This window comes from Aythya fuligula, chromosome 1 (genome assembly GCF_009819795.1).
Source record: "Aythya fuligula isolate bAytFul2 chromosome 1, bAytFul2.pri, whole genome shotgun sequence".
Taxonomy (NCBI): domain Eukaryota; kingdom Metazoa; phylum Chordata; class Aves; order Anseriformes; family Anatidae; genus Aythya; species Aythya fuligula.
Window position 1 is genome coordinate 54,689,180 of NC_045559.1, and position 134,019 is coordinate 54,823,198.

Sequence of the window (134,019 nt, forward strand, 5' to 3'; positions counted from 1 at the left end):
GCAGCCTCTGCTGCTCCCGTCTCGGAGAGGGCCACACATAAACAGCAAGGGCATTAAGGGATTTCATAGCCCTCTGAGCTATCGGGATTGGGATCGGCGCAGTCAGCAGGCAAGGGAATGAGCTGTTTGTTCCTGCTCTGGCACGTTCTGTATTACCACAGAACGCCTCCTGGCCATTCCCTTTCTCGAGCACCAGCGGATTGCGAGATTCTTACAGCAACGGGAATCATCTACCCCCTTCTCAGCTGGTACTGGCACGAGCACAGCTGCTGTTAGACTTCAAGTCAGGTTTTTAGCAGGATTATTTCATAAAGATTTACGCAGGAAGTTACTGAATTTCACGTGGGACAGCTACCCCTAAAAAATAATACAAGTATCCCCAAATTCCAGTGTGGCGCTGGAGAAGAAACACACGAGACAAGAAAATTCCACATCTTCATGGAAGAAGGATTTACTGTACAGCAGAAACACCAAGGCACTGGTGCTTGAGTGGGAAAACTCCCAGTTTCACAAGCTGCCCTGGTGGCGTGCCTGCTGCGCTCAGCGCCAGATCCCCTCCTTTGATAAAAACCAAGCATCAGCTCTGGAAGGGGAGGCTCGAGGACAGAAGGATTCTGCCAGACACAGAATCTGACCTCCAACACAGTTTTTAGAGACTTCAGGGCAGATATTTAGTTGGAGACACCGCAGGAATAAATAGGTAGAGCATCTAGCGCCCCAGGCCAGCACTCAGGTGAGAGAAGGGCTGCACTGGGCTCACTGCTGGTCCGAGCTGAGCAACCAAGGTCCTTGCCCGTGATGAAGAAGCCAAAAAGAGCAGCAGGTCAGATGCAGAAAACTGTCCCAGCTGCTGCTCTGAGCACCAGGTTCTCCGTTAATCCTGGTCGCGGCCCATTTTGCCCGTCAGCCTCCGTCGCTGAGTCTTGGTGGTTCGCCTCATGGCGGGTTTCTGGATTTTCTGGCGTGGGCCCTGCCCGCGCTGGGGTCGCTTTCCTTTTGATTTTTTCTGGCTGTGCATGTGCAGCGTGGCGGTAAGAGCAGAGATCCTGGGCAGGGCAAGAAAAGAGAAATATTTGGGGACCGAAGTCTGTAGGAGCAAGGCAACACCACGACAATAGCAGGACAACCCCGTGGGCCAACTGCATGCCCCAGGGGAACTCCACTGTGCCAGGCATCGTCCTGAGAGGGCAGAAAACTTGCGATCTGCAAGTACAGTAACAACTAAAACGAGCTTTTTGAGCAGAGGGCAGCCCAGCCACCAGAGAGTTAAGTCATTCTCTGCAACCCCAAAGCAGCTGTAAAGCCTGGATACTCAAAAATGCGGAGAATGCCAAAGCTTTAAGCTTTAGGGTCATTTGACCTTCATCCTAGGTACAAATTCTGTTCCCTGCAACACACCCTTCCCTGCGTTATCTGACAAGGAGGAGGACAAGACAAACAGTTCAGGGCAAAGCCCACCCTGAGACGCATCCTCCTCCTGCTGCTGTCATCAGAGATGAATGCGATAGGAAGTGTCCCAGGCGGGCTTGTGCTCTGCCAGTGCCCTCTGCTGGCTCCTGCCCACCGGCACCCTAAAAGCACAGCATCCCCTCCGGCACCAAGATCCTCCTGGACCAGTTCACAGAGCCTAGCAGCAAGAAGTTGAATGAATTTATACGTACTTTTCAGACAGGAGGGGGTTTCTGGACTTCTTGGGCACTGTTATTGCAGGCTTGTTCACTACTTCTTCTCCCTTCTCTTCTCCTGAACCATCATTTTTTCCCTTAAAAAGGAAAAAAAACATCAACCAAAAAAAATCCTATTAAAACAGGCAGTCTCATTATACCAGTGTTTCCGCTGCCTTCTTGATTTCATCCTGTTTTGTGAAACATCAGGTTACAGATCAAGACTTTAAATCTTAGACAACTATAATTGTTCAAGTCTCAAGGTTTCTTATTGCGGCCCTTGAAATAGGGACAACCAGTAAGAAGTCCTACATTATTCCACCTCAAGAACCAACTTCAGCATGATCTTAATGGCCACACAATTGAAGTCTAACCTATAAAGCGAAGGTTTCAGCTTTTTCTTCCTTAAAATACTAAAACTTCCTTAAGTAGATTTTCATTTTAGAAGATGTCCTCAGAAATATAAAAGGCTAACTGCTCAATACAGACAGTTTGCCAGAGATTAAACCCAGCCACAAAGATCAAAAGGGTCATGTCAACTTGTGCTACAAAGCCTTTACGAAACAAACATGAGATCTCAGTTAGTATCTGTTCCAAAAATAGAAATGACCGCAACGAGAATCAAATGGTTTATTTGTGGTCCAAGCATAGGATCACAGAGAGCAAAATCCCTTCTCACCCTAGCAGCAATTTTTCCTGGACAGGTCACAGGAAGAACATGGAGGACAGTTCATGCAGTGAAGCCTATATTCTTTCACTGCTTGTACTGTACATGCTTTGAAAATACTACGTTCTCCCCATCCACCTCTGTGGCAGCTTCTACTAACACAAGATTAGTTAGTAAAGGACTCCAGGGTGATTTGGAGTGATCACGTACAACACTTCTCCACAAACACCGGACCACTAAAGAGGAAGAAATGTGAAAATTATCGATTTCCTTTTTCATCCATGCTCCCAGCCAGCTGCAAGTCTTTTGGCCATTCCTACCTAGTCAGCCCCAAGAATGTTTAAAGCTGATACTATGAGAGAGGCAGCAAGCGGCTGTACCTCAGGGGTGGTCAGTCCCAGCTGGCGTGCACCTGAGAGGTCCAGGTCACTGATGGTGGTCACCGTTACGATGTGGTTTGGGTGGTCGATGTTCACTGACTCCGTCCGTGAGGTTACCAAGTGCTCCAGCTCATCATACTCTTCTGGGCAGACAAAAAATTAAAATAAAATAAATATAACACAACACAATGCAAAGCACTCAACTTTCCACAAGGTGCAGACACATTCCTGAGCATCACGCTGGAGGGTCAGACCCACAGAGATTGCTGCCCAGTCTCTTGAGGGGATATAAGAGGAGTGAGGTGCCATCCCTCTGGGGCAGCACTACTACTCCAGCTGTGATTGCCCTGCCACAGAGGCAGATCCCCTAGCTCTCTGGCACGTTTGGTGCCTCTCCAGTTCCTCACGGGCTCCTCCGACCCCCACCCTGCTGTGAGGGAGCCCCAAATCCTGACACCACAGAGCACGTACCCAGTGCCTCCTCCCTCTCGCTCAGCATCTTCAGGTACTCCTTGTGCCGCTGAGGGAGGAAAACAAGTCACTGCAGCACCCCTGCTACACCAAATACCCATCCCATCCCAATTCCTCGCTCAGGAGGACCTTTTTTTCCCCAAAAGCAACACAGTGGGAACCCGAGGATGCCTGCCCCCCCCCCCCAGCCGGGGCTCCCTCTGCCATGGCGGGGGGGGGCTTCTCCTCGGAGGGCTGGGGGGTGCTGTACCTCCTCCTTCATCTTCCTCTGCTCCTCCTTCAGCTTCCTCTTGATCTCCTCCAGGGCCACCTTCCTCCTCTCCACCTTCCGTTTGTGGAAGCCGGTCAGGTACTCCCTGCAAGAGAGGAAACCTTCAGCTTCCAGCGCCCCCCCCCCTACCCCGGGGAACCCCCCCAGCACTCCCGCCCGCTCCCACCTCCGCTTCTCCTCATCAAAAGTCACCACCAGCCGTGAAGCCGCTCCCCCGGGCCCCTTCTTCTTCTTTTTCTTCCGACCCATGGCTGCCCCACGCGGTTTCTTCTTCTTCTTTCCCTGCCCGCCCCTTCCGTCGCCTCCCGGCCATGAGGGGCGGCGCGGCGCGACATGGCGGGGGCGTCCCCCCGCCCGGCCCGGCCCCGCCCGCCATTTTGTGCCTCCGTCGCCGCCTGTGATGGGGGAGAGTTATAGGGACCCTTCTGTGTGTCCCCTCGTTGTGCCCTTGCACTTTTCTTTCCCCTGAAGTGGGAGCAGGAGAGTTCTTGCTCATAGTGTTTCACTTCCATGTGTCTGTAATAAAAAGTCTGAACGGATTTCAAGGTGCCTTCGTTGTTTGGTGTACAGCTCCTCTTAGCCTTGGGGAGGTGAGCGTGAGGATGGGTCTCGGCTCTGAGGCTGAGCCTCCAGGATGCAGGACCTGTCCAAGCAGCCACAGAATCACAAAGCTTGGAAATGACCTTCCATACCATCTGGTCCAACCATCCCCCTACCACCAACATCACCCACTAACCCATGTCCCTGAGCACTACATCCAACTACATCCTAATTTTCAACTTAAACCTCCACTGGCACAACTTGAGGCTGTTCCCACTAGTTATTTGCAAGAAGAGGCCGACCTCCAGCTCCCCACAACTTCCTTTCAGGTAGTTGCAGGGAGCAATAGGGCCATGGTGGGAGAGGTCCCAGCACCAGCCGGTGGTGGCGTGGGGATGCCCATCTTCCTCATTGCTAACCGGGTGACTTTTGCTGAACTTCTGAACCTCTTTTGACCTCTAGTCCTTCCCTTAAAAACGTCTGTAAGGCTTGAGTGGTGGCCAGCTGGCTTTATGGGACCTTCCCAAGTGCTGTTGGGTCAAGGACAGAACCGCCCCAAGTGTGCAGAGTGTGACAAGTCCCGACAGGGCCCGACAGCCGCTTGTCCCAAGCCGCCTTGCCTTTATCAGCTCACTGTCTGCTTGCTCTTTTTTCCTGGGTTGTCCTCTGCCCAGCAGAAATGCAGCAAAACCAGTTCTGTGGTTAATTGCCGCACTTCCCTCCACGCCCATGGGGTAGGCTGCCTCCTCCTCCTCCTTCTCCTCCTCTTCTCTCACTGCCCGGGTGCACTTCGTCCTCCAGCCTCTTTACAGCAGCCCGCGCCCTGCCGGCTCAGGTGCAGCCAGCCCTCCACTCTCCCTCCATTAACCTCAGGGCTTCTCCTGCCTCCCTCTTCCCCTTCCTTCTGCAAGCCCTTTTGGCGCTCTGGTGGCCCCTTTCTCCCTCGGGGTGGACTGCAGGTGCAAGAAGCCCCAGGCACCTGCCCTGCCCGGAGGCAGGGGTGGCATTCAGATACCATGGCTGGAGGTGAGAAGAGCGCGAAGGCCCTGAGGGAAGTGTGGAAAAGGGCAGAAAACTCCTTGTGCGCAGACTGCGGGAAGCCGGGTGAGTCCCCGAGGGTTGCTGGAGGACAGGTCAGAGGCAGGAACTTGGTCTCTTGGTCTCATCCTGGCCTGGTGGGGCTTTGGAGCAGCCTGTGGAAGGAGGAGTGTGAGCAGGGGAAGGGGTGATGCTGGGAGGGCAGGTGGTGGGAGCTGTGCAATGCCCTGCAGCTCTTGTGGTGTGGGCTGGTCCAGACTGAAGAGGACCCCAGAGATGTGATAGCAAGGGAAGAGGAAGGAGATGCAGCACTGGTGGGAAGGACAGGGACACAGCAGCGCCAGAGGAGCAGGGGCCGGGCAGCTGCAGCACCGTGGGTTGCAATCATGGTGGATCTCAGATGCAAATCAAGGTCATGCCCAGTCAGGACCCGACAGGAAAGCTCCCAGTGAAAGCCGAACTGCTGCACAAAGAAGGTGTGATTCGGGAGAGCACGGTCTCTTCTGTGACTCAGCGCTGAACTGACAACCTTCAGCAGGCGCCTGGGAGATTTCTTTCACTGAGGAGCTTGTCCTCTTGAAAGGGGACTGCTCTGAGGATCTACAAGCACTGCTAAAAAATGCCCATTGTACTCCTCCCAAAAGGGACGTGTGGGTAGTACCACCCAAGCCAAAGTAAAACCGGGCTAATTGATACCGTTCTACCGTTTTAAATTTTCCCGGGATGATTTTGGTTTGAAGGTTGCTTTTCACTTCCTGAGCTAAATACTGTTGTGGTTTTGCTGTGTTTCACTAAACAGCTCCTGGAGTCTTTTCACAGAGGTGGTTGCATTATTGTCTCAGATGGTTCTTTACCCAAAGGGAGTTTGCAGAGCACTTTGAAGTTTTACAAGGTTCGAGTCAACAGAGATTCAGATTAAGCAGTGGAGGCAATATTAACTATGCTTTTTCCACACAGACATCTGTACCCTGGGTTAATTAACCCACTCAGGTGGAACCATGCTCATAAAGCTCTCTGTTTCTCAGGGATATGTTCTGAGTTGAGACATTTTCCCTGGGGGAATTTACCACTTCTACTCATACCCCTTTTTATACCCTCAGATCCTGACTGGGCATCCTCTACCTTGGGTGTCTTTATATGCCTCAGCTGCTCAGGAATTCACCGCAACATCCCTAGCATCAGCAAAGTCAAATCCCTGAAGATGGACCACTGGGATGATGCTCAGGTGCAGGTGAGATTTTTATCCCGTCAGTATGTCAGGTAGGTTGGGTCTAGGCTGTATACTAACACTTCTTCTAGCCTTTGGCCAAATCAGGCCTTTGGCCTCACAGAACTGGAGATTAATGTGGTAAGCAGGCACTTTTCTAGTGCTCTGGATACACAAGTGGAGATAATTCCTCATAACTCACTGGGAGAGGGAAGATGCACTTGCCTTTATGTGTCTCCCCATTTCCTGTTACTGTGTGGCTGACACAAATCTCTTGCAGTGTGTCACACCAGGTTCAGTGTCTTTTATCATGGTTACTCATTTCCTACTCGCCCGCTCCGTCCTGGCTCCGTCCTGGCTCATTGTCTTCTCCTGGTTTCAGCAATACGAAGGGAAAATTTTGGGCAATTCCATGCTCTGAGAAGAGTTTTGGGATACGGGATATTATTGAGAATAACGATACTTCTGTGGATTTGACCTCTTCCTGTTACATCTCCCCTTGGGCCCATTAATTTTCAGGGGACTGACAAAATTTTCCAGAGATCCAAGGAAAATAATCTGTATCTTGCTGCTCTTTGGAGAGGAGCAAAGAGGTTTGGAAAGTCAGAGCTGTTGTTAAACTCAGTCTCTCCAGCAAATGCACTGAATGTGCATGCACCCAGCACCACAGAATTGACATTCAAGGCATTCTGTTGATTCAGGTGCAATCAGTGTAATTTCTGAGAACACACAAGTCCTTTGAGACCCACCTTTCTTTAGCCAGACTTCGCAGGGATGTTGCAAAGGAGGGAAATGAGTATGGTCCATGAGAGCTCGCCCTGTAATAGATAAGAAAAAGGCCTGACATGAGTCTGCATCAAGGGGAAGGCACTAACTCTCTGTCTAACTCTGCAGTTTCTGGCCAAGCATGGGAATGCTGTGACTAAAGCCACTTACGAAGCTCACATCCCTATTTACTATTACCAGCCAACCTACAATGACTGCCAGTAAGTTGCTGCATATAAAAGCAAAGGGGGAGGGGCAGTTCTGGGTTCCCCTGGTTCATTTCTCAGCTACCTGTCACCTCTCCCTGCAGGGTGCTGAGAGAACAGTGGATACGGGCCAAATACGAACGCAAAGAGTTCACCGAGCCAGGAAAGCAGCTGCCATATACCGATGGTAAGAGCAGGGCACAGCTTCAAAATGTCCTCCTTGTTGCCTTTACCGGAGGCTTTTGAGTGTTACGAGGACAAAGCGCATTGTGTCAGTGCTGCAAATCCCACAGGTACTCCTGAGAACCTGCCTGATATTTACAAAGCATGGCTTGGGGAGAGTTTAAATTGTGGACAGTGTAGATTTGCACTGCCGTAGGTTGCTTCCAAGTGTTTTATTACCAGCTGGCATTGTTCAGAGGCATTTGCTGTGCTGGCGGAGCCAGAATTCTGCAAGAAGGAATGTCTGTCCTGCTGCGTGCCACCCCCTTCAGCCACAGCAGTTGCCTCTGAAATGTCAGTGCCAGCGTTGTGACACAAAGAGTAGGAGCCTAAGGGCCTGCAGAGACGAATGGGAAGAGTTCTGGTTCCACGCCAGCTGTCTGCATGGGCCAGGGCTGTGGTGTTCACAGGAGAGGCGGCTCTCACACGGACAGAGGCAGTTGTAGGAACCAGCCGAGGAGGTGGGAAGCATCGCATGCTCTGTCCCAGCGTGTGGCCAGGACCCCTGGCTGAATACAACTCTGATTCTGTGGAGGGATGCTCTTAAAACCGACTTTTCTGTTCCTAGGGGTGAAGGAAGGCATCCTCTGGAAGCGAGGCCGAGACAATGGACAGTTCCTACCCCGCAAGTTCCTCTTGTCTGAGCGAGAGGGATGCCTGAAGTATTTCACCAAGCAGGATGTGAGCATGGTGGACAACTCCCACCTCATTGCATATTCCACCTCGGGCAGTGATGTCACGGAGATGTGTCTCTCTCTTATGTGTGTTCCTGAGATTTCCTTACTCATCCAGGCCAGGGATGATAAAAGAGAGATGTGTCATAGGGGAGGGGTTCTCTTGCAAGTTCCAGGGTGACATTTCCACCACATCTTCATTTTGTGTTCTCCTACATCCTTCCCTCTTCAACATTACTTTTGTTGGTGACAAGGTGGAAATGGCACTTCATGAGACTCCCCCTGTCCTGTCTTACTGGTGAATCTCAGGGTACAGGGCTGACATACAATCCTACTGTTGATGAAAGGGATGATCTTTCACTTCACCCCATCCATTTTCCTGTCTGTGCAATCCTGCACCATCCCTGGAACCAGCCTCACCCTACTATGAACCAAGTTGCCAAAAACCTGTTGTTTTGTATCGTGTAGGGCTACTTTTCTGCTTGTTTGCTTCCCTGAAATGAATGGGGCAAGTGCTAGTGGACTGTTGCAAGGGAGGAAATGGCTTGGGGTAGGGAGGAGCAGGAGTGGGGGCTTTCCTTTTGGAGTCTGTTAGCCTTTAGACTGGGTCAGCTGTCGAGTCAGATGTACTTTCAGCATCTCACTGGCAGTTCCAGAGTAGGCATGGCTCAAATCTAAATTGGAGGGGCCGAGCCATTCTTTGGGCTTGAGCATGCCACACAGTGGAAGGGGCAATTTTGATGGGAAGGGGGCAGTTAATACCTTTTAACACCCTCTGGCCTTCACTAAGGCAGTAGCTCAGATCTCTTTCCCGCTAGGATTGCTCACGCATGATCAATGCCTTTCTGTTCTCAGTCCAAAGAACCCAAAATCAGTGTCAAAATAGACGTCATCAATGCTACGTTCCAGCCAGCCAAGATTGGGAATCCCAATGGCCTGCAGATCACCTATCTCAAAGACAACAAGACTCGGAACATATTTGTATACCATAAAAGTGGAAAGGTATCTTGGTTTTGTATCAAACGCTGCAAAACAACTGAGCTGACCGGAAGAGCTGCGGGTTATGAGCGGTGTGAGCTATGGCTAGGACGGCGTGCGTGTTGGCGAGTTGCTGTAGGAAAAGAGGCTGAGGGTTCTGGCACTGTGCTCGCGTGTCTGCGAGAGAGTTTTGTGGCAGGGAGCAGGGCAGGAGCGCTGGCTGAGTGGGTTTGTGTGGGAGGAGCTGCTGCAGAAGATGTGCTGGCTGTGTGTGTGTGTGTGTGTGAGGGAGGTGCTGTAGGGCCTGCGGGGGGAGAGCTAGCTGTGCTTGCAGCTGACATAGGGTTGGGTGCAGCTGGGTGAGTTTGGGTGGCCCACTGCTGCTCTAAGCTTTTTGTTCTGTTTTGTTTTCAGGAGGTAGTGGACTGGTTCAATGCCATTCGCTCTGTGCAGTTCCATTACCTGAAGGTAGCATTTCCCATAGCCAGCGATAATGAGGTAAGGCAGCACTAGAGCATAGTGCCGAATTTCTTGCTGGTACTCGGTTACTCTGATAAAAGAGCCCATTAGTTATTGTTAGATCCCTAGACACAGGAGTAGAAATTGCAATATGTAGGTAGAAGGATGAGAAAGTGTGCGTACAAGGGCTGAGGGTGGCCTGAGAACAGCCACTCTCTGCTATTCCAAGGCACATTGCAAACAGAAGGGACTCGTGGCTAGGCAGTTCTGCAAACAAGAATTTAAGAGGGAGGTAAATTTGGGCAAAGAGAAGGAAGAGTTTGACAATGAATAGCAAAGACGTGTGGTTGAGTGAATGTTACTCTCACTTTTTTGCCAGATTAAAAGCCGGCTGACAAGAAACTTCCTGAAGGAGGGATACATGGAGAAGACAGGTCCCAAGGTGAGCTGAGATGGGAGAAGAAAACTAGCAGGGATTTGCCAGAGAGCCAGTGACTTTCCCTGCTCCATCGTTTTCCTCCTGTTGTTTCCCCACTCCTCCCTACTCTTTAGACACTAACGGGAACAGCATGTGTGCAATCAAGGGGGAGGAAAATAAAAGCAAGGGGAAGGACATAAGTGGAAGTAGATGAAACCAGACACCCTGCTTTCTCCCAATCTCTCTGAATGTGTCTGTGTGTGCGTGACTTTAGAGGTGTTTAGAACCTAGATTTCTCCTGTCTCAGCTCTGGGGTCCTTCACAGAAGTCCAAGAGTTAGGGTCAACAGTTGGGGCTGGAAAACTGGTCACCGATCCCCACCTGCAGCTCAGAAGGGGAGAGAGGGAGGTTGCTGTTAAGGCAGGGACTGGATTCAAGCGTTTGGGGTGAATTTTGGGTATCCATCTGCACAGCTCACAGCAGAGGGCACTGTCACCTTACAAATGTCACCTCTTCCCTCCGCAGCAGAGAGAGGCTTTTAAGAAGCGCTGGTTCACGCTGGATCACCGCAGGCTCATGTACTTCAAGGACCCTTTGGTGAGGGGGAGATCTGACCTGCGGCGGCTGCAGGCAGCAGTGCTGAGGGCAGGGTCAAAGTGCAACCACAGTCTTGCTTCTTTGCTTTGCTCTGCTGTAAGGGAGGCTGGGGGGTTGCCCAAAGTCCCTGAGTGGACTCCAGGTCTTCCCCTTTCCATCCCACTTCATTCATCCCACACTTCATTTGTTTCGCTGCCTGCAAACAATGGGAAGAGGAAGGGCAGGGGTGTAAAGGCAGCGGGGGCGAGGAGAGTGGCATGGTGAGTGTCAGGGAGAGACAGATGCAGCAGATCCTCTCTTGGACCTCTTGAGGTCTACACTCCTAAATTTTCCCTTCTGTCACTGTCTTTGAGCACAGCCTCTCCCTTTTGAATCCCCTGACCACCTTCAGATCTTTTTGCTGCTGCATCCCTGCACCTCACCTTGCCCTTAGGAGCACTGCTATTAATCGCTGGTTCTTCCTGGATTCAGTAATCCCCTCTCTTTCCCTCCTGATGTGCAGGACGCGTTTGCTAAGGGCGAGGTATTTGTGGGCAGCAGCGAGAATGGTTATAGTGTCCAAAAGGGATTGCCTGCAGGGACACAGGGCAACTTCTCTTGGCACTACGGCCTCACCATTGTCACCCCTGACCGGGAATACCTCTTCACCTGCGAGACGGAGGCTGACCAGCTGGGCTGGATCGCAGCCTTCACTAGTGTCATCAACCAGGCCATGACACCCCAGGAATATGCCAGTAAGTGCCTGGATGATGTTTCCTTCCCCTCCTGCTGCTCCACTTCAGAGCATTGCCCTAATGCACTTCCTTTCTCCTTCGCTACAGTTGAAGCCTACTTCAAGTTTAAGTCCTAGGAAGCCACGTGGAAACTTCGCTATTACTCGACTCTACCTGGTCCTCTTGGGTGGGCTGACAAGACTGGAGAGGAAATCGACATCGAAGAAACACAGTGCTCTTGCAGCCTCCCCTTTGAAGCACTTTTTTTTCCCCCACGGACATTTCTCTTTGTTCTGGGACCCGACGAAGCTGCTTCTTTTCAAGTCAGGAGACTGAATTTCACCTCATGAGACTGACTTCTCAGTGCGACCTGTCACTGCTGAGTTGCTGTGATCTGACTGGATGCCGGCAGTCCTTGCCTATCGATCAGGCCTTGAATACTTGGCACTTGCCGTGGTGGACATGGGACCTCACATCACATCTGCATTCAACTGCAGACAGCCACCTGCCTTACGTAAGAAAACTTCTGCCTTGCTGGAGCCGAGGCCCAGTGGACTGTGGGGGCTGCTGGACTAGAGGAGACAATTTCATTACAAGAAGTGGCTTCTCTGCTGGTGACAGAGATGTGAAACATCTAGTTACTTGATCAGCTAGTCTAATAGCTGTTAAAGGTCACTTAAAAGATGTAATCTAACAGCCGACTGTGAAGCCTGTTTCCTCCTGTGTGTATGGGCTTGAAAGTTTCTTCAGCCCGCATTTGTTTGGAGCTCATCTTCTGACTGCTGCTGAGCAGATGAAGAAACCAGCTCAGTGTTTGTGTGCGTGTGTGTGTGTGGACAATATGTGTGTGTGTGCAAAACAAAAAAGTGGTGGGAGGTGGAATATTGCCGTAGGGAAGATACTGTGAAGGATACTGGTGTTATTGAAGTTCAGCTGCCAAATCTGAGTCGCTGCAGTCAAACCGAAGGCGAGAGGTTGGCTCCTGGAGAGACCAGCCTATGGCATGCCTGCTGCAGACTTCAGACTCTCTGTTGCCTTTACTAGAGCCTAGGAATTGATGTCTGAAGTAAAGAATATGTGGGTCTCTGCTCCCTCGCTCTCTGTATGTCAAAGGCACTTGCATTCTGAGCTACACATTCCATATGTATGTGAATATTACGTATCCTGCTCTGCATTAGTATAGCAGGGAAGTCTGTATGTTCACGTCCTTCTAGTAACAGACCTAACCACCAAATCAGCCCATGATTCATATCTCAGAGATCATCTCTTAAAGCTCCCCAGCATGTTTCACATGCTGGAAGGACCGGTTGAGTTCTACTGTTGGCTGTGCTATCTAATGTGTCTGCACTTTTACACAGGCAGGGTGAGAATAGGCATTTAGGGTGCTAGGGGAAGCTAAGTGGAATTAATGAGTCAACTATGATTTTAATTAGCTCCTAAATAAATGAATAAAAAAAAAACCATTTTGATCTATTGTAACTTCCTCAATGAGCTGAGCTGCTGGCTTCTAAGGTATGTTTCTTGAAAAAAGACAGTCAGAGCAAGGAGCTGTGGCTATTCAATGCATTTTCCAGTGCAGTTGGACTGTGAATCTTCCCATCAGAACCAACTGGGTGATGTGATCCCCCTCTGCTTTTCTGGCGATCCTCTCCCTCTGTGCTGAGACCACCACAACCTGTTGGGAGCACCGGCTTCTTGGATAAGAAACAGGATTACTCATCCTGCTCCTATGACACAGCAAATCTTTCCACCCATAAGTGTGTTTCACTGCAGTTTTGCTGACGTCTCTCAGTTTGGAGCATGACTGTCCCAGAAACTGAAGGCCATTGCAAAGCTTGTGCTCCGAAGCGCAGTGCCTTTCAGTTTTGATAATATGAAAATGGGACAGTGCATTAAAATAAATAAATAAATAAATAAAAAGGTCAAGCCCCATCTGAATATCCTGCACATTCAGTTCTCCTCTAGAAAGGAGAGGAGAGGGACCCAGCCATGCCAAGTGCTGGCACATATAACCCCGAGGGAGGCCTCTAAAGTCACCTCCATCGTTGCCATGTGTGCCATACTCCTGTGGCATGGTCATGTTGAAGCTGCTGCTGTTGCATGTAGCACGTTGCTTGGGAGGTGCTTGGCTCCTGCTGCAGCAGGATCTGCCTATCTGCTGCTGAGATGTTGCTGCTGGAGGTAGGTGGAGGCTTCTGACTCAGCCACAACAAAGTGAACGCACTCACTGAGGGTGCAAAAAAAAAAAAAAAGTATCTTGAGTGACCTAAAAACCCCTGCAGACTAGCAGGAGATCAGCAGTGGCACGTCTGTCTGCTTCCTGAGACAAATGTGGTTCAGATGTGGTTTATTTCAAAAAAAAAAAAAAGTGGGTGTGCTGGGTGCGGAAGACTTTGGGGCACAGTTGTCATACAGTGATACTCCAGCAGAAGGCAATGGTGCCTAAGGCAGGAAGGGAGGAGGGGGAAATCCTAGAGGAAGAGGGTGGTCTTTGGGGAAAGGAAGGAGGTAGTGGGTCTAAAATACCCAGCCCTTTGCGCCTCTAGGAGCTTGATGCTGACTGGGGACAAGGGCGGAACAGGGCCAGGTCACAGGCCATGGGAGATGTCCTACCCTCTGGTGGTCTGTGGGGGCCTTTGCATGGAAAACTGTGGGTTAAATCCATTGCCTACACCTCAAGGGGTCCTGATGACCTTGGAAATGACTTGGGGTAGGTCCTCTTGCCCTGGTTAAGCAAGGAGCAGTGTAGCAATCTTTGCATTTTCAGTGCTGACCCTAGTTTCCCTTCGAAAGCCACAGCACAATTCTTTTGCCTCCTGCCAGCCTGGGGTGGCTTATCTATCCTGCCTCACAGGAGGAAAACTGGGCAAGGAAAAAGAAAGGGAGAAAAGAAAGAGAAGGAGGAGAGAGCAGGAGGAAGGCTCTGAGGAAGAAGGAGCGTGTCTGAAAGAAAGAAGGGAGATATCACGGCTCCTCAGCTGGTGGCTAGCAGCATGGTATGAACTGGGACTGGGATCACACTGGTGTGTGAAGCTGTGAGTCAGACACATTCCTGTGCAGTGGGCAAGGCTCTCCAGCGGTGGGTTAAAGAGGGGGGATCACACTTCTCCAGCATCTGAGCTGAAAGAACAGAGGCTAGGGAGAAGGAGAAACCCACTCGTCCGTGGAGTCGGATGTTTTTCTGCCCAGCAAACACTGGAGGAGCAAGAAGTGAGGAGCTGGTGAAGAGCACAGACCTTTCCTCTGGGTTGACAGCGGTTCCTTTGCACCTGTCAGCCTGGAAGGAGAGGGTGGCGTCCCTTTTTCAGCCTTTATTTGATGAAAACCGCTGGACGGAGCTTGTGACGGACAAGATCAACAAAATGGACGAGATGGCTGGAGGTGAGGAATAGACTTCTCTGGAGCACCTTACGTCTGCGGAGCTCACGCCATTTATCTGGGCTTCCCTTAAGAATATTTGTGTCTCATATAGCAAGCAGGGAGAGCAGAGAGAAGGAACAGGTCTCTCACAGCCCGATAGCTCTCCCACCACAATCCCCAAGATGTCTCGTGACCCTGCCCTCATCAGTATCAGGCCTGGAGAGGATCCTGAGGGTGGCAGCTTCTTGGAGGAAAGCGGTGGTGGGGGTGACAGCAGTAGTGTCCTGGGAGAGGACAGCCCCGTCACGGGTCCGCTGGGCACAGTGCTGCTGCTCGTGTGCCTCGTTGGGATGGTCGGGAACATCTACACGGTGCTGGTGGCCTCCGGCAGGGTGTCGGGCCGCTCAGCGGGCTCCCTGGGGGTCTACGTGATCAACCTCGCCCTGGCCGACCTCCTGTACCTCTCCACCATCCCCTTCGTGGTCTGCACCTACTTTGCCCACGACTGGTTCTTCGGGGACGCGGGCTGTAGGATTTTGCTCAGCCTGGACCTCCTCACCATGCACGCCAGCATCTTCCTTCTGACCGCCATGAGCCTGGAGCGGTACTGGGCAGTCACCAAGCCGCTGCGGGCCAGGCGGGCCGGCAACGCTTACCGCAGGCTGGCCAGCGCCGTCCTCTGGCTCCTTGCGCTCCTGCTCACGGCCCCCATGATGGCGATGACCCAGCTGCGGGAGGGGGATGGCCCCCACAAGCGCATCTGCGTCCCCACCTGGACGCCGGCAGCCTTCCGCCTCTACCTGACAGTGCTCTTCGCCACCAGCGTCCTGGTGCCCGGCATGGTGCTGGGCATCGTCTACACCCGCCTGGCCCGGGCGTACCGCTCCTCCGCCTGGCCCTCGGGGCTGCCGGCGGCTGGCCGGGCTCCCAGCCGGCGTCTTTCCTCCAGGATTTCTGCCATCGTGGTGGCCTACTGGGCCTGCTTCCTCCCCTTCTGGGGCTGGCAGCTGGCTGGGTTGTACCAGGGTGAAGGGCTGGGTATTGGCCCCACTGCCCAGGCCTATCTAAATTTTGGTGTCACCTGCCTGGCTTATGGAAACAGCTGCATCAACCCCTTCCTCTACACCCTGCTGGCCAGCAGCTACCGCCGGCGCCCTGGCCACAGAGGGTCAGGGATGGTGTGGCCCCACACACCCTCCCTGGATGCCACGGGAGGCCACAGCATCCCCCTGGCTTCTGGGGAAATGTTGGGGGAAAATGTGGGAAGCCCCAGGTCTTGAGCAGCTCCCTGGGTGAGGGGCATCTCCCAGGCTTTTGTGGGAGTTGAGACATGAAATAAAAATTCCTTGTCTTCAGTGCTGGCTTGTCGTGTTTTCCATCCTTGTCGTCAACCTGGTGCGTTCCCCTTCATGCCTCGCACTTTGTGAGGCCGCTTGAGGATGCTCATGGTGAGGAGTCAGTCCCAACTCTCATCCTCCGAGCCCTCACGTGCTGGCCTCCGCCTCGTGCAAGGCCAGGGAGTAGGTGGAAGGGAGCAGTCAACCTCTGTGTGTCTAAATTATACCACCAAGGAACTCTCACCACCCTCACCTCCTCGCTGGCAACGGACAGAGCCATAACAAAACAGGGACAACAGTGACTCACAGATTTCACAGGACCGGTGAGTCACTTCGAGAAGCAGGCACGCTAGTGGGAGACCTGATTAAAGTGCATCCTCTGGCTTGTGGCGAAACTCTCATTCAGCTTTTTTTTTTTTCTCCGCCCACCCTCACTGAAATCTTTGAAGAGTCTTTGGACTCTCCAAGTATGGTTCGGAGACGTTGTGGGATGTGAGATTGCCCCACAGTACAGCTCAGGGTGGAGAGCATGTCTGCCTAGCTTTCAAGGTCAGTCCAGCACAGGAAGCTACAAGGAGAGAGCTTCTCTACGTGTCCTTCATCACAGCTTACGAAAGGGCCTGTCACCAGTACCGTGTCCCTACTGTGGTCAAGGAGATCCCCAACCTTCTGTCCTACTGAATGTACCCCAGGCTGGGACAATGCCACACCATGAACTGGGCCAGGTTTCTTGCCTTGAGACCATTGAGCCCAGCATGGCTCACTTCCACACAGCTAAACTCTCTTCTCATCCCCAGAAAATTTGGCCTCATCCATATCACCGCATTGGAAGTGCCCAGGCTATGCTGTCCCCCAACAGTGCCTGTGCACAGGGTGGCAATGCTAGATGCTGCATTTCCTATTATAGATGTAGCCCTAAAGAAGAGGATGTGATCCAGAACAGCCTGGCTTTGAGTAACACGAGGCTCCAAAAGTGATCCAGCTGCAGAGTCTCAGCCTGGTTTTACTCCCTAAATGTTCCTGCCTCCCATCCTAAAAGCCCATCTCAAGCCTTTGTCTCCAACTTGCCTCTCTCCTCTTCCCCAGCCCCAATTCCTAGCAGCTAAGCCTCTCTCTGCATGGGTACCTGAGACACAGGACCTAGCAGATCCTCATGAATTATAGAGCAAGAACGAGAGGTGCTGCTGCCTCAGGAACAAGCTCCCGTGCACCAGCTGCTCTGCAACTGCCTAATGGGAGGAATTACGCTGGCCAGGCCTGCAGGGCAACCTTGCAGGACATCAAATTGTCTTTCACATTGCTTGTGGCCAGCCTGGAAGTGAGGACCCAAAGATTGCGTGCTTCCATCCCAGCTCCACCAGGCACACCACTCATCATTACTGCTAAATTAACATTAGGCTAAGAGAGCTCCCAAGCCCCCAAGGCAGCTGTTGGCTGATGCCTTGGGTAAGCCACAGCCCAGTGAGCAATATGCTGTAATATCAAGCACGCTTCATCTTCTTCTGCCCCTTCAGAGGCCAGCCTCACAGTAGACTGAGAAATACTCAGGCTTATGTGGGTTAATATGTGAGTGAAGGGGTATCAGAAGTATTATTCATACTAATTGGATGAAGACCCCACTGCAGATACTCCCAAAGTCAACAAGACATTCCTTCCCACTGCTATTCCTGTGCAGAAGCAAGTCACATCTGGCCACAGCATACTGTTTCCTACTGGGACTCTTCCCAACATTTTTACCTTGTCTTCCCAGGCTCTTGCCCCCACCAACCTCTTCTCCACCCATTAGATCAAGGACCAAGGCTATATTTAGTTAATCTCACCCACGTGTGATATGCCAGCAAAGCAGGTTATACCACTCCAAGTCCCCCAGCTGACTAACCCCTGTAAGCCTGCAAAAATTAGCTTGAGACATGGTAGACCAAAGCATGTTTATTGATGGCTTTTTTGTACTCAAAACAGGTGTATTTGAAACAGGAGAGGGAGTTACTCCCAGCTGATGGACTGCAGCGTGAAGTCCCCGTGTGTATCGAAGTAATCAAAGACAGAAAGACCCAGCCGGTTGGGGAACGTGAACTGGTGGCCCGTCAGGTGGACAGTCACATCACTTGGGTTGATGCTGAAAGTGACCTGCAAAATAAGGGGAGAAGTCAGAGAAAGCTTCTGCCAAGATACTCTCAACCCTTCTGCTCTGCACGGTGAACATGCTCAGCAGCATAACCTGCTCTTCAGCAGCACCAGCATGCTTCTGGTGTCCCAAGCAATGCTTATTCCCTGCTCAGTTCAACAGAAACATCCCTTGGAGCTAGATGGAGCTTGCACGTTTGATCCTCACCCGTCACCACTGCTCAGAGCCCTGGAGGGTGGCACTGGCCAAGCAGGAGAAGCCAGTTGGGTGCCCTGTGCCAGACGCCCTCCCTTCACCACATCCCAGGTCTCACCTCTGCGGGGGCTCCCTTCTGAAAAGGGAAGACCGTCTCCCTTTGCTCCGCACCCCACTCCTCCACTTTCTTGGAGTTGCACACGATGGTGTTCACATCGCCGTGAGCATCAAAGCGGGGGTTGAAGTGAAGGCCCAGGTGGGTCGAGTCCTTCCCCAGATTCATCACAAAGCTGCAGGGAAAGGAGACAGACACCACAGTAGCACGTCACTCATTACCATGACCGCCTCTGGGCCTGCTCCCTCAAGCCCAGAGGAGGGTGACCAAGGAGAAATCCTTTAGGAAAGCTGTGCAATTTTACAGAAGAGATGGTGCTGTCAGAGCAAGATACTCTCAACTAAGCTTTTAACAGGAGAAATATTCAGTGTTTAGCCCTGAACATGGGATTCCTCTACACCCAAACCAGCTCCCAGGGAGTCAGTTGCTCGTCCCAGCTTTCCTTCCAGCCTCAAACAGTTAGTTGGGGCTGCACCCTGCTTGACAGCCACTGCCTTCTCCCAGCCCTGCAGGCAGCTGAAGTAATTACCATCTCATTAGCTATCCCAGAGCATCTTGCAATGGCAGTGGGAGGAAACAGCTTCCCAGCCCAGTGTCCACCTTGCCTCCAGGCCTCTGACTGAAATGAGAAGTGAGGAGGCATTTTGTTTGGCAAGAGAAAGCCCAGGAGGCTTCACTCCAATGGTATCAAACTTCAAAGGCGCTGGGAAGAGCTGGAACATGTTTCCTGGAACACCACTAGTGCTGGTACAGCAGCTACGGGCTCCACCTTGCTCTCCAAGGGGCCCCACCAGCCACAGACCTGTGAGAGGGCTGCAGCCTTTCCCTTTACACCATTGAGGGAGCCGTGGCTCCGAGCATCCATGGCAGCAGAGCACCCAGGATCTCCCCATTCCTTGGGGCAGGATCTTCTGCCCAAGGCACAGTAACGGTGCCCTTGCTCCTAGGCCACCTTCAGGCAGGGGAGAGGATGTTGGGTTGGTCTCGAGCTGTGTCTCAGCACAGATACAGCTTCAGTTTCCTTCACTCTGTGCTAGAGAGGATGTGGTCACTGCCAGTTCGTGCAGCTGGGGCTTCACATCTGCTTTGGCTTAGCCCCTTGGCAGCGGAGCCACGTCTGCAGTGTACATTAGGCAGTGACTCACTAGGAACTGCTGCCAGGGTTAACCCCTCGGAGAGCTGCTCCTCTCCCACCCAAGGGACAAGATTCCCCTGCTGGGGACCGAGGGAAGCCAGCTCAGCTCGGGGCTTTGGCACAGCTTACCTCTTGGCATTGGGTGGAATCGTCCCCTTGACTGTGAGGCGCTGGCCAGGCTTGAGGCCCAGGTTGGTGCACACAGGTCCCTGAGGAACGAGAAGACAGATGTTAGCTCAGTACCTGCTGGCTTCCTTGCTCCGATTTGGCAGCTCTCCCCACTGCCTCACCAGGCAGTGCAGTGCCTGGGACTGCAGGAAGGACAGGGATGCTCCCTTCCCCTAGGGCCAGGCACACGGGACTCCCTCGAGAAGTCCCCCGAATCACATGAACCATCTGCTTGATTTCCCAACCTTCCTCTTGCTGCTCTTGTCAAGATATCTGTGTTTCGTGGCAGTGAGGAGAGTACCTGCGAGCTCCCATCACACCCACCCTCTCCTGAACACACCCATGTGCCTTGTGGGTCTCACGACATCCCACAGAAGCCTGGCTCTGCAGGGACAGCCAGACGTTTTGCTCCCCATCTTCCAAGGGCTTTTTTTTTTTTTTTTTCAAGTTTAACATTTGCAAGAGCTTTTTTCCTGCTCCATGCATGCACTTTTCCCTGCTTTCTCTAGGAGAAGGAAAATACCCTAGTACTTATTTCTTAATAGCACCAGAGGCAAGAGCACAAGAATACCAAGAGCTTCTCCCCCACCCCAATTTCGTTTGCACCTGGGACACTCCCTGATTTTCCCCCTCCTCAGTCTTGCGAAAGAAATCAAAGTGCAAACACTCTGCTGACACAAGTAGCCCTCCAGCAGCCCTTGGTGCTCACAGGACACTTCAGGAGAGCGCATTTTCTTACGAGAAATAATAACGGAGTGACTCATGAAAACTGCAGCCAGGAAGCAAGTGGCAAGACTGCCCAGGAGAGGAGATGCTCAGAGAGCAATAAATCTTACTGCAGACGCTTCCCCAGAGCAGAACTGCTATAAAGCAGGTTCCCCTGGCTTGGGAACCAACCTAGCAAGGACCCTCACCGCATTCCTCCCCAAAGGGACCCTGCAGGGAAAAAGCTCCCCTGCCAAAAGGAGAAATAGCAGCCACCCTTCTGTAATAGATGCAGCAGGGATCCTGGCTCCCCCCAGCAGCAGGCACCCAGGCACAGGGAGAGATGAGCAGCTGGAGGAGGATCGTGCAAGCACCCTCCTGCCAAGCCAACATCTCCCCCATCGTCCTGCTCCGTGAAGCAGCACCTCCGACAAAGCAGCACCCCCAAAAAAGCTGCCCCTGCAGCTCCCCATCGCTCCCTGCACTCACGCAAGACATGGTGCTGCTCCGTGGGCTGCTGCTCCTCTCCTCCAAGGTGCAGAAGTCCCAGGCAAGTAGCTCAGGGGCCCCACCCTGGCCTTTAAATAGATGGAGAGCTGAGTTGTGCCAGCCCTTTCCCCACCCAGCTCGCCAATCAGATGGAGGATGGAGAGGGAGGGGTTGGTTTTTGGGGAGGGAGGACCTGTCAGGCACGGCTGCCTCCTCCCACCCTCACCCAGGCCCCTCTCCAGGATGCTAAATCCCAACCCTTCCAAGCAGGCTGCCGGCTCCAGGAGGAGATCCAGCCGCGTGTGGCCTCCAAGCCAATGGAAAATAGTTCTAGAATGAGAGTTTTGCTCTCCAAGGTTTTGATCCCACATGGAAAACAGTCAGAGGGACTCAGACTGGGGGGCGGGCTGGGCTCTTCAGCTCCGCTTAAGCTGGGAGCAGGAGGAATGCCACTGGGGGTACACGGTGCCTCCGAAACTCCCTGCAGTCCAGGTGAAACCCCAGGAGCTGATGCAGGATCCAGGGGCTCCCAGCTGCACCATCAAGCCTTGCTGTCCCCCAGCTGCTGACCCAGCCCTTACCACCAGCCCTTGTAGGTACTGGAGCCAACGAAGGGACACCAGCACCTATTCTGCAGAACCCCTAAGCGCCCCCAAAATCATGTGTGTGCGTGTTTTGTGGCTGTAGGGCACAGCAAACCTGGAGGAAACCCTCTCGGAGGGGTGGAGAGGGATCATCCAAGAACGCTCAGTGCTCTTGCACCAATTCTGGACACATCCAAGGGGCTGAGGAACAAGGAGATGGGGGCAAAACGCTCCGTGATCGTAAAACATTGGGTTTACACGTCTTTTAGCTGCCTCCACGTTCCCTTTGTGGCAAGTATGACTCACCCGAGTGAAAAGATTCCTTTGGAAAAAGTTACCCAATTACTACATGGCTCAACTGTAATTATGCTGAGAGAGGAGGGGAAAAAAAATCGGGCAGCGGGCCAGGCTTGTGGCTTAAAGCTTTCCTTGTCTTGCATATTTGTCTCTAAATCACAAGACGCTCTGCGATTTCCTCAAGAGGCCCAGAACAGAAACACACTGAAATGCTTTCTTCTTCCCTTTCTCTGAGGCCCATCGGTTCCCCATCTGCTCAGGACGTGACAGTCCCTGTCCCTCTTACCCCCATCAAGCACGACCCCAAAGGCTGGGTACTTTTTCTCCTGGGTACTTTTATTTGGTGCCATCAATGCCAGCAGAGGTAGCAGGGAGAAACTCCTCCCTGCTGGAAATAAGGGGGGCATGGAAAGGCTCCGGCCTTTGGCCAGGTTGCTGACCCCTTCTGCTCTACAAACAGATGGATTGAAGGCCAAAATGTGTCTCCTTCCCCGTCTCTCAGCCGTGGGTTTATCCACCCCCTGCTCTGGAAAACGGCATTGAGCCCTGGAGCCTGGCTCCTTCCATGTGTCGCGGGTGAGAAATGATGGGTGGAGAAGGGGATTTTCGAGATATTTGCTCACTTAGGGCTGGAGAGGGGAGAGGCCACTCAAAAGGTGAAGGATAGGTTGTGTGCACCATAACCCAGCCTCAGCAGCCACCAGCCCCTTGAGTCATGCATGTCCAGGGACCTTTCTCCAAAAGCTGCTGGGAAGATCAGAGAGCAGCTCGTGGATAACAGGCGACAAAAACAGGTGACAAAACCTAAAGCTCCAGGATCAGCATCCTTACAAGGAAATTCAAGGAAAGGAAGGTCCCTGCCACCCCTTCCACCACCCTGAAGATGCAGAGGTGCTTGCCCGTTATTTTCGGGAGAGGATTGGCACGGGAAGGGCCGCTGTGGGTTGAGAAAGGCAGAGCCAGGCTAGTTAGAGCTGGTAATCTTCACCTCCCATCACCTCGGTCCTTACCAGCGTGCGGCTGGTCAGCCACCAGAGGAAGGGTTATCAGCACATTCGGTCTGCTGAGGATGGAGGTGAGGAAGATGAAGATAGGTCACGGAAGACCCTGGTGGCACGGGATTGTCCTGCTGTGGGGAAACTCAGCAGTGGTGTGGGTCTCTTCTCCTCCAGCCTTCTCCTGCCAGGCTCTTCCTCACCAGGAGATCTCTCCTGCACTGCACTGCAGCCCCTTCCCTCGTATTACAGGCAGAGACGCTGATCTTTATCGCATCTTGGGAAGCAAAAGGTCATCTTTATCCAGGCCGAAGGGAGTGAGCTGACCTTATGCTGTTGCTGCAAACAGTGCCCTTGGCCATGCCAAGCTCTTTGGCCAGAGAGAGCCACAGATATGGAGGGAGCGTTGCCTGTGGGATACTAATTCTGGTTAAGAGTGTGAGGCAAGTGGTATCTACAACTGCACCTGCTTTTTCCAGGCTTTGATGTCCTTGCTGTGGCAGGGGCAGACCAAATTCATGTCAACGTGAGCATGAGGCCAGAAATCACAGCAAAGAGAGACCCTTCCAAGCCTGTCCTGTGCTAGGGGTTGGGCATCACACTCAGGACCTGACCCAGGGCACCTCTGCGGCTCGTGCTTCAGAGGCAGCCTGGCTCCTGGAGCGACTCGCTGCCCTCTCGTTAGCCCTTTCCTTGCACAACGTCCCCGTCTCCTTGCTCCTCTTAGGAAAGCGCAAATTGCCCTTGCTGGTGAGAAATCTCAGACAATCCTCAGACAATTGCTGCTGCCCTTGGGGCCCGAGATCGTCCTTTGCTGCTGGCTGTGACCCCGCCATTCCTGCAGAAGGAACCAGACCCCCGTCTGTTGGTGTGGGTCTGCCCATGGTTTTCATCACAGCTCTTCCCTCAGGGCCTCAGCTTGATGCCAAAAGCACCTGCGCTGAGCTCCCTGTGCTGAGGTGGCACCGTTCCTCGAGCTTCCAGCTTCCCTCATGGCCATCCCCACCCTTCCCAACGTCCAGGCTGTAATTCAGCTTGGGCTGAAGTGGGAAACACGATTGCTAAAGGTGAGTTTCATCACTGCGGGTGGCTTTGATTGAAGGTCTGCCTCCTGGCCTCGCTGATAGGCATTGCTATGGATCAGCACACCTGGAGGAATCCTGCGTGCGGAGGGCTGGAGTCCTGATACTGCAAGCTAAGGGGTTGAGCCAACCCGATGGGCATTGGGTTGAGCTGTCGGGTGGCCCTATCCAAGGTGGTTTGGCAGCTGCCAAAGAAATATCCTGGTCAGGCAAGCGTCTGAGGCAGAAGAAGGAAGATCTGCCCCCAAATCTGCTTGTGAAGGAGGCAGTGATGGACTGGGCATCCTGAGTCATGACCTTGGAGAGCTGGAGAAGGGCCTGGCCGAAAATCCCGTGGACTACGTGAGCGAGGTCCACCTGTACGCATCACTCCCCGGCTGGCAAGGGCCTGTTTAGGCAGCAATTACCCCCTCGGTGATTTATTTGCAACATCTTTCCACTGGGAGAGCATCTTTGTACCTGTTCATCCACTCCGTGTTACGTGAGCTGTGGTTTTTTGAATTCAGGATTAGGCGCACTGAACTCGGGTTTATTATCTCGCAGGCTCCGAGCCTCACGTCTCCAGTGAGCCACAGCAGGATCTCTCCAGCTTTCCTGCTGCAATGTTTCCAACCACATCCAGTTTCCTGGAACGAGAGCTGCTTGTAAGGCTCCTGCTCTTGCTGACTCCGGACTCTCTGCTTTCATTTAATCAGTATGGAAATGTGTTCCCCGGTGGTGAAGATAATTCCACAAATGTTATCAAAGGGTACCCGGGCATGGTGATTTATCTGGGAGAGCCTGAAATTACAGCTTGGGGAAGCGGGGATGAGTCCTGCTCACGCTAATGGCATCGGGATGTGTTGGACACACCTCAAAGTGCGGCCGGGGAGTATCCCAAATCGGTGCTCCCCACCTCCACCCCCACACTTCCACCACGAGGAGCTCACATCGGGCTCCATCTCGCCTCCGGGGGATGAACCCCCTTGGGGCACAGCCTGGTTTGTGCACCTGGTCTCCTGGCTGGGGTGGGCTCCCCGTGGCTGCAGGATGGGCTCAGCATCCCAGCCAGGTGCTGGGCAGCGGGTGGGCGGCACGGATCACCCCGTGCCAGCCCCTGGAGATCATTGTCCCGAGCCATTCAAGTGCTTTCCTAGCATGCAGGTAGAATGAGAAGCCACTGACGGTGCTAGAAATAGTGATGGTGCAGCAAAAAAAAAACCCCAAGCCTTCGATTAACTCAGGCATGAAGGAGCCTGACTCCATGGAAGTGGTGGAGTTAGCAGATCTTTAAAGCCAGCAACACCTCGACTACTTGTGGAGGCTTCGTGCTGCATTTTGGTTGAGGGCCACTAGGCACAGGACGGCGAGTAAAAGCAAAGTGATGCAAGCAAAGGTGGCCGGGTGCTTGAGGAAAGGACCCCATTATTTTGGACGCAGGGATGTTGCTGGCAGTGACACAGCCTGGCCCAGGTGGTTGTTGTACGTAGAGGGATTCCCTCAGCTGCAAACGCAGGTGGAGAAAAGCCTTGCGTCATGTAGGGCAGCAGCTGCTGAACCAGACCGGCCCTGCCGCGCAGGGAGGGCCGGGAGATAAGCAGGAGGAGATATGAGCTCTCCTGCAGGCAAAGTATGGTTAGGGCCCTCGTCCAACTCTGCCACGCAGCTTGAAACCGATCATTTGCTTTTGAAAAGAAATGGGAAATGGAATTCGGGCCGGTGCACTGAATTTCCATTTTTTCTTTAAATAAATACAGTTAAAGAAGCAGAAAGAGAAAAAAAAAAAAAAAAGTAGAAGTGTTGGGGTGCAGCATGCGCTGTTCAGGCACTGCCGGCGAGCCCTCAAACCTGAACTTGGAGAAATGACACGTTTCGAAAGCAGACCTACAAGCTCAGCAGACGCTGGCTCTAGGGGGGAAAGGATTGCCACCACTTGGCTGGATGTTGGCTAATGCCACCCAGAGGGCCGGCAGCGCCAGCCCATTGCAAGCGCTGCAGGAGAAAAAGGCAGTGTTTTGCTAAAACGTGACCCTGTGCTTTAGGTAAGGAGTATTCCCGGGCTAATGGTTGGCACCGGGAGTGCAAGGGGAAAGAAAATGCAACTCCCGCTTGCTGCTGGAGGCTCGGCTCTGCTGTTACTGACGTGCAGGAGAGCTGCAGGCTATGGACTGGCTGTGATCACCGGCTCCGCACTGCTGTAATACCCAAACCAGCATCCTTGTGGGAGCAAAGAAACCTGCCATTTATTAAGCCTATTTCAAGCCTAGAAACTACCCGCCGAGGCATATTACCCGTCTCGGGTCGCTGTCTGCAAAAGCGCCTTTTGAGACATGCCGGGCAGAGGTTTGTTTGCTGTGTTTTAATATGCAGATCGCAAGCGGGTGCTGTGCTCGAACATGTCGGGGCAGCCCAGGTGCTGGTTTCAGCTCTCCCAAGAGCCAGGGCTCTGGAGCAGCGTGCTCGTGGAATAAGGGCACGTTTCTCCTGCAACACCCTGCAGACCGAAACTCAGCCGCCTGCTGCTTGTCAGCGAGCGAGGTGTGCAAAGACGAGTCTGCAATGATGATCCCGAAGAAAGGGGTTCCCTTGAATAGTTTTTCTTTTTTTTTTTTTTTTTTTTTTGGGAGCTGCTGGAAAAGGAGGATGTTTCGGCAGGGCTGGGCTCCCTGCTTTCCCCGAGGTGTGGCGGGCAGACCAGACGTGCTGCTCGGGGAGAGAAAGTGCAGGGCGCTCCGCTTGATGCTATCGCGGCTTGGAGGCAGAGGGAGGTGCTGGGGTGCGTCATCCCCTGGGATGCTGCTGGCTCCAGCCCCCTCACAAGGGGACCCAGGTGCAGAACTGGGCTCCTCAGCCTCCATCCATCCCATTTTTTTTCTGGAAGGAAGCCTGGCTCTCATCCCAGCACGGCTGGGAAGCTCAAGAGAAGGGAGGGAAGCGTGTTGATGCACTTAGCAGTGAAGCAAACAGTACAGCATCGCTGTATGGGATCCTTAGTGTTGTTCTTGTGACAATAAACATCAAGAATGAGCAGGAAGAATTAGGGCAGTTCTCCTGCCCTCTGCGCTCATGTAATGAGTGGGGCTCAAGCTGCAATATAATGCTCTTCCTCCCCCGTGAGGAGTACTGTGGGTGCAGAAGTGGGGTTGGAGCAGTGCGAGCTCAGAATTAGGGGAGGGAGGGACAAAGGAGCAAGAGGGCATGGGGAGAGGAGCCTTTCTTGATTTGGAGGATCTCTTTTGGGGAGAACCAACCTCTTTCTCCTCATCCCTGAGCATTAAATCAAACCAGCAGGCTGTGACCAGCTCCCCGTGGAGTCACCCTTCCCACTGCATGAAACCAGAGCTCCAGCCACATTTACAGCACGATGGGAGGATGAAAACAGCCCTGGACAGGAGGGGATCCCTGCCCAACAGCTTGCAGCTGGGCCAGGAGGCACTGCACCAACACAGCTCCCCGCTAACACCAAAGTTTGACCTCCCCTGGTCCCTGGAAGAGCTGCGAGAAGGTCAGGGTGCTGCTCAGCTCAGCTGGGGGATGGATGCTGTGCCCCTCAGAATGAAACCGAGCTGCTTGGCTCAGCGCTGCTGTCCCCAGAAGCAGAAGCTGGTGAGGGTGCCAGCACCTCGTGCGCCCGGGAAGGTGGCCGCTAGCTCAGAGTGATACCGCTCTGCGGGGAAATGGGGTGCTTTCTGAAAAAAGGCAGGCTTTCCAAAAAAAAAAAAAAGAAAAGAAAAGAAAAAAAAAAAAGATAAAAAAAAGACTTTCTGCAAGCAGTGTGCTGGGCAGGGGTGAGATCTGCAGTGATGGGCTGGCCTGGTTTGCTGGGCCAGCATGCACTTGCCCTCTTCAGGGCAGGAAAGGGGTCTTGCAAAAGGCTCACAAAGGGTTTATTTCTCATTTTTTTTGACCTGCAAACATCCGCCAAAGGCAGAGCAACGTCCCTGGGGGCTTGCAGGGCCCCCCCGTGCCCCATGTGCCTGGGGAAAGGCGTCTCAGGCCAGCCCCATGACAGGCAGGAGCTGCCCACCGCCGGTGCTTGCAGTGCCAGGGAGGGATGAGTCCCAGGGGAAGGTGAAAAGCAGGGCTTGCTCTGTGGTTAACAGCCAAGCTTATATATATATAATATATTTATTATTATTATTATTATTTTATTTTATTTTGATTTATTTATTTTTTAAACTTTATGAGAATGTTTTTAGAGACAAGATACTCTTTGATCCCTCCAAGAGGCTGAAATGGGAAATGCACCGCTCTGCTTGATATATTTATTTATTTATTTATTTATTTTAAAATATACAATGTCTTTCAGCCTTCTGGGCTTCGTGCTGCCGGGAACACCGTGACTCCCAGCCAGGAACGTCCCCCGGTGCTGTTAACACCACGGATCGGACCCCGGCAGCCGGAGCAGAGCCGAGGGGGGGGACACAGGCCGAGGCGAGGCCCCGCTAAGAGCAACGGGAGGCAGGGCAGCAGATGCCAGGCGCTGCAGGCAGCCACAGCCGGAGCTGATTAAGTGCACACAAAGGGCAGCCGTGACTTGGAGCCAGCCCGTGGGGCCACATCGTGCGCCGTTTTCTCCCCGGGACGCAGCCCCGCTGGCCACCGGCCCTCCCGAGCTGAGAAATTTGGGCGAGCAACCCCCTGCCAAACGGAGCCGGGAGGGAGCAGCAGCTGGGGGCCCTGCTGTGCTGACAAGGGGCAGTGAAAGAAGCTGGCCCCCGAGAAGCAGCCGAAATTCAGCGTGCCTCTCACCGAGCCTCGGGGTGACGCGGAAATAATGGAGCGTTTTGCAGGCAGCACCAGCTTGGGCCGGGTGTGCAGAGCCACGGAGCAATTCTGCCGTGCGACCTGACAGAGGGAGAGTGAGGTCTGCTGGAAAGCAATTCCAAGAGGCATAACTTCTTTCGATTCGATTTCATTTATTTTGCCTCTTGCCCTGTCCAACACCGAGGCCTCTGTTAAAGGACAGGGGAAGAGTGGTGCCTGGCAGGGTGGATGGTGGCAGGGGTTCACAGCTTACCCACCATTAGTCAAGGAAATGATAGGCAGCAGAGTTACAACAGAAAGATAGGGAAGAGAGAATTTGATAGGGATATCATGAAATGAAAGAGGATTTCACTCCAGAAAGCCTAATGGGAACACGAGCCAGAAGTTATCCTCTGCTCCTAGGTTTGTTTTCAGCCTGGGGAACAACAGCCTGGGAGAAGGGAGAATGAAAGCCCCAGACAGACGGCTTGCTAGAGATGTCTGATTTACTTCCAGCACCTGGCACGGCATCAAGAGACAAGGGACAGACAAGGAACAGAGCAGGAGCTGAGCATCCTCAACAGGCCAAACACAGCGTGGCATTGCTCTGTGACACAAGCCCTTTCACCCCCGAAACTGCTGAGGGAAGGCAACGAAAGAGACTGTCTGTGGGGAATTACAGGGCAGCGAGCCCCAAGAAGCTCAGCCTAAACCCCCGGGGAGGTGTAGGATGTAAGATGTGCCCATCCCACGGGACGTGCCAGTCTCAGTGTGACCCAGGCTGTGAGGGCAGGCGGTTGTGCCGGCGTGCCGAACGGGAGCACGGTGCCATCCTTCACATTTCCACCTCCAAAATTTGGTGAGCGCACGAACGGGGCCTGGCACGGCTCCACCCCGCTTCTGGGCTCTGCTCAACGTCGGCTGAATCAGCAACCTCAACGCATTAGGGCCGGAGGATGCCAAGTCAGGAACACCTCTGCTTCGTGGAGAAAGGGCACCCGGCCAGGACCACAACCAACGTGGTTATCGCAGGGGGGATCCTCTAAGACTCCCTAATGTGTACAACAGCAGAGAGCACCCTGAGGAACCAGCAAACAGCACCCAGCTCACTTCGGGTGCCTAAGTCACAGCCACCGGGCAGGACAACTCGGATGGTCACAGACTGGGCAATCCAGGGCTGTTCCCTGCATCACCTCCCTCGTCTCCACGCTCAGGCCTTACGGAGCTGCCTGTGCTTGGCTGCGGTGGCTCACTGAAGCTACAAAGGTTGATACAACACTCTAATCTGGTGAAGTTATTAATGGTTTTTAATTGTTCTCCACTGGTCCAGCGTCTCACAGCTGTGCGAGTTGCAGGCTGGGTGAGTTTGCTGGGGTCAGAGTCCACGCTGCGAAATGAAAAACAACAAGGAAGGAATGTACAACGGGATGGCAGCGGGGCACCCAGACGCCTGCAGGACACGGAGGGGACAACACCTTGAGCAGGGAGCGAGGAGAGGCAGCCAGTGCAGCAGAGGAGGCTCCTTACCCCTTGTGGGAGAGCCAACGCTGGCTGCTGGCTCTCGGGGCAGGCAGGAACAGGCTGCTCGCTGCTCCTCGCCTCCTCCTCCTCCTCCTCCCGGCGCCCCGTGCTGCAGGACAGGGTGGTGCCTGAGGTGCCTGCCCTGGCAAAGGGGGAGCCTCCTCGCATCAGGTTGGACGAGTAGCGAGCGAGTTCCTCGGATCGTTGTCAGCCTGTCTTGGCTCTGGAGGAACTTTCCCATACAAAAAAAAATAAATAATAAAAAAAATAAAAAACCCTCCTCCATCCTGCCAGTCCCAACACCTTCCAGATCCTTCCCTTTCTCCTTAGCAGGTCATGTGGCTGAACGCTACCAACGTCCCAGCCGGGGTGGTTATTAGCTTGCTGATTAACATCTTTAGGCCCGTGTCTTCCTGCAGCGTTTGTCGTTTGAGCAACCTGATAAGCTTCTGTGGCGAAACGACTGACACGGGAGATGAGGGGAGCGCACGGACATTGCCTGCCTGGCCTTGAGTAAGTCCCTTTGATATTTTTTCTCCTCAGATCCTGACAGAGGAGCAGTTAAAGCGCAGGCTGAGGCGAGGTGGATCAAAGACTGGTTGAACAGACAAGCCCGGAGGGTGCTGGTGGGTGGCAAGAAGCCTAGCTGGAGGCCAGGAACCAGCACTGTACCCCAGGGGTCAGCACGGGCCCTGGTCCTGTCTTAGCTCATCGTTAGTCACCTGCATGATGGAGGGGAATGCTTCCTCAGCAAGCTCCCAGAAGATGACTCAAAACCTCGAGGAGCAGCTGCCGCACCAGAAGGTTGTGCTGCCATCCAGAGGAACCTCGGCGAGCTGGAGAAATGGGCCGACAGGAACCCCGTGGAGTTCAACACGGGGAAATGCAAGGTGCTGACGCCTCACTGCCCGAGAAGTCAGGCTGGTGAGCGCTGCCCAGCCGGAGGTCCCAAAGCGGTGGCAGAAAGGAGCAGACAGCCACGGAGGAGCACACAGGGATCGCTTCCAGGTTACCTGCCTTCACATCAGGCGTGCTGCACCCCTTGCCTCTCCCCGGGCCTTGCCTAGAGCCGGTGATGCTCTGCAGGTTGCTGCTAACAGCACCAGCCGGGGGTTGCCACAGTAACAGCGCTCGCAGGATGGATGCCGGGCTCCTCGGATAACTGAAGGGCTGCCACGCGCCTTGCAGGGGTGGCGTCTTCATTGCACAGCGGGAAGGGATGCTGCAGCTTTCAGGAGAGAAGATAAAAGGCTGTTCTCCACACCAAAACAAGCTCCCCATCCCTTCCGTCCGCCCGTGCGCTCCCGCAGCCCTGCTCTCCCTGGCAACTGCAGCGTCTCACTGAGCACTCAGCCCAAGAAGTAAAACTGCTTTCGGTGAACGAATCAGCCTACCCAGGCAGAAGCCATCGCTTGTTTCAGTTTAAACGACAGGCATGATCCCCCTGGGGATCCTAGACCCCTTGGCACCAGAGGCTTTAGTGGAGGAAAGCCACAGAAAAGCAGCCTGGCAGGTCTGGTGGATCCCAATATTGCTGCTCTCAGCCCCATGCAGGGCTCAACAGAGCAGCCCAGTGGCTGGAGGCAGCACTGATCCCTCTGCTTCCATCATCGGGGAGAAGCAGCGTGTAGAGGACTCTTGCCTGGTGGCCTCGGTGATGTGAGGCATCAAGGGTAAACCATGTAGAGCCTTCTGCTCCAAGCCCACCTCTGCTACGCAGCAAAGCCCCCAGGGAGAGGTCCGTCAGATCAAAAGCACAGCCACGAGGGATACGGGGCAGCCACTGTCCATTTTGGGGAAAAGAGCCAGGAGCTATTTTCAGCAGCAGGGAAAAAAAAATCAACACCCTGCTCTCCAAGCTCGCCACTCAAGATCCCAAGAAAAGTCTGAAGTCCAGGGAGTGCCCAAATGCAGGCTGCTGGGCTGTTAGGAACCAGTCAGCTACCCAATTCCCTCCTATTTCCTGGTGTACCAGCCTGGGAGCCACAGCCTCTAAACCCATCTGCTGGTCTCGACAGCTGGAAAGGACAGGGAATGAGGAAAAGGAGAAGGATTAACCCTAGGAGCACCCTAGAAAAAAAGGGGGGGAACTCCAGGGGAAGTTCTTGCTGTGCACCTGTGTATATGCACCTACAAAAAAACTCAGCCTAGCTGTGGCCCGAAGGCTCAACAGCAATGCTCCGAGCTGGAATTTGGTACAACAGAGCTCTGGAAAGTCAATTGGGGTCTGGGTATCCCTCTAATTAGGCAACTGGAGTTAGCAGACACATTAGATCTTGCTCTGCTTGGTCATTTAAGAGGTGATCAGAGACTCGTTAAGCAAGTACCATTCCTCTGGGTATCAAATCAGAGATGGCAGGCACAAAAGGGACAGACAGACAGACAAAGGGGACAAGTTAAGACAACAGGCAGTCTTCAGAGAGCTCTTTGGATGTTGTTCTGTTTTGGAGGGCTGATCTCTTAAGTCATTTTGGCTTAAACAACAACAGGAAAAAAAAATAAAAAGACATTCAACACGTGGGATTCTCCTAGCACCACCCAATCGCATCTGGTTGTGCCACATGAGCTAACACAGCAATAACTGACGCCGAGGGTGTTTATCCATCCCAACAGCTGATCTTTCAAGCAAGATAGGAGAAGCTGGGATACCAGCAACAGAGGTTTAATCAAGGGAAGGATTTAGCTCCCTTATGAGGGACTTTAAATGCAGTCTTCCACCCAGATAACCCAGGCCATTCTCATCTTGGTGGGACTAGAGGCGAAGAAAGGAGGCCACGTCCAGCCTACGCTCACACTTTATTATATACAGAGACACGGTGAGTGTAAGAACATCAACACGGGACGTGGACAGCCAGGGAGGCCCAGATAAACTGTCCCCCGCCCCCTCGGTGCAAACAGTCAGCATAATTTATACAAATAATACAATATCTGAACAATAAATAAGTCTGATAATTAAGATCAATAAATAATAATAATTAAAAAAAAAAACAAACGTAGAAAGACGAAGCAGCAAGGAATGGTTCGAGGGCTGCGACACATTCACAGCAGTGACAATACCAACAACATCTCACCTGCACAGCAGCAGCCGGAGCAGAGACACCCCCCCATCAGCCCTTTTCTCTCACCACACCATGGCAAAATCCACTGAGAAGGGGGAGGAAGGGGAGAGTCGTACAGTTCGCTCCTGCTGTGCTTTTGAGGTCTAGAAGCCCTCTCTCCTTCACAAGCCCCCTTTGGAAAAGGGTGCTTGAAAACGAAGTACAACCACAGACCCACTGTGCGCAGTCACAGCTTGTCTGAGTTGCTTGGCACAAAAAAAAAAACAAAAAAACAAAAAGGGACAAGGACAAGTCTCTCTTCCCTTTCTACAGTCCTTCAGACAGACATCGGCACGGTTGTTAACCGAGTCAGGGCAGGAGGTGGTAGGGGAAACATATCTAAGGAAGAGGGGAGAGAAGAGATGAGGCGAGGTGATGCTCTCTTCTGCTCGTGGGAGGCAGAGATGCTCTCGTTCATCGCTCCAGCATGCTCCTTCCACATGCCCTGCAAGGAGGGGGTTGCCGCGAGGGCTGTGGGGATGCAGCTCAAAAGTCGAGTGGAGGGACAGCAGTAAAAGGCCGCCGCTGGTTATCTAAGAGAAAAATGCTAAGACGGCTGTTCCCTAACCCCTGCAGCGGGAGAGGCCGTACAGAAACACTGATTTGACCTCAGGTCAGCCTCAAGGCCTCCAGCTCTCTCCCAAAGATGCTGGCACATGAGGGAGGATGGACTCTGTCCATCCCGGACAGCTCTCAGCAGAAAGGAGGCAACTTGAGCCCTGCCCCTCCCTCCTTCTGCCCCCAGAGAAGGGTACCAGAACGTGAAGAAACGGGCAAACGAGGGAACACGGTGGTGAGAGAGAAATGGGAACAGATGGAGATCTGGGACGGGGAACCCGACCCCTCTGCCCTCGCGTGTGAAGGCTGCTACTCATCCAGGCCCGGTATCAAGTCTGCAATGCTGTCCACGTAGTAATTGGGCACCATATCCTTGGCGGCGGCACTGTCGCTGGCCATGTAGGCCTGCGCCTCTTCGAGGCGGGAGACACCCGTCAGGGTGAGGATGGTGGCGAGCCCGCAGTTCTTGCCGAAGAGGATATCCGTCTCCAGGCGGTCACCCACCATCAGGGTGCGGGCCGGGTCGACGCCGAAGCGCTCCACGATGCACTCGAACATGTAGGTGTTCGGCTTGCCCACCACCAGCGCCTTGCGGCCCGATGCCGTCTCCACCGCTGCCGTGAGGCTGCCGGTCCCTGTGAGGGGGAGAGAAAGACACAGCAGAAAGCGGCTCAGCACCTGCAGGGACATCGGGACGGTGGTGGCCAAGCCAAAAAACAACCCTAATACTCCACGGGCTCACCGGGCGTCCGCCGGCCGTCGCTGAGCGGGTGCCAGGGGTCGGGGTCGGTGGCCACCAGCAGGCAGCGGGGGTCCCGCAGGTAGCCGCAGGCCTGCGCCAGCTTGCCAAAGGTGAAGCCCTCATCGTAGCCCACCAGCACGGCCCGCACCGCCTCACCCCCTGCCTCCCCTTCGCCCACCAGGCGCAAGCCGGCGGCTCGCACCTCGCCGCGCAGCCCCTCGCCGCCCAGCACGAAGACGAGGCCTCCTCCTCCTCCATCCCCATCCCCTGCATCCCCTCCTCCTCCTCCTCCTCCTCCTGCAGCCCCCAGGCGCTGCCTGAGGAAGAGCGCGGAGCACAGCGCCGAGCTGAAGACGTGCTCGGCCCGCACTCCGCGGAAGCCCAGGCGGCTGAAGCGCAGCTCCAGCTCGGCCACCGAGCGCCGGCTGTTGTTGCTGACGAACAGGGCGGCCTTGCCGCTGCGCTGCAGCCGCTCCAGCAGCTCCGGGGCGCCGGGCACGGCCCGCTCGCCAGCCCACAGCACGCCGTCGCAGTCGAACAGCAGCCCCTGCGCCGGGCCCAGCACCTCCCGCAGCCCCGCGCCGCTCAGCCGCCGGCAGCTCGCCATGCTGCTGCTGCTGCTACTGCTGCTGCTGCTGGTCCTGCTGCTACTGGTGCTACTGCTGCTGCTGCTGCTGCTGCCGCCCCGCCCCGCGGGACTGGCAGCCGCGCCGCCCACTCACCGGCCGAGAAAAAGGGCCGGGGGGCGGGACCCAGAGCCGGCGCCACCCGGGATTGGTTCAGGAGGCTCCGCGCGCCGCCCTGGGGCGCCCCCTGCTGGCGGCGCGGCTGGAGCTACGACGCGGTGGTGGCACGCGGGCGCCATCTTGCCCCCCCCCAGATAGTTGCAATATGCCCGTACCCATAGCCGTAGACATACCCGTAGCCATACCCGTAGCCATACCCATAGCCATATCCGTTATCCATACCCATATCCATACCCGTACCCATATCCATTATCCATATCCATTATCCATATCCACACCCATACTCATAGCCATAGCCATATCCTTTATCCATAACCGTTATCCATACCCATTATCCATACCCATACTCATAGCCATAGCCATATCCTTTATCCATACCCATATCCATACCCGTTATCCATATCCACACCCACACTCGTTATCCATATCCACACCCATACCCATATCCATACCCATACTTGTTATCCATATCCATACCTATACTCATACCCATACCCGTTATCCATATCCACAGGCATACCCATACCCATATCCAGACCCACACCCATATCTATAGCCATACCCATATCCATAACCATACCCATACCCATACTCATACCCATACCAACAACCATACCAATATCCACACCCATGCCCAGACAGAGGTTGGACTCAATGATCTTGAGGTCTCTTCCAACCTAGAAATTCTGTGATTCTGTGATCCATATCCATATCCATACCCATATCCGTTATCCATATCCACACCCATATCCATACCCACACCCACACCCATAGCCATAGCCATATCCATTATCCATACCTATATCTATACCCATACCCATATCCATAACCATACCCATACTCATACCCATACCGACAACCATACCAATATCCACACCCATGCCCAGACCCACACCCATATGCCTCCCACTCTTTAAATCTACTTTCAACATAAACATCCACATGCGTGTGTGCAGTCATTCTTTTGCTTCTTTTTAAATAAAAACCTTTCACTGGGGAACCAACTGCTTGCCTGTTCCTCTTCCCAGTCCCAGCTTTGAGGCGAAATGTTGGCAGAATGGTGGTGGTGTGCTCGCCAACAGCCGCTGCCAGGCCTGTCCCTCTGCCTGCTAGGCCTGCGACATGGCGCTGTGCCCGCTGAGGCATCTCCCACCCACAGACAAAATGGCACAGGGCCTCCCCTTCCTTCTCCCCTTCCCCTCGGGAGGAAGGCTCTTGGTGGAGGATGAGGACGGGGATGCAGGCGAAGGCCCGCGGCCGCTGGGAGCTGATGGTGGCCCCACACCTCTCTCAGTCATTCTTCGCCATCGGCGATGCCACCAGTGGGGCTCCGTCCCCCCGCTGGCCCCTCGTCCGAAGCCCAGTCTGGGGTGGCGGTGGTGGCCTTGGCGGAGAGAGGCCCTGGGGACGTCAGGGACTCGCGGCTGTGGCGCGGTGCTGGCTGCGGTGGCAGCGGTGGCGGGATGGAGGGAGCACCTATCCGTCGCGGCCGGGCTTTGGGGCTGGTGGCGTGCTCAGGGACCGTACTCCGGGGCTGGGCCACGGGTGGTGGCACTGTAGGTCGAGCTGGGGCCGGGCGCTTGGCTGGAAAGAAAGCAGAGGGTCATGGTGCTGGCTGTGGGTCTCGGGTGGACTGATGGGCACGTTGACCCTTGCCCAGCTCCCATATTGGAGTCTTGAGATGAGGAAACAGAGCACACAGTTTTTGGGGGTCTTTTCCCACCCTCTTCCATTCACAAGGGGACATGAGGTTTGAACTGGGGACGCTCCCCCCTCAGAGGACCAGTCATGTCCATCCCACAGTCCCACCTTGGCTTGGGTGGTGTTGGAACTAGCTGATCTTTAAGGTCCCGTCCAACCCAAGCCGTTCCATGATTACAAAATGAGGGGCTGGATCTCGGCCACGCTGCCCATCCTGAAGCCCTTCCCCTCCCATGTGGCAGCCCTAGCACCCGGTCCTGCAGGATGTGGTGAGATGAGGGCAAACAGGACAAGGTAGCGTTGGTGGGGTTGTCTGCCCTGTGGGCATCTCCCAAACGTTAAGCCTGCATGGTCTCACTTTTGCGGATGGAGTCACTGGCTGGCGGCACCGTGGCTTCGGGGGACGGTCTGGTCACCTCTGTGGAAAGTGGCTGGGTGCTCACTTCGGGGTCCCTTGTGCTGGGGGAGAAGGGGACAATCAGACTCTGGCTGTCCTGTTGGTGGCAGGGGTCAGCTCTTCTGTGGGGCATGGTGGTGGTCCTGGCCACCCCGTGAGGACACGGAACCGTGGGGTGGGGTGGGATGGAGGTGAGGAGCCCCCTGCTCCTGCCAGACTTACCCTTCTTCATCCGGGAGAGCCGGGGAGCTGGCTATGGGGGATTTGGGGGATGGCTCTTCTACAGGAGCGTCCTTGCTGAGTCTGACATCCGCGGGCGGCGTAAACATCCCTGAGACGTTGAAATCTACATCTGGGCGGGGAGAAAGGCCAGGAAATGCTTGCTGTGCCCGTGCTAGACACAGAACATCCACGGCAGGAAACTGGAGCTGCCCGGGACGTTCTTCACTTGTCCCTCTGCAATTCGTGGTTGCAGCAGGACCTGGTGCTTTGCCTCGGTGCCTTTCACCTCGTGCCACCACCCCCTGAGGACACAAAGGCAGAGCGAAGCCCTACCTCCGGGGAAGAGGGTGTCCGCGTTCTGGATGAGGGCCTCCACGATGCCCACCACCTGGATGGAGGAGACCGAGGCCAAGTCCAGCTGCACGGGGTCTCTGGGAGGCAGAAGCGGGGGAGGCATCAGGGAAGGATTTTGGGGAATTAACCCATTTTATGCTCATTCAGGAGGGGTAGAGCCCAAAAAGTGCTTGATCCCTCCCCTGGAAAGCTGGCATCCCACCCAGCCAGACCTCACCCTGTGCTCGGCTGTGGCCACAGCAGGTTGGGGCCCAGCACGATGGCGATGTTGCTGGGGGTCATTTTATTCACCTCCTGGTGCTCGGCCAGCTTGGCCAGAAACTTGATCAGATACCTGTGGGGTCAAAGGAGAAGGTAAGAGGGCAGTGAGCATGTATTTGGGAACCAAACGGCAGCCCCTGATGGTTGTGTGGGGTCCGAGAAGCCCCGTCCCACAAAACACCTCAAATTGTTGTAGCTGTCCTGGGGCAGGCGGCTGCAGGTGTCTCGCAGGCTCTGTACACGGCTGTCAACGTCCTTTAAGCTGCAAGAGAGAGAAGAGGGAGGGGAGGAGACCTCAGCCAGCTTCAGAGGACAGAGATGGGCATGGCACGTGATGGTGGGCATCATCCCAACTTCTTGCAGTCAAAAAGGCTGCAGCTTTCCCCCTTGCCCTGCCTTGGTTTTCATCGCCATGCTCATTTCCAAGGTCAGGATGAGCTTCAGAGCTGTCTGAATTTCTCCTGAGCACCAGCCAGGCGGCAGCAGGACCCACACGCTGTGGTTGTGTCTCCCCATGAGACAAACGAGGCCGACCGCGGGCTTTTTTTTTTTTTAACCCCGTGGGGCTTTCCCCCCTCGCTGACCCACCTGGCCACTTTGACCCACTCGTCGTAGAGCTCGAAGGTCATCAGAGGCTGGGGCAGCTCCCGCAGGTAGGACTTCAGCGCGCCTGGAGGGGAGCAGCAGGGGCGATGGAGGTGAGGGGGTGGCAGTGCCTTCCCGACCCCATTCCCCCGCCCCATGTCACCGTCACCCACCGGCCACAGCGTGGGGGTCGGAGTAAAACTCCTCCAGGGCGTTGGAGCCGCTGGCCAAGCTGCTCTTCAGCTTCCTCAGCACCGAGGCGCCCGCCGCCAGCCGAAAGAGCCCCTGGGGATGGAGCAAAGGGATGAGGCGGGGGGGGTGGTTTGTTTCTTAGGGGAAAGGGGCCCGGGGTACGGGGTGAGGAGTGCTGCCCACCTCCTCCCTCATGCCGGAGGCCAGCAGCATCATGACACAAGCCTCGATGGGCAGCGCGATCTCCCTGCCCAGGCTCCTGAGGTGGGTCTCCAGGGGCACGCCGTAGTACCCGGCCACCGGGGCGTCCACGGCGAAGGAGGGCTCTGGGGGGGAGAGGGGGATATATAAAAACATATTTTCCAGCCTCGCTGGCTGTGCTCACAGCCCTCCCCAGGCTGCCTGGAGAGCCAGCGGGTACCTGTCTGCCTGTGGCTCTCCTTCAGCTCCGCCAGAGCCGAGTCCAGAGACCCCAGGGACTGCCGGTGGTACTGGGCTTGGATTTCCAGCAGCTGCCAAAGAGGGGGCACACAGCTAGCACGCGGGAACCCCCCCGGACTTTTTTTTTTACCCCAGGAGATGTCCACACGGTAAGTGGGACTTGCAAAGACGGGACTCACTCTGATGAAGTAGCTGGCGTAGCTGTCCTCCTTGGTGGAGAAGTGGTAGAGGTCAGCCATGTACTCGTCCTGGGAGGGGAGACAGCGAGAAGAGTGACCTCCTGCCTCCTGCCCGGGCTTGGGGCAGCTCCCTCTTCCTGCTCCCCCTCGGAGGAGAGGCGGTGACGTTCTCACCTTGCACTGCTCCACCTTCCTCTTCACCTCCTCCTCCTCTTCCTTCAGGATCTCCAGTTTGTTGGCAGAAGAAGCCCCCGGGACGGCTCCAGCGCCGGCACTGTTAGCGGAGCCCTTGGCAGCTTGGTTCAGCCTTTGGAGGGGGGAGAGGAGAGGCAACACCCAGCTCGTCAGAGAGGATACAGCACCGGGCAAATGTGGAAAAGGGGCATGGGCACCAGGAGGACAGGAGGGCACAGCCTGCCCCGTACCGGCTCTTGATGGCGTTCCAGTCGGAGATCAGCTTCTGGAGGGTCTTCTTGCGCTTCAGGATGATGGGCAGCTCCTCCTGGGAGAGAGGGGCCGGGGTGAGGGGCAGAGGTTTGGGGACGGGGCAGCAGAGCGGGGGCTGGCCGGGGCTACCTCACTGAGCTTGTTGAGGGGCTGCAGGATGTCGCGCTCCACGGCGATCTCGAACTCGGCCAGGATTTTGGCCAGCGAGCTCTGGATGCAGCAGCCCATCTCCAGGGCTTTCCTGCGTGGGGGAAGAGAGGTGAAGCAGCTGCAGGCTGGAGCTCTGCAAAGGCTTTTGCCACCTTTCTCCCAGCGGCACTTACCCGAGGCTGGAGTCCGTGTCCAGCTCCTTGAAGCTCTCAGCCATCGTCATGGACAGAGCCATCAAGGGCAGCTTCTTCTGCACAGAGCCGAGGTTTGGGGAAAAGAGATGAGCTGACGCGTGGCAGACATGCTCTGGTCCCCTACCTCTTCCCCTGCTCCAGCTCCCCGTTGGCTTTGGGTCTTGAAGAAGGCCCCTTTGGAGGCAGCACTCACCACTCGCTTGTCCATCTCGGAGCCGCAGTGCCCCTGCAGGCAAGCCTGGAGCCGCTTGGACACGCTGTGCGCTGCCCGCTTGGCCGGCTCGATCCTTTGCTCGATCTGGGGGTGGGAAAGGGGCACCGGTGAGCCAGCTGAGATCAGCCAGTGCCGTGCCGAAGCTGCCATGCCAGCCCCGGAGCCGCCCTGGGGCAGGCAGGAGCGTCCCAGCCCCGTGATTTGGAGGTGTCGGCGGGGAGAACAGCCGGGCACGTCCCCACGCGTGGCCACAAGCCGACGCACGCCCGCCGAGCCGGCCCACGCCTCACCTGCAGCAAATCTTCCGTCAGGAGCTCGGTCGCTTCTTGGGCTCTGCGGGAGAAGGAGAAGAAGCCATGAGCAGGTGGGGTGGCCCCATCGGGGAGGCAGGTCCTTGCGCATCTCACCCTCCTCTCTTTGAGCTCCGGGGAGGTGCTGGCTGCTGCCCGGCTCATCCTACACGAGGCAGAGTGAGCCCAGGAGAAGGGAGCACCAGGAGCAGAAGGCTCAAAATGTCCTGATGGGACAGGGCCACTGCACCGGTGGGAAATTTGGGGGTAAAATGTTCTCCCCCGACTGCTTCTTCCTCGAAGATGAATCTGAGGCGGCTGCTGCTGGAGCCCTGGGGGAGGCTCTGCGGAGCAGGTAGCGGAAATCTTTGGTGCCGCCAGAGCTGCACTTTGTGGCCAGAGCGGGGACCTAACCCAACGGCAGCCCTCGGGGTGCCGAAACGAAAGCGGCTGTCTGGTTGGTTTTGCAAGCAGGCGTTCGGGTGAAGGAAGCTGCTGGTCTGCAGCAGACTCAGATCAAAAACCCCAAGGCGAAACCCAAGAGGCGCTATCAGCTGCCAGACCCCCGCGACGTGTCGCAGAGGGGAACCCTGGCTCGGAGGACCCATCCCCTCAGAATTCCCTGGGAGCTGCCTCGTCCCCTTGCCCGATGGGTTCACGTTTCTTTTTTCAGCCTTTGCAAGAAGAAGCGACGCAGGACAAGCCTGTGGAGCCACAGGAAACGGGGGCGGCGGGCTCGAAATCATGTGAGACTGCGGCCCACGGCGGAGAGGCTCTGCAGCGGGGCGAAAAGCTCCCCGGGGAAGCAGGAGAAGCAGCTCCCTGCTGGGAAAGGCCAGAGGAGCAAGGGGCGAGCCGGGCTGCAGGAGCTGTGGCAGCTCTGCCGGGGTGGTTGGAAGGACCCCGAGGACGTGGCTGGTCCCACACAGCCTCCCCGTGCTGGGGAAGGCAGGTGGCGGTGCGCGGAGGTGGCTGTAGGATCGAGGGGGCTGGGGAGGGAGGGCCCAGCCCTGCAATTTCAGTTCTGAGTTTTGCAAGGGAAGAGCTTTGGAAAGCCGAAGAGAAAAATAAGGAAGCAGCGGAGGTGGGACCGGGCTGGAGGGATCCGTGTGAAGCTGTAGGTTCTCCGTGGGTTCTCCAAGGATCCCTGGTCCTCCCCTTGAAGGACATCCCGGGATGACCAGATGCGGGGCATCGTGCTCAGCGGGGAGAGCGGCTCCCAGCTCCTGTCACCCTCCTGGTCACCGCGCAGCCCAGGGCATGAGGCTGGAGAGACCCTGCCCATGGCCCTCACGTCCTGGGGAACCCAACCTCGTACCCAGGAGAGGCAGTAGGGCCTGGGGAACCCATCCGTGGTGAGCAGCCCCTTGGCTTACGCTGAAGATGCTCAAACCCCGAGCTCACCCCAAACTTTTTCCCTCTTCTTTACCCAACCGGGGAGCCCAGCCCGGCTTGGGGCTCACCCTCCAGCCCCTGCGTCCTGCCCCCTCCCAGCCCAGCGATGTCCTTACCGGCTGGTGGCATTGGGATGGGACAGCTGCTGCCGCATGCGATTGAACTGCCTCTTCATCATCTTGAGGGCGAGGAGGAGGCCAGGAGAACCCTTTTTTTTTTTTTTTTTTTTTTTTTCCCACTCGGCTGTCCCTGCTCAGCACCCCTGGGTCACGCTTGGCATGGGACGCCCGCGGCCCCCTGGGCTCCCCGGAGCCACCGCGCCTGGTGCTGTTGCCCAAGCCCCTCTCTCCCTCCTCGCTCCTTCCTCCTTCCCTCGTTCCCCCTTTCGCTCTTCGCCGCCTCGTCCCCTCCCTCGTCCCTCCCTGGGGATGCCCTGCCTGCTTTCTCTTCCCCTCCCGTGGGCTCCTTTTCTCTCTCTCTCTTCCTCCCTCCTCCTCCTCCTCCTCCTCCTCCGGCCGCCCCTCGCTGCGGATCAGGTGAGCGCAGTTCGGAGCTCCTGCTCCGCTCTGTGTTCCTGTCACCACCCCACAAGTATAAATAACTTCGAAGCCCAGCCTTAAAGGGGAAATATTATTACAGCAAACACGTAACAAGGCAGGACAAGCATAAGCCGCTGCAGAGCCGGAGCGAAGGGCCCACGCTCCTTCCTGCTTTCTGCCCCGGCTGCTGCCTTTCCCCCGCACCCTACCTGCCCACCCCAAATTTTGGGCACCCCTCCACGGCCAGCAAAACCTCCCCCCGTGCCCCTCGCCCTGCTTTCCTTCCCCTCTGAGCCCTCGCAGAGCTGTGGTGAAGGGTTGGTGCCTTCTGCCCCGCGGAGGCCCCCTTCCTCCTGGCCCCGGGGCCCGCAACCTCCCCGTTCCCACATGTCGCAGAGCTGCAGCGGGGCCCTGCTCGGTGCCAGGGCGCAGCTCCTGCCCGAAAACCACCCCACCCAGGGGTTTTGCTCCTGCTGGGTGAGCTGCAAGCATCGCTCATCTGCAGCTACCTGCAGCCAGGACTTTCCTCCTCCTCCCTCCTGCACCGAGCTGCTGAAGGAACTGGCAGCCAAACCCAGACGGGAAGCGGTCAGCTCGTGGGTAGGGGCAGCCAGACAGCAGCAAGAGGGGAAAAAAGGCTTTTAGGGCCACCACAGCCATGCCCCGAAGCCCCAAAAGCCCAGGAGCTGCTGGGCCCTGCAAGAAAACCGCCCCACGGGGCTGTTTCTGACCAAGCAGCCCACAAAAACAGCCCCGCGGGGTGCAGGGGGCTGGGGGCACGGCCCCTGCCCAGCGCCCGCTCCCCCCCAGAGGGAAGCAGCGCCCGGCTCGTGGCGTGGAAGTGACTCGAAAAGGAATCGAGAGCAGCTCGGGGACTTCCAGCATCCCCCTCGCCCCGTGGGGAAGCATTGCAGAGGGTTCAGGCGAGCAGGGGCAGGATGCGAGCTGGGAACTGCCCCTGGCAGGGTGGAAACAGCTCCCGGGAGCAGAGGTGGAAACCCCACTCCTGGGGTGAAGAGGCACGGGCTCAGGAAAGAACTCTTTATTTCCCATAAATACAGCAGATTTCTTCGCGCCGGGCGTTTTTTTTTTTTTTTTTTTTTAATTTTTTTTCCCCCCCCATTTGTTTTCTTCCATTTACAGAATTCGCACTGAAAATATATACAAGTCTGTTCTGGAACCAAACAAGATCTGCAAAGGAAAAAAAAAAAAAAAAAAACAACAAAAAAAACCAAACCCCTACAAAACCCTGAAGAGACCAGAAAGGGAAGTAAGACACAGCAGAACCCCAGCACAAAGACCTCGCTTCCCCCTCTCCTCTGCCACTCGCTGCACCCCAGCTCCCAGCCCTCTTCCCCTCTTCGCTGCCCCCAAAATCTCCCAAATCCTCTCTGCCTGGTGCAAGTTTCCTTCTAGCTCCCGTGCAGGAGCACAGCTTGCCCCCGAGATCCACCCTGGGGAAGGGAAGCAGCTCCTGGGGTCGCAAACCCCGTGAGGACGGGGGCTGCCGGGGCCGTGCCACCCCCTGGTCTCCTCCCCGCTCTCGTGTCACAGTGATCAGGTGGCTGGGCGAGCCCCCTCCCCGCTGCAGGGAGAGAAAAATTGGGGGAAAAAAGGTGCACAGGGCACAGCCCAACCCCTTTTTCTCCCCCCCACGCAGCGTGGCGCCGGGCTCCCCGTGCAGAGCTTCGTGGTGCCCCCTGGTGCTGCGCTCTGCCCCGCTGCCCACCTCCCTCCGAGACCTCTGCCTGCCGCTGGAAGGAGGGGGGCAGCGAAAAATCCCCCCCACACACCCCAAAATGAGGATGGGTGGTGCTGGAGACACCCAAAGCCCCGTTCAGCCTCGTTCTGCACCAGCTCCAGGGCGAGCCCAGCAGAAAAGGGGGCTCAGCTCCCAGGAGAGGGCAAGGGGGAAGCCCCGAGAACCCAGCATTTGCTGACACAAAAGCCCTAAAGCTCCCCCATCCGCACTCCCCACTGCGCCCGGAGGGGAAAAGCAGGGTTAGAAGAGAAGCCGGACAAACTGGAGAGGGAGAAATGCCTTCGGAAGAGCAGGGGAGGCAACCGTTGGCCCACGAGAAGCTCGCCTGCGCTTCTTGGCCCTGCGGGACGAGCATCTCCCGGTGTCTCTGCTCTCATCCTGGAGGCAGGCTCCCTCTGGGGCAGAGCGTGAGCAGCAGCAGCAGCAGCAGCCCCCCACCCACCCTCCCCTGTCTCTCCTCGGGCTGCCCCAGCCCTCCCCCCACGGGGCCGTTTTCCCAAGGACTCCGCGCTGTAGTGCCTGAAACCTAAAGGTTTCCCCAGGATTCCGGTGGAGGGAACTGGTCCACGTCCCCCATTTCATTGTAGGTTTGCTCTCCCATGGTGAAGGTCAGCTTGTATCGTAGCCTCACTTTCTCCTGGAGATGGAGGAGAAAGGGAAAGCGGTCAGAAGAGGTTTTATCTAAGCAACGAGATCAACCCTAAAGGTGCTGGGGTTACCTTCTGTGGGTTGGCGAGCAGCAGGACTTGCGTGATGGCACTGGGGTGGACAATGGGGTTGAAGGCCGGCAGCTCCGTGCCCGAGGGAGGCTGCAGCTTCACCTTCATCACCTGGGGAGAGAGGAGAGCATCCCATGTTCCCCCCACCATCCCACCCCGCCCCGTCCCGCGAAGGGACGATCCCACGGGGAGGATTTGGGGACCTGAACCCCGGTAGCTGCCTTACCTTGGGGACAGCAGACTGAAAGACGATGTTCCGGATGGGCTGCGGGGCCGTGCTCAGCATGGAGATCACCACCACCAGCACGTCAGGCCGCTCGGGCAGGGCGTCCTTGGCGAAGTGGAAGAGGACCCGAAAGCCGTGCTGGTCGTACACCGTCACGGGGAGGATGCTGCCTGCGGGACACGCAGCGCTCGGTTGCCTGCAGCGAGCTTTCCCCAGCAGCCACAACCCTTCAGCCTCCCTCAAGCCCAACAGGGAAGCTCCCCTTCCACTTGAACACCCCCTTCACACTCGTCTCTTTTCCCTGCTGTGCCTGGATCCCTCCCAAATCGCCCATTTTCCCCCTTTTTTCCCCCCAGCTCACTGGGTTTGATGGACTCCAGAGGCACAGTGATGTTGGCCAGCGAGATCTCCTGGGGCAGCGTGGTGGCAGGAGGCCGTGCCGGGCCAGGGGTGCTCCCCGGCGGCGTGCTCGCGGTTTTGGGGTGCGCAGCGGGGGCAGGCACCTCCGAGGGCAGGGGCGGAGGGGGGTGAGGAGCGCCCTGCAGCACGGGCAGAGCGCTGGGGGCGGGGGCTGCGGTGCCGGAGCCGCTCCGGTTCTGGAGATCCCTCAGGGTGAGCCGGGGAGGTGGCTGCTTCTCCCTGCGGGGTGAAAAACGGAGGGTGAGGAGCGGAAACAGCACCGAAACCTCCGTGCGTGGAAGCTGAGGGTGGGGAGAGATGCGAGACTGCCCTGCCCCTGCTCACCATCGCACTTGTTGGGACTCTGGAGGCAACGACTGCTGCAGCAAAGCCTTGCCCAGGAGGTCCAGGTCGTCCAGGCCGCTTGTGCCAGCCGAAGGTTTTGGGGAGGACGTGCCCGCGTCCGCTTTGAGCGGCGGCGCTGCCACGACGGGGGCGACGCTGAGCTCGCTGCTGTCTGACGACTGGGGAAGGAGCACACAGGCAGGGCCGTGCATCAGCATCAGCCACCAGATCCGGGACGTTTCCTTCCCTGCTCCGTTCTCTTTCTCCGCCCACCCCTTCCCCACCCGCTTCCACGGCTCCCGGCGCGTTACCTGAAAGCTGTTCCAGCCGCTGCTGTCGGCAGCCGGGGCAGGATGCGGGGCTGGGTCGTTCAGGCCTGCCAGAGAGGGGAAAAAAAGAAACGTGGAGCCAAGCCACCAAGTGCTGAGGGCACTAAATGGGGCCTGAAATAGGGCAGCTGTAACCGAGATCCCCCCATCAGGCAAAACACAGGAGCAGCAGGGCAGAGCCACCACTGCAGCCTCCATCCTTGCACGGGAAGGAGCAGGGAGGGTGGTGGTGGGGTTTTTTGCAGGGTTTTTCGTGCCACCTCCCTCACTCCAAGTGAGGGATACTTCTTGGTCTTTCACGATTCACCTCTCCCTCATTCACGCTTCTGCCCCAAGAAGCGCCAGCTGCTCAGGCTCTCCAGGGTCGAGGACATAAAACAAAGCTTTCGCTGCTGCCTCCTCACCTAAAGACATGAGCTCATCGTCCAGCAGCGAGACGGAGCCAGCCTGGTCAGGCACGGGGGCCGCCGAGCCACCCGAGAGGGTGGGCACAGCTGGGTAGGAAGGGCCTGTCGCTGGCAGGTCCAGTCCCGACAGATCCAGAAGTGCTGAGGTGCTGCCTGCAGGGAAAAAAAAACAACGAGGTGAGAGGCAAAAACCTTCTCTCAGTCCTCTGAGCGTGCTGAGAGCCAGTTCCCAACCTCCCTCACACCTGGGAGAGGGAAATTCCAATCTCCTCTCCCTTCCAACCCCCTCTCTTCACACATCAGTCGTCTCCACAAGCTATTTCTTCATCCCAGTCCAACTCCGAACTCCTGCAGGTTTCACCTGCCCACTTCTTTCCATCTTTTACACCAGGAGAAACCAGCAATAGGGTCTTTGTGCTCCATCTTCCTATTTTCCACTCTCCAGGTCTCCTCACCTCGAAGGGGCCCAGCCGTCACCTCCCCGTTGATCTCCTCGCCCCGCACGAGCTGCTTGTAGAGGTTGATCACCTGTGTCAGGTTGTCGTTGGCTTGCAGGATCTCCGCTGAAATGGAACAGATAGGAAAAAAAAAATTAAAATAGTAAAGAAACAGTAAGAAAGAAATAAAGAAATGGTAAAATAGTAAAGAGGGGGTGACTTTTACACCCCGCTCAGCCTACTCCTTCAGAGCAATTCCCCAGGACCTGACAGCATAGAGCATTTTGGCCACTGTTGCTGCAAACTTTCTTGAAATAAGTTGGTATTGCAGCGTGAAGTACAACCCAGCAGGTACAAAGAGTGGAAGAATTCTGTAATGCTGCTGATCGGTGCCATCTGCTCACTAACCCTAACTAACCTTCAGCGAGCAGCCAAGCCACCCCGACGCAGCAGCTGCTGAGAGATACCACACCACAGGTAGCCCAAGCACAGAATTCAGAGAAAAAGAGGGAGTGAGGAGGAGACAGAGTGAGAAAAAAGTGAGAAGCTTACCCAAAGCTTCATCGTTGTCTTCTGTGTCACTGGCGAGCCGGAAAAGCATGGGCCTCATGCGCTCGCAGCGCTGATACAGCTCCTGGGGGGAGATAAATGGGCACTGAGGGGAGCAGTGGGTGCTCAGCTGTGGTGTGAAACAGGCAGGAGGAGCTCGGGAGGGTAACGATCGCTCATCTCCGCTCGGCCCGAGCCTCTCCTCACCTTCATGAGGTCCTCGTTGCTCTCCGTCGTCTCGCCCTTGCTGTAGTTTGTCACCATCTCCGTCAGCAGCTTCACGTTGTTGTTCACCTCCTCGATGGCGTTCACCCTCTTGGAGATCTTCTCCATGCGTTTTTGGTCCTGGGGGGGGGGAAGCAGGTCCTTGCCTGTCAGCACGTCGACTCCCGGGGCTTTATCACAGCAACGCCGCCCCCAAAAGCTGTCTCCACGCCCGTGGAAAACCCCAGACCATGCCTGCAGCAGCATCTGCCAGACGGGGCTGGAGATGCCACAGATTTTGTGCTGCAGCCGGAGTTTTTGTGCCACAGAAACCACTCGGAGCCACTCCTCCGAGCAGTCAGCGAAGGCACAAGTCACACGAGGACTCTTTGGCGTTGCTGCTGCAGAATTTTGGCAGCTACTCTGCACTTTTGCCTAAGGACAGAGAGCCGCTGCCCCCCTGGCACCCAGCTATCGCCCCCGAGGCCGTGACTCCCTGCCCTCCTCCTCCCCAGCCTCACCTCCTGCACCATCTCCTTGATGAGCTTGTTGGCGGCCCGGAGGTCCTCGGGATGGGAGCTTTTCAGGAGGCGAGCCAGGATCTGCAAGAGAAAAGGCAGCTCTGAGCCCACGCTGAGGGGACAGCCGCCGAAATCGCTCCTGCAGCGCTGGAGAGAGGTTGGACTCGTCCTCCTTTCTCCATCCTGGTTCTGGTTGAGTAAGAGGAGCCTTTTTCTGCAAGGTCCCTGCATTCAAAGCCTGCCCCTGCCTGCCTGCCGAGCACAACGGAGAGCCCGGAGCGCAGCGACACCAGCTGGGGCAGGCAGAAAGCAGCGAGGACGATGCTCTGCGTCCCTCTCCCCTCACAGACCCCATACCTTCGATTTCTCTTCGTCGTCAAAGATGATGTTCTTGGGACGAGGGGGAGGCGGCGGAAAAGGAGCATCCTCAGGCAGTTTGGGGTCACTTTTCACAATACCTGCAGCAGAGACCCACAGAGCCATCAGGAGATCTCACCCTCTGGGGGACGCACTCACCCCTGGGGCGATCTTCCCCGAACAGCCCATCATTCCCGGCTGGAACCGAGGGCTTTTGGGGCTGCTCCTGCCAGCTCCGATCCCGAAATGAGTTTTTTTTTATGCAAGAACTGCTGCCCCAGCCCCACCAGCACCCCGTCTTGGACAAATCCAGCTCCAAATCCACTCGTGCTGCCAAACCACCCGTATCCTTCCAGCACCAACCCGTTCCAGCGTGCCATCCCCTGGAGGAGATAACCCCTCCACCCCATTCAGACCACCAGCAATCCCCCCTCTGCCCAGCCAGGAGCCCCGCAGGGCTCTCACCTTGTTTCTTCAGCATCTGGTAGGCCTCCAGGATCTTCACCTCGTGAGGCAGCCCCAGCGTCCAGCTGTACATCAGCTCCAGGATCTTGGACTTCACTTTCTCTGGCGTCCGGCTGCCGAGATACTGGAGGAGAGCAGAGGTGGCCTGAAGCTGATCCGGGCTGCCACAAGCCTGGCCCGTTCCCCTCCTCCCCTCCCCCAGGAGAAGCGAGCGAGGCAGCTCCCAGCGGCGCAGGGACAAAGAGGAAGCAGGCAGGAACGCTCACGAGGCCCTTGCAACGCGTCCTCCCGGCTTCCACCGCGGGAGGTGGGAGAAATGGGCGCTGGTGCTAAAAAACAGTGAATGTGCCACCAAAAGAAATCGTCTTGGTGCTGATGGCATCCCCCCAGAGCAGCCTAGCGAGGATGCCGTGGGATCTGACTGTTACTGCCCCTGGGTGTTCATCCTGACAGATCACAAGCTGTGACTGACAGCCTCAGGTTTTCCCCTCGTTATATTTAGTCTGCGTTCCCTTAACCCCGTGCTTGCTGGCGACACGAGCTGCCTGCCCTGGCTGAAGGAAGGAACAGCAGCAGCAGAGGAGCAGGCAAGGAGCTGGTGCTTCAAACAGGCTCGCTAGAGCACCGCTGCCCAGGCCCAGGCTTGCCCTCGGAGCGTCTCAACCCAGCTGGGACACCCTGGAGAGCCAGGGCCACAGTGTCAGAGCTGAGGGAGGCTCCTGAGCACAGACAAAACCCGGCAGAAACGCAGCAAAAGCCTGCTCCAGGCTCACGGATGAGCTCAGAAGTCTCACAAGTGCCGGTTGCATCAGGGCTGGCCGGCCCCCAGCCTCCTGCAACAACAATCAGCCAGGAGCGGGTGAAAGCTCACCAGGAACACAGACTAAACGTCCTCCCAGCATCACCTCCTTCCCACCCGATGGGGGTTGCCTCCAGCAGGACCCCCGCGGGACCCACCTTGGGTGACACCACCTTGATGAGCTCGTTGAGGAAGCGGAACTTGCCCACCTCATCGTGGAAGCGCTTGCCGCAGCTCTTCATGCAGGACTCCAGCACCTGGGGAGAGCGCCGGGTCAGCCGGTTTGGGATTTGTCCCCCCCAAAAACCAGGCTTTCCTCACAGCACCTTGCGAGGACGCCTCCACAGTGTCACCCTCCCAAAGGAGAAGGGGAAAGATTTTGAATCTGGGGTCAGTCTTTGCGCAGGTGGCTCGTTGAACCATGGAATGGGACATCCGTAGCATCCCAGAGCCATCTGGAGGTGGAGTGGGAGCTCTCAGACACTGGTTCGCAGCTCCTCCACCCCTGCATTGCCACCTGCAGCCCGCCTCCCGCCCCGTGGATGCACCAGGCCTCTCTGTGCACAGCTTCCCAGACACCCAAAGCTCCTTTTTGGGCTCCCCAAGCCCAGCTGGAGGAACCCCACACCCCCGGCAGCCCTTACCGTGAGGGCCTGGATGGCTTCCCATTCCTGCGGGGACTGGATCTTGTGCGCCAGCAGCCGGGTGGCGAGCGGGGGGCTGGACAGCAAGGAAAAACCTCATTGCTTAGTGAAATAAACCCAGTTATAGGTTTCTCCTTGAAAACCTTCACACATCACAAGACCAAATCACCGATACAACCCCAAACCACCCCCAAACCACCCCAAAACCTTACGGGAACCCCTTTATCACCGACCCAGCTCCCCACAGAGCCCCTCAGCACCCCGCCACCGCCGCCCCTCGCCCCCCCAGGGCCCACTCACCCCTCCAGCTCCTTGTTGAGCTGCTCGCAGAAGGCGCCGATGCCGTCCCAGTCCAGCTCCCTGTTCAGCGGGCTGGTGGCCTTGTCTGCGGGCGGCACAAGGGCGGCCTCAGCCCGGGGCCGGGCCGAACAACCCCCCCCAACCCCCCCAACGCCCTCCCCGCCTCCCCTACTCACTGATGCGAGCCTCCAGCGTCTCGGGCTCCATCCCGGGCCCGGCTCCCCCCCGGCCGCCCCCAGCCCCGCTCCCGTCCCCGCCGCCGCCTCAGCGGGGCCCCGCCGCGCCGCCCGCCCGCCGCCGGGCCATAGAGAGGAGGCGGAAGTAGGCTAGAGCGCCGCCCGCACCGCCGCCGGAAGTGGCCTCGCGCGGAGCGCGCCCCCTGCCGGGCCGCCACAAGGGGGAGGTGCCCGAGGTCCTCCCGGAGGGCATAGAGAAGGGGGGGAAGGGAGGCTAGAGCGCCGGATGATGAACCGGAAGAGGGGTGGTGCTGGCAAGTGAAGCCGCTTCCGGCGCTTCCGCCCCGCCGTGGTGGTGGGGGGGGCGGTGTGTCCTTTAAAAGGACACAGCCCGCCCGCTGCCGCGCATGCGCGCTGCGCGCCGCCCGCCCGCCCGCCCTGAGGGGGGCGCTGTGCGCGTAATGGCGGCGGCGCCCCTGAGGGGAGAAGAAGTGTGGGGGGGGGGGGGCCGGGGTTAATAAATAATAAAGGAACCACTCCTGCTGTTAATTTATTGTCGTTTTTGTGACAGGGTCTGGCTTTCTGCCCGGCTGAGGGGCTGCGGGGGCAGCTGGGTTGGGTTGGGTTGGGTTGGCGGGTGGTGGAATCCTGGAAGTAAACTGAGGGGGATAAAACATAAACCGAGGGAAATAAAGCGAAGGGAATAAACTGAGGGGAATAAACTGAAGGAAATAAACCCATAAACTGAAAGCCTCCAGGAATGTAAACTGTGCTGTCTCTCCCCTTCTGGCTCAATCAGGGCAATCCCCTAACCCCGTGGCTTAACACACCGCTCCTTTTCTACACGCTCCAGCGGTCCCACGAGGAACAATGCGCCTTCTCCTTTTATTTTTTATTAATAAATAACACCGCTGAGCGGTGCCAACACCGTGACCCTTGGGGAACGGAGGCCTCCAGCTGCTGGGAGAGCCGGGGGTGCCTTGCAGCACCGACCCCGCAGCTGGCAGGCGAGGGAAATGCCCCGGTGTCACACTCCTAAATGGCTTTTCCGTACGGATACCCATTGTCTTCGCGGGGATTTTTTGGCCATTAAAAAGCACTTTTTTTGGTGCCTGAATGTATTATTATTTTTTTTTTAACTCGCTACCTTGCATCACAAAGCTTTTTTTTTTTTTTTTAAGGGCCTTTCGGAGACAATTGCCACATCCTTTCCTCGGCCGTGTTCAGGCACGTTTTTAGGCGAGTTATTTTAGTCGCGTGAGTCAGCCCTGCCTGTCGCTGCTACCTCCTCAGAGAACCTTTTTCTGAGAACATTTAAATCAGCTTTAGGAAACCGGGGCCTAGGTACTGCTATTCTGGGCCGTGCCCGACCCGTGCAGGAGGTGTGCGTCTCCCCGGCCCAGAAAGCGAGAGTATTTCTGACCAGCGGTTTTTCAACCTAGTGCCTCACAGCCCCCTTTTTGCTCAATTTTCAGCCTGCCCGAGTCTTGAGGTGTTTTATTTTCTTCTCTTCGGCAACACCCAGTCGTTATCAAGAAGGCTGCACCTCGTCTCGGCTGGTTGCAAACAATGGGAAATGAACTGGAGCGTGACGCTGGTGTTAGCAGTGGCGGCTTTCCGAACCTTTCTTTTCTTTCCCATGAGCTTAGCTGGGTCTTTCCCTCTTGGTTGCATCTGCTTGCTGTGTAACGAGGGACAGAAGTGCAGCAAAAACAAGAGATTTCTTCATTTTTTTCTCCCTGCAACGGGGCTGGGTGACGCCTGAGAGAAACCTTTCTTGCCTACCTCAATTTATTTCTACTGGCGGCTGGAATCCCAAACCAGATCTGGAGCCTTAATGGAGCGAGACGCTCCGTACTGTAATTAACAGTGATCCAGAAGGAAAAGACTGGCACTATAATTAGCTTGCAGCCAGTTGCAGGGGAAGGTGATTACGCACAAGCCGGAGGCCTCGGTAGTTTGCATGCCAGAGAAACAACAGCTTTTGCAGGGCGAGGGCCGTGCCATGCCAGGTTTGGCTGGCCCTGCTGTCCCACAGAGGGCAGCAGCAGGCAGGAGAACCGCCTGCCTGCTCAGCCTGGGCTTGGCAAACGCTGCTGCTGCCTTTCCAGCCGCAGATCCTGGGTGAATCATGCCCCAAACCAAGTCGGGAAAGGTGGGAGGGCTGCAGGAGTGGTGTCTGGGTCTGCAGGGTGAGGGGTTTTCCAGGCAGGTGGGACTCCCCACCCAGGCAGAAAGGTGCTGTCACCCTCGCTCTGTTCCCACGTTCGTTTGGGTTCCCTGCAGTGTGTGGCTGGGGGAAACCGTGCCATGTTTTCAGGTGTGCTCATGTGCAATAGCGGGAGGTTATCTGTGCTTCTTGTTGTCCCCGGCCTGTGAAGTTAGGTTCCCTTTCCTCTGTCACATTTCTCTTTCCGTGGCAAGGCTTTCTGCCAGCGTCCTTTCACTTTTCCTGCCTCTGTATTGTGGTCTTCTGTTCCCTTTTCTCATTTTCCTTCCCACGGCTGGCTGCGGCAGGCAGTTCCTGTGCTTTTGGCTCAGTCACCTTTGCTGCTTTCCCTTGGAACAGGGCTGGCAGCTCCTTTCCTGACATCACCTCGGACCATGCACCTCTTACACAATCCCCTGGCTTTGCAGCCCTGCTATTCCCTGACCTTGGCTAATCTCCTTCCTTTTGCAATACTTCTGAGCACCTTTCCCAGCCAAGTGTTGCAATTAGAGAGGCAAGTATAGAGTTGCAGCCTGCTCCAGAGGGAGAGCAGGTTTGCGCTCCTTTAATCTGACAGGAAATTTCTTCTTCCCTTTCATATGCAGCGCTTTCTTGTGGCATGCAGCTACCCACCAGGATTGCTCCCTTCCATTTCTTTCAGCATTTCCCTTTTTTTTTTTCTGCAGGAAGGCCTGTCCCCAGTGATCAAAGACATCCTACTACAACTGCAAGAGCAGAATGAGGAAATGGGATGCTCAGTAAGGGATCAGAAAACCTGCTTGCAAGGTCTCCGCCATTAAGCATGTCTTGGAGCGAGGCTGGAGGAAACGCACATCTACGTTCACTACCTTGTTTATTCCCCTGTTGTTTGTGTGGGGAAATTCCTCTGGGGAATTGACCTCTGCATGCTGAATGTCCTTTCCATGTTGGTTCTGTCATTACAGCTGGAGCAACTGGCTCAGCGAGACGGGCGAGGGAGAGAAGCAAATAGCAGAGCTGGTGGTGAGCTGCCTCCTTCCCGACCCGGCACCCAGGGGGTGTCTCGGTCCCTTGGCTGAGCCAGCGGCGTTTCCCTGTCAAAAAGGGAAAACTTTTGCTGTGTAAAAAGCGGCAGAGCCTAGTGACCTCCTGAGAAGGCTCAGCGGGGTTTGTTGTTGCAGGTAATGTCTGTGCAGAAGAGCCTGGGACAGGCAGAGGATGCTCTGAGAGCAATATCAGCAGCAGGCAAAGGTGGAAGAAACCTGACAGGATAGAAAACCTGCTCCTAGCTGTGGCCTGGGGGCCGATGGGTTATGCATCTGGGTAAGCCAAAAGTGGCCCAGAGAGAGGAAGATCTGCCAGGTTACAGCGAGCTGCTTGAATTTATGGGGCTAAAGCGAGCATCGGAGGCCCCAAGCCCGCAAGGGGGAGCCTGGCTGAAGTCATTAGCTAGGCTGTTGGTGAGATCAGCTCCTGACTGGAACAGATACACCACCGATAAAGTGCACTTGGGATTCGAGTGTTGAGAGAGGCACTTGAGGAGGTGAACAGATTCACCTGCTCCTGCTCTAGCCCCGACTTGCTGCGTTATCTCTAGTGGATTGGAGGGGTGTAGTTAGGAAGCACAAGTGCTGGGAAAAAAGAAAAAACAGAGATACAGTTCGGCTCTGCAGAACAGCAGGAGGAAGAGGGAGAGAAATCCTATTGCTCAGGCATTTTTCACGGGCAGCCGAGCGTGCTGCGAGCAGGAAGCAGCGACATGAAGCCAGGAATCCCGGAGCGAACCGGGGAGCCCGAATGCAGCAGATCCCCAAGCCTGGCTGACAAACACGGCCCTGCATTGCGGTGACGACAAAGTGTGGCTTAGCAAAGCGTCTGCAGGGGCTGTGTAGTGGAGCAGGAGCTCGGAGATGCAGCATTGTGCAGCTTCTCCCCCCAGAGCGGTGCGGGGAGGAGGCAGTCCCGCTACGGGGTGCCCCGGTGCCGCTCGCACGTGCTCTCAGCTCTGCAGCTGGCCCTGGTTTGGCTGCTGGTGAGCTCAAACAGGCGCTTTTTGGCCCAGATTTGAGAATCTCGTGTTGCCAGCGGGCCTGGTTTGGCTGCAGCTGCCTCGGGTTCCCTTGGAAACTTCAGCGCTGGCTCAAATCCGGGCTGCGAAGCGGCAGGAGGAGGTAGCCTCGTCTCCCTGCCTCCAGCCTGGCTGCTCGGCCTTTTCTGCCCGGCACGGCCCCCGTGCTGGGATGAAAAGGGAAGAACTGCAACCCAGGAGGAGGATGGAGATGCAGAGTCACGTGCAGATTTCCCAAGGGTGGTCCTGTGGCTTCGTCTGTGTTAACGAATGCAAGAGGAGCGGGGCCCCCGGCACGGTTTTGGGCACCGCCACCGCACCCAGGCACGGCTGGGGGATGGCGTGGGCTGGGGACTGTTCCCAACACAGCCATCGTGTCACCGAGCATTTAACCCTGCGGCTGAGAGCTGTGCCCTGCTCCTCTCTCTCATCGCCAGGAGCAAAACAGCCCTGTCCTGCGTGCCCTGATCCCTCCCCAGGCAGGCTTTTGAAGTGCAGTCCCCTGCCTGTGGCAGCTGCTGGAGGCAGCTGGAGCCTGTGTTTACCTGCTAATCCTTCTCCCATTTTCACTTTTCCTCTCTGCCGAGGGAAAACGCCACCCAACAGGTTGTGGGTGAGCAGGGAGGGCGTGAGTTCGTGCCAGGCTGAAACTGGGAAAGGCTCTGTCTGACGCGCAGCCCTGACTCACCGACCCGAGCCCTGTGCTGTGGGTCGCTGCCTGCGTTCGACCTGGATTTTGGGGTGGGAGAGGAGCTGTGAGACAAGGCTGGGTGAGAGCGTGAGGTGACGGGGCTATGGGGGCCAGCTCCTGCTTGTGGGGGCTCACAGACACGTTAAATTTCCCCTCTGGGTCTCCTGCCTGCCTCACCTAGCTGCCCCTGCAGCCAGATGTGTGCTGGTGGCCGGAGCAAGCACTCGGCATCACTTCATCCCCCTCCCCTCGCCGAGCGGGCTCCCCGGGGAGCTGTGCCTCCGTCAGAGCCGCTCAGGAAAGATTCACACCCCTTTCCTGATGAAACCCAGTGAGTAATAGAGATGCTCCTCGGGGATGGTGTTGTAAGCAGCGCTACGTGCGTGTTCGGGACCAAGGAGCAGGTCTCCACTAGCCGGTGCGCAGCCGACATGGATGCGTGTCCCATCTTGACAGCAGAGATAAGCTATCTGCCGGCTGCTGGGAACTTCTGCAGCCCCTGCTGTTCCTCACATTGTTCTTATCAGATCTCCTGGCTTGCCGAGCCTCTTCCTTGCACGCTGAGCGGCAACGTGCTCGGGTCTCCTCCGCCTGGGAGGCGATAAGATGTGTCTGGCGCGAGTCGTGTGCAAGGCATTGAGCTGGCAATTCTCTTTCCCACCCCAGTTTCGGGAGCAAGTGTTCTCCATCCAGGAATCAGACTGCGGTGGGGGAGCTCTGGAGGGGAGCAGCACCGTGAAATCTGGGGGCAGCCAGCAGACGAGAAATAGCAGCAGGAGAGAGGGAGACGAGCTGGAGGGAGGGAAAAAAGAGCTGGAGAAGCAAACGCCGTGGCAAGACCATGGAGAATAAACAAAATAAACACCCGCTGTGGTCAAGTGAGGGCTTCTGTACTGCCGAGCGGCTTTGTGGCTGTGAGGGAAGGGTCACAGGAGTAAAGAGAAGGCACAGCAGCCCACATGGGGCCGGCCAGCCAGCCGCATGTCCTCAAGGGCATGGGGTGTCCTTCAGTGCTTGGTGTGGCCCTGGAAAGGCAGGGGGGGTGTCCCAGCTGTGCTCAGCTGCTGCTGCCCCCCTCCCCGTGACAAACACTGAGCTGAAACATCTCCCCAAAGTGGTGTGACCCCGCAGGCTCCCAGAGCTCCTTTCCTGCCTGTGGAAGCTCCAAGCAGGGCTGTTGGTGGAGTTCTTCACCAGGGAGCAGGGAAAAAGTGATTTTGGCTAATTATGGGGTCGTTCCCTGGAGCTTTCATGGTGGCTACAGCTCAGACTCAGCTCTTTTCCCTACAGCTTGCTCCGAAGGTCCTTCAGTTCAGGTATTCCTGGTGCCTTCACTCCAGAATGGAGGAGGACAGGAGCACACAGGGTCAGCTACGTGAGCCTGTTTTTTTTTTTTTTTTTTTTTTCCCTTAGGTCTCCTTTAGATGCCTGCAGTTCCCTCTTTAGAAGCCCATTTCCCGCACTGAGTCACTCATTTTGGGATTTTGCTTCCCTTTTTTTAGCAGCTTTTCTTTTCCCTTTCCATCTGGTTTGGTTTTTACTGCTTCATTTTGCAGGGCCATCAAAGGGAATGTGTTCAGGCTAATTTCAGAGCAGCGGCAGCAGATCGGTTGGACTTGACAGCCCCTTCCTCGGCAGCCCTCAGCCACAGCCTTGGCTCCAAAGCCCCTTCAGACCCTCTCAGAGCTGGGGGGGGGGGCGGTTAAGGTGGCTCGCTGCTTGCTGGCAGGCATGAGGGGTACGAGAGTTTAGTGATGTGAACATAGGAGAACAGCCTTTTTTTTTCTTTCCTTCATTCCAGCCCATGAGCTGTTAATTCTTGTGGCTTTTCCAAACTTGCTATTTCTCCCTTAGCATTTTTTTTTTCTCTCTCTCTCTCTCTTTATTTTATTTATTTTTTTTTTTCCAGTGGATGAGCCACCCTTGGCATGGCTCCTCGTGCGTGTGACTCAGACGGATTCTGCTTGTCTGAAGGATTCCTGCAAATCCTCAGAGCTGTCCAACCCGCCTCGGCGCAGCCCTGGAGCCCGTGAGAAATGCGCTCGGGGCGAGCTGTGCAGCACCAGCAGCCTTTTTCTCCCCATCAGAGGTGGCCACAGGGACCCGGTGGCCGCTCTCCCTGCATCCCCCTGCCATGGTGTGGGGCTGGCTCCCGGGCTGGCTGCTCACAGCTCGACCGAGGGAGGTCCCAATGGATGTTTTGTGTATGGCGCAACCCCGTGCTTCTCTTCTGCTTGTTCGAGTTCCAGCCAGCTGGCCTCACGCTGGCTCTGCTGTGGGAAATGGCCCCCTTGAAGGCCGGGGACTTGGGCTTGGGGCATCTCGGAAGTCCCCTGGCTTCCTTTGTTGGAAGGCGACTGTTCGCTTTGAATGCCTCTGGTTTTTGGGTTTAATTGGACCCACCCAAGGGCTAATTTTTTATTTATTTATTTTTTTTCTGAGGCACTCAGAACCTCGGTAACTCCTACAGACAGTAGATGGCACGGTGAGAGATCAGCATCTCTGATACCTGAGCCACATTACCCAGGAGAGCCCAGCTTCCTATAGCTTCTAAAACACATTTGCAAAGCTGTTTATTTTATTTTAGTTTAGTTTTTTAAACTCATTTGCCTGTGCATCAGTTTCCCTGTGCCATCTTCCTTTCTCAAAAGTGAGAGAAAGCTGCTGGAGATCTCAATCTTTTGCACATGGAGCACAAGACCTCATGAAGTTGATCCCTTGTGGAAGATACTTTTCCAGCTTAGCTCATAATATCTCACCCAGCAAGTGTGGGTAAAGCGGGGAGATCCCGAAAGTGTGAGAGATGGGGAAGGCACGAGCCTTCTAGGCATCTTCTCCCTTGCCAGTAGGGAAGCTTTCAACACAAGCGCACTTTTATCTCCGGGCATGTTTTTCAAAGCCTTTCCCACAACCAGCATTCCTGGCATGCCCCATGAGGGAAAGAATTAGAGAAATGAAGGCTGGAAAGGGAACTGGGTGGCATGTAATGAGTCCTCTGCCCTCGCTTCCCCACGCTCTGCCAGTTTTACCCCTCGTGCAAGCCGAGGACCCATAGGACGTGACCCATCTGTCTGCTTGGGTCGACGAAATGGCCCTGGTGCCTTGCGAGCCAGCTTCCAGGCATACGAATCCCTTTCCTCCTCTCCCCTGGCACAATTTGGGCCACACAAAAACATTGCCAGAGAAAAGCTGGGGTGATGCTGGCGGCCTACCAGAGGCTGGTGGCCTCTCATCCCTTGCTCCCAAGGTCCAGAGAGTGGATGCTGCTTCTGTGCTGCCCAGAGGGGTTTGGGATGGTGCACGTTCAGGGAGCTGGGACGTGAAGGGTGCCAGGGGATTACACCTTTGTCTGCCAGTCTGTTCCTTCCCATTTTTGTGGATCTGAAGGAGGAGAATTCAATGCTCCTAGACGAGCCATCCTGTTCTGGTTGCCCTTTTAGACAGCAGGTTAGGGCTCACAGGCACTGGTTTCCTAGTGCTCACCATTGCCTTAGCTTCTCCTGCATCTCCTGGACAATCCTCTCTTGTACACACCCTCCAGATCCGCAACCTGCTTATCCAGTCTTCTGCTTACCTCAGCGCTGGGCTGAGCTAAGTACTTTTTGTTCTCTCTGTCCTCCTCCGTTAGGAAGCTGGCGGGCTGTCAGGGCTTAGGGATAGGCTGGGTGAAGGTTGTGGCATTATCTGATGAAAGATAATCAAACCAACACCCCTCTACTGAAGGGGAAGCTGGCGCTGTCAAGCCTATTTTTTGAGAGCTCAAAATTCGTATTTTTGAGGAATTTTTGAGACTGGGCATCGCCATGGGGAGGTGATTGATGGACAACCTCTTCTTGGTGCTGTCCTGCAACTGGTGGGGTTTGCATGAGGGTCTGGGTGGATGGGCAGGACCTGTTATTTTTTACCACTTGTTTTTGGAAAAGCTGCATGCATCGGCACCTCTGAAAATCCAGGGCTCAGCTTCTTGAAATCCACAGCCCTCTAAGGCAGCTTGGCTTCGTAAAAGGGGGAAACTGAGGCAGGAGCCAGCCTCCATCAGGGCTGCAGGGAGGAATCGTTGCTGGGGCCTGGAGGAGGCCGGAGAACATGGTTTAAATCAGGTCACCGCTTGATATTTATTGTGTAGGGTTTTTCTTTTTTTCCTCACTCTCTCCCTGAAATCCTTCCCCAGAGGCTATTCAAGGAAATAAATAGCCAGTGGAAAGGGACAATAGCTCGCTGTGGAGTACAAATTATACGAAGCAGTAGGAAATAATAGCAGAGTGAGCAGCTGCTGCTCCGAGAAGGAATGTGTGCTCCCTCCAGCTCCTCTTTGCCTTGAACGGGTGCCGATGCCTGGGCCGCAGCGCAGACTCCCTGGTGCCTGGGGTGCGCAGTGGGATGGAAACCTTTTACGCCCCAGCCTCTTCATCCAGCGCTGATTTTTTGGGGTCTAATTAGCGCTAAGCTACTACTGCAGCGCTGATGGGCTCCCTCGCCTCTGCTTCTGGAGCTTGGTGTGGTGCAAGGCCAGTGGCACGCCTCGCACCACATCTGGTGTGGACACCGCTTTTCTGAGGGACCCTTTTTGGCTCGTATCATCTGCAGGAAGGGAGTGGATTTTGGGGTGTCCCCCCCTTCCACGAGCGGCCCCGTGAAGCCTCACATAGCTGGGGCGGTTGTGCCTCCTTCGCTGGCCTATTGGGAAGCCTTGGATTTTCCTCAGGGCTTCAGACCGAGTTGGCTTATCTCTTGCCCGAGTAATAAAAGAAAATAAATACCGCTGCCAGGGCTGCTGCTGACAGGGATCCTGGCAGCGGGCCTGGCAGGGCAGCATTCGTTCTGCCTTATGGCTGCCATGTGCTCGTGGATGCGGCCTGCAGCCACCCCGAGCACCCAGGGGTGCTCCTGCTGGCCTGGGACCTCCCCAGGACCTGAGGAGAGGACCTGCTCTGCCCTGCCACCCTGCTGGCTGAAGGCCCTGGGGGTTGTGCCGGTCTCTTCCCCCCTTAAAATGCCATTTTTACGACATGGCGGGGCCTCCTCTACCTCCAGCGATGCCAACATGGGGGTCCCACACCAGTAAGGCCAGTTGCTCCCTGGCCAGCATGAGCATGGGGTGGACTCCCAAGCAGATATTTTGGGCCCATCTCTTTGGGGTGAAGGACTCTTGAGTCCCTTGCACTGGTGACCACCAGCTCCCACAGCCACTGTTTATATTTTCCTTGCTGCACAGATCCTCCACCTCCTTTGCAGATGCCCTGCAGCCGGATTTCCTCTCTTTTGGAGATTTACTTTCCCATCATTTCACCGCTTCCCCAGGCTTTCTCCTTTGCAGTGCTTTGGGGGAAATATCAACCCGCCTCCTTCCCCCTCCCGTCATCCCAGCTGCCACATCCTATTGCGCTGGAAGGTTTCGGCCCTTTTGGGGTCCCTAAATTCTCTGACTTTCCTATGTGGGAAGGACACCCCCCTGTACGAGTCGGGCCATCTGCACGGAGCTGGCTCCTGACCGTGAGGAGGCTCAGCTCTGCAAACGAAGGAAGTCGCCCGCGCTGGCAGGCTTGCTGCCTTATTTCCCACTATTGTTCCCAGTGGCAAATAAATAAAAAAAAAAAAAGGGGGTGAACGCCCCTGCCGAGCGTTTGCAGGAAGGGGGGTAACGTTATCTCAACAAAATCACGCAGCCCCTCTCTGACCAGCCCCTGCCTCTTTCCTGCCCGTCTCCCTCCTTGTGTATATTCTGACATCCACACTACTCGCGGCTCCACACGCAGCTCTCTGCAACAAGTGGTGATCCCCAGCCCTCGGGCATCTCCTGCTGCCCCTCCCAGGCAGCTTCACCCTCTGCCAGGGGCATCAGTGGGCACGATCAGGGCGATGTGAACGTGTGTCTGGGTGCCACACAGCAGCAAACCCACTGCCAACCCCTCCCAGCCTGCGAACCACCATCCATGGCACCTGCTCCTGCCATCCCAAAGCTCGACCCCGTGGAGTTTCACCCATAACTTCAGTGACCCCATCAGCAAATAAATTCCCATGGCCTGCTGGGTTTTATGAGCCTCTGCAAATAGGAAATCCCTCCAGGAGAGGAGTGCTTATCAGCATTCATCTCTTCTCACGTCAGGAGCCTTTGGGGAAGGGCAGGAGCTGTCTCCCAGCTGTGCAGCAGTGGGACAAGAGCAGGGATGGGGCTTGGGAAAGGGACTGCTGCTCTCCCGAGCCTTAGCCTCCTTCTCCTTCTTGTTTTCCCACTGATTTCTGGAGTCTGGGGTTGAATCAAGAGCCACAAGAAGGGAAGGAGATGATTGCTTTTTTTTTTTTTTTTTTTTTTTTTTTTTAAGCTGAGCTGTTACACAAAGAAAAGAAATGAACATGGTGGTCACACCTCCACGGAAGATGCTTGTCCTCTGTGGGGGCTGGAGTAGCACCACGAAGGGCCCCGTGTGCTGGTGCCTCCACAGGGAATCCACGGAGAAGGCTGGGAGCTGCTGAAGTCGCCCTTAGTCCCTAGTAAAATGCCTGTAAACAGGGAAGCTGTTCCCTGGATCAAAGTCTCCTGCCTTAGCAGCTCCTGGAGGCAGGACCACTGTTAATGTGTAAGCCACGAGGAAGTGTAGGGTTTATAAGGTCTTCCATTCGAGGCACTTCTGAGCTATATTGCCGGTGGCTTCCTACCTGGTGACTCTGCCCGCCGAGGAAGATGTCTGTAAGGGCTGCTGCTCCTGTCTGCTGTCCCCCACGGTCTCCTCCTCGTGCTGCCGGGTGGTCAGCGAGGCTGAGCCCAGGATGGGCAAAGCCACGGCTCGCTCTACCCTCACCATTTGCGTTTCTTTTGGGTTGGGCTGCTCTGCTTGAACCCTCTGCTCTCATATCCTTCCTTTCCCCATGCTGAGGATGAGCCTTTTTCTTCTTCTTTCTCTCATGTCTTGTTTCACTTGATGGCTTCGCTCAGCCCAATCCTCCCCTCACTGAGAAGCCCACACAAGACCACCTACTGAGAGCAGTAGATGTTCTCCTGGCTGGGGCGCCTTCCCCAACAGCACGCCTCTCCCTCCTGACAGGAAAAATTCGAGATCTTCAACCTGGATATGAAGGTCGGGGACACCCTGAAGGTGAAGGGCAAGATCTCTGGCGATGCTGAAGGGTAAGTGCGACGAAACCACCTCGAATCACTTCTGGCAGCTGCGTGTGCCAGAACCACGTGTTGGCTCTTGGCTCTTCCATGTCCCCGTCCGTGGCTGACCTCCCTCCTGCTCGCCGCAGCTTCTCCATCAACCTCGGCAGTAGCTCCTCGGACCTGGCTCTTCACTTCAACCCCCGCTTCACCGAGACGGTCATCGTCTGCAACTCCCGCTGCGGCAATGCCTGGGAGGCTGAGCACCGTGACCACCACTTCTGTTTCTCCAGGGACAGCACTGTCAAGGTGAGGGCTCTGTAAGGGTTGTGGGGTGTCTTTGTTGGGGGGAAGACCCAGGTTAGCAGGCACTTTTACCCTCTGCGCCTCCCTCTTTCTTATCTACATCCTCTGGGTTTTGGGTCCTGGTTGTTATTTCCACTTCCTCTCCAGTTCCCGAACCTCTCCCTCAGCTCTTGTGCCCTCACCGCTCCTAGATCCACGCTGACAATCTGTCCTCCCTCTCCTCCTGCTGGGGATGCTGTCCCCGCTGCTCTTTGACCCCGTTGGATGTCCCAAGATGTGGCCAGGGCTGCATTTAGGAGCAGTCCCCTTCCTGCTGCCGTGGAGAGGAGCCTTATTTCCTCATCCCTGGCTAGATGTTGGGGAGGGGGTGGAGAGCTGACAGTTCTGAGGAAAGATCCCTTTTATTTGCAGAGGTCAGCGGTAAGTTCTTGCTCTGTCCCTTTGTTCATGTTTATGGCTGACACTCCTTTTTCCGGGTCCCGGTGAGGGCAATGATGCAGCACGTTTGTTCTGCCCTGTTCAGAGGAGATCCGAGCCATGTAGCATAGGAGGACTCAGTGGAGGCAGCAGTTAAATTTAACTACTCTGGGTTTACAACCTGAGTAGCTGAAACAGCACCGGGAGAGATCCTATCCCCAGGTCATAGCGTGGGTACCAGCTCGCACCCTCAATGTCAACTGCTCAATTCCTCATTTCCCCCTGGAGTGGCTGGTCACCTCCTATTCTCCTCCTCGTCCCCAGCTGCTGACCTTTCTCCCCTTTTTTCCCCCAGCTCGTCATTGAATTCCTGCACGACAAGTTCAAGGTGACGCTGCCGGATGATCACCACGTGGAGTTCCCCAATCGGCACGGCTTTGACAAGCTCAAGTACATGAACATCAAGGGAGGCTTCAGGGTCACCTCCTTCAAGCTGGATTGATGGGCGCCGCTTCCTACATCCAATAAAATCCCAGCTGGAACTCCTTGCTCCAGCTGCTCTGCTTTCTGTGAGGTCTCTGGCTGTGTGGATGTGTGCGAGATGCTAACAGAACCCATTTTTTTTTTCCCCAACAGCAAAGGAAATAGCTCCCAGATAAGGCCAGGTACTTTTCTAGGTCAGACCAGGATGTGGGGTCGAGCAGATAGCGCACAGGGCAAAGCAGGCTGTAGGTGGGGTGCAGGAGGAGGAGGAGGAAGGTAGGAGCTGAATGCTTGGGAGATGCTTGTATAACCTCTTCACAATGCACCATTTCTTCCCGCGCCCGCATTTTTGGGAGGAGGGAAGGGAACAAAAGCACTGACGCGAGCAATATGGCACTCCGCGCCACAAAAGCGCGTAATTAAACGTTTGGTTTGGGAACCTCAGGGCACGGGTTCGCTGCTTCCTTTTGGCTTGCTCGCCCTGGCAGGCAGGAGGAAGGGCTGCCGTGCCTTCCTGCCAGCACGGTACCAGGAGAAGCGGGGACGGGAGCGCAGGTGTGCCCCCGCGTTGGCATTCCTGGCGGCGATAAGGAGTCGTCTCCTCCGGCTTTCCCCTTTTATCTCCCCTCACTTATCTGCCCGTGCATTCCAGCCAGGTTAGCCATTACTCCGGCACTGCCACACCAAATCCTGCTCGGAGGGAAAGTGAGGCAGGGGAGGGCGGAGGAGAGGGTTTGGGCTGGGTTAGGTGGCTCGCCACCTCCCGCCTGGGTCCCTCGCACGGGACTGCAGGCAATTACTGCTGATTATCTGCTGCTGCGGCTCTAATTAAGAAGAGTCTTGCCAAGTCGCGGGGAGGGAAGGCGGGCCTGAAGAGCGCCGGGTCAATCCTGTTCTCAAAGTCCTTGGGGAAGGAGAGTGAAATATGCAGAAAATGAGGAAATGGGGAGTTCGCCGCCTCCAACAGCGCTGGGAGGGAGGACCCGGGAGGTCTGCGTGTGAGAAAAAGTCAATGTCACCTCCTTGCCCTCACAGGCAAAGCCCTAAGTGATGCCGGTGTGCAACAGCAAACTAGACTGGGTGGGATGAGAGTAGAGTAGAAGGGCATCTTACAGAGCCCTCTCCACTTCCCTGCTGCCCTCGCCAGCTTTGGGAAGGGCACCCTGATCTGTTTCGGGGTGCTGGGGTGGGGAGGAAGCTTTGCTCCTCCCCGGGAGCCCTTTGTGCCACGCGGTGCCAGGTGGATAGGGGCTGGCTTGGTGTGTTAGTCACAGCGCGGGGCTGGTGGATCCAGGAACCCCAGAGGTGCTGCGAAATCCTCCAAGGAGCAGGGGCAGCGCGTTTTGTGGCTGGGCCCGGAGCGGCAGACGTGGTGAGGGAGGACGAGAAGGAGGGAGGGAGGGAGGCACCGGAGAAGTTAGTATCAAAACTGCTTTAATAAGGACAATAATAAGTGCACGGGGTACAGAGTGGAGGCAGAGAGGCTGGTCCATGGACCTGGGGCTTTGGTCTGGAGCTCGTGTTACGCTTTGGGAAGCAGAGGGCAGGGGGAGCTCGCCCTGAGAGCCAGCCCCCCCGGCACAGCGGTGGCACGGGCTGATCCTGCGTGGCCCTGCCGGGTGCTGGTGGCCAGAGCTGGGGACGTGTTGGCACTGCCTTATTCTGCAGAAGGACCGGGCGGCGGGCGAGCCGTGTGGGAGCGTGACGTGGCGTCATCTCCCCCCACTATGCACACCCCCGTCCGTCCCGGAGAACAAGGAGGGTGCTGTGAGGGTCCCCGCGGTGACCTCAGCCCCCGAGCATCTCGGCTCCACGCGGTGGCACAAAGGAGCTTCTGTGCGTGCCGCTTTGCACGTGGGGCAGCGTGGGGGCCGCTCATCCCAGGGTGGCCATGGTCACCCGGGGATGCTCGGCGAGGGGCATCAAGCATCCTCCACGCGTGCCCCTGGCACCGGGAGCTGTGGGAAGGGGGGGTGAGCACGCTGGGGACAGGGAGAGGGGGCGAGGATGGGGAAGAATGGCTGCAGAGAGGGAGTCTCCTTGTTCCAGGGGGGTGAAGGGAAGGGTTTTTTCCAGAATTTGGTGCCCGGATGGCCTCACCTCCAGCAGGTCACGAAGTTTCTCCCTCTCCCTGCTGCAAAGGGATCAGTGTCCGCGGGCTGTCCCTTGCTCTGCTCCCTGTCTGTCGCCATTCCCTTTCCTGAGCACATCGTTTGCTTGCTGGGGGGGATGCGGGATGGGGTGGAAAGGGGCTCGGGGTGGGTTCTTTGGCACATGGGGATGTCCCTTTGGCACCTAACGAGGACGGGGAAGGGCTGCAACACGGGGCACTGTGCTGCACAGCCCTCACCTGTCCCTGCAGCACCCTGCCGACCCTGGGGGGGGCTCGGCGGCATTTGGGGTCTCCTCCTGCCCCCCCTGCACCCCACTGCCCCCAGCCAGAGGCCAGGAGGTCTCCTGTAAGGCCTGACCTCCACCCGGCGGTGGGGCACGGGGAGGAGGGCGAAGACCACAGCACCAAGGTCCTTGGAGGGGGGAGCCGTGCTGGGAGGGATGGCCCTTCACACCTTGACTTCATCGTCCTCCTCCTCCTCCTCGTCGGCATACTCGAAGGAGTTGCTGCGCCCCCCCCGGCTGCCACTGTACCCCTCCTGCAGGCTGGGGAGCTCGGCCTCCTCCTCCTCCTCCTCCTCTTCATCCTCATCTCCTTGGTTCCAGGGGGTCTCTGGGGACCGTCTCGCCGCTGTCACTTGCGACCGCCACAGGCTGCTGCTGGGGCTCTCCCACGCGGCTTGTGTCCGGCCTTGCCGGGCACCCTCGCCCTTCTCCGAGCTGCGTGGGGTGCTCGTCCCCCCGTAATGGCGAGCCAGGACCTGAGCTGCCCGCTCGAACTCTCCCGCCTCGATGGAGCAGTCGTTCCAGTGCCCCTGCCACAGGGTCCCTCCGGGTGCTGCCCCCGGCCCCGAAGCCCAGCCCGGGTCCTCTCTGGCACGCTCGATGGCGTGAGCCTCCCCGTTGGCGCGGACGGACAGCCCCAGCAGCGAGCTGGCCTGCCCGGAGCGGTCCCAGAAGCTGGACGTTGCCTTCACCTCTCCGTGGGATGCATCAGGTCCTGGAGGGACCCCATCCTCAGTCCCCTCGCCCTGCGGGACTGTGTGGCTGCCGGGCAGGTCTCGGTTGTCCTCCGCTGCCTCGCTGCCGTTGGTTTCGGAGAAGCTCATCACCTGGAGGAGCTCGCTCATGAGGGAGGGCCCCAGGTCCAGGCGGAAGGACAGCAGGGAGTCCGAGCGGGCGAGCTCTGCGTCCCCGGGGAAGGTGTTCTCCTGGGCCTTTTCCAGGCGAGGGACGCGAGGGATGGTGCAAAAGCCAGACTCCAGCCCTGCAAGGCAAAAGCGATGGCTGGTGAGCACAGCTAAGGCGCCGTGGTCCTACAAGTCCATGGGACAAGGGACGCTGCCACTGAATTGGTGCCTGAAGGCCAGGTTTCACCCCCTTACTGGGCACACTGGTGCTGGACTGGTGAGGCCCAGTGAGACACTGCTGCAGCTCGGAGGTGGACGTCTCCAACCCAGAGCCGAGCAGAGGCCTCCAGATGGACACCAGGCGTGGGGAGACGCCAGTGGGGACGGAGCTGGGCAGGCGGGACCAGGAGATGGCAGCATTGCCTCGGCTTGCCTTTCCCTCTGAGCCCAGTCACGGCCCCTCTGGCTCCCCCAGACCCTCCTGAGACCTTCTGCCACTGCCCCTGGTGAAGAGCAGAGCGACAGCCTCATGCTGAGACCAAAGAGCCACCCACCTGTGCCACCCTTCTGACGCGGGGGGCTGCCCATCATGGGGCTGAGGGGACACAGGGGTCCACTCACCGTAGGCCTGGTGCGTTTTGGAGAAGCTGTTGGAGGCGCTTTTGAAGGAGAACTTGCTGGTCAAACCTCCGCCGCCGCCGTCGTACGTCGCCTCGTTGAGCTGCGGCAGCGAGACGGCGTTCTTGATGATGGGCGAGATGGCAGGCGGCTCGGGCGACGCCACCACCTGGCTCCCGCTGCCCCGGCTCCTCAGCGGCGTCCGTCGGACGTGCCGCAGCGTCCGGGTGAAGAAGTTGTTGGCTTTGGCTGTCTCGGCCCCGCCGTGGTTGCTGAGGAAGGAGGTGTCCCCGAAGACGTCCCCGCCGCGCCCCACATGCATGGTGTGCCGAAAGTCCCCCAGCGGCGGGCTGATCATGTCGGGCGTCAGCTCCGACTTCAGCCGCCGCTTGCCGTGGGAGCCCGACACCCAGCTGAGCACCGGCAGCTTCCCCAGGCTCATCTTGCACCTCCTCGTCCTTTTGCCTGCCGAAACCCCCAAAAAAAACAATCTCCGGTGCTGGAGTGGCTTGTCACATCCCCGGCATCCCCATCGCCGTGGGGAGCAGCTTGCCTCGGCTTTGATCTGGTGGCAGTGGTGGGCCTACGTAACGCTCATGGAGTCACCCAGTGTGGGGACGTCCCAGCAGTCGGTGGCCTTGGTGGGGACGGGTCCTCCTGAGGAGCGGTGGGTGCTGCTCCCTCACCCAAAAGGGGAGGGACGGGGGTGGCCACCGGGGTCTGCGGTCACCCTGGGTGCTGCTGGAAGCTGCCCCTGGGGCTGAGCTGAGGTCTTCTGCTGCAGGAGCTGGTGCACAGATGGGTGGCAGGGCAAGCGCCTTGGTCCCCCTAAAGAAAACAAGCGGGAAGGTGAAGCCCTCAGCGAGGATTTTCCCAATCCTGCCAGCTGTAACCCCAGGAACGGCGGAGCTGGGTGGTCCTGGGGGTGGCGAGGTTAAAATGGGAGCATGAGCAGTGCTGTGGGGACTGTCCCCAGCTGTGTCCCTTGCCTGGTGCTCCTTTTGGGGTGGAAGGAACAGTGTCCCCAGGCACGTGCCCTTCCCTCTGCAATCCTGGCTGAAGCTTTCCTCCCCGTGCCCTGCCCCACGCCGCCCTCCTGGGGTGAGCAACCTCTCCCTGCTCCTCGCTATTCAGAGGAACCCTTCAGGAGAGGGTGAGGCCGGCGGACGGCGTGGTTCTCAGGGAGGAGGGGAAGGGAAAAATGTAATATTCGTGTATTGGGTTGCTTTGCCGGGGCGTGAATGTGGCACGGAGCGCCCGGTGCTGGGGGACAGGCGGGGAGGCGGTGGCAGGGCAATGACCGCAGGGCTACGTGGCCTCCCTGGGATCAGGGCTGTGGGACGAGGATAGAGCTGGGTCCTGCCAGCAGGAGGGGACAGGAGGCCAAAAGGACGCACAAGCCCCCCCATCCCTCAGTTTTTAAGTGTCTGGACCCCCATTGCTGCGTGTCTCCACCAGTGTCCCCCCGCTGTGTCCCTGGGTCACCTTGGAGCGAGTGCCCGGGAGGCCGAGGGGGAGGCCTGGGCATCGGGCTGCTCTCCTGGCTGAACACACACATGTTTTTTGTGTTTTTTTTTTTTTTTTTTTTTTTTTTTTGCCTTGCCCTGGCCTTGTTTGCTCACCCAGGGCCCCTCTTATCTGCCGGGGGTTAATGCCTGGGAAGGGAAAACAAACCTCCCCCCGGGAGGCCGCCAGCATTGGCTGCCTCCCCTTGGTGGCAGTGGCCGGGCCGCAGGATGCTGGCAGCCTCCTTTCCTGCCACCCCCCAGCCCCTGCCTCTCTCTGCCCGTCTCTGTGCAATGCCTCGAGGCTGGGACACGCCGGGCACGTGGCGGATTTGGGGTGGGAGGACGGCGTGGGGGCAGGATCCCCCCCTTGGCACAAGGCATAGGGCTGGGAGGGGAGGAATCCCCCCGCCCCATAGGCCTGGGCTGCCCTGCGGACCCCCATGGGGACTCTCAGCTCTTCCTCACTGCTCCCAGGGAAGGGGGCGGATGGTGCCAGCCCTTTTTCCTCCTCTCCTTTGCCCCCGCTGTGTTTCTGCCCTCCCCTCTGCCCAAGCGTGCTGCTCCGAGCTCGTGATTAGGGGGCAAAGGCTGACCCGCGCTCTCCTTTCCTCCTCTAGGCAAGAGGACCCCTGTCTGTCCGTCCGTCCGTCCGTCCGTCTGCCCACCTTCCCTTCTCTCTTCCTCCTCCCTCCCCCGTGTCCCCCCCGCCCCGAAGCCGAGCTGGTTTCCACTGGTTTTCCACTCGCCAGCAATGGCCGGGGCTGCTCCGCTCGCTGGGAAGAACGGAAACCAGCAAGGGAGGGAGGATGGGGGGAAAATAATCCAGATGTCTCGTTGGCTGGAGCTGCCGAAAGCAGCCTCTTCTCTCCTCTCCCCCCCCCTCCCCAACCCCTCCTTCTCGCACACACCCCACGGGGACACTCTCCGAAGAGGGAGAGGAGATGTTTGGGGTGGTCTCGACAAGGGTTGGAAAGAGCTGTGGGCGGCCGGGAAGCCTTTCCAAACCTTCCCAAAAACCTCCGAGTGCCCCAAATCTCCCTCTCCCCGCAGGAGGAGAGGCAGAGGCTCCGCCGGCTTCTCACTTTGTTCTGGGACGGGGCGGGGGGGAAGCCGGCAGGAGCGGGGTTTGGGGTGGGAAGGGGGCGACGGGATGGGATGGGGCTCCCTTGGCAGTCCTGGAGCGGTGCCGGGCAGTGGGCGGACAAGCCCGAGTCCAGCTCCCGCGCTGCCTGCTGCTATATATATATATATTTATATCTCTGCCTATAAGCGGGGTATTTTTCCAAGCAGGCAGCCTGGGACGTGGAGGGAGGCTGGCACTCCTCGCAGTTTAAAGCCATCCCCTCCCTGCTCCCTCTCCTGCTCCGACACCCCCCAAAATTGTGGCTCCCTGGGGCGTTCAGAGCGGGGTGAGGGCGGTAGCAGCAGGAGGGCACCCTGCCCCTTGCCCCCATCCTCGGGGCCCCCTCCTTGCCCCGTTCCTCTCCTCACTCCCCTGTCCTCGCTCCCGCTTTCCCTTATTTCCTCCCCGTTTCCCCTCGCATTCCTGCCTCCTTCTGCCTTTCTTCTGCCACATCCTCCCCGTCTCCATCGCCTCGCCACCCCTCCCGCTTCTCCCACCTCCCCGTTCCCCCTCTTACCGCCCTCTCCCCCCCTCCCTTCCATTCCCTTCTTCCCTTCCCCTCCGGCTCTCCGCACGTCGAAATCAAAACTTTCAGGCTTTACCTCTCACGAACCCAGGCGACTTTTTTTTGTGGTTTGGGGTTTTTTTGTCCCGTCCTCTGGCCGAAAAGTTGGGAGACGCTCCCCGTGCGCCCCTCCGGCTGGTTGGGAGGGTGAGCGGCGATGTGTCCCGGCGGGGAAAGGGAAGGGGATGCGTGCCCCCCACCCCTTTTTCACCCCTTTTACCCCCCAAAAGCTGGCTCCCCAAGGCTGCTCGTTGGGTGCCTGACGCCCCGGTGCCACGGGAGCGAGGGAGCGAAGCTGGTGGGGAGGGGACGTGGGAAGGAGGGGGCGGGCTGCGGCACCGCCGAGCCAATCCTCGCCCCGGCACGGAGACCGGAGAAAATGAGATTTATTCCAACTATCCAGGACAGAAAACTTCAGGAACTTCTCTGCCTTCCCCCCCTCCGGCTCTCCGCCCCACTTCCCCAGTGCCATTTCCCTTCCTCCGGCCTTGGGCTGCCTCCTGCTTGCCCCGCTCCCTTTCTTTGGTGAATTTTTTGGGGGAAGGGGAAAAGCCGGGTCTCTGCTGAGCTTGTTGGGGACGCTGGGCAGAAGGAAAGGGCTTTGCGTGATGTGTGTGAAAGCTCTGGTAATAACACAGGGTCATCCCAGCCCGTGTCGGATGGGAAGCCCCCTGACCCCAATCCTGGGGGTGCGCGGTCACGCCAGGACCCATGGGTGGTGTAGGGTGAGCGTTGGTGGGGTAGCAGCCTCTCTGAAGGCAGCGTGGGCCAGGTAGGTGCCACAGGCTCAGGACAAGAAATATGAGGTCAGGACAAGCGTTACGGGGTCAGGACAAGCATTACGGGGTCAGGACAAGCATTAGGGGTTCAGGACAAGCGTTATGGGGTCAGGACAAGCGTTATGGGGTCAGGACAAGCGTTATGTCAGAGGCACTGTGGTAGGTTCAAGGAAGTGCTCTCCTCCTTCATGCTATGAGTTTCTGCCCACCCATGGGACACCACATCCTGCTGGCATCACGCCTTGTTCCTTGTTTGTCCCCTCTCAGTGCCACCAAGGGGCAGCCTGCCGGTGGGCACAGCCTTGCCAACGTCCCCGGTGACCCCATGGCCCAGAGATGAGGCTCGGAGGCCCTGCTGGAGGGGTGCTCGGCCAGGCACAAGCACTGTTTGTGGCCCCGTGGAGGAGAAGGGAGGTGTCTCCGCTGGTGGAGGCGAGATGAGACTTGTTGGGGTTGAGCAGGGCCTGGCTGGAGGGATGACAAGATGTCTGCGGAGGAGATGTCAAAATGGAGCCTCTTGCTCGGATCTGGTGACCCCGCCGAGCTGCCCTGTTCAGGATGGGCACCATGTCCTTGGTCATGGACCACCGCTGCTGGCAGAAGGTCTTATTTTGCTTGCACCTCCCCTGGGATCCTTGCTTCCTGAGGATTATCCTTCCCAGGGAGTGACCCCAAGCTGGATTTCGGTGTCTGTGCTGTCTGAGAGAAGGAGGGGAAGCTGTTTGCTGGAGGCAGGCTCCGTGCCGCTTCCCAGCAGACCAGCTCGGTGCTTCCCTCTTCGCTCGGAGGCTTGCAGTAGGGTTTTGGCACAGCATCAGCCTCTCGGCCTCGGGCTGCTCCCCTGTGAAGTGGGAGGGTTGCATTTTCTGCCTTCCATGGAAGCCAGATATGACGGGGAAGACGAGCAACAGCCTTGTGCGTTTTGGTCCAGGCCTCCTTTTAGCATCTCGGGGGGAGACGGGAACTCAGGTCTGAAGTGGACGGAGCTGTGCCACCGGTGGGAAAAGGAGAACCCACGACCTACATCCTCCCAGCCTGCCAGAGCCGTAGTAGGCACCTTTTTCTCACGTGTCCTGCCCCAAAGAAAGCCAGCGGGGTGGTGGGGGAGGCTGGGGCAGACGCGTTCTTCCTTCTCCATCCGCTGGGGTACCTCTATCCCCATCCCCGTCCCGGTGCCCTGCAGTGGGGGCTGTGGTGGGGAGTGAAGACAGCCGCCTCTGCCGGGGAATGCAGAACAAATCTCTTCCAGATGGGGCAGGGGCCACGATCTGCTCCTTGCGGGTCGCCCGCTCCTCCTCCTCTTTCCCCTCCTTCTCTTTCTCCTCCTCCTCCTCCTTCTCCTCCTCCTCCTTGCCCGTGCTCGGAGCATCTTTGCATCCTGGGCCCAGGCCTTGCTCCATTTCCAGGAAAGCTTCTGGAAACCCCCCTTCTTCTGCACCCTCCCCGAGCCAGGCTGTCGGGTTTTACCCCTTCGGGGACGGCGTTGGAGTGGGTTGGAGCCCTGCAGGGTGTGTGAACGCCAGCTCTGGGGCTCGCCATCCATCCTGGTGGATCAGCCTCACCGGCTACACCTGGGCAGTGCAGTTCCTAGACCCCTGCCTGACACCGAACCCATCAAACCCTACACCCCAGCCCCTCCTCGTCTTGTCCTCCTCCCTGCGAGCGATGCTGTGGGTCTGGACGGTCTTGCAGAGCCACCACAGCACCCATGGGTGCCCTGGGCAAGAACTAATGCCCGGATCCCTCCCAGCCCCATCTCCCCAGACGCCCGGCTGCCTCATTTACCCTGAGTCACCCCCAGCCTTTCATCCCTCCGCAGCCTCACCCCCCCAGGGGCAGCAGGACCAGTCTGGGCATCGGGCTTATCATCCGAGCAGCTGGGTGTCCCCGCAGCTCCCCGCAGGCTGCCGGCTTTGATTCCTGCAGCATCTCAAAGATGGGGCTGAGCAAATTGCCCCCCTCCCCATTTTCCTTTGCAGCCCCACAGGGCGACAAGGGGCTGCAGGACTTCCTTTTGGGGACGAAAAATCCCTTTTCTTCCTTTCTCCGGTGCCCGGGGACACCCCAGCTTAGGGCCGGGACCCCCCCATCCCTGGAAACTTCCCCGGGGACGGCGGGCGGCGGGGAGGGCAGGCGGGCAGGGGCGCCCGCTCGGCGCACGAGCGGCAGATATCCTGTTGCTGCCCAGGCTCCCCAGCTCATATTTCCTCATTAACTGGGAGCGCCGCTCGTTTGCGGGCCACTTCCAGATGTTTCCATTCTCCTCGCGGCGGCCGCATACCGCGCGGGATGGGAGGCGCTGCCGGCAGCCCCCCGCTGCCACAGAGGGGCCGGGGGGGGGGGGTGTCCCTGCCCCACTGCACGTCCCGCTGTGGGTCCGGGTTCCCTCACCCCGCTGTGGGTGATGGATGAGTCCTGCCTGGTGCCTTTCAGCTCCTGCCCATTGCTCTCCTGGCAGCTTCGGGGGTGATTTCCCCTCTGGTGGCACCCCACAGGGCCCCGCACCGTCCCCATATCCCCTGCACGCGGTGCTGGGGCTGGGAAGAGGGGTGGGACGTTTTGGGAGCCTATTTCTGATTTTCCTCTGCTCTGGAGCAGCGGGGGGCTGAGGGAATGGGAGCGACCATGTCCTGCCTGTGGGCTTCGCAAAGGAGGGGATGCTTCTCCCAGGGGACCCGGGCTGGGAATGCGAAGTCTTGGGGTTTGCCAAAGCCCAGGAGGAGGTAGGGATGAATTCCCAGGCTTGCTGGCAAGCCCATCTCCTCCTATCCCAAATGTTTTCGTCCTCCTTCCTCCTCTCCCTCACGGCTTTCTCCTTGTGTGCTTGTCCTGCCCGCAGTGCCGCAGGTGTAGGGGTTTGGGAGGGTGGAGGGAGATGCAGACCCCAAATCTGTGCTCCTTTTGGCACGGACAGGAGGGAAAGGGTGCTTTGGGATGGCTGGGGGCATGCTGCGTAAATCAGGAGCAACCCTGGAACGGCTGCTCGTGGCCTGGAAACACCCCGGTGATTCCGGGCGCTGGGAAGGGAGATGCAAATCTCGATGTAAATATGGGTACGGTGTCTCCCACCACTTGATTCTCCAGTTCCTCCTCACGAACCCTGCGGAGGTGGAGGAGGGACTCGAGGAGGGGTGTTCAGACATCGTTCTCCCTCCCTGTAGGAGCGTGGATCCGTGTCCCACGACGCGTGGGTACAGGGAAGGCGGGATGGGGACGAGGAGAGAAATCATCCCTGGGGTGAGGGCATTGCCACGTCCTGGTCCAAGGGACAAGGGGAGCGGGTGGAAGCAGGGCCTGGACGCCTCTTTAATCTTAATGATTTTGCCTGTCCATCCAGCCCGCGTATTTTTGGCCACGGAAGGAAGGGGGTGGGGTGCAGAGGCGGCTAAAAATAGGGGTGTCCCTGCCCATTCCCCCAAGGCGGGCATCCGTCTGTCTGCCTGCCCGCCTGCCTAAGGGGCTGCTGCGGGATCTGGAGGAGGGGAGCAGGCCCGGGCCTCCTCCCCAAAGCGTCTGGCTCCACTTTTGTTTGTCTCTGGGCCCTACGGGGACAGGAAGAGGCCGCGGGGCCGGGAAACAATGGCTCATTCTCTCGGCGTCAGTGCCTGGCCAGCAGCGATAGGGGACGCGGGCCCCCGGCCAGGAGGAGGCACGGCCTCGGCCGCCCCGAGGAGACGGTGAGGGGCGATGCCAGGAGAGCTGCTGGGACGCGGGGTGCCTTCCCCCAGCCTTCCTGCTGTGTCCCTAACCCCAAACCAGCCTCCCGTGCAGAGGGGAGTGGGGTGGTCTCCTGTAGGTGGAGGAGGCGATGGAGGCACCGACACGCAGTGGGCACAGGGAGCGTGTGTGCACGCTGGGGCAACCCCTCGCTTGTCCTTGACCCTATAAAACCTGCGGGGATGGTGCGGGGATGGTTTTGGCACCCTGCATTGGGAATGCCCCCAGCTGCAGCCAGGGAGGTGTTCCTTTCCGCCCTCGGTGCTGGGAGCTGCCGGGTCCCCTGCCCATTACCTCTCCGGGCATGGTTGGGGTACGAGGAGACGGTGCGAGCACCCGAGGTGGGGCAGAGGTTAGGGGCTGTTTCGCAGGGAGGGGAAAGAAGCACCTCCCCGTCTCCACAGACCCCTTCTCAAGGTCTCGGATGCTCGGGGCTGAACGCTTGCCAGGGCTCCTCTTGTTTACTCAGATGGGAGCTGACACATCCAAGGTCTCTGCTGACTCCACTTTCCCACATGCTGCTGCCGGGCGCATTCCAGGGCAGAGTGGAAGTCAGCGCCGAGGCATGCGAGAGGGCTGGGTTCGGGATGCCATCCTGCCCTGCCCGCTCTCCTCCGGCAGCTGGCACCACGGCATCACCTCTGGCTGCCCACCGGGGCTTTTACGAGCCCGGGCTGGCACGGAGCCTGGTGGGAAAGCACAGACGGGGAGCTGGGAAAGGGAATCTGCCTCTCACCCCGACTGCTTGCCCCGAGGCTGGGTTTTCTCTCCCCTCCAGAGATCTGCCTCCGATGAGGGTCAGCAGCGAGCGTGAGCTGGAGGAGCGCACGCACGCCCTCCCAGCCCAGCGCGGATGCCTTTGGTTTTAGGAGGGAACACCACAGAGCTGCCAGAAATAAGTGCCAGGAGATAAAGAAGGGTTTGCAGGGACGGGGCTGGTGAGCGGCGCTCGCCCTCTCATTTCGGCTGCGCTCCCCTCGCTTGGGGTGCTTGGGGTCCCAGGGATGCTCCGACCTCTGTTGGGGCATCTGGCACCTCCGCGTCCCCCAGGCTGCTGGGGAAGGTTGGCTACGACCTCTCCTCCTTGGGGCCGGCCCGCAGAGGCCCCTTTATGCCCGGCATCTGGAAGAAGGGGCCTCGTCTCCCTCCTTGGCTGCCGCAGGAAACGCGGAGCCTGGAGGTCAGGGGCCGGCAGCAGCTCCTCCCGTGGGGCCAGCCGCCCGGCGCAGGGGCTTGCATCACACTGGAGTGCATTTGGGGGGGAGGAGAGAGCCAGGCTTTTCCTGTTTATGTGACTAACAGACCCCCGAGAAAGGGAAAGGGCTTGGAAAGCGCCTCGCTCTTGGGCGGGCTCCAGCGAGCGCCGGGGATTGCATCCCCGCGGCGAGGCTCGGCTCCCTCCCAGGGCACCCAGCTCCCGCAGGGCTGGGGCTGGGGCTGTGGAGGTCGGGGCGAGGGGGAAGGCTGGGGCTGGGAAGAGAAGCACGGCTCCCTCTGCATCCCAGCCTCTGATTCCTCCCGTGGCTGTCGGAGCCGACAAAGGGCTCGTCCCCCGTCTCAGCTGGTCTCCGTGGGATGGTCTGGAGGGCCAAGTGGTGCTGGGGGTGAGTCAGGGAGGCAGCTGGGTGTATGTATGTATGCATTATGCATATGTATGTCGGCTATGGGAACACCAGACGGGGAGGAATGTGTAGGGGAGGCGTTCAAATGACACATTTACCCACGATGGCTCCAGCACACAGCGGGCAGAAGGGCTGCAGGGTGTCCCGCAGCATCCAGGGCCGCATCCTGCAGGGCATCCCCGCAGCCCTGGTGGTTCATGGAGGAGGAAATAAGGTCCCAGGTGCTGCGCCTTTACTTCGGGCACCATAATTTGCACCAAATTTGTCAGGTCTCAGCTTGGTAGCCCTTGGCCGTACTGAACGTGGGTTGAGGGGTGGGCTGTGCAACTTCACCTCCAGCAGGTGCCCGGGGAGAGCAGATTCCACCAGGTAACATTAATGGGATAAAAGGGGAATCACGGCCCCTTTGGGGGTGGAGTTGGCATGGGTACAGCATCTCCAGCATGAAAAGGTTTGGGAAAGGCCTCAGCAGCAAGGAGCAAGGAGCCCTGGTGCCTGCCAGGAACGGGCGCAGCCCTTGTCTCCCCGCGTCCTGTGCATGGGCTCCAGTAATGAGGCCACGCTGACCCAAAGCTTTGGGGCTTTGCCCTGGCACTGCCCCAGCCACCTCCTCCCCCAGGGGGTTGGATGGTGGCGTGGTGACACCCCATGGCTCTGGAGCAGTGCTACAAGCGGTGGTGGCACGCCGATGGAGCTCGGATGGGTTGCAAGGAGAAAAGCCAACACGCCTGCCCATCTCCACCGGCAGCCCACGCACTCAAAGCCCCAAATATTGTAGCAGCAGAGAGCTTTGGGGAGCTCCCCCTACATCGGGCACCTACGTACCTCCAGCTGGAGCTCTGCTGAAGGGGGCACAGGGGGAATTTCTGTTCTGCACAGAAATTTCTGTTCTGCCATCCTCCTGCCTACATGCCACGCGCTTGCAGGATGCTCGTTGGGGACGTTGTCGTTCTCCAGCCCTGTTTCCCAGGATAACGCCAAAGCCACATTGCGATGAATGCTTTGAATGTTGGCTCACGTGCAAACCTATCCCAAAATCATTTCTGGCGAGGTGGGAAGCTGTACCTGCTCCACGCTTCTGCTCCAAAGGGGCTGCGTGCGGCGCCCGACGGGTTGAGGTTGATGTGGCCACATTGACCTCTGGTGGCCGCAGCCTCAGCATGCAAGGCAAGCAGCGGGTGGCTTTGGCGAGCTGCTGCCTGCTGCGATTAAAACGCAGCTGGGGTCGTTCCCTCTGTGGGTTCCTTCCCTTATTGCTGGAGTTAAGGCAGCCGGGAGCAGGGCTGAGGTGGGAGAGGCGTGCGAGGAGACTTGCGGGCTCAGCCCTGCTGGCTCAGGCTCTTGGCCATGGGCAGTCGGGCAGCTTCAGAGTGAGGAAGCCCATTTTAGGGACTCGAATCCCATGAGCCTGCCCTAATCCAGCTCTTGCTTGCCACCCCCCACAGCTGGATATGCCCCGATGAGGACGGCGATGCGCTGCCGAGACCATCCCGAGAAGCTCCCAGACGCTTCTGCCTCCTTTAGCTCCAGGCAATGGGCGTGTGCGTGAGGGGGAGGAATACTGAAGGAAACATTCACTCGTTTTCCTATCTCCACAGGCATTTATGTGCATTTCCTTCCTGCCAGGAGGGCCGCTCATCCTTTCCGGGGGGCTCATTCCTCCCCTTCTGCAGTCACCTACACCACCGTGAAGCTGTTGGCCTGTCGTGGCTCTGAAAGGCAGCAGGGGGACGAGCAGGTGCTCAGAGCCCTTGCAAAGGCTGTTCATATAAACCCTGAGCTTGGTGAGAGTCAAAAATAGGAAGAGAGGAAAAAAAATAGGTGAGAGGAAAAATAAAAGTGTCTTTTTGTGTGTGCCATCTAACCTGGTGCGAGTGCGCGAGCTGCTCAGAGCAGGCTGGGGCTGAGAAATCTGTTTCACATCCTCCGAGCTTTCTGCGTGTTTTTGTTCCACGTGGGAACCAAGCTGTGGAGAGGTTTTGTGACACAGAGCTGTGCGTTGGGACAGCTAATAAAGAGAGGGAAAGTTCAAGGGGAGGTGTTTTGGGCTTTCTTTCTAGGCTTGACCAGAGAGAGCACCAGGGACCTTGGCGAACCACCCCCCGAAAACTTCATCAGAAGATACAAGTCTTGGCAAATCACTTGGCTGTGAGGAAAATGGCATATTTTGATGGGGCAAAAAGCACAAAAAGAGGTATTTTTTTGAAAACATTGTGACCACCTCATGTTACCGTGTAGGTAAGGTGTTTCAGGGCAGGTTTGTAACACAGGCAGAAGCATAGGCAGCATTTTACAACGCATCTGAGCTCACCGTCTGCTGAGCTTTACACCGACGGCATTTCATCCACACGATCAGGAATTTAATCCCTTCACCACCTCAGGCCTCTCTAAGGCGGTTTCAGGAGCTCGCTTACCACCAAGGGTGCCCACCAGTCAGCCCCACACCACGAGCCACTGCTGAAAACCCATGGCTTTGTGGGCTCCACGTGCTAAGCCCTTCCTCCCTCGGTGGAAACATCGCATGGCTCACCGCTCGCTGGCCTGTCATAGGCTTCCTGTGTGAGCCAGCGGTGTTTGGAAAGTCTTACCAGTGCGACTATTTTGGTCAGGAGTTGAAAAAAAACCAACAAAAACACGACAAAAAAAGCCAACAACGAAAAACCACCTACCCACCCGAGCACCCCACGATGACATTCCTGGTGGGAACTCGGCTGTGGCAGCACAGAAGTTGGGGTAATTCGGAAACGTGAGACCTGGCTGTGGTGGCACTGTGACAAACTTTGGGTGTCTGGTACCACGACGGTTCTCCCCCAAAAGGAGAGCTCTTCACCGCTGTGCCCACGTTCCCTGGGCAAAAAAATAAATAAAATGGGATAGGACATCTTTCTTTCAGGAGCTGTCTGCCTGATCTGCTGGGGTGGTTTTGTGGTCCTGGGGCACCTGCCCATCTCCGAGCCCCTCCAGGAGCAAAAGCAGCAGCTAAGGCTTGATGTGGGAAGTGCTGTGTCTGCTTTGGGCTTACTCTGAGTCACGAAGCAGCAGAGCTACTGCCCGTGAGGTCAGGGAGGGTGGAGGAAGAGGTTTCCTTGACACCAGCCTTGAGTCTGTCCCTGTCTGGGTGAATGAGAGAAACCAAGCCCGTTTGGGGCTTTTATCGCGACGGCGAAGATCTCGCCTCCCATCACCGTGTGTTATCCTGCTCAGGAAATCTTTTTCGCTAGACCCGGGCTGTTTGCAAGAGAATAACTAGCAGGAAAACACTGACATGGCTTGAGTCAGAAGTCGTTCCCTGCGGGCAGCCTCGCTCCTGCTTGCTTTCAGCCCACTGACAGCTGGAGGTAAGGGCTGGAGACGGAGCCGCATCCTGCCCGGAGAGCCCGTGGTGGTCTTTGCGTCTCGTTTTTTGGGGGAGAGCTGGGCAAAGTGGGGGAGGAAAGCAGCTGCTGGGATGCCTGGCAGGGAGGATGAGTCAGCAGCGAATTCATACGCTTGGGGTAGCAGCGGGTGGGACGGGGGCCGTGCAAGCAGAGGGGGCGTTTGCCAAAACCGACTGTGAGCGCACGGTGCTTGCACACGAGGGCCGTGAAGCCGTGCGGTGCGAGGAGGAAAATTTGGGGAGCAAGTCTCAAAAGCTGGTCTCAGGCAGTGGTTGTGCTTGCGAAGAGCACGGCAGCATGGGGAAGTGGGCTTGCGACAGCCTCCCTCCCCCCACGACCGCTTTGCAGGATCCCCGTGGGGTCCGGAGGGGACGCATCAGCCCCTGGAGATGCAACGATGCGAGATATTCATTTGGGGTCCAGTGGGAACCCCACAGCTCCTTTAGGATGGGTGGTCTGGCTCCTCATTGAAGCTTGTTTCACACTTTGGCTTCTGTGGTTTCCACCTCTGCCAGACCCCTCCTGGTCCCAGTGGCACGGCACGGGTTTGGGCAGCGGGGGCGGTGGCAGGGGCTAAGCCTCGTGTGCCTGCTGGGATGCTCCAGCCCCGCTCCTGGACGGCTGTGGCAGCTCGGAGAGGGAATGAGGAAGGCTCCTGGCATCTTCCCCCATCCGGGCAGCCCCGTGCAGGGTCAGGCTGGCGGTGCAGGCCCCCGCACGCCGCGGGCAGGGCTCAGTCACCCTGCCCCGGGGGTGCCTCCACGCCCAGCTCCACCCACAGCCGCTGCTCGGGGGCCAAAATTTAGGCTGGGGCACCTCTCCTCGGCCTGGATCGAGCTTTTTTTCCAGCCGCTCCTATTTTCTCCCCTTGCTCCTAACCCTCTCCATCCAGCACAAGGGGTGGCCGGGCTTTAATTCCTGGGAGCGCCCCAACCACGGGAGCGCCCCGGCGCTGATCTGGAGCTCTCCTCCCCGGCCAGGGGACGCCGAGCCGGGCACCCCTTTTCCTTTCCTTTCCCCGGCAGGCTGCGGGGAGCTGAAGCCGGCTGCGTTTCGGAAGAGAAGTTGCTGGCGAGCCACATCCTTCCGGAGAGCGGCTCCAGCCCCGGGGCTGTCGGCGGAGAGGAGACGGGAGCGCAGGCACAGGAGGACCCGTCCCCGCCTCGCCCAGGTGAGGAGCAGCCCCAGGGGCTCGGAGCCGGGGGGAGAGGCTGCTTGGGGAAAGGGAAAAGGGGAGGGGAGCCGGCTGCCTGCCCTCCCAGCCGGGCGGAGAACGGAGAGAGGGAGGGAGGGAGGGAAGGAGGAGGAAGAGGAGGAGGAGGAGGAAAGGTGCAGCGGGGTGGGGAGAGCGCTCCAGGCACACCTGGAGGAGCGGCGCGGAGCCGGGATGGAAGGTAAGGGGACCCCGCCGTGCGCCCCCAGCTCTCGGGACCCCCCCCCCCCGGAGCCCCCTGCTTTGGATTGAAGGTCTGAGAGGCGGCAGGGCTCGAAACAGCACGGCTGCTGTTACCTGCTCTCGGTCTCCCCACCTACTCGTCTCTGACTCTGTAAGAACCGCGGATCGTTTTCCCTATTCAGCTCCCTTTGAATGGAACTGGAGCGATCCAGATCTGTGTCGGTATTTAGGCTCCTAAGCCCTTTGGTGCCTGAAATCAGACACTTGAGTGCCTTTAGTGTGTCCGACGGTCCTCTCCTCCTGTTACCCTGCACCCAGCAGACCCCGAGCCCCCGTATTTCTGCTGGGAGGATTGACTTCAGCACGGCTCTCCGGGCCGTCCTCCTCGCTGTGCGAGTTGGCCGGCTGAAATAGCGTGATATCAGCCTCGCCACAGGGGAAAAAAAAAAAAAAAAAGAAAAAAAAAAAAAGAGTGGGAGATATTCTTCCCTCTGCTTTCACACAGCGTGAACCTTTGCACCGCCGCTGGGGACGTTTGGTTTGTGTGGCTGGGGTAGGAAGCTGGACGTGGTGCCAGCACCGGAGGGGAGGTGATGGCGCACGCTGGCGAGGAGTTGGCTTTGTCTTGCCAGCTAAAGGGATCTGTGCTGGCTGGGGAAACGGGCTTTCTTTGTCAAATTAAGATGGATGGGCTGGCTGAGCTGATGCCCAGGTGGGAAGAGAGCTCCTTGCGGGTTGCTGCTCCATCACAGCCTGCAGGGCTTAATGGGGCAGGCTCACTGCTGCTGTAAGGGCTTCGGGGCCGTTAAGTGGAGGGGATGCATCTTGCTTTGGCTGAGAGCAAGCTTCCCGTGTTGCCGAATGTTTCCGCTTCCACACCCATGTGTGGGAGACTCGTGGAAAACACATTTTTGACATTCCCGTTTGGCTCCGCTACCTGCAGCCAAGCTGCTCCGTGCTGCGGGGCTGAAGGTGACATCTTCCCTAGGCTTCCCACTAAAATGCACTCTTAATTACCCCATGCACCACTGCCTTCTGCCTCCTACGTGTCTAAGGTGGTAGAGGCCCCATCAAGGCCCCACTGGACCCATTTGTCTATAAGCTGACTTCTGAAGTACCTGAGTCTGGGCGCAAGACTGAATCATTTGCAGGATCATACCTTGACTCATTCCCCTGTACCTTTCACCCCGTGCTCCTCCATCACTCAGACTTTCCCTCCTTTTATCCCGCCAGCCCTGGAGAATGCCTCTCTCCAAGCCTGCAGCCTCTCGGAGCAGGAGGAGGAAGAAGATGCCATCTGGGAGAAGATCGAGAGCGCACGGCACCAGCTGACCCGCTCCCTGAACCCGGCCAAGCTCACCCCCTACCTGCGCCAGTGCCGCGTGATAGACGAGCAGGATGAAGAGGAGGTGCTGAATTCGTGCCGGTTCCCTTGCAAGAGCAACCAGACAGGTGGGAGAAAACACAGACAGGTCTGGTTTGTGGGGGGACACCTGTACGTGACACACAGCAGATGCTCACAGGCTTGGGGTGTTCTGACCTCCTGGTCCCTCACACGGCAGTGCTGCCCTGGCTTTTTTTTGGTCCACGAGATGCTCTGCAGCCAGATTTCCCTCTCCTCCTCTGTGGTGGAAGTAGAATTGGAGAGGCTATTTTGTGTCATGAAGCTGGGCTATGCCTTCTTTTTTTCTCTGTCATGCTAACTCCTTATCCCTTACCCAGGTTACCTGATGGACATCCTTCGGCGGCGCGGGAAGCGAGGCTACGAAGCCTTCCTGGAGTCCTTGGAGTTTTACTACCCCGAGCACTACACCCGGCTCACGGGGAGGGAGCCAGCCCAGCGCTGCTCCATGATCCTGGGTAGGGGCAGGCTCTCTGTCCTCCCTTCGGCGGCATGGGAAGGGCCAGCAGTGTGGGCATGGGTGCGTGCATGCGTAAAACCCAGGTTCACGCTACCTGCGAGCAGTGAACCCTGACGGCCCTGCTAAAGATCCGGCAGGAAGGGAACCAAATGGGTGTGTAACAGGCCGAGGGGACCGAAAAGCGTGTGATGGGCCTTGGTGCACTACAAATTTTCAGGCTGCTTTTTTGGGGGTTACCCGTGTCTTGGAAATTGGGACTTAATTCCCCTTTGTCTCCTCCAGACGAAGAAGGCCCCGAGGGGCTCACTCAGTTCCTGCTGGTGGAGGTGAAGAAGATGAGGGCTCAGAGGAAAGAGCACCTGCTGAAGGAGCACCAGCTCCAGGCGAAAAACCAAGCCTTGGAGCAGGAGCAAGCCCGGCTGGAGCAGCGGCTGCAGGAGCTGCTGAAGGTGCAGGAGCGGTGCCAGCGGCTGCGGGAGGAGTGGGACTCCAACAGCGTGGAGCTGCTGAGGCTGAAGGACGAGAACTACATGATGGCCATGCGCTACGCCCAGCTCTGCGAGGAGAAGAACATGGCCGTGCTGCGCAGCCGGGACCTGCAGCTGGCGGTAGGGGGCCAGGAGGTGACTTTTTAGCGGGGTGGGTGACGGTTCCTACAGCCTCTGGGGAGCTGAGCGGGGTGGCACGGCTCAGAGGGGCGCACGTGGATGTCCGTGTGTGGGGTGGTGCCTTGCTCAGCTCGGCTGTTGGCACCTTGAGATGCCCTTGCACGTGGTTTCTGCCCTGGGCACGTACGGCGTGGAGCTGCTCGGCATGCCTTGGCACTTTGGCCGAGAGTCAGCCCATTTTTCCCCCCCCTCCGACACTCCCTGCCGCCTCCTTGTCCTCCGCTGACGTTCCTGAGACTCACGCTGCATACCTGAAGGGATTCATGACGCTGCACTCTTGCTGCCAAGCTCTCACCTCCAGCAAACACGCGCCTGTTTCCTGTCTGGGCAAGGACCAAAATGCCTCGAACCTATTAATAACCCAGCTACTTAGGTGCCTCCTGGCATTTCCCTGCTGCTCTGCGCTCCTCGTGCAGCCCCGTGGGTGCCTCTCAATCCTCATCCCGCTCTGCCCGTGCCAGGATCCTCCCCTGCTTTCTGTCTGGCGTGCCTGCCTGTGCCAGCTCTCCCAGACCCTCTCAGAGCAGAGAGGTGAATTAATTGCTTGCGGGTGACTGTGGGGTGGAGAAACCCCTCTAGGAGCCGGGTGGGCCACGAGGTGCCAGGCCACTTTCCCTTGAGCTCACCCACCTGCCCTGCATTGCCTTCAGTGGGTTTTTCTGCCACGAATTAGTTTCCAGGAGCTGGGAAGCCTTTGAGGGGACTCTCAGCTGCTGGCCCTGGCACCATGCAGGAGGCCCCCAGGGTTAAGGCCAGCTGCACTGCGGATGCCCCGAGGCAGCCAGAAAGTAGTCGTGCAAAGAGAGGAGCTGGAGACCGAAAGTGTTTATGCAAAAATTCGATTCACGTGCATCCTTCTCCTCCATCCTGCAGGGAAATGCTTTTGGGCACAGCTGTGCAAACCTTGCCCCAGCTCAAGGATGCTCCTTCACGTGGTTTCCAGCCCTTGTTTTCCTGGCCTCAAAGGGCGTTTTTCTGCCCAGTTTGCACTCTCCTGCTGAGGCAGAGGTGCCGGGGCGGGCACGTGTGCCAGCCTATGTTTGTTCCCCTGTGTTCCTCAGGTGGACCAGCTGAAATGCAAAGTCACCAGCCTGGAGGAGGAGTGCAGCCTGCTGAGGAAGCAGGCAGCCGTGGTGCCCCAGCGGGAGGCGGAGGAGCGGGGCCACCCCGACACCGTGTCCGAGCTGTGGGCTGAGAACCAGCGGCTGATGGCATCGCTGCAGGAGCTGCAGGGCACCTTGCAGGTACCCCCCAGGGCAGAGCTGCCTCGGAGTCACAGACAGCTCGAGGCTGGGAGGGCTCTCTGGGAAGGTCTGGGCAGCGATGGGTCGCTCTTCCCAGCTCTGTGACCCTTGGGTGTGCTCACAAGCATCGCTCTGTGCCTTTGAGGGCACCGAAGGTTCACAGAGAAATGATGAGGGGAATCGTGCTGCCACCACCGAGCCACCAAGATGGGCACTTGTCCAGAGGTCCCTCGGTGCCTGCAGTGTGGTGACGCTGCCTCCTCCCCTCCCAGGCTCCAGGCGAGGTCCCAGTGCCGGGCTCTGAGCAGATCCTGCTGGACATCCTGGAGCACGACTGGAAGGAAGCCCAAGACGACCGGCAGGACCTCTGCCAGAAGCTCAACTCCCTGCAGAGCGAGCTGCAGTGGGCCGAGGAGCTGAGGGATAAGGTAAAGCATCCATCACCAACCCCTTCCCCGCTGTGCAGTCGCTTCTGAGAGTGTTTAACGCTCGCTGCTCGCTGCTGCCAGTACCTGCAGGAGGTGGAAGACCTGCAGCTGAAGTACCGGACCCTGCAGAAGGACTGCGACCTCTACAAGCATCGCATGAACACCGTGCTGCTGCAGCTGGAGGAGATCGAGAAGGAGCGCGACCAGGTGAAGTGCTCTCCACCCGCCGGCAGGAGCAGGGATCTCGTGTCTACTCGGGGTACCCTCTCCTTCCCCCGTGGGTCTTCTCCAGCCGTGCCAGGGTGGGAGAGGGGGGTTTGTCGCACGCCTCCTCGTCTCACTCTCAGCCTGGCTCCTTGCAGGCGATCCAGAGCCGGGACGGGGTGCAGCTGCAGTACTCCCAGAGCCTGATCGAGAAGGACCAGTACCGCAAGCGCGTGCGAACCCTGGAGGAGGAGAGGGACGAGCTCCTGAGCAAGCTGAGCCAGGCGGAGGGGCTGAACAGCACGCTGGAGGCGCAGCTGCAGCGCTGCAGGGGCAACCGCAGCCTGGGCAAGGTGAGGGCAGTGGGATGGGAAAGCACAGCGAGGAGGGCAGGGCTAAATTTTTTGAGGGGACGCAAGGGGATGACGGCTCGCTTCTCTCCCAGATGTGCAGCTCTTCCTACTCCCTCTGCTCCAACCTCAGCAGCACCTGGAGCCTCGCCGACAACCCCGCTGGCTTCGCAAGCGGGCTCGTGGACGCGCTGGGGGACTCTGCCATTCAGAGCATGGTGAGAGCTTGGCCGTGAGAAGCTGCTCCCGTTGGGAGCAGTGGGAAGCTGTTCCCACTGGGAGTAATGGGAACCCACAGCCCTGCAAGGGCACAGAGATGTTGGAGCAGGGTCACCGTGGGGCACCCTAAAAATCAGCAGCCCCGTGTAAGGTGCTATCCTCTCCATTAAGCTCTGCAATCATACCCTGGGGAAGCAATCCTATTTCATACCCCATAGCAAATATCCTACTGTTTTTAATGGGGTCAGGTTCTTGCCCATTTCCCTCTGATCCTTCAAATCTTCAAACCCTCATCCCCTGAGCCCCCTAAAGCGGGAAATCCCAGGGGCTGCTTGTGCCCCTGGATGTGCTAAGAGTGAGATTTAAGGACAAGGGTGCTGGTGTAAGCAGGAGTTTCTCTCTCAAGGAGTTTCTCTCTCTCTGCCCAAGGAGGTGACCCCCGACAGCGAGAAGGACATCAACCGCCTCTCCACCTTCCCCTTCCCTCCCTGCATCGGCTCCATCCTCCGGCGGCAGCGGGAGGAGAGGTGCATGCCCTACAAAAGGTGACTGCTGGGGGCTGCTGGAGCCTGGGTCTCCTCTGGGGGGGCCAAGCAGGATGGCTCTGGGAGCCTGGAGTGGGGCTGAGGGTGGGAACTTCTGTGTGGGAAAGCTGAGGGGTTGGGGGTGAAAATGGGATGAAAACAGGCTGTGGAGAAGCTGCTTCCTCTCATCTCGCCTTTGTGTCTCCTCTGCAGCTTGTCCTGTGGCTCCTTCAGCAGCATGGAAGATGCAACAGGTACCAGGGTGGGGATTTTCCCCAAAGGACTCATCTAGGATGAAGTGGTGTCTGGAGGGAGAGGGGTGGGAGAGCTGACCCTCCCTCACACCTTCACTTTGTGCAGCTTGTCCCCCCGCAGAGCTTCCATCCGCTCTGTTTGATTTACGGAGAGCTTTGCTGGTAGACAACTCCTTTTGGAGCTGGGGAGTAGGAAATGGAAGAGAGCAATGCCTTCGCCCTGGGGTTTTATCAGTTCTGGGTGATGGGCTGCGGACCTCCTGGTGCTGGCGTGGCCTGTGGTGGATGCTGGTGGCTGATCCCCACGCCATCCTGCGGACACGGTCTCCCCGCAGTGCTCCAAGAGGCGACGTGCCCCCTCTCTCTCCTGCTCTCTCTCCTAGGCAGTGGTTTCGCTAGCATCTCGCTTGGGGCCTTCTCCTCCTCTTCCAGCAGCACCTACGCCAGGGTGAAGTCGGAGATCTGCTTGTCCACGCTCCCCAGCCGCCAGGAGGTCACCAGGAGGTGACTGCTGCTCTCTGAGCTGGGCACGAATCTCTGTGCTCTGGGACAGGACTGGTGGAGCCCAGCTTAGCTTCTGTGGGGCTGGCGGGGTGGAGCGGGATGGGGGGGTTCACAAGCTCCATGCAGGTGCCCTGGGGATGGACCATGAGCCCTGCATGATATAAAGTTCAATACAATAAAAATGCTGGAGCTGGGCACAAGGCATGGGGACGTGGTCCTTAGAAAAAGCAGCAAGCTTCACTTGGAGGTGTTTCTCCTTGCCAGGTCCCTGGTGGTGCAGCTCACCAGCATGGGTCCCACCAGCAACCTGTCGCCCCAGGAGAAGAGTCTGGGAGCGGACATCTCCATCCTCGGAGGGAACAGGACAGGGATTTTCGTCCAGTGGGTCAAGCCAGGCTCACAGGTTGAGAAAGCAGGGCTCAAGGAAGGCTGCCGGCTCATTGAGGTGGGTCTGGGAACGGGCTCACGCTGGGGATTTGCGGTGCAGGTGGGATGCAAGGAGTGTGGAGCGAGCCCCGGTACAAACTGGCTTCTGGCCAGCTTCAAGTCCACCTCCATCTCTCTCGTTTCCCAATCCTGCTCCTTGCCTTGAGCTCTGTGCAGCACGAACAGGCACGCAGGTCTCTGCACTCAGACCTACCTGTGCACGCAACGGTGCCAAGACTCTCTGAAAGGCTTCCTTCAGCTACGGGAGGAGAAAAAACAAAAAGGAGTCACGAGGATTAAGCCAGCAATATGGCTGCGTGTCCCCGGAGCTGCCTGTCACCTTGTAGTATTGCAGAGCAGCTCGCTTCTCGCACCCCGCGCATGCCTGTTGCAAAACAATCAATTCTGGAGCGAGATCTCGCAGGCCTCCGTGACCCTCTCAGAGAATAATTGCTCTGAAGAAAGCTCCTGGAAGGAGGGAAGGGCATTTGTTTTGGCAGGAACGACACCTCTTGAAATACTGCCACGGCACTCGCATTGATAGCCCACCTGTAACTGGAAAGAAACCAGCCTCCCTGCCTCCGCTCCCGCACATGTTTGTGCACACGCGTTTGCTTTCAAGGCAGCCCAGCATCCAAACCAGAGAGGGGGGGGTGGCTGGCAACAGCTAAATCAGAGGCAGAGGAGGGAATCGGAGGCTGATGAGGATGCTGCAGGGCTTGCCCTGGGGCTGTGCCATCTCTTGGTGAGCCCCGGTGGGTGAGGAGCTGGGGGGGAGCCTCCTCTTCCAGCCCCTGGGTCTAATGGCCTCTGCTCCTTGCCAGCTGAGGGTCCCGTCGCTGAAGGAGGAGGTGCTGTCGCTGGAGAACTGCACGCGGGAGGTGGCCTACCTGAGCCTGCTGCACTGGGATGAGCCCTCGAGCCTGGTCTTTCAGCTGGACCTGCAGGGTGAGGCCCCGGCAGCCGGGCTCTCCTTCCAGCCTCAGCTCTCTGCTTCCCTTCCTGACCTCTCAGCTCTTCTCTCTCTCTTCTCCCGTTTGGTCCTAGGCCACGAGGTGTGACACCGGGGTTGGCCGTAGCTCCGGTTACTTGCCCTGTCCGGTGTGACACCCTCTGAGTTACGGGATGGAGGTACAGACCTTCTGTCTGGCTGCCTCCTCTGCACCCCCCACCCCACCCCATCACCTCAAAAGCTGTGCCGGGAACTTGGCGATCGCGTTGCTGACGCTGGTCTACCGTGCCCCCACCCGCGGTGACCTGCGTCTCTTCCTCCAGGATACCAGCCTCTGCGGGAAGCCCTGGAGGAAGGGAAGAAGTTTTCCGGAGACTCTTTCTACGTCCGCACCAACCTGCCCCTCCTGGAGTCGTCAGACCCCTATGCCCTGTGCGTCAAGTGCCGGGAGATCCTGCACGTCACGGACACCATGCACAAAGGGCGGCTGGAGTGGTACTGCTCCCGCGTCGACCCCCTGACCATGCGGGACCTGGACAAGGGGACGGTGCCCAACTACAGCAGGTAACGGGGGGGAGGAGGAGAGCAGAGGGCTACTTTTCTGTCCCTTTTCTCTGTGGTGAGCATCCCCAAGGAGTCCTTGGGGTACGTGGATTGGCCTCTTGATAGCGTAAGATGCCCACACCTGGTGTTGGGAACCAGAGCTGTAGGGTTTTGGTGTTCTTGAGAGACTGGGAGGTTGAGTGAAGGCTTTGATACGCCTGTGCTTCAGGAGGGGCTCTGTGGGCTTTGGGGAAGAGGGTTACAGCTGGCTGTGGTCCCTGAGGTCTCCAGAGTTGCTTGAGGGCCACCTCTTTGTCTTTTCAGGGCCCACCAGCTGTTGAAGATCCAGGAGAAGAGCAACCTGCCCGGGCAGCAGAAGAGCCACAGAAATAACGTAAGCCGGAGAAGCCAGCAGGGAGAGCTTTTTTTTTTTTTTTTTTAACACATTTTTGTTGGGCTGTGCTCTCAGCTCTGTTGCCTTCCCTTCCTCTTCAGCTAAAGAAACGGGCCTTGGACCAACTGCGCCTGGTGAAATCCAAACCACAGAAGAGCTCAGGCCAGCCCCCTCAGCAGCTGTGGCTGGACCCTTGCTCAGGTGAGCTGTTCCCTCCACACCTGCCCCGTCACCCTTGGGGACCTTGCCATATTTTCACCTTTTTGGCTTTCTCTTCTCCGTTTCCACCTTCCAGACCTGGACAGGAGCCTGAAGCCTTACAGCCTGGTGCGCCCGGTGGTGGTGCAGACACCGCGCCCCGTGGTGCTGTCACCCAACTGCATCGCCCCGCGCCTCATCAGGAACCTGCTGGACCTGCCCACCTCCCGCCTGGACTTCCACGTGTGCCCAGCAGGTAGGGGTCAACGTTTTTTGGGCAAATTGCAAGGTGTGCCCTCCTGTTCCTAACTGTACCCTGTCCCTTTGGCTATGAGGGAAGCCAGCCCTCCCTTCTGGTCTTTTGGGACATGAGGATCCTCATTCTTTCCTCGAGTGATGTGGCATTGTCTTGCAGCTCTGGGTGGCTTTTCCCAGGGGTGAAGCCCTTGCCTGAGGTGGGATCTGCAGCTTGACTCCCCACCTGCCCTTCCTCCCCGGGAATGGCAGCATCCAGCCGTCCCCTTCCTTCCACCACCAACGCGAGGCTGACACACCGCTGCGTAGGCAGCTGGGGAATGGGGCTTTTTTTTCCCAGAGGGGATTTTCACAGAGGACAAATCCCTCTCCCTCTTCTCCTTTTTCCATCTCTCTCCTCGCCCATGTTTACAGTTCAGTCTTTGCCAGCTGCGGGACTGAAAAATGAGTCGCTATGCTTTTTGGGGGTGGGGATGGAGGTGGTGAAAAAATCTGTTTTGCAGAAAAAGGATGGCTCTGCCAATTCTGGCCTCCGGGCTTCTTAGCTGAGTGACTTGGCCATATATCCTATCCTACTGAGCCCTCTGCAGGGTCCCCCTCACATTGCACGGGAACATGCTTTGAAGTCATTTACTGCAGCAGGGGACGTAAAACCAAAAACAACTCAATTCTCTCCCGCTAGTTTTGGCTGTTGTGAGGAAAGAAGGTGATCTGAGAGCCCTGAGATGTTTCTCTTTTTCTTTATTGCCTGTATTTTCTCTTGCTCTTCTCTTGCAAGCCAGATAATCTTCCACAGGATCTTGATGCCCCTAAAAGAAACTTGTGAAACTTAACCTGGTGAAATAAAATGATTTGTTTTCTGCCGTGCTTCATCAAGGAGGGGCTGGAGCAGTGGGGAAGGGGGGAATCAGGGCTGGGAGCTGGCTTTGGCTGCTGCTGTAACACAACACAAGAGCTGCTCTTGCCCTGCAAGGTCTTCAGCTGCGATATCTTGCTTTTTCTGCGAGCAGAAAGTGGCAGGAGGCCCATGCCAACGTGTAATGTTGTGTAATTAGACTCGCTCTCCAGAATCCATAAGCACTGGACTCAAGTATCAGCACCGCAGCAAGCGTGCAGGAGCTGAGCTGGGAAGTAGGTGCAAGAGGGATGAAGGGATGATGCCTCCCTTTTCATCCCTCCTGGTCCTCTTGGCTTGCAGAGAAGCTGGCAGAAGAGCATCCCAGCGCTGCCCATGCTCAGGAGCCCCCTGTGTCCAAAAGTGGCCCCCAGGAGTGGAAGGAGAGTGGCCAAATCCGCATGATCCGGGAGGCGATGGAGAAGGTGCTGAATGATTTGGGGAGAGAGGGCCGGGAACGGGGCACCCTGTTCGGGTGGGAGGAAAGGATGGGATGGCTGAGCGGGGCTGCTCTTGGGTCGGGCTGGCTGTGATGAAGTGGGTGACCCTGCTCCTTAATTCTCCCCTTCCCTCTTGGCCCTGCTTGTAAATCCCACATTTAATGGAATTACTATCGGAAAAGCAATGATATTTCACAGTATGGAGTTTGATTTAATGCGGCTGTCAGGGGCTGGGGCTATTTCTTCTCCATTTAAATCAGTAAATCTATTCAATTTCCTTCCAGAATAAACACTGCCTGCTCGAGCTGGGAGTTCAGAGTGTGAGGGATCTAATTAAACGTGAGATATACCCCATTGTGATCCACATCGAGGTCACCGAGAAGAACGTCAGGGGACTCAGGTAAGGCAAGACCGTGCGGTACGGATGGAGGGCATCGCGGCAGGATGGAGAACACCTTGTTCAGAGGGAGAGGAGGTGGCTGTGTTTGAGGATGGGGGAAAAAAGGGCAAAAAAAATCAGCTTTGTGCACATGTGAGCGAGCTCTTGTTGGTGTTTTTGCAACTCCATCTCCCCGTGTGAAGGTGACGTTCGTCTCTGTGTCTTCCCAGGAGCTTGCTGGGGAAGCCGGGCCAGCGGGACACGGAGGTGCTGAAGATGTGTCGTGGTGCTGAGCAGGCTCTCCACACTCTCCCCTGCTCCTGGGCCCGTGTGGAGCCCCACGCCTGGAGCCACGCCGAGGAGCTGCCCAAGGTGGTGCGGGGCTGCATCTTCCAGGAGCAAACGCGCCCGCTCTGGGTTGAGGATGGCGATGGCTGAGCTCGGAGTAGCAGAGCCTTCCCCAAGAGCTGTCCTCGGGCTCCTCCAGGTAGCGTGTCCACCTTCCGCTGCAGCAAAGGCACCAGGTGGCCTTGTGGGCCCCCTTGAGGACATAAAGAGTTGGGGGCACAACACGTGTTGACCCACCAGCCTGAGCTTTCCGTGTTTTACTGGAGAGAAGTCTTCCTTCCACCTTTCCTCTGGATGCCTCCTGGGCTGTTCCCCATCACCTTGGCCCCTGGGCTCTGGTACGTGGTCAGATGGGGAGCACGGGGGAACCGTGTGAGCTCAGGCCGTGCAGGAGCATCTCTCTCACACGTACGCATTGAAACCCTTTGCCCATCACCTCCGTCTTCCCTGCCCCGTGGCACCGTGTGCTCCGGGTCCTCCTCTACCTCACCTCCTGCCCCGCGGAGCAGGAGGCACGGCCGCACTGACACTAAGACGCAACCAACCCTCGTTTTATGGGAGCTGTACTTTTTATGGCTTGTAAATTATTAATGGGCCGTTTCACTGGCAACCCGTGTGTAAAGGAGAATTAAATGCCATTCATAACGGCGACGGGTGGCAGGCTGTGGACTCGTGTGTTAATGGGGAGGGTCGGGTGATGCACGGGGGTGTTTCTCTCCTCCTTTAGCTGGGGGCCATCTGCAGGGCAGCAAGAGGTGTGTTGGGAGAGGACAGGCTGAGCATGCCACAGATCAAATTCCCTCCCGTTTCTACTTGCCCTCTGTTTTTCAGCCCCTTCCTTCTCTGCAGTGCTGATGGTAGGCAGGTCATGCTGGGAAAGCTGGGGAAAAGCTCCCTTGATGACCTGGCCAAGGTTCCTCGAGCTTCATATCCCTCCATACCCCAGTTATCATGAAGCAACAAGGCAGCTACTTGTCCTCCTGGGGGACAAGTGTTCGGGGGGGTAGATGATCTTTCCTGGAAGATGCAAAGGAAAATGGGGGCTGTGGCAGTGGAGGACTCAATGGGGTAGGTCAATGGGAGAAGATGGGCCACCAGTATCCAAAGGCTGAGGTCTCCTGCGTCCTCCTCACCCCTGCAATTAGGGGACTGCTACTGCCATGCACTTCTGAAGCTCCAAGCAAAGATTAACTTCAGGGGTCCCCTGTGAGGTGTTATTTCAGGCTCTAAACCAGTTGCCTGTGTCTTTTACGAGGACGAGAGGGAAGGTGGGGGGGGGGGGGGAGGAAAGGAAAAAGAAAAGACTTTAACCTGCAGTCACTGAAATGTAGAGCAAAGTCCCAGATCTGCCCTGGAGCAATGCAGCGATGGAGGGGACGGGTGTAACAGAGCTCCCTCCAGCTGAGAGCTCCTGAGTGGAAGCATCCCAGCACAGCTGCCTGGGGAGGGTGGGTGCCCTGCAGGCAAACAAAGCGGTGCTCTTGTTGAGCTGATGAGAAGGCAGGTCCCAAAGCGAGCCCCCCCTCCACCCAGGCAATGGGATTGCAGGGGAAGGAGGCTGGAGCCTGCATCTTAGCATGGAAAAAGTAGTGCTCGAGTACCCAGGGGAAACACTCCCCGGGAGGCACTGATTCAGAGCTTGACAGCTCCTCCTACCCCTGCTGGCACTGGAGCCACCACCAGCCTTATGACCTTGGCCATAAAGGGTTGGGAGGGGATTAAGAGCAAGCCCCCCCCACTTTGGGTAGCTGCTACCCCCCAAAAAATAAAGCAGACCTTTCCACACACCTTGCAGGGCCATCAGTGTTGGTGCCAGGAGGGAAACTGAGGCACAGAAAGGTGGTGTTGGGGGGCAGGTTGGCACTGTCTGGCTCTCTGAGCGCTAGGCGGCACTGCCTTGCCTGCTCCCAGCCTTCTTCAGGTCCTCTTTTTATCCGGCTCGTCTCCCCCGAGGCTTTCAAAATCCAGCTCCAACTAGTCCTGGACACGGGTGAGAAACGGGGCAGAGGGCTCCAAGGCAAACATTACGCCCCCCTGCCCTGCACACCCCAGCCCACCTCATTTTTGTGCCCGGGGGGGGGGGGGGGGGGGGGGGGCAGCTGCATGCTCTGAGGAATGAGTCACGGGTTAGGTAAACGGGCAGAATGCAATTAGCAGCCCCGGGCATCAATTACCAGCTGTAAGAGCCTTGTACAACCCCCTTGTAAAGTCACCGAGAGCAAATTTTCTCCCTCTGGGGAGGGCAGAGGCCTAGTGGCAGGTGTGTCCCCGAGGGAGGTCACCAGCCCTCTCCACGCTGTCCCCAGGGAGCTGCAGCAGCATGGGGTCATCTCTAGTTTTAGGAGTGTTTTGGTTTGTATGTGGTCAGGTCTGACCTGCTCTGCTGCCCAAAACCACCAAGGTTGATTTGGGGTCAGCCTTGCAGCCCCCAAAAGGCTCTTTTGGGGTTCTTCCACCTGTGTCCCCCTTTCTCTTGCAGAAGACCCGGGGCAGGGATGGGAGGTGCTGCAGGATGCTTAGGAGCCATGGAAGCTGCCTGGAGCTTCATCTGGGTGGCCAAAATCCTCAGAGAGGGTCATTTCTGGCTCTGGAGCAGTGGCTAGCCATGGGAGCAACCCTAGTATTTGGTGTGGTGGCAGTGGTTCGGTCGTGCCAGCTTCATGTCCCTGTGGTAAATTAAAGCCTGTAGGTGAATGACAACCCCCTGCCCCAAATAGGTGTAAGAAAGCCTCAGCAGTCAAACGTGTCTAAAAATAAAGCCTGCAGGGACCCTCTGAAGGGGTATGGGAGATGCTCTGAAGATGTTCTTGCTCCAGGAGAAGTCCAGGGGGCTTATAGAATAGGAGAAACACATGAGAAGAGGGGATAGAAGCAGATTCGGTGATTTCTGCCTTACAAAAGAAAAGGCTGGAACCAGGGACAGGGCTGGGATCAAAGTGTATGTACGAGGCCTGGGGAAACTGGGTTTTGGTAAGGTGGGGAGGTCTTCCCTGTGTCCCCGCCACATGGTGGGAGTGTGGAACAGAGGAACCCTGATCCCTGCCCTGCCCCTCTTTTATAGGATCCCATCATCTGGCATGTGCACAGCTGGGGGGAGGCTTTGTCACACGGCACACCCTGCGAGCCGTGCCCCCCTCATCTTATTCCCTTTTATTTTTTTTTTTTTTTTTTGGCTATGCCCACAGCTTGTAGCTCCCTCAGGAGGCGCCCTGATTTCAGCAGCTTATGTAGAGCACTGTCCTCCTGCTGTCCCCACGCCTCCGAAGCTGGGGTGGGGGTGCAGGCACCAGCCCCCCCATCCTGGTTGCCTCTCCATATCCCCATGGGACAGATGGGGAAGGAGCTGGATGTGCCAGTTTCCTACAGGACTTGTCCGGGGTTCTTTTTAGAGGGCGTATGGGGGTAGCAGGAGACCCAGAGTCCTGTTTTGGGAGGCAGTGTGGGGTAAAAAGGCAGGGATTCGGAGTGGTGAAAGCTCTGGAGCAGGGGGATTTTGTGCGAAAACATGTTTCTTCCCAACAACAGCTCACCTGAACCTGCACCTGTTCCCCCTTCTCTCCTCCCGTAACATTAAACAGGGCTTGGGGCCCCCCAAATAGGACTGGGAGCCCCTCGGGGAGCTGGGCTTTCACAGCAACAGGTTTGTTCCCCTACATCAGCTGCTCGCCACCTGCGAGAGGGCCCAGCCTGGGGTCTTGGCACAGCGGGTGAGGCGAAGCAAACCCCGCTATCAGGCTGGGGGCTGCCCCCCTTCATCCTCCACCCTCCATCCTCTTCCTCCCCCGGGGCTGGTGCTCCGCCCCATGCCCGGAGGCGGGACCGGGGCTGGCAGGGAGCAAGACTGAGCTGCACTGAGGGAGCAGGTGGATGGACAGACAGACCAGCTGCTCGCATGGCACCCAGCTCCTTCCCACAGCCCTGCTCCGGCCCCATGCGTCCGCCACGGAGCCCCTGGCTTGGGTGCGCAGGCTGGGGTCTTCTGGGGAACTGATGTCTTCGGTCTGGGCTCCCCCTCGATGGCTCTGATCTCCTCTGGCACCCTCTCCACCCCCAGCCCAGGACCCTCGTCTTCTCCACCAGGAGCAGGGATGCTCGCTTTCCTCCTGGTGAGCTGTACCAGCCACCCGCCAGTCGTCCCGGAGTGTTTTCCTGCCACGCGTCCCTGCCTCGCGGGGTGATCAAGCCCCCCTCGGTCTGTGGAAATTCCCCTCGCTTCATCTCTCTCCTCGGGGACTGCTGTCGCTTTGGATTTCGGATCTTCACCCACCCCAGTCCTCGGCCTCAGCCTATTTGTTCCTCGCTCTCGGCTCGTCCTGCCCTGCAGAAGGTTTAGAGAAGCGTGGGCAGGTTCTGGTGGAGGTACGTCAGCCATGGGCCGCCGGCTCCTCCGTGGTCTGTCTGGAGCAGCAGTTTTCCTGGTCAGCGTGGCCCTCCTCTCCGTACGGCACCGTGGGGCTCAGGAAACATCTGGGGAAACATCCCCGGGGCTCAGAGAGGGGATGCTGGAGAACCCGGAGCGATGGACACAAAAAAGTTCAGAAGATGCCGTGAGAGGTGGAGGCAGGGGGCAGAAGAACCTGCAGATCCAGCCTCCGGAGGAATACAGGACCCAAGGAAGCCTGACCCTTGGAGACGTCTTCATAGCGGTGAAGACCACCAAGAGATTTCACCAGAGCAGGATGGAGCTGCTCCTGGACACGTGGATTACCCGGGCAAGAGAGCAGGTGAGCGTGTGGATTTGGGCTGCAGAGGGGGTGTGTGGCGGTGTGATTGGGGACGGGGTGTCCGTAGGGAGGGACAAAGCCAATGGAAGGGGAAATCGGGCACTGTGGTCCCACCCTTTGCCTCGTTTTCCCTAACTCTCACCTCTGTTCATACCGAATGGTGGGTGCTACCCAGCAAAATGTTGCTTTGGTACCTGGTTGATGGGGAGGGTGGCCAGAGAAGCTGAAGAGCTTCCACTGGTGGCCAGATTGTGGTGGTCAGAGAGGTTGAAGAGCCTCTGTGGGCTCTTCACATGCAGGCTGTGAGGATGAGCGCTCTCAGCAAGCGTCGCCATCCCCTAACCTAATCCTGACTCTTTTGGCTTGAGGTGTCGGGGATTTGCTTTCATTTTCTTTAACCACTGACACCGCAGACGGCCCCAGCCGCACCGGAGGGGGAGCGCAGGTCTTCCAGGAGCCATCTGAAATGGTGGCCTTCTGCCTCCTTGTGCCATGGGTTTGCGAGGCTTGGCGCTGAGGCTCCCCCTGGTTTAACGAGGTGAATTCAGGCCTCAGCAAAGAAGGCAGATGGGGGTGGAGGTTTTTGGGTAGGAGAGTGCTCGAAGCAAGGCAGGGTTTTCTGGGTAAGGGTGGTTTTCCACTTTCTGGTGCTGCAACCGTCTGGTCTGCTGCGGTTGTCACAGGAAGCCGTGTCCTATTTCGGGCACACTTCCTCTCCTGTCTGCGCGTCCATCTTAGCATCTGAGATACCCTGCTTCCTCCTCCAGATGCACTTCTCCTCCCCACCCACCCGTTCCTGCCCTCAGCCCAACAGCTCTTTGGAGAAGCCAAACCACGCCATGTGCCCACGCCGGCATCAAAGACCACCAAAAAGGCTTTTGGAGCAGGTTTGCAAGGAGCCCTTGACCTTGCCCTCCTCGTGTGATTGACAGACAGACGTCTGGCCGTGCTGCAGATGGCAGGAATCAGACAGCAGCTCCCCCATGTTCACCTGGCCGTCTCTTTTTGACAGACAAATGAAGTCCCAGCCTGGGATGAGGTGGTGAATTTTCTGTGCTGCTGCCAGCCCAGTAGGAAATGCTCCACGAACTGAGCAAAAGAATGGGAAGCGAGGGGTTGAATGGTAGGGTCAGTCATTTTTAAAGTGCTTTTCCATTGCTATCAGATTGGGTTGGAAGCTCAGGGCTTTCCTTCCCTCCTGTCTGCTTCCCCTCCCCGCCTCACCCCAAATTTTCCATTTGTTTCTTCTGTTTTTTTACTAACTGGGCTTAAGGGCAGGAGAGGGGGAGAGAGGCAAAGAGAAATACATGAAAGCTAAAAGTTTTTTTTTTTTTTTTTTCCCTTTATTTAAAAAGCAAGCAAGCAAACAAACAAATAAAAAAACTATTGGGTTGTACTTGGAGGTAGGGGAAAGGGTTAGTTCTGAAAAATTGACAACATAGAAACCCTTGCTTAGCAGGAAGAAAAAAAGAGAGAGAGAGAGCTCTCAGTTTGCACAGGTTATTTAATTGTCATGTGGCCATGGACAGGTTGCTAGAGCTCCTACTAATGAATTTTTATAGGCTTTAAAACCCAGGTCTTGGAAGCACTGATGTGCAGGAACTGTCTTCTAGGGCTGACCTGCCACCTTGCTCTCTCGCTGGTTCTAACTCATCGCTGGAGACTGATTCAGCACGTCCCTCTCTGCAGGTAGCCAGTGGGGAAATTTTGGCAGCTGGCTGTGCTCCTGATGCCAAGCCTGGCTTCAGAGCTGGTTACCTGCATGGTGTCCTCCTGAAGGAAGTAACCCAGACCTCAAAGGCCAGGCTTAGGTGACTGCGCCAGGAGGCAGGACCAGCTGTGGCCTTTTATGATTAGGAGAGATTGCACAGGAGCCAAATTAAAAGTCTTCTGTGTTGGACTCTGTTCGGGTATAATGAGAGAGAGAGGATTTCCCTTGAAATTGCACTGTTTAAGCAGAAGATGTTCAGCTGGTGGGAGGTGGGGAAAGGGAAGTACAGGGTGGGTGCTCTTCCAGGAGCCAGATTGTGATCTCTCTCTTGAGAACTAATCCAGTGCAAACTTTTCGCTGGAACTTGCTGTAGAAATCATTTCAAGCCCATTACTGAGAAAAGGCTTCATCTAAGCAGAAGTGTCAGTTTTGATGGCTGTTAAGGCTGGACAGCATCTTGAAGTGGCTGGAACTCTTAGCCCCCGTGGTTTGGATGAAAATAAGTCTCGATTTCAGGTCTGAAATGGCATTTCGTTCAGTAACACAAACGAATTCTAGCAACCTCCCCTCCTTACAGCAAGGCAAGCATCCAGCTGATGGAAATGAAAACTTTGAATGACCCATCCTCAAAAGTTTTTCACATTTTCAGTGTTGTGAACACAGTGTAGATTTTGAATCTCTTCTCTGCCCAGACACACCATTAACCCTGTTGATGCATTTGCATTTTGGAGGCCGTTTCTTCCTGGAAAAGGGATAGCCTCGGAGATTAATGTGACCCTGGACTGTCAGGTTCCACATGTGTATTCCCTTTTTCTAGTTTTCATTTCTTTGTTTCTAAATTTTGGGCTGAAGAAACCTCAAAATCTAGTGTTTATCCATGATGTGGGCACCTATGTTCATGGAGAGCTGCCAGTCCAAGCCCCTTGGCACCAGCAGCTCCGTATCACTGCTAACACCTCTGTCCATCAGACACCCTTTCCCACCCAGCCACCTTCTCTGCTCCTGCACGGCCCCATAGATGGTCTGGTGGAGCACAGGGGGGTGGATATGGTAGAGGGGCTGCTTCTCTCCAACCCAGCATCCACACTCGTAGCCTCTTTCTTCCAGTTCTGTTGGAGGGTTTGATGTTTCCCATGGTGATGATGCTCCTTCAGCCTTGGGTTCCTGCAGGAGCATATCAGGTGTCTCTAAAACAGCATTCTCCACCTCGCATCAAGAGGAAAGTGGGAGCCTTGGGGTGTTTTCACAAATACAAAACCTAGAAGAAGGTACACATCCCCATTTTAAGTCAGTCAGACATGACGTTGGTTAGGCACATGATTTCTGGATGGTTTTATACCTGTAAGCAAGTCATTTCTAGCAACAATATTTCTGTTTTTTGAAAACATCAGGAAGTTTCAAGGGTTTCGGAACTGTTTTCTTAAGATGAATTATTTGTCATGGTGGAAATTTCTGCCTTTAAATGTGCTGGCAAGGGAAATCCCGTGTCACTGCGAATGCCTGCTGTGCCTGAACCTTAGGGTACAGTTGCCTGACCTAGTGCAACTCCTTCACTTGAGACTTTGCTAATTGCTTCCTGTCCTCTGATTACCTTGGAAATTTCTTAAACCAAGCGGGTCTGTCACTGGGGTCAGGTAGGACTGTGTGCACGGTCAGTTATTGCAATCAGCTGTGGGAGGGGAATTCACCGAGTCACTGCAGCTCAGACATTTGAGACTGTGAGCCCATCCTGCCATCTCTGCTCGGCTGGGTGATCTCTGAGGGTCCTTCACTGCCTTCCTTGCTGTTTATCGATCTAATGTTTAGATCATTTCTCTTCCCACACCTCGCTGGCGGGGGCACATCACCCAACCCAAATGCATGGGATGCAGGGAGATGTAGAGGGAAAGAAACTCAGCTCATCAGAGCAATGACAGCTCCTACGAGCTGGTGTCCATCTGCCTTGTGCCTTTTGTCCCTGCCCAGGTGCTGTTTAACCAGCCTGCAGGCAGCTGGTGGAGAGACTGTTTAAGGCTTGTGCCTCCTTTTTAATTTCATGAAAGCTCATTTTCTGCCTGAGGAAAGCTTTTCTCCCTGAGCCCTGATCCCTGGCTGGCCCTGAGGAGGGGGTGACATGCCACATAATGGCAGAGAGGGGGATTAGAGAGCCTGGGGGTGGAGGAAGAGGAGGAGGAGGCAGGCAAGCAGCAGGGGGCTGTGCACACTTATCACACAAACAGATGTTCTCCTTTCAACTCGAGCATCGTTCAACCACAATGCATGCATTTTTTCTGCAACTGACACCAAAGCCAGGCCTCCCTCAACCCCTTGCTTGGTGTTGCAGGTCCTCTTGTCCCTCTTCCCAAGGCTTCAGGGGGAAAAATAAAGCAACATGAGCAGGGAAGGTGCTGGCGGGGGGATGTTGGGTGGCAAAGGAAGCGCTGATCCTGCTCAGGGCAATGAGCAGCCCCTGCAAAGCCCATCCTGTGCATGGGGAGGAAGCAGCACAAAGCAACAGCAGGGCAAGACATGCAGTGTTGGGGTCTGTGTGCATCTCCTTTGAGGGTTTGGAGAGGTTTAATTGGGAAGGGGGAGCAGTGAGGCAGCTCCTGTCCCTCTGTTCCTCTGCTGCCTGGTGCCTGGCATGGGAGCATGGCAGCAAGGCCTGCCTTGGGGTGGGTGGCCAGGAGCAGCACCAGCTCCAGGCCTGGCAGTAACCTCGTTTTCTCATCTCCCCAGACGTACGTCTTCACCGATGAAGAAGATGATGCCCTGAAGAGGAGAATGGGTACCCACCTTTCCCACATCACCACCTCACTCTTCTTGCCTTCAGTTTCTAAGCTTGCGTGGCCTTTGGCTGGCCAGACGGCTGGCTCCAGGCATGCAGCACAAGCACCCAGGGAGAAAACCTCACCCTGTACCTTGTCTGGCCATGGGCAGGGTGGAAGTGCAGCTAGCAGGGGACCTAGCCTTGGGCAAGATGCTTTGCTTTCTCCTGGCTTCTTTTCCTAGGTCGGGGGAAGGATGGGACTTCTGTGGCTGTGGGCCACAGTGAGGTGGTGATAAGGGAGCTGCTCTCTGCAAGGTGCAGTGGTGGCAAAGGGAAAGTAGAGTGCTGAGCCGATGACTAAGCTCTTGTCCTTATTGTACCATTTGTGGGGTGGAGTCTAGCTATAAGAATCACAAAATGGTTTGGGTTAGAGCTCAGAGAAGGGTTGTGTGTAGTGAACTGCTTGGGGTTGATGGGGGAAGAGGCAAGCAGGTGGGAGATGCCCACATCATGGCAGGCTTGGATCAGGGGGGGCGAGAGGAAGCTGGGCGTGAGCAAACCTCTTCCCTCCTGCCCAGAGGTCCTCTCCGTGGCCATGTGGGCCAGCCTTGAGCCCCAGACTTTTTTTTTCCCCGCAGGTGACCATGTGGTGTTCACCAACTGCTCCACCGAGCACAGCCACCCGGCCCTCTCCTGCAAGATGGCCGCAGAGTTCGACGCGTTCCTGGCCAGTGGCCGGAGGTGAGCTGGGGCTGCTGCCTGAGGGAAACCCCACGGGGCTGCCGGCACCTCCTTACTGCCATCCTCTTGTGTCTTCGCTCCCGTCTCCCTCCAGCTGGTTCTGCCATTTGGATGACGACAACTATCTGAACCCTCAGGCCCTCCTGCAGCTGCTGTCCTCCTACTCCCCGACGCGGGATGTCTACCTGGGGAAACCCAGCCTGAACCGACCCATCCGGGCCTCCGAAACGCTGCCCAACAACCAGACGGTATGTTTTATTTAATACTGTGGCTCATCATGCTGGACCCTGATGAGAGAAAGGTCCCAGGAGCAAGAGACATCAGCTGAGAACACGCCGGTCCTGTCTGAACGCAGTAACATGCATTGACTCACTCCAGTCTACCTAGAGGAAGGGAAAGTGATGTCTCATGGTGCTGCTGCTGCGTTGGGTGCCCACCTGCAAGGAGATCAGCCTGCCTTGGGATGGATCAGCCCTGCTCTAGCAGGCTGGCAGAACTCAGCCTGGATTTCCAGCTAGCCTTCCTTAGCATGCACGATGTGATTTGGCCAGTGGTCTCTCTGCCTCTGCTTGCTCATTTTTCTCTTTGAGCTCAGAGCGCCATGAGAGCAGCCTTGCTCATCCTGGCTTCCCAGCCATGTGAGATCAAAATTGGTGCTGTACTACTACCACATCCCTCTGGGCAGCAGTTTTGGGGTGACAATAGGGCTCTGTTTATCTCTGTGTCAAAGCTGGGTTTCCAGCATTCCCATCTCCAGGAGCATGATGTTCCTCTGAGCCTCTGCCATTGATTTGTTCTGCTGTTTCTCTCCAGAAATCCGTGCACTTCTGGTTTGCCACAGGAGGGGCTGGGTTCTGCATCAGCCAAAAGCTGGCAAGGAAGATGGTGCCTTGGGCCAGGTGAGCTGTGCAGCCGGTGGGTATATGAGCCTTTGGGGATTAGGAACACAGACACACAGTGATTCCTGGCAGCGTCAAATCTGAATTTGTGTCTGTGATGCTTGCAAGGATGTTTGCAAGGGTGCAGAGTGCCACGCGCTTCAAATCTGTAAGCATGTGGGACTGGAGGAAGGATGTAGTGGGTGGGTCTCCCACCTGATTAAAAAGAGACAACAGCAGGCACGTCAGCAGACGTGATCATAGGATGACGCACTCCCTCCTCCCCAACTCCTTTCAGCTCTTGGTTATTCCCCCACCCTCCTTCCCTTTTATTTCAGTTTCTTCTGATTCTTTTCCTAAGTGTTTTCCCTGTCTGTGTATCTCCCCTCGCTCTTCCTCTTTCCAATCTCCTCTGCCTCTCTCCTGAACTAATTTTCCGTTCCCCCACCCCAAACCCTCTTACAGTGGCCACTGTCATTTCCTCATCTTGATGCACAGAGAACAGGTCCCGGGGTCTTGTGTTAGCCCAGCCTACAAGAAGATGTTTTCCAGGATGCCCTAGGTTGTGTAACAGGCTATATGTGCATATATCAACAGGAAACATCTGTGCCAGCCTTAACCAGATCTTTGCATAGCCAGAAAGACAGATCTGATGTACACCAGGTGGTCCTGTTTTTGCTGGTTTAGCTGAAGGCCATGATACATGTGCTGTGCTAGACCCAGACAGGAAAATGGTCTGTGATCCAGGGAAAAATTAAAGTGGCATGGACAGAAAACACCTAATCTGTCATAAAGTCTGCCACTACTGTGTTAAAAGGCTTTAAACTCATTTGAACTAGCTGAGGGGTGTGTTAGAGTAGACGGCGCTTTGTGTCATGTGGCTGCTTCCAGTTACAAGAGCCCTGAAGCGAGGTTTACCCTGTCATCAAAGCAAGTCTGTGGTGCTGCAATAGGGTGAAGCCAATGAGCAGCTCCTTTCAGCTGAAAGATTGTCCCGTTCCCTCTTCCTCCTGGTCCTGGCCATGCAGTCCTGCCATTTCTCTTGTGCTGGCTTGTCTGACCCCTGAATGACTCAGTGCAGCTCACCAAACAGCTGGAGAACTAACTTGGCACAGCCTCTGCAAGCTCTCTGAATCAGCTCGCTGAGGATATATATCAGGGACAGTATCAAATACTTGGTGGGACTGCATGGCTGGGTGTGGTTGAAGAGCAAACACACTCCTACATCTACAGGTGGGACTGGGGGATTCTTGCCTTGTTTCAAGGTTTATTCTGGTTTTCAGTGAAGTGGTTGCCTGTATCTCCCCACCTCCTTCTCCTAACCCACCCAGCTCTGCTCTCTTCCAGCGGCAGGAACTTCCTGAGCACTTCAGAGCTCATCCGCCTGCCGGATGACTGCACCATGGGGTACATCATCGAGTGCAAAGTTGGTGGGCAGCTGCTGCCCAACGCCCTCTTCCACTCCCACCTGGAGAACCTGCAGCTCATCCCCACCTCCCGCCTCACGCAGCAGGTGAGCAGGGGAAACAGAACAAGAGAGAAGTGTGCGAGGAAGGGGAGAAGCAATAAGGAGCAGAGGTTGCCTGCAGCACAGGTGACAGTCACAGTGGCCCAGGGTCAGTGGTGGGGAACACGGGTACAGGGAGTGATGGGAGGACTGGGGGAACATGGCAAAAGGACATGGAGAAATGCTGATTTTGGGGGGAGGGGGCTTTACACCACATCCTCCTTGCATGGGGAGATAACAAGGGGTGTAGGGGACTTGGAGAGGGCCAAGGACTCAAGTGATGGACCATTATGGGCAGGAGGAGAGGAGAGGTGGAAGGCAGAGGCCAAGCCAGCAGAGAAGGAAAAAGAACACGAGCTTTTGTTACCCAAAGCAAGTTCCTTGCTCCTGAGCTCACCTCCTCACCCTCCCTGCTCCTTTCTCCCCACCCCTCTTTGCAGGTCACACTCAGCTATGGTGTCTTTGAGAACAAGCTCAATGTTATCGAACTGAGTGGTCCCTTCTCACCGCAGGAAGATCCCTCAAGGTACGGGGCATGAATGATCTGGGCCACTCCGTGGTTTGAGCTGTTGGACAATAGGCTGGGAAGGGGAGGCAGCTAAATGGGGTGCGGGAGATCAAGAGTGAGGGACAGAAACCTTGCAATCACATGGCTTATCGGGTGAGGAGCACACCAGCATTAAGATGTTTGTGAACACTTACAAACTTTGAAAACCCTATCGGATGAACGGAAAGAAAAGAAGTATCGTAACATTTTATTTGGACAGTTACCGAGCCAAAAGTTTTACCATTTATTTCACACTGAGAATGAACAAGCTAACCTTTTACCTCTGGGACAGGAACTGAAATGTTCTTCTAAACTCAGGAGAGGAAATTGTGCTTTATTTTACTTTGCTTTGCTGAGGAAATTGAAGGGAGAAAAGAAAAAGGTTTACTTCAGGATGACCGCAAACAAAAGCGTTCTTTGATTTACTTTCTCTGGTTTGAGTGAATAAACCTAAAGCTGCTATTTGCAGAGCATGGGTAAGAAGTTTGTGGCTGGAGATAGCAGGGGTAGGAAGCCACCAAGCAATGAAAAGAGCATCCAGAGAACCACATAGTGGGGGCTGGTGATCCATGGGCTTGGGATACATGGTCCAGGGCAGGATTGAGGTGTTGGAGGGAGGCCTGGCTGCCCCACTGTGCCAAGATGAGACACCATAAGATGAACAGCCAGTCCTGGGGCACTGTAATGCAGGAACAGCATCTGGTGTGGGTGGGATGTGGCACGAGGGAGAAGTCTTCCATTCTCTAGCTTTGCCCTGCAGTAAAAACTGCCTCCTGATCCTCCTTCACTCTTTCCCCAGCAGGTTTCGATCGCTCCACTGCCACCTCTACCCCGACACCTCCTGGTGCCTGCAGGCTGCTGGCTGGTGATGCCCAAGCCCCAGCTACAGCGGGTCCTGCCGACCTTGTGCTTGTAGGGGGTGAGACACGGAAGAAGCTCAGCGCTCCCAACTTCCCCTTTGCTGTGGCAGTCTTGGGTCCTTGCTGAGTACCGGTGATACGGGACAAGAGAGATCAGTGCCAAAGCAGAAAAAGGACTGGGTGGAGATGGGCACGGCTGCTGTGGATTCATCTTGCTGGACTATAAAAGCCCTGGGTCAGGGTACCCAGTGCCAGGCTGGGGTTCGCTGACAGCATACGTTGGCTCCAGCCTCTCTGAGCAGGCTTCCTTCCTCCGTACCTGCTTGTGCTTTCCCCATTTCCCACTTTTCCCAGCCACAGCCCCTTGGCCGAGTCTCTGCCTAGTTAAACTCTGACTCTGCCCTCCCTTCAGAAATGGAAAATGTGGCCATTTCTGTGCTGAATGAGTGCTGGAAAAACACAGTTCCTGTCTGGCTGAGGGGAGACGGGCAGGAAATACAAGAAATCAGGAATCCCCCTTGGCTAGGACAAGGGAGAGGATGCAGAATGGGGAAGACAGTAGGACAGACAGAGATGAGGATGGTTCCTTTACTGAACATTGAAGGCTTGATCTTGGATGGCCCTGCATTATTCCTCTCTTTTTACCTTCCTGATATGGGGTCAGGATAATCTTTTGCTCTAATTACCAACCTGTCGTCTGAGATTAGACTCCAATTCCTACCTGCGAGAGAGGAGACACAGAGGATTAGAACTGGCTGAAAGAGAGGAGAAAGGAAGAGATGGAGAAGGAGTGCTCAGGAGCGGATTAGAGGTTACAGCTTTATAATCTTCTCTGTGCCCCGACCGAAAAAAATTAAGTCATGAAGGAATGGAAACAGCAGGGCAAAGAGCTTTTTATCTCTGCATTTCTTTCCTCCAGATGCTAAGAGCTGCTTTCTGCCTTCCTGCTGTCCCTGCTGAGCGCAACAGGGAGAAGGAGCCGGCCCAAATAGGTTACAAGCTCTCTGGCACATTTACGGGGAGCCCTCAGCTCTGCCACAAAAGCTGGGCAATTCTGCTCGATGGGGAATGAACTTTGGCACCATTTTGTCCTTGGACACACGGATAAATGTCTGGGGGAGAGCGTTGCAAGGAAAGCTGGAAGGCGAAGAGACTGCTTTAGATGGCAGGTGGCACCACAAACAGGTATTTCTCTTTAAAGAGTGTTTCAAAACAGGCTGCTGGGATCTGTGAGAGATTCCTGTAATCTCTGGATGAAAGAACAAATGCCCTTTCTCCAAAGAGCTGCTCGGCTTTGATGCTGCTGATCTGACTAAGCCTGCTGGTGGGCTGGAGGAGCCAAGGGGGACTCTCGCTGTGCTTCTACCATGCAAAAAACGGGTCACCCTGTCACCCCGTCCCACCCTCACCCCCCAAACAACAGCATCCCCTACACAGCATGCACAAAGCTTAAAGGTAAGGCATCAGAAATACCTTCTACCTCAGCAAGGAGGAACCTAGAAATAAATGAGCACTTTAATTACTGGCGAAGAAGAAAGCAGGCGTTTGCGGAGCTGTTTTCCAGCCCGGTCATTCTTGCGGGCATTAGGCAGCTTGTGAAGCAGCAGAGAGCTCTGCTTTCTGCTCCTGCACAACGTGCCTTTGAACTGGAGAATCATGCTGAGCAGGGGCAGGGGCTACTTGATGCCATTGACCATTCCTGGAAAACTGCAAAGCACTGGGCTCACACAGCTACGTGAAATGGAGCTCAAAATAGAGACAAGCCGGGTTTTAGAAGGTAGCTGCGGCATAAAGAAGTCCTGCCCAAAGGGCAAATGATTTTGTTTGAGCTTATCCAGAAGACAAAAAATGTTTCCATGAGAAGAAATGGGAGTCTTCAAGAGAAACCTACACTACTTGGATGTTTTGGTTTTTGCCCATTCAAGTTCACAGCTGTGTTGTTAACTGAGTTGTGGCGTTAAAATGCCAGCCCTATCTGTAGATGCCCTGACGGTGGTTAAAACACAATGAGATTCGGGTACCTGGGGAAGAAAAAGCTGGTCCAGTACACTCGCTTCTCCAGAAACTGGAAGCTTGCATTGGATCCCGGCCTCAGCTGGTCTGAATTGGCCTGGTGCCTTCTTCATGGCTGAAGATCAGATGTTAAATGGGTTGGGTCCTTGAGCAGCCACATGGGGATGGGTTTAAGACCAGGCTTTGCTGCTGGAGCCGTGCCACTTCTATGGGAAAGGTCTCAGAACGAAACTGAGAAGAGACGAGAATCTGTCTGGGGCAGGGCATCTCTTGGGCTGTAGAGTAACAACTGACAGAAAAGTCCTGCTATGCCTGTGACGACAACGTGCTGCAAAGAAAATTGTTTCTCAGAGTTGGCGAAAAAAAAACCAACACAACCCACCCAGGGTTTCTCTAAGAACAGAGAGACAGCTTAAGGGGACATTCTCCTCTTGAAATCTGATCAACGTTAAAACCTGAGTTAAAATTAGTTTCAGGAATGGTTCCTGCCCCTGGGGCTTGCTGTCAGATGTTGTGGTTTTACAGTCTCATTTTCCTAGTTTATTAAAATGTTTAGCTGCTTGGGAAAATGAGAAACAATCTTCTGTGAAACTTTTCAGGGGATGGTCTTTTTTTATTCTCCTTCATGATTTTCTGATGTAACAGTCAAAGTTTTTGGAAAGGCTCCATTGAGCCAATTAAAATGTTGTGTTTTTCTTTTTGTCTTTCCTTTTTTTTTCTTTCCCTCTCTCACATTCCCATTTCTCGTTGTAGTACAAAATATATATATATCCCAAGAACCAACAGGGATGGAGAAGTGGTCTTTTGATTTTACTGGGAAAAAAAAAAAAAAAAAGGGTCAAAATCAAAGGTGTTGGCTTGACCCAGCTGTTGTACAGCATTAAGTGTAGTTCAGGATTTCAAGTAGAGAGACCTCAGCCTGCCCAACACCATAGCAACGAATGCTATTAATGATGTTTAAGCTGTGTATGGAAGATTCAGAGAAAGGGGAAGGAGGGGAAAAAAAAGCTAGTTACAGTATTTGAAATGTAAAGTATTAAGTGAGGCTTTCATGTTAACAATGCCCTTTTTTTTTTCTAATGCTTTCCCCTTAGCTGTGAATAATTTTTATAAGGGAACCCCTATTTGACAGTGTAAAAAATGCTAATGACTCTCCTTTCTTCAGGGGAAAAAGAGAAGTTAGTTGAAATAGGTGGGAAACTGCAGTTGTTGTTAAAGGCTTGAAGGGGAGAGAGAGAAGAATAGCAATGCTAGACAATGCTTCTCTCGCTGGTGCCAACTCCTCTTAACAGCTCTGCTGCCGAAGGAAAACACATTTCTGTGCCTCTCTGAGATGTACCAGGCTTGTACCCAGGCTGCAGCCGCAGCTCTCTCCCCAGGCCTCTTTTGCTGAAGATGCAGCCCTCAAAAGACTAACAGTTCATTAAACAGAAGCCAAAAGGTGAGAAATGGGCATGGGGAAAGACTGGAAGGGATGGAGCCACCAAGAGGAGCCTTGGAGGTGGACATGGGAATGGAAGCTGTGCGTTGATAGTGCTGATCTGGGAGGTGCTCAGCAAGAGTGGGAAAAGGGGGTCCTGCTCCCCCAAGTTGGTTTGGTTGGCCCCAAACCTCTTCTCTTTCTTCTTTTTCTTTGTTTATTTATGAGAAGCTGACGTGCTTTCATCTGCCATTTATACTCAATTCCTGGCAGAGGATTTGGCCTTTTAATTTTGAGTCTCCCTGTGCCTGTACTTACAATGAAGGCTCTTCAGGCAGTCCCGGGGTGGGATCAACAGCATTTTTCACTCATTTATGTCTTTTGTTTTCCCCAAACAACCCCACAAGACAGCTGCCTTGTCCTTTCGCACCGCTGGCCACCAGGGCTCTGCACACCTGTTTTTGACTCCCGGGCCCTAATTTCGTGTTTACAGCGAGGCAATTGGGTCCCGTTTCTCAGCTGAACCTGAAAAAAAAATGCTTTAATCTCCCGTTTCTGTATCCATAGTGACAAAACTCCCATGTCTGTGCTCTACGGCTCACTCTTTCCTTTATTGTCCTCCATGAACAGTGGGCTCCACGTGCAACTCAACCCCGGGACTCGCTGCTGTAGGGCAAAGTGTCAGTCACTGCTTTGCATTGCTTAGAGGCACCGAGACTCACGGTGAGGAGAGGTAGGCTCTGTCTGAGCTGGTAAAATCCCTCTGCCCAAAAGTACCTGTGAGTCAGAGATTGAAGTCTCCAGGAGGGAGCACGGTGGGGACGATCTCTGTTTCCTAGGGTGCTGCTTGCACTAGGAGGGCCGAGCCGCTGTCGCTCAGCTGGCGTTGCCTCCTGGAGGCTGTTCCTTGACAGCCTGGGCTTTTTGTCGCTCTTCTTTGATCCAGCTTGGACTCCAAAAAGCCGGGAACTCATCTGTCTCCTGGTTTGAACTGCGTGCGATTAATTACAGACCCCGAGAACGGGCTGCTTGCCTATCTCTCGTGTTCAAATTGCCTGCCAGGATTTTGCAAGGCTAAGGAGCCTCTTCAGATGTTGTGTCTGACTGCTCCTCGGTCAAGCCTCCCTTGGTTTTTTGCTGGTAGCTGCGTCTGATTCACGGTGAACTTGGAGAACAAATTAAAAAGAGCGCTTTGTGTGTGGATTTGATGGCCCTGACCCTTCCGCCGCTGCTTAAAGAGAAGACAGTGTTGATTTTCTCCAACACAAGAAAAAGAAGTGGAACTGCACAGGGAAATTGGATGGGGTGAGGATACTGTTGTGCTGAAACCTTGCTTTCTCCATGCCACCCCCAGGAGCGGGGCAAAGGGAGAACCTGCAGCTGGTGCCTTTGGCCGCAGTGCATCCCATGGAGAAAATGCCATGAAATCTCTGTTGTTTTGCAGAGAATCCAACAGCCCTGGTCATGAGCCAAGGCCAGCTTGTTCTTGGTGATGGACAGAGAGAGAAACAGGGCTGCCCTAAGCCCATACAAGCAGAGATGTGGTGGGGAAGGCTTAGGGGACCGATGGGACAGTATTGCCACAGCAGAGCAGGGGTGACGAGATGGTGTTTGGGATAGGGAGGAGCACGGAATGCGAACAAAGGTCCCTCTCCATCCAAAAATGTCATGAAAGAGCTGAAGATAAGCACACGGGGAGGAAATCTATGTCCTCTCCATGGCAAGTGTTGAATGCTGGCCTGAGGATTGGTCCCTTGAGAGCTAGGGGTTCAATGAAAAGCGGGGAAAACTGGAAAGAAAAAGGCAAAAAAAGACCCTGGCCCTTAGTCACCACCCCACCTCTCCCACATTGCGACGAGCTTTGGCTGCAGCGAGGCTGACTGCGGAGGCTGGCCAAACTCTCTCCATTTGTGGTGTTTTTTCTTTGTATGCTGGGCAGAGAAAACTCCTCTCTGAGCTCTCAGAGACCAGCGTCCCAAATACCTGCAGTGGGGTGCAGGCAGACAAGGTCTCGGAGCAGTTGGTAGGGGGAGCAGGGCCCCCTCCTTTTTTTTTTTTTTTTTTTTTTTTTTTCTTTTTTTTCCCCAGCATCCAGCTAATGTTGGCCGGTGTCTGTTTTTAGAAAAAGTGGCAGATTCAACAGCTGAGCTGCTTTTCCAAAGGGACATCTAAAACAAACAGCCTGCCATCTGCTCTATTGTCCTGGAATAGCGGGCTCGGGCTCGGAGGGTGGGGGGGGAGAGGGAAAGGAGGGGAATGAAAATTGGGGGTGGGGGGGAGAGGGTGGGAAGGGGGAGAGGAAAAGGGAGGCAGGGAGGTGAGGAAGAGCTCTGGGGAGCGGGGAGAGGAAAATGAAGGTGGAGGATGAGGGAGAGAAGGAGGTAAAGGAAAATGAGGAGCTGTGCGAGAGCAGGAGGGCGGCGAGGGGAGAGGACCAGGAGAGATGCACGGGGGCAAGCTGGGCAGGCACTGCCAGCACCCCTGGCCCTGGGTGATGCTGAGGCAGAGCCTGAGTGCCAAAGAAACAACCTGAACTTAGTGGCCTGGATAATCGCTCCCCTTCCACCCACACAGCCCCCCCCTGCCTGCCTGCTGCACACCCCCCTGCCTCCGCCTTGGCTTTTATTGAGTGCTGCAGGGCAGGGATTGAACTCCAGGTTTGGCAGCAGAGTAAATAACAGCAACGCTGGCCTCTCCAGCCCAGGAGGGAGGAGGAGGGCTGGTTTTAATCAAAGGTAAATAACAGTCGGGATTCTCTGACCCTTAATCCAATTTCCTAGAACTGGAAAATAATGTTCCGACTTAGATCCGCGGTGCTGACCCACAGGAGAGGGGCGGCTGCTCAGCCAGCCAGCTGCTGGGCATTGCACAGCCAAGCAGACCTGAACCTGGGGGGATGCCACGAGGCTGGTGGCTCATCCTGGCTAGCCTGGGACTGTGATAAGATTATCTGACTCCTCCTGCTGCGTTTCCCTTGCTTTAAGCATCCCCCAGAATGGGGACGGCTTGCACATCCCTGTGAAATGTGGGCCCAGATGGATAGAGGCTCCCTGGTCCGCTTTGATGACAGGAGTTGGACCCAGCTGGTGCCCTGCATCTGCACCCCTGAAGGGCATTTTACCTTCCACGGTGCAGGAGAAGGGGGATTATGGCACTGTGCTTGCTGTCATAGAGTTGTGGCAGGAAGAAACACATCCTCCCACTACAAGGCAAGTGTTGGGCAGTGCTCAGCCACTTCCAGGAAAGCAGGACTCAGCACATGTAATGGTTTCTTGGGAAGACAAACACCATCATTCCCAACATCCCTCCCATTCTTCCTTCTTTGCCCCAGCTTTTATTGCTGAGCACGATGCCATACGGTCCGGAATAACCCTTTGGCCAGGCTGGGTCAGCTCTCCTGGAACTGTTCCCCTCCCAGCTCTTCGTGCACCCCCAGCCTCCTCACTTGCAGGGCAGTGGAAGCAGCAGCAGAGCTCTTGGCTCTGTGCAATCACTGCTCCACAATAACTAAAAATATTGGTGTGTTATCAGCACTGTTTTCATTAAAAATCTAAAACACAGCATTGTGTGAGCCTCTACGAAGAAAATTAACTCTATCCAGCCAAAACCATGAGAAAAGAAATGGTTTTGTTGTTATTAGTCTGGTGACACAAGGGGCTGCAGCAGGACCAGCTACCTTACAACCCTTCTGACGGATGTTCTTGCAACCAAAAACACGCTGTTCTGGTACAGACTATTGGTGTCGCATTGGAAAACCAGGTTGTTACCGGGTTGATTTTGGAATAAACAGGTTTCATGATCACTTTTCAGGCTAAACCCTTTGTAAGCCTCAAGGCCACGGAGAGAAACCTCCTCACCAAATGGACAATAGGATGTCTGGTCCTTATGCTTCACCCCCACTCACCCAGCCCTGCCCTTAGCGAGCCCAGACCCAAAATTATTGGTCAGAGCAAGGAAGAGGAAAAATACTTTTTACATTTTTTGTGATGGTGTGTTTCTTTCCTCTCTGCTCGGCTCATTCCCTGGGATTCCGTGGCCCCTGGGATGGAGCCAGCCCCCAGCTCAGCACCATGGACAGGGTCGGGTCTGATCCACCTCGCCTGGTCCTGCCTTGCCTTGTCTTCCCCTACCTCACCTCATCTTCCCTTCCCCTGCCTTCCCTTCCCTCTCCTTCTCCTGATTTTGGCCCAGGCTGGCGGGCAGCCTCCTGGTGTGGCACGGCTCTGCCTTGGCTCACAACCTGCACCAGCCCCCTTGGTTTTATTTTTTTTTGCTCCTCGCTTCAGAACGAGCGCACAGTGCTACAGCTCTGTGTGCAGCTGCTCTGAAACTGTAGCTTAGATCTGGGTTATTTTTTGCAGATAAATCCTCTTTTCTATCAGATTTGACATCAAGCAATCCCTCCAGATCCCTCCCCTTCTCCCTCTCTGACTTCCCCCTTCTCTTTCTGCCCTGTGTTCTCTTTCCTTGCATCTGTGCCCTTCCCTCTGTATTTCTCCCTCCCCTTTCCTTTCCCATAGCCAGCTCTCAGTGAATATCATTTCATCTGCTCTCTTTTTCCCTGCTCTGCATCTCCACAGTACTCTTCATGTCTCCGCTGCCCTCGAATGTATGTATTCAACTGATTTCCTCTCTTTTACTGTGATTATTTTTCCACTCCCTCTCCTGTTGGTTTCTCTGTGCTCATTTCCACAACGCTGTGAGTGTATCAGAGAGCTGGCTGTGCCATGGAGTTCTGCATGTTGAGATTAAGCTCAAAATACCTGCGAGGTGCTTATTTTTGGGGAACCCCGTTACAGCTGAGGGAAAACTTGGGATCCTCTGCAGGGCACGTAACTGTTTCACAGCCTTCCCCTTGCCTTCCAGCTGATGTAAGGAGGAACTTTTAGGGTGATGGAGGCAAACAACCATCACAGTGAAGGAATTAAAGATACAGGCAGCTGGAATCACTGGCTGGTGGGTGGTTGGATGGTGTAGGGCTCTCATAAAAGCAGTTCCCATGTCTCAGAAGAACTCTGGTCTTCATTTCCATCACGGTCTGTGCCCACCAACATGGGAACGGGGCAGAAGACCTGGAGGGAAGAGGGAGCTTGCAGAGAGATGTAGTCCACTAACCTAGTGCAGATTTCCATCTCTCTGCTCTTGTCCTAAGAGTCTAGTCTGGGTGTCTTCTCCCTGGGAGCTTTGCAGGCTGGTGTGACCCTGAGATCTCCCCAGCAAAGGTCCCCAACACTTTGCTGCAGGACACCGATAACGCGCATTGGTGTTTTTTGGTAGGATCTGGTACCTAAAGGGGAAGAAACCTGACGAGGACTTCTGTGATACTTGGAAGTGATCCAATCTGGGATAAAGGGATATCAATTTCAACTGCAGAAAGCCATTTTAATTTACAGGATCTCAGGGAACTCCCAGCCTGACACCGCTTTGCTTGGGATTTAGCCAGGGTAGCATGGAGGATGGGATCCAAGCCAGCACCGTAAGCATCTGGATTCCAGTAGGGAGGAGAAAGGAAGGATTTTTTGATCATCTTTCACTTGTTTTGTTGCCTTTTAAAACTGGACAGGGTAAAAGGACTACAGCAAGTTGGGATTTTGTAGAAGGGTCTGGAAGAAAAGCAGTTTTGTTCCACCTTGGTCCTTCTCCAAGCTGCACTACATCATCCAGAAGAGCTCACAAACTGTTTGGAAGGGGCAAGGGGCTTTCTGTCAGGCTGGAGTTGTCCTCTGTAAAGTGACATTTCATTTTTAACCAGACAAAGCCTTTTCTGGCCTGTGATTCTTCCAACGTTTTGGGTTAATAAGAGCAGAGGATGGCTCAACGCTGTCTGGGGTTCAACATTTAGGTGGCTGGGGGAAGGGGAGAGAGGGCAGTGGTTTCAGCAGGATCTGGGGAAAAGCTGAGGGGGTGGAAAGCCCAGTTCTCGCTCCACCTTTGATGCCATCAGTTTACTTTCATGCGTTACTCTCAGCAAGGCCAGGGAAGAATGCTATTTCCTAGCTTCTTCCCTGGCAGACAGCTGAATTTCAGGACCAGAAGCAGCCCCAGTGAGGGTGGCTACACCATGTGCTAGGCCCATGTGGAAGCTTTTTTTGTTGGACTGCATGCCTAAGCAATTTCAGTGTCTTCTTCCAGGGCAGTTCACAGCATGGTTCCGCTTGCTGAGGCTGCAGAACACCTTTGTTTGCTCTTTTAAAAACAAATTCCTTCCCCTGCCTATGTGTGTGTGTGTGTGACTTTTTCTTTCCCTTTTCTTTTTGTTTGTTTTGTGTGTGTTTTTGTTGTTGTTATTGCTATTTCATAATATTTACAACTAGCCTCACCAGGCTCAGCTGCCTACCCGTGACACACGAGAATAATTTTCTTCTCAGGGACCCTCCTCCAGGACTTACCTGGAGATCCCCTCAGCTCCTCCAGACCCCCTGGCACTCTCTGCACCTGGGACCCTGCTGCACCTCTCCCTCTTTTGTTCCCCAAAACCTCAGCACGGCACCCCAGCCTCAAACCCACGCCACCTCCCCGGGTAACCCAGTTTCCACCACCCGTTCCCAGCTAACCATCTCTCTAGGGGGTAACCAGACCCGGTACTCAGCATTTCTGCAGCACTGGAGCTGGGAAGGCATTTGGAGAGAGAACTGCTAATTAGCTCCCGTCTCATCTGTCAGGTCAGTGTTATCCTGCTTGAATGTCTTAGATACCAAGACACAAAGTGACCAGCTCCACAGAGGGCCCTGAACTCCTCGGATTGTAATCTCTCCCTCCTTCTCCTCTATGCTGATAGCAATAGAAGGTCACCTCTGTAGCTCTGGAGACCAGAGAGAGAGCGTGCCAGGTTTTCTGCTGGTGTAAATCAGCACAGACCCACAGGCACTTCAGACCCCTGCTCTGCCTACGTAGTCCTAGGAGGTTTTTTAGCACAACCTGGGACCCCACAGGCAGGTCTGCGTGTGGCCGTCCTGTGGGATGAGCCCAGCCTCCCCTGCCCGTTTCGTGCGGCATATTGGGGTCGTCAAAACACAGGGAGATCTCCAGGGGAGCTCTGGAGGATAATTCAGGGTGAAGAATGAAGGCGTGCACGTTGCAGCGGGCGAATGGCCGGGATGCTTTGCTCCAGCACTGGGGAGAGTCATCTGAAGCAGCGAGGATGTACATAAGTGAGGTTGGGGATGTGGAAGGCTTGGACAGTCCAGCCAGTCCAGAAATGGGACCAGCAGAGGGCACTCCGATACTGCCGCTCGCCCACTGGACACAGCCCTTGGGCCGGGGAATGGGGCCAGCCCCAAAGCCCTGTAGCCCACCTCGGCTTTGCTCTGGGTGTAAGAAGCAAATGGGATCGAAGTGCAAGCCTGCAGCCCTGTGTCCGTCATTACTGGAAGGGGAAGGGGAAATGGGTGAGGAGGCTGCAAAGGGGACATGTCCCTGGGACTCTCCTGCTCCCATTATCTGCCCCATGGGTTTTCCACTCCCTCGGAGACCATGGGTGCGATGTGACTCTGGTACAGGGCAGCTGAGGGGAGGCAGCACCCTTGGAAGGACTGCTGAGCCTCAGGTTTAATAACAAATGCGTACACACCAGTCCCCAGGGGCTCATGCTGACACTGCCCCTCCTTCCCCTGCTGTCCTGGTGGTTTCCTCAGCAGGACCAGCTCTGGGCTCATCCCTGCCATCCCCACCTTGCCTGCCAGGACAGACTCTCAGGTGGAAGATGGTCAAGGCTGATCCCTGGGCAGCTGTGAGGATCCCCCTTACTGGAGAGCATCGCTGCCTTTTCGGCACTTTTGCTCGTGGCGTGGGGCGGCCACAGCACTGAAGAGAGGGGTCTGGTGAAGCCCAAGCCTCCTTGCGAGGGAGGTGAGGTGCCTGGCAGAAGCTACTTGGCAACCCGGGATTCCCTGGAGATTTTGGGGAATTGGTGAGGGTGGGGGGTGGTCTCCTGGCTCCTCTGCAGAGGCGACAGGAGCTGAGCACCTTCCTACGTGCTCGGAGAGCCTGAGCGCCTTGCTGCTGTGCTGCAATAAATCTGGAGCAGCGATAAATCGGGAGCAGCTGGCTGAAGTTCCTCCAGGGTTCAGAAGAAAACACATCCAGCCTGATGTGCTCTGTTTGCCCACTCACTGTGTTTTTAATTGGGATGTTTGCAGCTCGGGAAATTGCTTCTCAGACTACAGTACCCACAGTCCTTCACCGCCGGTTTGGCACAGTCCATTAGGGCAAAGCAAAACCCAGACCTCTCCATGGGGTCCCCTTACCTGGCCACGCAGGCAGCTGGAGATCTGCCAAGCCTGCCACGGGCAGATGTGCTTTTTTTGGGAACAGACAGGTGAGATCAGCGAGTGTGAAACTCAGACGTGGCTCCCTGCTCTCTCCCAGACACCACTGCCAGATCCCGGTCCTAGCAGGTAGGGTCTCCCGTGCCTGTTTCTCTTCCATTTCTGCCAAACTCCGTCCAGAACTTTTTCTAAATGAACCCTGAAGTCCAGTTTGGGAGAGATCACAAGGCAGAAACAACAAGCATAATGAACCATATTTAAAATGATATTTTTTCTGCCTTTGGAGTTTGGTTAATTTATAATCTATAAAAGTCTCTGCATAATTGTGTCTTGATTAAAATGGTATAATTAGGCGCTCTGGATCTCTCTCCCCTTTCCCTAAGATTATTTCTGTCTAATTGCTTTAATCTGTGTTTTCATGCACCCACTAGAAAATCAAAGCATGCTCCCATGAGGATGCGGGTGAGAGTGAATAAAGCTGACGACTCATTAAGTGCAGCAGAGAGAGGAAACTGCATCTAAATCACCACTACATTAACGAGGTAAAATAAAAAATCGAAACGAATAAATAACAAAGAGAGAGAGGATTTTTTTTTTTTGTAAACCAAAAACAACAACAAAACAACCTGACATAGATTTTAATATTAATTAAAAACATATTGAATAGCAAATTGTCTGTCATTAAAGCCAGCTTCCTCCATTGTTGGTGGAGAGGGAAAAGGTCTGGGGGTTGTAGTTCTCCAGACTGGGTGGAGGGGGCATCTCGTGCAGAACAGGGTCAGAATAAAGGTCACTGAGCAGGGACTGAAGGACCTAGGTGGGAAAGGTGTCAACCCAACTGGGCAGCTTGAGAGCAGTGCCACAATTAGCCTGGATTCGAGTGAGAACTGGATCAGGCTCCAGGGAGAGCAGCATGGGACTCCTGCTAAAGGTACTGGCTGGCTCCCTGCGTTTATGGGGAGGCTTGACATGTCCCTCAAGAGCTCGCCAGGTCCATCCCCTGCCCCAGGACCACAACAAGCTCACCTCTCCCTTCCAGGTGACTTCTTACCAGCGATGCTCGAGCTACAGCCTCCGACAGCTAGCCCCAGTAACCTACAAACAGGTCACTTCTCTCCAAGGGAGGAATCTTGAAAACAAGATAACTTGAAAAAGCTTCTGGCTGTGTTTGTGTCTTGTTAACATCTGCTCTAGTCTCCCGAGGACAAGCCAAGGCAGTGCTGTCTTCTGGTCCCTCGCTCTTCCTTGCTAGGGAGACTCACTGTTTTGTTGGCTATTTGCCTAGCTCAGGCACAAATGCCCACACGTTGCAGCGTGGAGGGGCTGTATTTTACCCCAGACGTGATAGCACAGCTTTTCCTCGAGCTATAGACACACAAATTGTGGAAAGTGAAGGTGAAAGAGTTTGAACGTGGCAAGGAAGGCCAAGAACATTGCTTGACCAGTGAACAGGAGCTGTTGGCTCCGCGGAAAGCTCATCCCAGTGGCATTTCCTAATCCCAGCTGCCCCAAAGCTTTGCCCTGCTCCATCAAGGTGGCACTTCATGCAGGGGTAGGGACACAAATTTAAGTGCTCTGCTTGGTCCTTGCCTGACAACAGCTCTTGGTTCCCCAGGCTTTCCCTTTCAGCATCCCTTGAGGACCAAGCATGGAGGGAGGATCGATGGTCACATCAGCATGGCAGACGACAGGGTAATACTGAAAAAGAAAGCCAGATCAGCAGCCTGCAGCCCTTGAGTTCAAGAAGAGCCTAATCTAATTAAGTGGAGACCACTATCAAATTACCAGCTCTCTTTTAATGTAGCCATTTTAAGTGGTTCAGTGTATTTATAGCAGGCGAGTTAGGGAGGGCTTTGCTCTCTTGAGGTTATGCTTGTGTATAAGGCAGAGATGCACAATAAAGTTAAGACTCCTGCGTGGACTTAGTTCCCGTCTCCAGCCTGGAAAACATCATGCACAAGATTTAAGACACCGAAATCTTCTCCCAGCCAGCCTCTTCCCCTGCTTGTGGAGGGAGTGCGTTTCTGGGTTGCTTTTTCTCCCCTTGCCCCAAGCCAGCAGCACAGAAGTCTCCTTTCGGGACTGAGCTTCCCTTAAAGCAAATGTGTCTTGTGCAAGTATCTCGGGTCAGTCAATAGCCGTGGAAAGTCAAGAGGAGGGGCTGGCTTGCTGTGGTCAGAAGTCAGCAGACCGTTTCCTGATGAATTTTGGTGGGAGTGGGATGGAGCTGTCACTGGTGGTCAGAGAGCGAGTGCTCTCGGCCCCACAGCCCGGCGTGGGCTGCTGGCTGCTGGAGTGCCCCCGATTTGTCCTCCCCTTCTTACTGTCTCTCTGGCAGCCCTCTCTGCTCCTCTCCCTGTAATCCCATCTCTGGGGGAACTCCTGTGTGGCTGGATCTGTGTCAGACGATCCCCCAGGCTCGCGGGAGGGAGGAGGTGGGAAGTGCTCGTTAGGAGCAGTTTCCATGCAGAACAACAGGAATAATCCTTCGCCTTTTATCTGAAGCCTTGGCGAACATTAATTCATTAACCTCGCACCATCACCCTCCGAGGTGGGGATTATTATCCACAGGATTGGACAGATGGGGAAGCTGAGACAAGGACGAGGCGATCGGTGCCACCGGTTCCCCCCTGGTCCTCCTGTAAGCCATCCCTCCTCTCCCAGCGAGGGGTGAGCTGGCTTCTTTGGGGCACCCCGGCTGTGTCAAGGACAGACCTAGCTGGTAGCATTCATCTCTGACTCTAAAAGAGCTTTTTGTGGGGTCCTGAGCCTCGTGCCTCCATGCCCTGCAGGCTGTCGCCACGGGAGGGTTTGACCTGCCCTGCATGAGCCCATGGCACTGCCCTTTCTCCAGGCTCCCTGCATTTTTCTGTGCTCGCCAGGTCACTATTTAGATTATCGCTGTAAGCAGAGAGGAAAAAAAAATAGGAAGAGGGGGAGAGAGAAATGGAGAAATGGAACAGTGCAGAAGACCTAGAAACAAGCGACCTTTTTGTCTCCTTCATCACCCCCATCTCCCTTCCCACTGGGATTTCTGCTCCTCGTGATGTTGTGTCTCGTTCTTGATGTGAGAGATTAAAACCCAAGAGATTAAAAGATTACTCAAAGTGGATGAGATGGACTTTGCTGGGGCAGACCTCTGGGAAACCTGGCTCTGGCTTTCCCCATCTTCCCTCCCCTCCCCTTCCCCTCCCACCCCTTGATCTTTCGAGATGAAAAGGCCCTTGCCTTCTGACGCTTTGAGCGTCTTCAAGGCTGCTCTCTGATCCTTGCTCAGAGGCAGGTGGAGAGAGAAAGGATACGTGTGGGACTGGGGAAGCCAGTGACGTGATGTCCTGGCTGTCCATCTTCGTGGGATGCATCCCTCCTGCGAGGTACCTGCCCTCCCCAGGCAGCGTGTCCATCCATCAGGAAAGCTCTGCAATGAGATAAAGCTCCAAGACATCCCAAACCCTTTGCAAAGAAGGTACTTCTGGCAAAGGGATTGTTCAGCAGCGAGTCGGATGTGTTGGGGACGTAGAAACAAACGTGTTTGTTGCGCTTTGCATTTCTTCCTTGGGACACTGGTTTTTCCAGCCTGGCTCCTGCCAGTGGAGCCTTTGAGGGCTTGAACTGCCCCACTGTGGCTCCAGACCAGCCCTGGAAAACCCAAAGCCTTTCTGCCAGAGGGGGATTCGCTGCTGCAGCCTTGGCTGAGCTCACTCTTGCTCTTCAGGACGGCACAGGAACCGATGAGGAAACTTGTGCCTTTGTAGGAACTCCTGCCTTTGCAGCTGACAGCTGTCAGTCTCCCCAAAACCATCCCTCCCCTCCCTGCTCCTGCGGCCCCACGAGCAGGGAAGGAAATCTGCCAGCTCGGTGTCTTTCCCTCTCGCTCTCTCTTTCGCTGCCTGCGAGGAAGTTGCAGGGAAATAATGAAATAAAAGCCAAGGCCCAGAGAAAGCTGATTCATCTGCAGCCCAGGGCCAGCGGCCGGCTCCAAGCGGAGCTGTAAAATCAATCTGTCACTTCTCACCGCAGTAGAGATCGGGGGAGAGATTGTGACTGCAGCGAGGGCAGAGCCCAGCCTCCTCCCGGGGACCTCTTTCCCCAGCTGAGGGACCCTCTTGCACCCCTGGGGGGGCACAGAGAGATGGAAAGGGGAAGAGGCAGAGAGGGAGAAGGGCGGATCAGCTGGCCCTACAATCCTTCCCCACGCACACCGCCTGGAGATGGGGGATGCTGAACGTGAGCTCGGGTGTCCCCCAGCCTGGCAGCAGGGGGTTAAAGCATGAGTTTTGTTCATCACCTTCCTGACTCCCACATTCTGGGCTGTTCTGGGACTTTACAGCTCCCCGGCATATGTTGGCATCACACCGGGGAATTGCTCTAATAGGGTCAGCTCCCTTGTTCACCCCAACAGGAGCTCCAGTTTTATGGGGTGTAGCAGCCTGACACAGCAGCAGCTGGGCAGAAACGTGGGCAGAAATTCCCCCAGGGCGATTCTTGGGGCTGTTTCCAGCCCTGTTAAGAGGGCAGAGGGTGGTGGTCTTGGTGGCATTGGCACAGAAGAATTAGGAGGTGAATATTCTCCTGTAGTGCTGGCCAGGGAGCGGAGCACCTCTGCAGCTGACTTCCACTAAAGTATCTGTGACGTACTTTAGTGTTTTTTTTTTTTTTTTTTCCGGGTGAAGGATTTTTCTTTTTTCTTTTTTTTTTTCCTTGTGAAGTAACAAACAACCGAGCCTTTTCAGGGCTGCTGACAAGGACAGAGCCTCTGCAAAATAAACATGGGGGCGAGCTCCCCTACCTTCTGGTTGATCATCTGCCATGGGATGAATAAGCTTTGTGGGTCCGGCTTTGGATCAGAGGGAGGACCCAAGTGCCCCACACCACTGGGGATGCGGTGCTGGTGTCTGTGTCTTGGTGCTCTTCTGTCCTGCCTGATTTAAGAGCTGTTCGTGGGTCAGTGGGAGTGTAAACAAGGACGGTTTGACCCCCGTGGATCCCAAGGTTCCTCTCCCAGCACTTCTGAGTGCAGAAGGCACCTGGGTGAGCAGCACAGCCTGGGGGAGACCTATCCTGAACAGCCTCTGAGATGGTCCTGGAGGACCTCAGTGGGGAGCACATCCCACATAGATTTGGAGTTGGAGACCTGTTCTCCAGCTTCAACGCCCTACAAGATCAGAAAGTATTTCTTGGAGAAGTTTTAAAAAAAAAAAAAAAAAGAAAAGAAGAAAGACGGAAGCAAGTTTTTGTTCCTTCATTTTTTTAGCTTTAAATGAGCTTGGAGGAAAGCAACCCACAGTCATAACCCCTGAAAATGATCAAGGCAAGGAAACTAGAGTCTGTAGTTTCCGTAAGAAGCTTCCTTCTCCTCTTATCTCCGGTCAAGCAAATAGCTTGGACATTTAACCCACTGGGAAGAGACATCTGCTGAAGGTCCAGGGAGCACCCAGAAGCATCCTCAGAGCTGCTCGGCTCTTGTTTCTCACAGAACCATGAAATGTTTTGGGTTGGAAAGATCCCATCACCTGGTTCCAAACCCTGCTGCCTTTCTGGGGAGTGTGCGTGTGTTTTCCCACTCGGCTTTGTATTTTTCTGGGAGAAGAGGAACAACAAGCTTCCTTCCTATCATTCTCCACTGGGCTGATGACCTTGTATATTTGTAGCTAAGGGACCAAAGCGTTTCTTGGTGCTGTCTAGGTGTGAGGCCTGGGGCTGGCTTTGTGGCTTTGCTGTCCAGTCCCTGAGGCCACCATACGCATGTGAGAAGGTCGGTGGCAGCCCCATCCTTGCTAGATTTGAGCTGTGTGAGGTTATTTCTCTCCCAACAGTGAGAAATATGTATGGGGGAACAAAGGAACCCTCATAAAGGTTTGCAAGTATGAGACGGGGTAATTACATTGCTTCTGTATTTCTACAGCACCTAGGAGGATGAGGCAGGTCCACAGCTGCAGCAGAAAATCACATCACGTATTTAATAACAGTGCTGCTTGCAGCCAGGTGTGTGTGGCAGAGTGATTTCTCTATACCTCACACTGCACGAGGAAAGCCATTCGTTTCCCATCCGAGGTTACATGAGCGTGCATGCCTGTGCTGGCAGAACCCAGCATCTGCTTTCCCAGGAGCCGCTGCAAGCGTGTTTGCATTGATGCTCAGGGGAATGTCTTCACCCAGCTGCTCTGCACGCTTGTGTTTGTGTGAAGAAGGGGTGCAGGCAGTGTCTGCTCAGCTGCATGTGAAACTTTTGGAGCGTTTTGCTTTGATGTTGCAACCTCCATGTGTGCCTGAGCCATGGACACACTTGTCTGGCATGGGAACACGTGGACATGGGTCGGTCATGAGCAGATGTAGGTGTCAGGGCAGGTTTCTATCATCAGAGCAGGCAGGGGCCAGAACAGCCTCCGGGGTGGACTGTGAGACGTTTCTGAGCATGGCCCTGCCATGTGGCTGCCTGGAACAGCAGGAGGCTGGATTCCCCATCCCAGGAAGCCAGTTCCCACCTGACATCCTATGTGCCCAAGTTTCTTGGCAGCTGTTGTGTGGCTGGGTGAGACACCACAGCCACGTCCCTCCACAGCCTCAGTGAGTGCGAGGGATGCCAGGCACTCCCCTCAGTCGTGGTCTGTGTGCCTGTGCAGGACGCTGTAGGCAGAGATGATTTACCTCTATCCATCCCGTACGCTTGCTGGGAGAGCTTTGGGTCATTTCTCAGGTGGTTTCCAAGCCGGTGTCGCCCCTGTTTAAATAAGTTTACTTCCGCCTGGAGGCGAGATCTCCATCCGTGACAACAGGCGTGCGTTTGGCACGCGTACACGAGGGCACGTTTCCCACGGAGGTGCGTGGAAATGTCCGGGATGCACAAACGCTGCAGCGGCACGCACCGCGCTGCACTTTACCCAGCTTTTTTGGTTTTTGCACACCTTGTGCATGCAGTTTGCATCTACCCGTGGGATCCCGGGGCTGCTGCGTGTGCGCTGCCTCCCGGAGCTGTTGCATTTAACCCCCCCGGAGTTAAAGCACCCCCTGCAGCTGTTGCATCTCCCCGCAGCTCGCCCCAGGAGCTGCACCGCGCCGGGGGCGCGCACGATTCCCCACGGCCGCTGCTTGCGGGCGCGCTCCCGGCCAGCCGCTGCCTCGCGTGTGCGCGCCTGTGCGGGGGCGCGCAGCCCCCCCGGAGGCCGTGCCATGCCCGCCCGTGCCCCGCGGGCAGCCCCCCCGTGTCCCTCCCGCACCGGAGCGGGGCTGAGCCGGGGAGCGATGGAGAGCGGAGCGAAGCCAGCGCTCGGCTTTTAAACGCCGATCCGGCCCTTTTTGCCCCCCTTTTTTTTATTTTTATTTTTTTTTTTTTAATTTCCTTCTTCCCCCACACCCCCCCCAAGTGATGCGGCTGCGGAGAAAGCAGCAAATCCCCCGGCTGTGCGCGCCCTGCCCGGGATGCTCCATCCCCGCCTGTGCCGCCCGGGTGCCTGCGCGGCTGGGAGCGCTGCCTAGGGGCGGCGGGGCAGGGGAAAACACGGCTTGAAGGGGGGGGCACGGGCCTGGGGGGGCCACCTCCGAGGGGCTGCAGGTGGCTTCGAGGCAGGGCTTTGGGGCTCCTGCCGCCTCGTGGGGCATGGCACGCGTGGGAGCCGGGAGCGCTCGCCCCTGCGGGAGCAGGTAGGTGCGTGTGCGTGTGCGTGTGCCACATTTGGGGCGTGCGGCTGGCTGGCGTGTCCCCTGTTCTCGCCCTCTCTGAGAGCTCGGAGGGGGAGCAGGGAGAAGGGGGGAGGACGGCTTTCTCCCCCCTGCCCGAGCCCCACGGTTGGGTGGACGCCTCCCACCCGAGGATGAAGGCGAGGGGTGAGTGCGAGGAGGTGGGGAGGAGAAGCGGCCGGGGGGGGGAAAAAAAGCCCAGATGGGGAGATGGGAAGGGAGAGGGGTGCTCCCCTTCAATGTGCGTGCCTCTGCGTGTGTGTGTGTGTGTGTGTGTGTGTGCAGTGCTGGGGCTCGGGATGCTGAATAGGTCCAGGGCTTGCAGCTGGGCTTGAGTGCTCTGCTTCTGTTCAGACTCTGCAAGAGGAGGGGATGCGTGCGTGTGATGGATGTGCGTGCGTGTGTGTGTATACATCTGTATGCACAAATAAATCCATAGGTACATGCATATCCCCCATAGATATAGCTATAGATGTGCAGACACCTATGGATATCGCTCGCAATTATGGTGGGGAGAAAAACACAGCCTCACCCTACAGCCCCCTGCCTCCTTGCAAACTTTGTCGGGGAGCCTTTGCAGCCGGCGATGCTCCTACATGTGTGTGTGTGTGTGTTTGTGTGTGTGTGTGCACGCGCTGCGCGAACATCTGCCTGGTTTGGATGCAGGGGAGTGAGTAAATCTCTGCTCTGCTCTCACACCGCTCTGCTGGGAGGCTGGCTGGCTGCAGAAAAGTCATTGCGTGGCGTCTGGCGAGTGCGTGTGCGTGGCGGTGGTGGCGGTGGTGGGAGCCGGCTGTTTGCGTAGGGGCCCAGGACAGCTCCTCGGGTGCATACGTATGTGCATGTGCATCGCTTGCAGGGTGTCTGCCTGCCCGGTTGTTCCGCCGGGGAAAGCGTGCCCACATTTTTATGCATAAGGATCCTCCTGCTTTGGGGCACGGGATGGGGGGAGGAGAAGCTGAATGAATGAATGGGAGCAAGAGGAGGGGGAAGGAGGAGGCGTGGGGGTGGGGGAGAAAGGCGAACAGACGCATCCTATTCTCATCCTAGGACAGGCAGGAGTGCACAGCTGCTGCTGTTCCCATTCCAGAGCTTGGATCTGGTTGGGGAAAGGCAGCATAAATCTGCTAATGCTGCAGCAGGCAGCATATCTGGGAGCTGCTCTGCGTAATGCCCTCTTGTGCGTGTGCTGCCGTGGCTCCCCCCCTACCCCTGTCCGCAGGCATGCATGCCAGCACACATGTGTGCGCGTGTGTGCGCGGGAAGCAGGCTGTGCACGAGCAAAAACATGCCTGCAAACATCCTGGTGAGCATCTGGAGAAGGAGGTGGTGGGGAGCAGAGCACCGCTTGGGCACTGCGGGCGCAGGCATCTTGCAGCCGTGCTCCGTTTGCACCCTCACGCAGGCGCCTGCTGCTGCCGGGGGCCAGTGCGTACACACGAAGTGGGTGCACATGTGCAAGGCCGGGCTCAGGAGCTGCTTCCTCTCCTTTTTTTTCCCCTCCTGAAGGCTGGAGAGCACAAGCCTTCTGCCCACCTTGGAGGTAGAGAGCTATCTTGAAGCAGGGACGGGGAGAGCGCTGCTGATGTTGGAGGAGGAGGAGGGCGATGGTGATGTGCAGGGGAAGGGAGCGTGTGTGGATGTGTAGGGGGGGGGGCCCGCGTCCCTGGAGGGGGCCTGGGGGACCAGGCAGCCTGCATTGCCTGCTGCGAGCCAAGGTATTTGTCATGCACGGGGAGGTGGGAGGAAGAGGGAGTGTGTGATGTGGGGGTGCCGGGTGGAGGGGGCGGACTGGTGCTGTGCTGGGGTACGGGGGGATTGGGGGTGACCCCCTCCCTCCTGCCCCCACCCCGTCCCCACGCACCCCGCCACTCCTGGCTCCGGGCACACGCAGCCCAGCAGCATCACTAATGCAATATTCCAAGGAAGGCTCATTTGCATGGAGCATACATTATTAATTTATTTAAATACAGCCCCCCTCCCGCCTCACCCCCCCCCCCCTCTCCGTGCAGACTGTACCAGCAGCGGTGAGGGAACTGCAGGGACCGGAGGGCTTCTGCCGCGGTGCCAGGGGTGAGAAGCAACCACTCCAACCCCACCGATTTCCCCAGCCTAAAAACCTTCCCCCCCTAGCCCTTTTCCCACCCACCACCATCCTCACCCCATTATTTCCCCCTCCTGCTACGTGCTTGCTGTTCAGGGCACCGAGCCCAGCAGCAGGCAGGTTTGCCGGGATGCGGGGAGCTGCCTTCATTGCTCTCCCTCCCCATCAAAAACCATGCCAGCAGCCGCGGATGTGTGGCCTTTCCCTCTTTTTGCCCAGCTCCGGGAGAAGCGGTATCTGGGGGTGCGTTGCCTGATCTGGTGCAAAGCCACACCGTGGAGCAGGAGCCGCTTGCGGGGCAGCGAGGGCGTTTGGGGCAGCGGGGGGGATGCTGTGAGGTGTGGTGTTGGCTGTGGGGCAGCCTGCGGTTAAAATCAGAAAGGTAAAACCGCAGGCAGGGAGGAGGGAGGGTGGCAGAGCCGTGATGGTGGTCGTTCCTCCCTGGGTCGTGTCCGAAATCAGCTGCAGCTCCAGGCAGGGAGCAGCTGCCTCGCCTGACCCCGCTGGCGCCTGGCGGAGCGTGCAGCCCACCTGGGAGCAGGGCTCGTGGTCACTTCGGGGCCTGCCGTCGGCAGCCGTGGCAGAAAATATCACTACGTTTGCTGAGACAGAGAGACCTGGCTGCTCTCCCTCTTAGCCCAAATGTGTATATATTATATATATATTTATTTGCCTCACGTTGGCAGAGCTGCGTCCGCGCCCCTGTGCTCCCCACCCAGCATGGCAGCTTTGTGTCTTTCTTGGCGACCCACGGCCTCCTCTTTAATAGGGCAGACCCCACAGCAGGTTTTGGGTCTCCTGGCTGCCCGGAGGTCCCCAGACATTGCCCGAGATGAACTGCTTTGTTCGTGAGCAGGACCGACCAAATAATTTGCTGTTGCTGAGGAGAAATGACCTCATTTGCTCAGCACTGACAAGCCAAGAGGAAGCCCAGTTCCAGCCGACCAGCTGAGGTACAGAAGGAGGGGAGGGAGGTTGACACTCTCTCCCCGGCATTACGAGGGGCTGGAAATAAGCTGCTAGGAGCCAGGTGAGTGACCAGAAAGGTCTGTGAAGGTCAGGCCCATCCACCCTCCTGCACTGACCCAAGCAGGGTGCCAGGGCTAGGCCTTCCTGCCCGCGGCCACCCCATGAGCATGTCTCCAGCCCTTTGGCACATAATTTAGTTCCAGGGGATGCTTTGTGGCATCACACGTGAAGTTAACACCTGCCTGAGTGGGTATGCCATGGGGGAAGTACAGTTTGCAAGAAGCCACGGGTGGTTTTGACTCCTGTAGCTGTCAGTTTTTCGGATAGCACAGGGATGGAGAAGGATCCCTCTTTCTGCCACAGCTGGCTTGTGGGGAAATCCCTTCCCCTTTGTGCTCCTCAGCACCCACATCGCTTCTGAATGGGTTTTGGTGATAAGCTAATCACCACTGAAGGCACTATGGACGTGCAGGCTGTGTCCCAGGATGATGTACAGGCTACCAGCTGCCTTAAGGCAAGGTGTCATATGTTTGTCTTCATTCTTTCCATGGCTCATGAGCTCAGTCTGTGGACCAGATGGGTCAGAGCTGCCTGTGTATTTTAGGTTACTACGAGGGCTCTGTGAGCTCTCCTTTCTCTGGGAATGTCAGCGTATGCATGAGAACATGGATGTGTGAGCAGGGAGAGAAGCAACTCTTTCTGCTAGGCTTTGTCGGTCCCACCTTCTTGCACGCACAGGTTACGTGTGTTTGTGCAAAAAGTCTGCACGAGGCCACCTGTCATTCCCTTCTTTATGGCTTCATCTGTATTACCTACATGTATGTGCATTTATTTCTGATATGAATATGTGTGTAACGCACCTTTTTCATGTCTTGGACTTGATCACTCTTCTCCAGGTTTGTGAGTATGTGCTTGTAGCTGTGTGCCATGTTCAGCTGGATGCCATCCATCCTCCCTGCCCATGTATCTTCTCCTCCCCCTGTCCCTAACACTTCTTCAGCTCCCCAGGGAGAGGTCCTGTGCGTTTGGAGATAGTCCTGAGTTGTATTCCCTGGTGCCACATGTATGAAGCGAGCTAGCTTTTCTGACATCTGTGTGCTCGAGTACATCCAGAAACATCAAGCCTTGAAGCACGAGGCAGGTGCTTCATGTTATTTCCAAGGCTGTAGTGAGACCAGTCTGGAAAACCTGGCATGCAAACCTGGGTGCTATTCTAGCCGAAGGAGGGTGATAAATTGGAGGGAATTCAGAGAAGAGAAACAAAACATGATGAAAGGGCTGGAGGGACTTATGAGGAGAGATTAAAAGGACTAAATATGTAGAGCTTGGCTAGATGATGACACTACAATGGTTCACATGTATTTGAGGACTGTAAACACCGAGGAAAGGAAGAGATTATTCTGGGGGGCAAAGGATGGGCAGAAGTATGAGATGAGGCTGAGCCAGGGGAAGAACCTTTGGAGGATGTGCAGAGACTGTTGTTGAGGGAGCACAGAGGTAGTACGAAAGGAAGGCGTAAATAGGGTTTGATGGAAGTGGAGGAAATTATTTCCTCCTTCTCCCCATGCTTTCTGCCTGGAGAGGTAGTCTAGGAAGCAATCCTGTGGGAATTGCCCTGGGTAAAAATGGGCTTTGCCACAAGCTTTCTAGAAGAGTACAGGCTAAGCTTTCCAGAATTAATGGTTCCCTCTTTCCAGGCAAAGATGGTTTTGCATGGGGACAGTGGGGTCAGGAGGATCAGGCTTCTCTCCTCTGACTCCCTAGTCACAGATGGCCCAGAATTGGGACAACAAGGTCAGGAGGATTAACACCCCTCCTTTTTTTTTTTTTTTCCCCATTGCACTCACAGGCCAGGAAAATTGAGTCAGATCATAATAAAAGGATTAGTGTGGAGAGGCTGCCGTGAATAGTGTGATAGACAGGTCAGGAAAATGGAAGGGAGTTCAAGGGGGGTTGGCCCCGTTACAGATGGTCTGCTGAAAGGGCTCTGTGCTTATCAGCAGGGAAAGGGGATTTGGTCTCACAAAGTTTGGAACAACGCATTGTAGGGACTAGGGACAGATGTTACCCCCAGCAAGGATCTGTACTAGGATGAGTGGTTGAAATGACCTCAGGCCTCCTTCCAGCTTTAGGGCAGGGGGAAAAGGCCCTTCTTGGAAGGGGGTCTGCTGCTTGTTCTGTTGTCCATCCATCTCCAGGAAGACCTCATGCATCAACACGATATTGGTGCTCATAGCTCCTACTTGTCCTTGACTTCTTGGTCAGTCTGGCTGGGGAAAGCCATGGGAATGTAGGAAGGATCTTTTGATCCAGGTTGGAGGTCCTTCTAGTCCAGTGTCTCCAACAGTGGCTAACACAGGATGACCAGAGCAAAGAGCATATGGACAGGACAACCGTGTAGGAACACTTCCTCTGACCTCCCTTTTAGCCTCTAGTGATGTGTGGCTGAAATCTTGTGCTGGAAGATTTGTTGTACACCTCTTAGGTCTCTATGGATTTTTTTCTTCCATGACTTTTTTCCACCACTTTTTGAAGTCAATTCAAGTTTTAACATCCACAGAAACTTAGAGCAGGAAGCTCCACAACTTAAAAATGCAGAGTGCAATGAAACCGCTTCTGCTTGTCTTGAACCTGTTACATTCTTGTTTGATTTCCTACCCTTCATTCTTGGGTGGGAAGAGACAGTCAATACCTGTCCCCTCTAACCTTCCTGTGCGGGTTTTATAGATTTCTCTCATGTTGCAGTCTCTTATCATCTCTTTTCCAGGTCCCACAGAGGTGAAGGTTTCGTCTCAGCTGCAGGGCACGATGTAGAGGAGGGGAAGAAGCTGGGGAAGGAGGGGAAGAAGGTGAGGGGATGGACAGGCCAGGGGTGATGGACAGGCCAGGGGTGATGGAGATCTGGTTAGGGCTCTGATCTGAGCATGATTAGGTGCTGTTCAGATCAGCGGAGAGGAAAGGGATGACTGATGGTGGGTCAGCCTGCAGACATAAATGTCTTGGGAAAATACAGGTTGGACGTGGTGCTGGTGTGATGTTCAGTGAAGGAGAGTGGGAGGAGAGGGTAAGAGGATGTGGACCAGATCTGAGAAAGCTCTCAAACTTAAGCACAGCACAGGGAGGTCTTGACCCATTTGAAAGAGATGCCCAAGAGTCATCTCCCAGGTCAGCACTAGGGTTTTGTAAAGCAGACTGAGAGATTCAGTGACAGAACCCTCACTGAAATTAAGATTTTCTCTTATTTCTTGGTTAGCCAAGACCCTCAGCCAGCTGATGGAGAAAAGACAAATGAAAATGGAACACCAGCCATCTTGTGGTCATTCTTCAAAGAAAATAGGTTCGGAGGGGGGAAATGGGCTCATGCCGGGATGAAAAAGCATCTGGGAGAGGGCGAAACAACCTTCTGGGACTGGAGGGTTCAGGGAAAGAAGAAGGTATCTTCTGTAGCCCTTAGGACATCTGCCAAGGAAAGCTGTTCTGAGTGAGCTTTGAATTCAGGGCTGTGGGGGACTGAGGTGAGTGGTGGGAAGCCTGCTCAGATGCTGTCAGATGGGAACGAGGACAGGGGAGGCAGTGGGGAGACCAAGGGATGGTAATGCCAGCAAGGCTGGGGATGTGGGGAGAGGTTTGATGTGGTTAAGAGATGAATGCAGGGAGGTTTGAGTAGCATCAGGAGGAGAGACAGCAGTGAGGGGCTGGGGACAGAGCAGAGCTGATCTCTGTAGCAGCCACTGATGTCCTGAGATTTCGGTCTCTGCTCCCTGTGGGGCACCTCTTGTGGGGCAGGGAGCTCGTCTCCAGTTCCATCAGCCCCACGGGGCAGTGCAGCCTTCCTCTTCCTCACAGACCAGGGAAGGTGCAGAGACACGCTGCACCTCACCAGGTGTGTGTAAGGCTCTCATCCCAGTAGCTAAGAGTGGGGATGGCGAGGGAGAAGGCATTTCCCTTCTTAACTTTACTTTCTCCTGCCTGATACCCCATGCTGTTGTAACCGTTCTTTCCTTTCCTGCCTGCTCACTTAACACCGGCTGCACCCCGTGCCTCTGTTTGCTTGCCTTTAATCCACGGGATGGATCAGTGACAGACCCCCACTGTAATTTTTTAAATCAAAGCCCTTTATCT

The 134,019-nt window shown here is 56.1% G+C and overlaps 11 protein-coding genes across 13 annotated transcripts; 5 read left to right on the plus strand and 6 right to left on the minus strand.

Annotated features, from left to right (window-relative positions):
• Positions 1-426: 426 nt before the first annotated feature.
• NOL12 (nucleolar protein 12) lies at positions 427-3,729 on the minus strand. Its single transcript, XM_032193458.1, has 6 exons — positions 3,620-3,729; positions 3,433-3,538; positions 3,183-3,231; positions 2,712-2,854; positions 1,662-1,762; positions 427-1,046 (listed from the first exon to the last, which is right to left on the minus strand). The coding sequence occupies exons 1-6, from the start codon at positions 3,700-3,702 to the stop codon at positions 875-877; spliced, it is 654 nt and encodes a 217-aa protein (XP_032049349.1). The 5' UTR covers positions 3,703-3,729; the 3' UTR covers positions 427-874.
• Positions 3,730-5,009: 1,280 nt separating this feature from the next.
• LOC116500885 (arf-GAP with dual PH domain-containing protein 1-like) lies at positions 5,010-11,407 on the plus strand. Its single transcript, XM_032206215.1, has 11 exons — positions 5,010-5,097; positions 6,132-6,262; positions 7,133-7,224; positions 7,314-7,396; positions 8,000-8,112; positions 8,961-9,107; positions 9,498-9,581; positions 9,922-9,984; positions 10,486-10,557; positions 11,060-11,291; positions 11,379-11,407. Exons 1-11 carry the CDS (start codon positions 5,010-5,012, stop codon positions 11,405-11,407), a joined length of 1,134 nt encoding a protein of 377 aa, XP_032062106.1.
• Positions 11,408-14,812: 3,405 nt separating this feature from the next.
• On the plus strand, positions 14,813-16,249 carry LOC116502113 (urotensin-2 receptor-like). The gene is made up of 2 exons (XM_032207854.1): positions 14,813-15,776; positions 16,143-16,249. Exons 1-2 carry the CDS (start codon positions 14,813-14,815, stop codon positions 16,247-16,249), a joined length of 1,071 nt encoding a protein of 356 aa, XP_032063745.1.
• Positions 16,250-17,878: 1,629 nt separating this feature from the next.
• LGALS1 (galectin 1) lies at positions 17,879-20,978 on the minus strand. Its single transcript, XM_032197137.1, has 4 exons — positions 20,900-20,978; positions 19,667-19,746; positions 18,406-18,577; positions 17,879-18,094 (listed from the first exon to the last, which is right to left on the minus strand). The coding sequence occupies exons 1-4, from the start codon at positions 20,906-20,908 to the stop codon at positions 17,951-17,953; spliced, it is 405 nt and encodes a 134-aa protein (XP_032053028.1). The 5' UTR covers positions 20,909-20,978; the 3' UTR covers positions 17,879-17,950.
• An 11,902-nt stretch (positions 20,979-32,880) lies between these two features.
• Positions 32,881-35,108, minus strand: PDXP (pyridoxal phosphatase). The gene is made up of 2 exons (XM_032193803.1): positions 34,502-35,108; positions 32,881-34,394 (listed from the first exon to the last, which is right to left on the minus strand). The coding sequence occupies exons 1-2, from the start codon at positions 35,106-35,108 to the stop codon at positions 34,069-34,071; spliced, it is 933 nt and encodes a 310-aa protein (XP_032049694.1). The 3' UTR covers positions 32,881-34,068.
• Positions 35,109-36,541: 1,433 nt separating this feature from the next.
• Positions 36,542-42,447, minus strand: SH3BP1 (SH3 domain binding protein 1). Its single transcript, XM_032207866.1, has 18 exons — positions 42,386-42,447; positions 40,875-40,917; positions 40,564-40,668; positions 40,350-40,426; positions 40,156-40,267; positions 40,005-40,081; positions 39,754-39,886; positions 39,580-39,648; positions 39,381-39,471; positions 39,143-39,285; positions 38,941-39,052; positions 38,771-38,852; positions 38,364-38,444; positions 38,139-38,255; positions 37,901-37,998; positions 37,568-37,697; positions 37,307-37,407; positions 36,542-36,831 (listed from the first exon to the last, which is right to left on the minus strand). Exons 1-18 carry the CDS (start codon positions 42,445-42,447, stop codon positions 36,542-36,544), a joined length of 1,923 nt encoding a protein of 640 aa, XP_032063757.1.
• Positions 42,448-45,021: 2,574 nt separating this feature from the next.
• Positions 45,022-51,494, minus strand: GGA1 (golgi associated, gamma adaptin ear containing, ARF binding protein 1). Its single transcript, XM_032192071.1, has 17 exons — positions 51,448-51,494; positions 51,272-51,356; positions 50,972-51,047; positions 50,486-50,584; positions 49,529-49,652; positions 49,064-49,164; positions 48,707-48,787; positions 48,189-48,326; positions 47,985-48,066; positions 47,451-47,558; positions 46,993-47,148; positions 46,571-46,635; positions 46,260-46,438; positions 45,877-46,154; positions 45,516-45,685; positions 45,290-45,400; positions 45,022-45,207 (listed from the first exon to the last, which is right to left on the minus strand). Exons 1-17 carry the CDS (start codon positions 51,476-51,478, stop codon positions 45,097-45,099), a joined length of 1,995 nt encoding a protein of 664 aa, XP_032047962.1. The 5' UTR covers positions 51,479-51,494; the 3' UTR covers positions 45,022-45,096.
• A 9,909-nt stretch (positions 51,495-61,403) lies between these two features.
• On the plus strand, positions 61,404-64,715 carry LGALS2 (galectin 2). Its single transcript, XM_032207872.1, has 4 exons — positions 61,404-61,460; positions 63,438-63,520; positions 63,640-63,799; positions 64,569-64,715. The coding sequence occupies exons 1-4, from the start codon at positions 61,404-61,406 to the stop codon at positions 64,713-64,715; spliced, it is 447 nt and encodes a 148-aa protein (XP_032063763.1).
• Positions 64,716-66,109: 1,394 nt separating this feature from the next.
• CDC42EP1 (CDC42 effector protein 1) lies at positions 66,110-69,382 on the minus strand. Its single transcript, XM_032207416.1, has 2 exons — positions 68,560-69,382; positions 66,110-68,075 (listed from the first exon to the last, which is right to left on the minus strand). Exons 1-2 carry the CDS (start codon positions 68,996-68,998, stop codon positions 67,258-67,260), a joined length of 1,257 nt encoding a protein of 418 aa, XP_032063307.1. The 5' UTR covers positions 68,999-69,382; the 3' UTR covers positions 66,110-67,257.
• Positions 69,153-93,820, plus strand: CARD10 (caspase recruitment domain family member 10). Its single transcript, XM_032207878.1, is given in 24 exon segments — positions 69,153-69,223; positions 82,273-82,444; positions 82,874-82,889; positions 83,877-84,095; positions 84,366-84,503; positions 84,788-85,113; positions 86,235-86,417; positions 86,690-86,845; positions 86,927-87,052; positions 87,208-87,402; positions 87,495-87,617; positions 88,048-88,163; positions 88,356-88,396; positions 88,780-88,900; positions 89,165-89,345; positions 90,151-90,297; positions 90,299-90,329; positions 90,587-90,842; positions 91,146-91,215; positions 91,317-91,416; positions 91,511-91,669; positions 92,867-92,988; positions 93,288-93,403; positions 93,613-93,820. Coding segments are annotated over 24 exon segments (3,393 nt in total).
• A 4,280-nt stretch (positions 93,821-98,100) lies between these two features.
• Positions 98,101-107,456, plus strand: MFNG (MFNG O-fucosylpeptide 3-beta-N-acetylglucosaminyltransferase). Of its 3 annotated transcripts, none has more exons than XM_032206431.1 (9): positions 98,101-98,179; positions 98,273-98,454; positions 102,884-102,932; positions 103,553-103,655; positions 103,750-103,903; positions 104,469-104,554; positions 105,881-106,046; positions 106,481-106,566; positions 107,390-107,456. In XM_032206431.1, exons 1-9 carry the CDS (start codon positions 98,101-98,103, stop codon positions 107,454-107,456), a joined length of 972 nt encoding a protein of 323 aa, XP_032062322.1. The 3 variants fall into 3 exon arrangements, with proteins under 3 accessions (XP_032062322.1, XP_032062332.1, XP_032062315.1); XM_032206441.1 differs by having other exon boundaries at positions 98,285-98,454; XM_032206424.1 differs by having other exon boundaries at positions 98,101-98,454.
• Positions 107,457-134,019: the final 26,563 nt, after the last annotated feature.

Bases quoted from the DNA above. Each gene is read 5' to 3' on its own strand.
- SH3BP1 (XM_032207866.1), bottom strand. From the start codon at position 42,447: ATGATGAAGAGGCAGTTCAATCGCATGCGGCAGCAGCTGTCCCATCCC. The intron at 39,887-40,004 runs GTACGGGGCAGG...CCCCCTCCAAAG, and splicing joins TGGAACGCCATCAAGAGCCG to GCTGAACCAAGCTGCCAAGG. The intron at 39,649-39,753 runs GTGAGAACGTCA...CTCCCCTCCCAG, and splicing joins GGAAGGTGGAGCAGTGCAAG to GACGAGTACATGGCTGACCT.
- LOC116502113 (XM_032207854.1), top strand. From the start codon at position 14,813: ATGTCTCGTGACCCTGCCCTCATCAGTATCAGGCCTGGAGAGGATCCT. The intron at 15,777-16,142 runs GCCGGCGCCCTG...GCCTCGTGCAAG, and splicing joins CCTGCTGGCCAGCAGCTACC to GCCAGGGAGTAGGTGGAAGG.
- MFNG (XM_032206424.1), top strand. From the start codon at position 98,101: ATGGGCCGCCGGCTCCTCCGTGGTCTGTCTGGAGCAGCAGTTTTCCTG. The intron at 102,933-103,552 runs GTACCCACCTTT...TTTTCCCCGCAG, and splicing joins TGCCCTGAAGAGGAGAATGG to GTGACCATGTGGTGTTCACC. The intron at 106,567-107,389 runs GTACGGGGCATG...TTTCCCCAGCAG, and splicing joins CCGCAGGAAGATCCCTCAAG to GTTTCGATCGCTCCACTGCC.
- LOC116500885 (XM_032206215.1), top strand. From the start codon at position 5,010: ATGGCTGGAGGTGAGAAGAGCGCGAAGGCCCTGAGGGAAGTGTGGAAA. The intron at 8,113-8,960 runs GTGAGCATGGTG...TTCTGTTCTCAG, and splicing joins AGTATTTCACCAAGCAGGAT to TCCAAAGAACCCAAAATCAG. The intron at 11,292-11,378 runs GTAAGTGCCTGG...CCTTCGCTACAG, and splicing joins GACACCCCAGGAATATGCCA to TTGAAGCCTACTTCAAGTTT.
- CDC42EP1 (XM_032207416.1), bottom strand. From the start codon at position 68,998: ATGAGCCTGGGGAAGCTGCCGGTGCTCAGCTGGGTGTCGGGCTCCCAC. The intron at 68,076-68,559 runs GTGAGTGGACCC...TTTGCCTTGCAG, and splicing joins CAAAACGCACCAGGCCTACG to GGCTGGAGTCTGGCTTTTGC.
- NOL12 (XM_032193458.1), bottom strand. From the start codon at position 3,702: ATGGGTCGGAAGAAAAAGAAGAAGAAGGGGCCCGGGGGAGCGGCTTCA. The intron at 3,232-3,432 runs GTACAGCACCCC...TTCCTCCCTCAG, and splicing joins AGAGGAAGATGAAGGAGGAG to CGGCACAAGGAGTACCTGAA. The intron at 1,047-1,661 runs GTACGTATAAAT...TGCCCTGCCCAG, and splicing joins AACCCCCTCCTGTCTGAAAA to GATCTCTGCTCTTACCGCCA.
- GGA1 (XM_032192071.1), bottom strand. From the start codon at position 51,478: ATGGAGCCCGAGACGCTGGAGGCTCGCATCA. The intron at 47,559-47,984 runs GTAAGCTTCTCA...GTTCCATTTCAG, and splicing joins AGACAACGATGAAGCTTTGG to CGGAGATCCTGCAAGCCAAC. The intron at 47,149-47,450 runs GTGAGGAGACCT...TTTTCCCTGCAG, and splicing joins GACGGCTGGGCCCCTTCGAG to GCAGCACCTCAGCACTTCTG.
- LGALS1 (XM_032197137.1), bottom strand. The intron at 18,578-19,666 runs GTAAGCTGTGCC...CTTTCCCTGCAG, and splicing joins ATTCCACCCAATGCCAAGAG to CTTTGTGATGAATCTGGGGA. The intron at 18,095-18,405 runs GTGAGACCTGGG...CTTATTTTGCAG, and splicing joins AGAAGGGAGCCCCCGCAGAG to GTCACTTTCAGCATCAACCC.
- PDXP (XM_032193803.1), bottom strand. From the start codon at position 35,108: ATGGCGAGCTGCCGGCGGCTGAGCGGCGCGGGGCTGCGGGAGGTGCTG. The intron at 34,395-34,501 runs GTGAGCCCGTGG...TCCCCCTCACAG, and splicing joins CGACGGCCGGCGGACGCCCG to GGACCGGCAGCCTCACGGCA.
- LGALS2 (XM_032207872.1), top strand. From the start codon at position 61,404: ATGGCGGGGCCTCCTCTACCTCCAGCGATGCCAACATGGGGGTCCCAC. The intron at 61,461-63,437 runs GCCAGTTGCTCC...CCCTCCTGACAG, and splicing joins GGGGGTCCCACACCAGTAAG to GAAAAATTCGAGATCTTCAA. The intron at 63,521-63,639 runs GTAAGTGCGACG...TGCTCGCCGCAG, and splicing joins ATCTCTGGCGATGCTGAAGG to CTTCTCCATCAACCTCGGCA.